The following is a 144,179-nucleotide window of genomic DNA, read 5'->3' on the forward strand; positions in this document are numbered from 1 at the left end:
AACTTAGACACCCCTCCAGCCAGCCGCCCATGAAAAAGCAAGAAGGGTGGGGTAGAGAAGAGGGAAGAGGGGGGGTAGGGGGAAGAGAGAAGCCGCGAGAGAAAATGAGGGGGTGGGGGAGCTAGTGGGGTGGCTGCTGTTAACCTGTGTGCATACTATTACTAGACAGTATGCCCTGTGTGCCACTACGAATGAAGGATAGGCTTGTAGGAGAGAGGAAAAGCTGCAGCTCCACACGTTCCTGTCTGAAGGATGGTCCAGAAATCCCAGACGTCTGGTCGCCTTCTCGTTTCCACCTCTGAGAGAACTAGAGAAGATCTTTTCATGTTGACGGACTGGGGGGAAATGTGCTAATGTTTATAGGTAAGTGTTGCTTCGGGTGCTAATTCTGCTTCATTTCTTTCTTTCTTTCTTTCTTTTTTTTTCCTTTTCTTTTCATATGGTGCTATTTTCGGGAATAACCGGCAACTTGTTTCCTTGGGCTATAAGTTAGAGAGAAAGGGCTTGTCTTCGGTAACTCCTTCCTGACTTGGGGCTGAGCGGTGGGGACAATTCTTGCGTTACTGATACCAGGGGAGTACAAAGGATGGAAAGAAGGGGCCACTTGTGTGGCTGCTAACAATTTAGAGTAATAATAACTCTGAATTTTGTTTGCCCAGTCATAACCTCCCCTCCTCCACCTCATTCTCCCTCCCCCCCCCCCACGCACGCGCGCGCACAATACACCATCACACATGTACCCAGGTATGCATCTATTTCGGTCATATGCCTATAGTACATGCTTATTTACAAATATACACAATTCAGACAGTGCCAACTTTTTTATTTGCCAGCGGTTCAATCCTCTCCCTGTCCAATAATTGAACATCAGTTGTGACTCATCCCTATCCCTCCCTACTCGAAAAGACCATTAAAGAAGAACCCTAGAATGACTTCCAGGTGAAAACAGCGATGGGAATTGAAAACCAGAAATATACAAAGAAAAGGAACATCTTTTTTTTTAAATAGACGCACAGCTTTAGAGTGGGAAGCGACTTTAGAAGATTAGTAATCCCTCGGTCTCGTTTTACAGATGAGGAAACAGATAGTTGAGAGACTAAGTAACCTTTTCCAAGGTCAGAGTAAGCGGGTGTGAAACTGAAGCCTCTGATAACGCAAGCCAGCGCCGTGGAGCAGTAGTAAACCTTCCTTTCCCTTCCCCCAGCCCCTCCCTAATCTATAAGGCATCTCTGGGTTCTTACGTCCCCGGGAGTTCTAACACTCTATTTATTCCTTCAATTCAACCTTCCGTTCTAGCGTAGTCCCAGTATTCTGTTGTGCTTTCGTGTAACTGACTTCTCGCTGGGGCTGCGCGCACTTTGCTCTTGGATTGCAGCCCGCGGCAGCCGTCTAGGGGAGCTCGGGCAGACAGGCTGACCGTCCGCTCCCGGCCCGCGCCTCACTCTGCAGACGCTGTCAGAGCAGCTGGGGCGCGGAGAGGGAGGGCTTTCGGGGTTGGCAGATGCCCCCCTGCTGGAAGGAGGCGCGCTGCCCGCCCGTCGGGGGTGGGTGGGGTGAGGGAGCTGGCGGCGGCAAGAGGCAGGCCCGGCCCCCTTTTTCATTTAGACTTTTGCAAGGAGACACTCCCGTTGCCAGAATCCGAGATTTCCGGCGGAGCTGGGTCCAGGACATTTCCAGCCCCGGCCCATATTTGGTGAAAGTCTTGAGAGGCTCCGTCATTCTGCTACGCGGCTAGGCCGGGGTTCCAGCCAGGCCCTTTGAGATTCGCCGCTAGAAATCGCGGGGCCTTTGACCCTGCTGCATTCCTGAAAATGTGGGTCGCCTTGGAGAACCCGGGGCCTTCCTCCTTCCTCTCCGCTCCCCCCCTCCCACCCGGTGCCTCGGGGGACCCATCCCCCGGCCCGGGAGTGCCTCCAGGTCGGAATCTGCCAAGCACGCAGTTTTTTTCTTTCCATTCCAAGAGTCATTTCATCATTAAAAAAAAAAAAAAAAAAAAAAAATCACGCAGGGATATCCTGCGGAGGATTGCAACCCTTCCCACCCCTTTGGGGATCTCTCCTACGTATGTCAAAAATGCGCCGGGCAGGGGGGGCGGGGAGGGAATCCCCTGCCTGATAGTAGTGTTGTTTCCTTCCCTTCCTTCCTCCCCCCATAATAATACACACATCCTCGCCTGCTCATGGGCTGCCTCCAACTTTAAGGCCTCTCTCGTCTGGTTTGTCTCATGGCTGAGGCTGAGAATGGGGTTTAGTTATGAGATTGAGACTGGAGCTTGGTCCATTTCTCCCCCGCCTCCTCCCCGCCCCAGCCCTCTGGTAACAGCTTCCCCAAAACAATCTGCTGCTGTTCTGTCCCAGGTGGCCAGATCCTGGAGTACTCCGAGAATTCGAAGTCATTTTCTGCCTCGTTTTCTTCTCAGGGTAATCCCTTTCCCTTTCAGATTAACATCTACATAGCACTTCGTGTTACCTACCCTGTATGCTCTATTCCTAGTCAATTACATAGTGTCAGAAAACTTTTTTTTTCTTTTTTTTTTTTTGCTCTTTTTTGCATGTTCTGTGTTTTGCAGCGTGCCTGATGTTTAATAAAAGGTCCTTGACTGACAACAGCGGCCCCCATCCAAGATTCGATTTAGGGGACATTTGGAGAGGATTCAAGGGGGAGATTTTGTTACTGGATTGTCATTATACCAAGTGCCTTGAGGAAAATAGCTCAAGTTCGGCAACTTGTCTGGTCTTGTCCCTTCCCTTCCTCTTTTTGTTTTGTTTTTGCTGAGGCAATTGGGGTTAAGTGCCCAGGGTCACACAACTAGGAAGTGTCAAGTGTCTGAGATCAAATTTGAACTCAGGTCCTCCCGACTTCAGGGCTGGTGTTCTATCCACTATTCCACCTGGCTGCCCCTGGTCCCTTCGTCTTAACTGCAGCAGCCTGGGGCAAAACCCTGCGTCTTTTAGAATTTATCCTTTTTTGTCCCTTATGGAAACTTAGCTATACAGTGACTCAACTATTCTAGGTTTCCTGTCACAAAGGACTTCTGACAAACTACTCAAGCCTTGACATTAATGGCCGATGATGTTATCCTTCTGGGGGTGTTTGTATTTTAACAAGACATTCCTAGAGAATTTGTCTTTAACTTAAAAAAAAAGAAAAGTAATCTCTAGAAGTGGAATTTCAGGCACCAGGGTAGGTTGGGTTGTATCGGTGGGGTGTGGGTGTGTGTGAATACTTGTTGGATTTTCTCCCATCTCTTAAAAGCACAGACTGCCTATGTAATAATAAAGCTAATAATGTCAAATTAGAGGATGAAAGCAAATGTGGAACTGAGGCCAAAGTTACAGTTCTGCTGTAAACGCCTGTAAGATACCCAGCTGAGAGAAATCCATACCCATTAAGAACATCTGGGACTTTTCAGATTTTCTATTTATCAGTTTTGAGTGGGCTTTGGCTCCTTGGTGGAGTTTTTACTTTTTTTTTTAAATTTAGAGCAATTCTTAACCCCTTTGGGGGGGGATGATGTGGACTTCTCAGAATAATGTTTTTTGAACAATCGAAGGAAATGTTCAAGTTCAATTAGGGAGTAGTGGAAATAAAGATATAATTTTAAAAATTTTAATTCATGGACTCCCTGAAATCAGAAGTGTGCCAATTCCAGAGTAAGAAGCCCTGATTTAGGGGCAGTGGATAAAGCACTAGCTCTGAAGTTAAGAAGAACCCAAGTTCAAATCTGATTTCATATACTTAATACTTCCTAACTGTGTGATCCTGGCCAACTCACTTAATCCCAGTTGTATCAGCAAAAAAACCAAACCAAACCAAAACCAAAACAAAAAACAAAAAACAAACAAATTCCCTGGTTTAGAGGCAGCCCAGTGAAATAGAGATAGATTCAGCTGTGGGTTGTGATCATTCCTCTGACCCATTCTTGTTCCATCTTGGGAAAGACACTTAAATGTTCAGGACCTCAGATAAAGAAAAGAAAAGAAAATTTGTCTCCAAAAAAAAATTTGAGAGGGGATGCCAGTTTGAATTGATAGAGGGAATATTCTTACTTTGAGTTTCCTATACCTCTAAAACCACAGATTTGGTCCAAAAGAAAATTTGTCTAAGGGACTAGTACTGCCACCCAACTCTTGCCGGACATACTGCCAGGATACTGTTCACAGATTGAATCTCAAACTTTACCCATTCCCATTACATTTTTTTTTTCTGTGTCCTTCCCTCCTGGTCCTTTCCCTTTTCTTCCCCCACTTCCAATAATGCTGTAAGTAGTTGGCATTGCCTTAGAAACTTCCCAGGATGTATTCGCAGCCCATCTATATCCAATGGGAAGTTTATGTAGCTGTTGATTCACTTTCCTTGGCAAAAGTCCATAGGAAACCAGGCACTCATCGTTCCTTACCTTGCAAATTTTTTTGTTTGTTTTTAATAGTATGAAAGTATTTCATAGGAACAGACTGGGAGACCCCTCTTCTACCCCACCCTGCAATGGGATGAGACCAGATGTTCTGTAATAGTGACAGATCACCAGTGGAACAGGCTGGCTTCACATCAGTAAGCTGAGAATTGACCTTGACCTCTTGCATTCCAGCCTGAGAGGTTTTGTAATTTGTCCATTACAAGGCAAACAGTCAGTAAACACTACCCACCAGCAGCTAAAACAAAATAAAGCAAAGAAACTCAGAGCTCCGAAAATTTGCTCTCTGCAGGTGGAGGATGAAGGATGGTTTAGAGATCTAACAATTCTTCCTGTAGGAAGCAGCGTGGCACTGTCGAAGGAGGAATTCCTCTAGAGATGGAGGACGTGAGTTCAAATTCCAAAGGATATTTAAAACCACGTGTGATCTTGGGCTAGTCATTTAGTCTCCTTGGGCAGTTTCTCCATTTGTAAAAATGAGGAGTTCTACTAGATAGTTTCTGAGGTCCTTTCTAACTCTAGATTTATGGTTCTAAATCATTCATTCTATATGTTGCGAAAGATGATGAAGTAGAATTGTGTAAAGGAAACACTACTGGATGATGAATAGGAAGTCTGTTGTAGTTGTAGCTGCAATTCACTAGCTGTGTCGCAGAGACAGATAACTTTTCATGGGATCATAGAGCTGGAGGGGAGTTTACCCAGAGTTTTGTTTTTTAAGTGACTTGCCCAGGGTCACACAGCTAGGAAGTGTTAAGTGTCTGAGACCAGATTTGAACTCAGGCTCTCCTGACTCCAGGGCTGGTGCTCTATCCACTGTGACACCTAGCTAGCTGCCTTGTAACTTTTTTTTTTTTTACAATGAAGGAAACTGAGGCACAGAATGGTCTAATGACTTGCTCAAAGTCACATGCCCAAATAACAACTTATATTTATTTAATGTTGGAAGGCTTTCATGAGAGTATGAATAGAGGGACCCGCCTCTGGAAAGCCAGGTATCTGACTCTTAAACAATTCACTTAACATGTCATCTATAAAATGGGTTTAAAATAGTACCAACCTCATAGAGTTGTTGTGAGGATCAAATGAAATATATAAATTGCTTTGCAAACCTTAAAACAGTATACAAGTGCTAGCTATCATCATCATCATCGTGATTATTATCCAATATGATTTTGGTGCCCAGGTAATTTTTTGACTATAAATTATTGATCTGCAGTGGTAGAGGGAATTTTCACACCAGAAATATTCTATTCTGGTGCAATCAACAGCTCTGTGAGAGAGCTAGTGACTCTGCAGATGAGGAAATAGACTGTGGGGTCAGCTGGCTAACCTTAAAGACTAGAAGCATTCCTACTCTACCATACTCCTCCCCAAAACCTCCTTCTAAAGTCTCCCTTTATATTATAGAGGACTCAGAATGTTCCAGCCAATTCTTCATTTCCAACTAGCTTCTCTGTTTGGTTCCAACTCTACTCCTTGTGCGGGGTACTACCCTCTGGAGTATCTGCATTCAGTTTCCTTTTGGAGATCTCCCAATAGAATGTAAACTTCTTGAGGGAAAGGACTTTCTCTTATCTCTTATCTCTCTTAATTCCAGCCTTCAGCACTGTACCTGACACATAGAGAGTGCTTAAAAGCCATTTTTTGACTATGTTTATGTCAGTTCCATTCTGCTTTTATTAGTAGATAGCAGAACTGGAATTTGAATCCGGATCTTCTAACATCAGATTCAGGACATCTAGAAAGAGAGCATCAGACCTGGAACTGGAAAAACCTGAATTCAAATCCTATCTCATTTACATGCTAGCTATGTCATTTAATCTCTGCCTCAGTTTCTTTATCTATAAAATGAAGATAATAATAGCATCTACTTCCTAATTTTGTTGTAAGGATTAAATGACCTGTGATATTTGTAAAGCATTTTGCAAGCCTTAAAGTACAGCATAAATGTTAGCTATTAACTTCCATTAACCTTTGTAAAATGAAGAAAGGATAGGGTTTTGAACAAGATGATCTATGAGGACCCTCCCAGTTTTGAAATTCGATGATCTCTGGTGTGACCAGAATTCAGACTGGTAGTATCAAACACGGTCGCTTCAGGGATGGATTTTTAAAAGGAGTGAGTCCAATCCTTTCATCTTACAGATAAAGATTCTAAAACACAGGGAGATTTACGTGACTTGTTTCAATTTTAAGAAGCCACTAAGTAGCTGGCATAAGGCAACTCTTCTGAATTCTAGTCACTACAGCATCTTCTTTCTCTTTTATAGGAAATCCTGGCAGTTACTCTGAGCTCTCTATCTCAAAAATTTAGGACTATTCACCTACACAATCCTGCCACCTCATTATAGATCTGTCATCTTATTTTTCTAAGCCAGTCATGAATCTAGCCATATTTTCAAATGATGGGGAGCCTTGGTTTTTACAGGTAAAAACTGAAACAGATGGGGAAGAATTAGAAGACTTCTCTTTTTGCCCTCAGCTCTGCTGAGCTTATTTTAACTTCCTCTGAAACCTGCAGGAGATGTGTCAGAACAGGGAAAAAACAAAACATTTTGACATCCTTCCACTGTAATCTAGTCTTGCCACTTTGTAACTTGAGGCAAACTAAACTGTTTGTCTTCCAAGTCACTCAACACCCACACAAAAGAAAGGAATTTGGCCACACTAGGCAATTTGGTAGTCCCGAAGGATAAGAATACTCATCAGTGCTCAGAATTCCAAGTGCAGAAAATTTACAAAGCAGTGATGTTATATATAGAGGGGCCCTAGAGTTCTTTTAGTGATATTAGTAAATAGAAATAAAGTTGGCATCTAACCAGAGTGTATGCTTAAAATTTGATGCCTCCTTCTTCCTTTTTCTTTTCCTCCTCTTGCTGGCAGCAGGCAGAATTCTAATCCTTCCTCATCAGTCTTGGCAAATCACTTGTCCTTTCTTTGCCTCAATTTTCCGAATCTGTAAAGACAGAGATAGTAACAGCACCTACTTTCTTGTAGACTTGAAAGAAATTAATATAGGAAAAGCACTTTGAAAACCTTAATTATAGTTATGTAAGTTCTCCTGTCCTGACCTTAATTTCTTTCTTTTTTTGTTTGTATAAAGCTGGTGATTTGGTCTGGGATAAGAGATGCCAAACTCATAGCCTGCAATAATCCAGAAATGTATTGGGAAATATTTTTTAAAATAAACATAAAATAAGATATGCAAAACATTACATTTTAAAACTAAATCAACACATAACTTGCAGGGATCGTTCTATACTGATTAATGGTCCTATTTTCATTTGAGTTTGTCACCATGGGTATAAATGACTTCTAAGGTGCCCCTATGATCATCTGTAATCTATATAATATCTGTAATCCCCAGTATGGGGCCAAAATAATCACTGGGGTATCATTTAAACTTTGCAAATGATTGGATAGAATATATAGAGCATATGTGACTCAGTGGATAGAGTTCTGGATTTGGATTTAGGAAAATCTACATTGGAATCTGGCCAAAGACACTTACTAGCTGTGTGATCCTGTACAAGTCACTTTGTTTGCCTCAGTTTCCTCACCTTTAAAATGAGCTGAAGAAGGAAATGACAAATCACTACGATCATCTTTGACCAAAAAACATCTCCTAAAAAGGGGTCAGTCATGAAGAGTAAGAAATGACTGAAACTGTCTAAAAATAGTGATTGGATGAGCTATTCAGTCCACTGTCTGAAGATCTAAGGTTCAAATTATATATTGCGATGGGAAAGGATCTAGCAGTGACATTCCTTTTGAAGCCAGTGACTGAAAGACTACACTTTTCCTAGGGATCAGAGAACATCAAAAGAGAAGACTTGTATGATTGTTGAAGAATTATTGATTAAAGACACGACCAGCATTTGTGTATATGGTAGAAAATTCTCTTCTCAGTCATCACCATTCTCCTCAACTTGATTTCCTGTGGTTCTCTTTTCCCTGTTCCAATATTTGCTTTCTCTTCCCCTTTCAAAAATGTTACGACTGCCACTTATCGTCACTGCCATAATTGAGATTGTTGTGTCCAGAAGGTATTGATAGAGATGACACTCCTCTAGCTGCAACTGATCTCTCACCAAGCATCTCATAGAAGAAGTGGGACCTCTGTGAAGTGTGTTCCCAAAGGAATGATAGCCTAAGAGAACTTGAGAATAAATTTATGAAATCAAAAGGATTATTTGAAGATAATGTGAAAAGTAAAAGAATAATAGGTATTTATACTGCATTTTAGAGTATCCACAAAATCTTGATGTAGTGTTAAGCTTTAAGATTTTGGGACACCCTATTTATTGTCATATTTGTGCTTCATAAGAGTCCTTTGATCTAGGAAAATACTCAAGACATTATCTCCATTTTAGATATAAAGAAATGGAGGATCATGAAGGTTGACTATCATAAAACTAGTAAGTTTTAAAAATAGGATTTGAACCCAGATCTTTGTGATTCCAAATTCAAATATCTAGACACATTTCCATGATGTGTCGATGGAAGGAGAGGAAATGAGCTCATACAATCATGCATTCATTATCATAAGATTAAAGAGCTAATGTTGTAGAAATTATCTAAACCCCAGTTTTTAAAATCCCATATGGGTCTCATAACTGAAAGTAGGGATTATAAAATTATGATGTATTGTCAATAAATGTTGTATTTATATACATATTTTATATACCTATATGTCCGGGGTCATATAAAAATTTTCTTTGGCAAAAAAGGGATCAAGAGTAGAAACATTTTAAGAAACCCTGATTCAAGCCATCTAGTTCTACTGGATTTTACAGGTGGGGAATAGGCTCACAGAAAGGACTTGCCTGTGATACACAGCTAAATTAGTACCAAAGCAGGCATTCAGCTCAGGGTTCTTTGTTGCCAGATCCCAGTCTTTCCATTGGTTTAGAAAACTTGAGCTTGGGTTTAGGGGTCATTCATCACTACTGCACAAACTGGAAAGTAATTTGAAGATGAAAGTTAGATAACTGAATGGATGGGGCTTTGAGAAAAGGTTTCTGCTGGTGTGTGTGTGTGTGTGCGTGTGTGTGTGTGTGTGTGTGTGTGTTTGTGTGTTGGGATGAAAAAGATGGAAAGTGGAATAAAAGTAATGAAGAATGTTTTTGGAGATGCTTATACAAGGCACCTTGGAGAAGGCTTTCAAAGGACAGAGGAATGATACTGTGAGTCATGATGCATCCTAAGATCATTGTTGAACCTTTAGGAGGAAAGTAGCAAAATCCCCACTATGCACTATGAATCTGCTCTCTTCTCTACCTTTGGTAGACTTTTAATTCAGCTCTTCGTCTTTAATTATTTATTTATTTATTTTTGGCTGGGGCAACTGGGGTTAAGTGACTTTTCCAGGGTCACATAGCTAGGAAGAACTTGGATCCTCCTGACTTCAGGGCTGGTGTTCTATCCACTGCACCAACTAGCTGCTCCTAATTCAGCCCTTCTAAAACCTCTTTCCACCCTGGAGAAAGCTTTGCCCTGAGGTCCCATTCTTCTAAAGAATGATTCTTTCAAAGGAACTGCCCCTTAGGTTTACAAACTTACTCATTTTATTCCCCTCTGAACTTCTCTTTTTCTATGTCTCTGAACTTCACTTCTTCATCAGTTGCCTTGCCATAAAGCAAGTCACTTATATTTTATTCATATTAACAGGCAAAGCCTAGGACTGTAGAGCAAGACTGCAAGGCCAAGATAAGAAGTTTTCTTCAGGGGTAGCCTGCTGGCAAAACTGTAAAGAACTAAGGAGATCATAGTCCAGCTCTATTCTGCCCTGGTTTGATTATACCTGGTGTCAAGTTTAGGCTTCACAATCTAGGAAGAGGATGGAGGAGGTCAAGGAAAATGGCAAAGGTCCTGAGATTAGACTGTATGAGAAAAGGGTGAAGGAACTGGGCATATTTAACCTAGAGAAAATAGAGATTGGGATAGGGGAAATATGATCATAAGTACTGTTTTCAGATATTTGAACAGCCCTTACAAGGATAAGAAGGCTTATTCTGATTGTCCCCAGGGAGCAGAATGAGGAACAAAGTTGTCCAGAGGCAAATTTAGATTTGAAGTTAGGAAAAACTTTATACCAATTAGACGTATCCCAAAGAGGATCAGACTGCCTCTGGAGATCACGGCTTCTTCACTGGAGGGCTTCAAACAAAGACTAGCCCACCAAGATGTTCCGGTCTATGTTTTGTTAGGTAGGAATGGAGGACCCTTTTCAGTTAGAGCTTCTGTGATTCTAAGAAAAAGTTCTGGTGTCTAGAAGACCAGGATTTATGTCATGAAGCTGGGTTATATGTTAGTTTAGAATAATACTCTGACACTTGGGTTGGCCAATTATTTTATTGGCCTAGTTATTTTTATGCAATGTGATTTCTCCCACCCTCTGTATTATCAATTAATTTACTCTTGTCCCTACAAATAAAAGGTGCTATAATAATAAGTAATAATAATAATGTTTACATAGTGATCTAAGATCTGCAAGACATAAATAATGTTATCTCATTTGATCCTTAAAACTCAAGGTGATAGGTTCGGTGAGGCAAAAGAAAAAGAGGGACTGGTTAAAAAGCACTGGAAGCTGAAAGGGATAAGATTGTTGGTACCAGTATATAGGACAGGGTATCAGATTCAAGTCTGGTCAAAATATGTGACCTAAGAGGCAGTCACATGAATAGCTGAGTATTGAAGGAAATGACAGTTCAAACTACAAGATCATATATTTATGGGGATCAATGAAATTCAAACACGATGAGAACAGAGATGATTCTGTTGTTCTCTTTATCCATAGCACTTGGCACAAAAAGGCACTTACTAGATTCTTGTTGAATAGAACAAAATAGAGGGAAATTGAAATAAACTAAATTAAATTTACCTTGCCATTAGCACAGCTTTAAGATAGGATTCCTTTGAGAGAAGCTATCCATGTTTCAAGGGATATCAAGGAACAAAAGCATATCATGTCATCTATAACTAATCCACATCTCCTCTTTTCTTTGTTTTTCTTGTACTTGCTATCCACCTAGTTACTGTGCTTTTGTTTGCCTATATCTAGATCATTACTCTTCCTTGAATAGATGAAAATCCTATTAGCTAAGATCCAGAGGAGGGAGCTAACTAAAGGGTTAACCAACATAACTGAACCAGCCAGAGAAACAATATGTTTCAAGGACCAAAACAGGATAAACCAAGAGGGGCAGCCAGCCCCAGGGAGGATTTCAGAAGAGGCTCTTTTACAGAGAGATTTTGTAATATTCCCACTGGGAATTGAACTCCTCATTATTTCTGTTATTAAGCTCCTGGAACCAAGCATGCAACACATTGGGAATGTGGGGTTGCTGGCAAATCTGAACTTACCCAGTGCCTTAGGACACTATATTTTCCTGTTCTTTGTGAAAGCTTTTCTCAGGGGACACAAGTTGATTTGAGTCCAAAGGAAGTTGAACAAAACTCTTGCGTCTCATGAGTCATCAGCAATCACTACTCCGTTTCATCCTGCTGTTATAGAAAGATGGACTGATAAAAACAAGGACCCACCCACGCTTTCGCTTAACACTTGAAATCTATCCAATTTTATTTTCCAACTTTTAAAACACCTAGTTGAGTTTGAGAAATCAAAACAAAATCCAAACAAACCAACAAAAAAGTGAAAGTAGGTAAAGCTCTTTTCTGAGATTTCTAATGTTTTTTTTTTTTAATGGGATTATAGAATCAAACAAAAAAAGGATCTTAGCAAACATCAGAATCAAACTCTTTCACTTAAGAATAAACTAATAAGTGTGTATTAAATACATACTTGGTGTATATCCTTCTACTGACCATTGAGGATTCCAAGTGTAATATTTTCTGCTTTCAAGAAGCTTATATTCTACCTAGAAGAAAACATATGTGAAAATATATATGCATACACATTACATATATATCAATCATATACATATTCTATATGTGTCTGTAGGCACACACAAACATACAAGGTATTTTGAGGAGGAGAGTACAAGCAGATGGTGAGGACAGAGGAGAGAATCAGAGAAGTCCTCACAGGCAAGATGATACTTGAACTGAATCATAAGGAAAACAAGGAATTCTAAGAGGTTAGCACCAGGTGTAAAAACAGTCCATTAATGCATTAAAAAAGCAGAGATGGAAGTCTTTCAAAATGGCATGTGTGAGGAAGAGCAAGAAAGCTGTTGAGTTCCATTATAGAGTATGGAAAGAGACATAATATACAATAAGGTTAGAATTATAGACTAGGGTTGGGTTGTGAAGAGCTTTAAAAAACCAAATAGAAGAACTCATATTTGATTGTGGAGGAAGCTAGAGTTTACGGAACAGGGGAATAACATGAGCAGACTTACATTTTAGGCAAGTCACTTTGGGAGCTAAGTGACGAATGGTTGGGAGTGAAGCAGGGAAGACTAATAATAAAAGTTATTAAAAGGCTACTGCAATAGCTGATGAGAGTTGATGAAGGCTTGAACTAATGGTGTCTATAAGACTGGAGAGAAGAGATTCATGGAGCAATTTATTGGCTATGTGAAGTAAGGAAGGAGAAGCCAAAGAAATAGAAAGAATAATTTACTTAATTTACTCAGCAAGTGAGAACTAAAAAAGTTTTTGAGGTCCAGAGGACTTTTACAGAGCTCAGTGATTCAAAGTCTCAATTTCTTACTAGAGAATTAGGAAGAAGTCTGCTCCCTGGCAAGACTGGTTCCAGATGCTGACATAGTTTTCTGCCTTTGAGCTCCAGATAAACTCTTGACTGCAGCTCAGGTTTCCTAAAGGGTTAAATGGCTCTATCTTAAATAATGATATCTATATAGGCATTAAGGGGCCTCCTTAGATGACACCCTATTATTAAGAAATCAGGTATATGGTTTTTGAATTCCTTCCCACTTTCCATTAGTAGATGTTCCAGACGCTGCTTCCGAAAGCTGGTAATCTTTTGTGTTCATATCCGTCAGCTTATATCTTAATTATAGCCGGCAGATAGACAGTGCATATTCTTTGTTTTAATCTGAAACATTGCATAGCATCTATCTAAATCTCTAAAAAGGGATTCCTAAGGACACACATGAAGGTTTTTCGTGGCATCATCATAGGATTATAGATTTAGAGCTGGGAGAAACCTTCAGTGGTCATCTGATCCGATTTCCTTCTTTTTCAGATAAGGACTCTGAGACCCTAAGGGGTTAAGTATCTGGCTCCTTCCCCCCCTTTCCCTCCCCCCAGCCACTTGACAATAAATAGCAAAGCCTGGATTCAGATCCTCTTCCTCCAAACTCAGCATCTTTTCTATTATTCATTTCCCCAACTTAACAGAATTATGAAAGAGACCAAAAAGGAAGGTGAAGGGCAAAAGAAGCATGGTTCTCTATTATTTTGAGTGATTTTTAACTGTGCTATTAAGCTTGGCTGACCAAATCTTGACCGAGTACCTTGAATGAGTTGACATTGTGTGCTAGGCAGCGTATAGGTATAAAAAAAAAACCCCAGGGTGGTCCCATGTCAAGTAGCTCCCAACCACACTAGTTGGGGACTTAAAACACAGAAAACCATTAAATTTCTTGCTCATGGTAAAATCACTGACCAAGCGGAAGGAAAGATTGGGGAATGTAGAAACCAAGGTTAAAAACCTATCTCTTCCTCTTATCTCCATGTAATCTTGGGAAACTCCATTTGACAAACATTTATATGGAAGGCTCTGTGTCAGCTCTTAGAGATACAATGACAAAAATAAATACAACCCTTACTCTCAAAGGCCTTACATTCTCCTGGAGAGAAAGAATACGTATACAGATAAATCAATACAGGAGATACTAGATACCTACAAGTCTATCTTAGGTAGACTAAGTCTATAAGTCTATTTAAGAAATGTCTAGATGCTAATTGAAATGAGCAGAACCAGCAGATCATTATACACAGCAACAAGAAGATGATATGATGATCAACTCTGATGGATGTGGCTCTTTTCAACAATGAGACGATTCAGACCACTTCCAGTGATCTTGTGATGAAGAGAACCATCTACACCCAGAGAGGACTGTGGGAACTGAGTGTGGATCACTCGTAGTATTTTCATTCTTTTTATTGTTGTTTGCTTGCATTTTGTTTTCTCATTTTTTTCCTTTGTGATCTGATTTTTCTTGTGCAGCAAGATAATTGTATAAATATGTATACATATATTGGATTTTTAAAAAATGTCTATCTATAGACTTGTATCTAAAGTCAGACTAAGATGTGTCTATATCTAATAGCTATAATCTGTAAATCATTTGTCATTAGGAAAGCATATTATTGACCTTAAAATGCTACATCAATGTGAATTTTGTTTTTTATTAATTAATAATAATGGTAATAATATTGCACTCATAGGTTAGATTCCCCTCTGCTTCTGATCCTCTGAAAAGGTGAAATGGTCAAAAGCTAGATAGAAACATATTTTCATAGACTTGAAATCAGAAATATTTGGATTCAGAAACCATTTCTGACTCTCAGTAACTCTGTAATCATTGGTAAATAATTCACTTAGCCTCTGAATCTTGGTTTCCTCATCTGTAAAATGGGAATAATAACAAAGGCTGTGGTTACTGTTTCAAAAGGTGGTTGTGAGATTTGGATATGACAGCATGCTTAATGAGTTTTCAAGCTTTAAAATATGAAATAAATGATAGTTTTTATCATGATATTATTATCGCTATTAATCATCAAATTAGTTCATCCAGATGTCTGGTGAGGACTCTCTGGTCGTTGGTTGTATAAAGGAGATCAGAGGATCTATTGGGAACTCTAAATAATCACAAAAATAACTGTTCCCAGGCTCATCAATTCTGGCACTGGTTGACTCTGCTCTCCCAATGGCAAAAGGCCCAGGAGGGTGGAAAGAATCAAGAAAACCTCTTTGATAGCTTGCAGCAGTGAGTTGGAAGCAGAGTAAATACTAACTGCCCGCTTCCCTGGTACTATAATGTGCCCGGCTGCTATTCATAAAGGCCAAGTGGTAATTGAGCGTTAAAAAGAGAGGTGTCTTCCAAACCTCCATGTGGCTCTTGGGAAGGAGTGCCCCTCTGGGCCCTGTAACTTCTCTTTGGCTATTGTCTGACTGGAAAGATCTCATCCATCTGACAGCAGTAAACCGGTAATTAGTCAAAATTATATCTTCATAGACAGGAATGAGTGTTAAGCAGCCAAGAGCCCTCCTGGGTGTTTTTAAAATGTTATTTGAGGGAGGTTTCCCTTTCAAGAATGTCTAAATAACAATTGTCTATTCACTTCACTCTCTCTCAAAAGTTTTAATTTTTGCTTTTCAACTACCATTGACTTTTATCTCATTTGATGAATTCGATGAGCAGGTATTAAGTGCTTCCTGTGTGTCAGGCACTTTGTTAGGCACTGGAGTTACAAAGATCAAAATGATCTTGTCCCTGCTCTCAAAAGGTTTATATTCTTTCAGGAGAAATCATGTCTAGAAACTTGAATAAATGGAGAGTTAATTCAAGAAGAAGAGAATATAGCTCTTGGAGGAAATCAGGAAAGACTTCTTGTAGGAAATGTCATTCCAGCTGTTCGTTGAAGGACTCTAGGAGTTCTATAAAATAGAGATGAAGAAAGAATATATTCCAGATTCTGGAAATGGAAATGAAAAATGACATGTTATTGTAATACCCCTTAGCACTCATTCCTCAATCCAAACTGCCACTAGTTGGTTTAGTCCCCAAAGGGGTTGGTGAGTGACTACCCTTCTAAATGCTAGCTCACAAGCTCCCACTAATATGCTTCCTCTTAACAATCAAACAGTAGATTCAGTTCTTTAGCAAAGGAATTTATTTAAATGGCATAGCAAGGACAGTAGGTATGAATCATTCTCCTCCCCACCCTCTTCCCCAATACCAGGGGCTTTCTATTTTACAGATAAGACCAGAGTCTGCAGGAATACAATAGTACTAAGGTACTTCTGAGGGGAATACATGTAACTGCTCCAAAGGCCCCTTTATAACAGTCTCTGCTAAATTGGTTGAACTAGAGATCTCATTCTTCACACATTTTGATGCATTTTTTACCAAATTGGATGCAGATTTTCCAAATCTGAAGTTAGGTTTTTCCTCTTACCACAGTTTTGAAGTGGTTTGTCAACTGGAAGCAAGAGATAGAAGGTTTGTCTTTCCTCTTATTTATTCATGTAATTGATCATTCCTTCATTCATTTAGTTAGTTATTCTTACGTAGTTCAATAGTATCTTAATTTTCCAATTACACATAATAGTTTTCAACATTCATTTTTGTAAGAGTTCCAATTCTAATTTTTTTTTCTTCCTTTCTCCCTTACCTCTCTGGCAAGCAATCTGATATACATACAATCATTTTAAACATGTTTCCACATTAGTCATGTTGTAAAAGAAAAATCAGACTAAAAGAGAAAAACCATGAGAAAAAATGGTGAAAATATTATGCTTCAATTTCCCTTCAATCTCCATAGTTCTTTCTCTGGATGCAGATGACATTTTCTATCCCAAAGCTATTGGATTTGGATCACTGTGTTGCTGAGAAGACCTAAGTCTATCATAGTTGATCATCACATAACTTTGCTGTTACTGTGTATAGTATTCTTTTGGTTCTGGTCACTTCATTCAGCATCAGTTCACGTAAGTCTTTCCAGATTTTTTTTTTGAAGTCAACCTGCTCATCATTTCTTATAAAGCAATAATATCCCATTACATTCATATACCATAACTTATTCAGCCATTCTCCAATTGATAGGCACCCACTCAGTTTCCATTTCCTAGTATAAAAAGGGCTGCTATAAACATTTCTGCAAATATGGGTCCTTTCCCCTTTTTTGTGTTCTCTTTGGGATATAGACCCAATAGTGACACTGCCTGATCAAAGGGTATGCACAGTTTTATAGTCCTTTGGATATAGTTCCAAATTGTTCTTCATAACGGCTGGATCAGTTCAAAATGCCACTAGCAATGCTTTAATGTTCTAGTTTTCCCAATCCCCTCAACCTCTATCATCTTTTTTCCTGTCATCTCAGCCAACCTGAGAGGTGTAAGATGGTACCTCAGAGTTGTCTTAATTTGAATTTCTCTAATCAATAGTGACAGAACATTTTTTCACATGATTATAAGTGGTTTTAATTTCCTCATCAGAAAATTGTTAATATCCTTTTCACCATTTATCAACTGGGAAATGACTTTTATTCTTACAAATTTGACTCACTTCTCTATATATTTTATAAATGAATCCTTTATCAGAAACACTGGCTGTAAAAATTGTTTCCCAACTTTCTGCATCCCTTCTAATCTTGGCTGCATTTGCCTTTCCTTTTAACAAATTCTTTGTGGTCCTAAAGACTCTTCCTTTTATATATCATTCTATGTTACCTTAGGGTGATTCATTTTAGTTCATTTATTACCTCCCATATTCCTTTGAAAATCTTAGGTAAGTGAATATCTAAAGGACAAAGGTAAGAATGGAGTCTATACTAGCTATACGATCAAGTCCCTTAACTCTGATTGACTCCAACCCCTCCTCCCCCCAAAAAACCCAACTATATAAATTAACGCATAAGACATGAAGGGGCATTCCCCAGATCCCACCCTGAAACTCTTGGTTTCTATTAATAATTGCTAATTATCTTGTCCCAGTCCTAACCTCCCATCCCTCCATGATAATTCCCAGATATCTTCTTATCTTCGTTCAAACAAGTACCTTTCCTCCTCTTTCCACTTTATAGCTCTGGCTCTGAGAATAATATAATCAAACTAGCATCACTACTTTTGTAAAGTTATATCAGTTATTTGGTCCTATCACCATCTTATGACATCTGTCTTATAACACTCCTCTTTGATTGTCACTCTCCTATAAAGTTTTCTTTACTATTAAGAATATAAGCTCTTTGAGGGCATACTAAGCTCCAAACTCCCAGATCAAATATAAGGGATCATATCAAGCATATAAAACTGAGGGAAAACAACACGGAACAGAGAGCCTTGTCTCTGAGACAGAGTAGAAGAGAGAGGGGAAGATATCTTTCCCTCCCAGTCCTGTGTTCACTTCTTGGTGATCTTTACCATATATATATATATATATATATATATATATATATATATATATATATATATAAAAGAGTTCGCAGGAAAAATCAAGCTGGGAAAAAGAGTGACTGTATCAGCTTATCCAGTTTCAAAAACACAGATTGTGCCAGCTTGTTCTAGGTAATCAGACAACCAAAGGCAACTACACTTACCCAGGTGGTAGAGGACATCGGCGTCTGTTGGATGATCCGGGTCTGTCCAGACAAACTTCCTTATACTTTTTTCTTTATTAATTATTCCTTTTTTCTTTCACTAATTATTGAATTGAGTAGAATAGTTTTGGAATGATGGAAATTTTTTAAAAAGTATCTACCAAAACATTTTCAACATTAATTGTTTTTTTAAATGCTTTATTTTCATAATGAATTCATCTATTAATTAGGGTCAGTGTAGTGTAGGGAAGCCAGTAAGACCAGAGATTAAGCCCTGCCTCTGACACATGCTGGTTGGATGACTGAAGGCAAGACACCCTGTCTCAGAGCTCAAGGCTACTAAGATGATATGTTGCTGAAAAGGTGCCCATCTGCTCTGTGAGAGGGAGTTTCCTCACCCAGAATTCTTCGTACAATAAAATCACAGCCCAAGTTCCTATGCTATGCTTAATTAATCCAAATAATTCCTTCTGTTATCTCTACATTGTTCATTTTGTATGGGTGCAAATCATGAAACACTGTAATCTCTGAAGAACTGAGATTGCCAATTGCCCAAAAGGCAACAGAGAGGTATAAGGTGGGCGTGAGCAGGTTGTAACACATTACAAATGAGGAACTAGGAACAGGGAAGTAGGGGAAAGGATGTTAAGAGAAATATTTGGCTGGCAGAGACAACGGCCTTGTCACAGATCCAGAGCGAGATATAAGAGATGTTGTACGCTTCGCTGGTACACAACTAATGGCAGAGAAAGCAAGGAAATCCCCTAGCACATTGGGTGGGGCCCCAGTGGTAAATTTTTAAAAAGCCATGGATTAGTGTCACATAGGATGCAATCTGCATTGCTGAAAAGACTTTACCATATTGATGAGACAAGGAATCTAAAGTTGGTGTAATTACAACTAGGTCACCTAAAATAAAAATAAAAGTTTTACAAAGGGCTTTGCTTATAGTGATCTTGGGAGGTAACTAGCATTAATATTATGGTCCTCATTTTACTGATGAGGAAATGGAGAGTCAACAAGAATATAGGATTTACCCAGAGTCACACAACTAGGTGTTAGGAACATATCACTTTAGGATATGAGAAGGGACCTTTGAGATTATAGAAAGTGAGATCCATGGAGCACCTAGTTGGTACAGTGGATAGAGCACCAGCCCTCAAGTCAGCAGGACCCGAGTTCAAATTTGGCCTCAGACACTTAACATTGCCTAACTGTGTGATCCTGGGCAAGTCACTTAACCCTAATTGCCTCAGGGGAAAAAAAAGAAAATGAAATCCACAGAGATTATAATTTCGTCAGTTGAGCCACTCAAGTAAGATAGGAATCCGGTAGATCAGGCAATAAGAATTTATTATGCATTTCCTATGTGCCACACACTATGCTCAAGCACCAGGAATACAAAAATGAGTGGAAAGAAAGTTACTGCCTTAGAAACACATAAAAAAGAGCTGGAAAAAGGGGAGGATGACCTTTGTGAAGTTATCCTGCACAGGGGAAGGGTAGAGAAGTTCAGAATACAGAACACTGTTCCTAGGCTCCCTCTTTATTTTGTTTTTAAGTTTTATTCTTTTTTAATTTATTTTTTGGTGATGTAATTAGGGTTAAGTTAATTTACAGCCAGTAAAAGTTAAATATCTGAGTTTGGACTTTGGTCCTCCTGATTTCCAGGCTGATGCTCTATCCATTGCATCATCTAGCTGCTCCTTAGGGTTCCCTCTTTAAATGCAGGAACTATACAAATCAAAGAAGAGGTATCAGGAGTACAGGGTACTTCTAAGGTATGAATTGCAGAGAATGAAGATTATTTTATCAGTTCATCAGTTGGGAAATTGAAGGATCTCTTCATTTCCCACCCATGACCTCAAGAATATAATCTTCCTGCTAGATCATAGCAGCTCTGAAACTCTCACATCTCCTCGGTACCCCTTGCAGTTCCCCACCCCAAATAGGAAAGGGTGCAGGTTGGATAGTGGAGAACTCCTCCCATTGAAGGAGGGCACTTAGGGTGTCCATCTCATAATTTTCCATCTGGCTGCATTTTTTTAGACTTTCATCATGTCCCTGGACTGAGTACCCTTTCCCCTCTCCCCCCTTTCAGCTTCCTTTTATATGCTCTCTTCTCCAATTAGATTGTGATGGAGGACAAGTACAGGTTTTTTCGTATACTCCTGATGCTTAGCAAAATACCTGGAACATAGTAATTGCTTAATAAATGCTCAGTGATTAACTAAAAAGGTTTGAGGGCATAATAGAGAAGTCCTGGAGAGCAGCCTGATTGGTCCTCTGAGTTCCAAGTCAGGCACACCAAATATCCCTGAATCCTCCATATTCCACCCTTGAACTTTCTTTCCACTATACCAGGTGTTGGAGATCAAATGATGTAACATGTCAAAAGCTTTGCAAACCTTAGCGTGCTATAAAAATGGTAGCTGTTATTGTAGTTCATGTCAGGTATTCCAGAAAGGCAAAGACAGCCAAGATAAATGCTGGGATCCTTCCCCTCTCCCCAGTTGGTATTCTACTCCCTCTGCACCAATGGAATGGAGCCTTTGTTGTATTGGTTCAAGCCAAGGTGATGTTAGGTCCTAATCATGAGTGTGGAATACGTGTATTAAAATATATATGTGTGTATTATATGTACACATCTATGTAAATTTCTATTGTGTATACACAATGTGCATGCAGATATATTTATTCATGCGTATATGTTATATTTGGAGAGGGAGTGAGGCAACTAGGTGACTCAGTGGACAGAGTACTGGCCTAAGAATCAGTAATATGTAAGTTCAAATCTAGCCTTAAACAATACCCATGTGACTAAACAAGTCACTTAATCACTGTCTGTATCAGTTTCCTCAGCTGTACAATGGGAATCATCACATACCTCCCAGGGTGTTGTGAGAATCAAATGGGATAATAATATTGGTAAAATACTTAGCATAATGTGAGGCACATAGTAGGTATTTCTTAAATGCTTGTTTCCCTTTTTCCCCCTTCCTTAAAAGAAGTATCATAACAATAGTTATCTCTCAGGGTTTTTGTGAGAATAAAATGAGATCCCATTTGTAAAAGCCTTTTGTAATCCTTAAGGGTTTATAGAAATGAAAGCTTCCATTCTCATCCTCATCTTCACAATTATGACATGTGTGAAATGTTTTTTCCCCTCATTTCCACTCTACATGCCATTCCCATAAGAAGCAAATTTAAATCTGCTAATTAATTTTTATAGGATCACAGATGTATGGTTAGAAATTAAATGCTATATTGAATCAACTTTTGCACAACTGATATGCCTTAAACAGCAACAACAAAAAGTGAGAGAGATTTCTAGTATATGCCTTTTAAATAATAGAGCAGATTTTGCCAATCTATTCTTCAAGTATGATTGAATTAGGCATAGGTGCTATTAATATAGTGATAACATTTCCTAATAATTACAGCTCCATTTCTTTATTCCATACCATAAAACACATTTTGGGGGAGAGATGGGATGTCCTGACATGCAGTTTAAGTCATATAGGGAAATACCATCGAGAAAGTTTAGCTGCCAATGAAGATTAGTAACCATTGTGAAATTATAGAGCTGAGAGTTTCCAAGAACACTAAGTAGATAAAAATTTGCTCTAGGTTACATTGTCTATTTGTGTCAAAGGACAGGATTTGAACCCATCTTCCAGGCTAGCTCTTTAATCATTATGTCACACTCTCCCTATAGAATAAGAAATATCTTGTTTTCGTGTGATTCCCCAAAGAGCGGGATTTCTTGGATTGGGAGTAGGGACTCCACTGAGATGGCACAACTCTTGGAGAGCCACTATCCCCAAGATTTGAATCGCCCATTCCTCAGAAGCAATTATCAAAACTAGCTTTCTCACATATTTCTCACCTAAACCAAAATATCTCTTACAATTTGCCAGGTTTAATTATAAAGGATAGATTTTTCCCCCTTGCCCTTAACTAATTTTAATAAAAATTTCATTTTGTTGAGACGTGAATCAAAAACATTGATTCTCAGTCCTTTGACCCATTCATCCATAGCATTCAAAATACAGTTTAATGGCTCCCAAATTCTTTGCTAGGGTCATCTTCTGTCAAACACTGGCAATTCAGTGAAAGAATAGTTGTTAACATTAGTTGCCTTCTATTGGAGCCATTTTTTTTTTCTGGCCCTGTGTTCCCCCTCCTAACCCCCACAGCCATCAGAATAATTGGGATTGCTAGGGTCATCTTCTGTCAAACACTGGCAATTCAGTGAAAGAATAGTTGTTAACATTAGTTGCCTTCTATTGGAGCCATTTTTTTTTCTGGCCCTGTGTTCCCCCTCCTAACCCCCACAGCCATCAGAATAATTGGACATTAGAGATAGTCCCAAAGGAAATCTGCAAGAATTGGCTGTCCCACTGTTATCTCGAAAGTAGCTTTTTATCGCCACATGAATATTTGTAGCCAATTAATTCTTCATTATTGGAAGAGATGTTGTCAAATAGTCTCCCTCTAAAAATTCCATTTAGAAATGTTAAAAATAGAAAAGCCACCAGTTAATCACTAAACTCTTCAGCCAATGGGCAACAAATGTTATTTTCAGAGTTAACATCACTGGTGATTGAAGTTCACTCAGAATTAGAATTGAGTCATGAAGGGCTATATTTTAAAGCTGACTCTTTCACTGACTAATAAAGCTAGATTTGGTTAAATTGTTTTATATCTCTCTTTACTCCATTTTTACCACTTATCATTTGTAGTTACAAAATGGGGATATCTCTACAAGGAAGATTCCCCCACCCACCACTTCCACCACCAAGGATGAGTTAATGTTTAAACTTGGAAAGTTTTCCTGGTGGCTGGTATTTCCTCACCCTCCAATAACTTTGTACTTATTTTGTGTTTGTTTATCGGGGCATAGTTTCTCCCAATCCAATCAATAGAATGTAAACCCCTAGCAGGCAAGGAATATTTCATTTTTGCTTTGATCACCAACATCTAGCACAGGGCTTGATATAATAGAAGAAAACTTCAAAGATTGTAAGATCGTAGGTGTAAAACTGAGGTTATCCAGGCCAAGGGTTCTTACCATGGGATCTCTGGGTCCATGGATAGATCTCAGATGAATTTGTGAACTCCATTGGGGAAAAAACAACAACAATGACATCATCTTTATTTTCACTAACCTTTGGTTTCCTTTGTAATCCTAAATGCTTTATTCATTTAAAAATATTATTCTGAAAAGGCATTCATAGGTTCCCCCAGACTTCCAGCCAAAGGAGTCCATGATACAAAACAGGTTAAGAACTTTTGATCTAATCCAATATAAATGAGTAAAGTGAAGACCAGAGAGGGAATATAGTAATAGCTAACATTTATGTGCTGCTTACTATTTGCCATGTTCTTTAGAGTTATTATCTCATTTGATCCTTACAATAACCCTGGGAGACAGATGCTATAAGTACTCCCACTTTATAGATGAGGATCCTGAGGTAGAAGTTAAATAATTTGCTGAGGATCACAACTAATAAATATCTGAACTCAGATCTTCCAGTTTCCAAACCAAAAGTTCTAGCCACTGTGTCCTTTACTTCTCTTAATAACTTAGTTAAGGATATGCAGGTGGTAAATAGCAGAGCTGGGATTTAAGTTCAGGTTTTTTTGACTCCAAATTTAGTATTCTTATCAATATGCTATTTGTTTAGCTAAATGGAATTGAAAGGGAACATAATGTTATTATTGATTCCAGAGGATAAAGTAGTGAATAAAATGAAAAAGCTTGGTTGATTTTGCATTGCTTTGAAAACTAAAATGGAAAAAGATTAAAGCAAATGCTTAGTTCATTATCATTATTTTGTCCAGATAAGTCCTTTAGAATTAATAGAAAAAGAACATTGAACTTCAGGTTTCCAAACTAGATAATCCACTTCACCTTCAAAACACTTGAGATATCTTTGCTATGGGGATTTCCCACACCTGAGTATTATAATACTGCCCATGTCCAATCCACCCATATCCACACACATGCACATAATTTAGTAGAAATTTCAATGAGTTCATGAGATAGTTGAGGAGCTTTAAGTTACCCTAGAGGTCAGCTAGTTCAACCTTCATCATTTTACAGATGAAGAAACCATGGACTGAACAGATGATTTATCCAAGTAACAAATAACACAGCTAGAATTACATAACTGGTACCCTGACTCAAGATCGTCTCATCTTTCCACGGCACCAGGCTATTTCCTCGTCTTGGGAACCTTCTGAAATTCATTACCTGATAGCTAAAGCCTTTGACTATGTGGATCACAACAAAATGTGGCAAGACCTCAAAGAGATGCAAGAAACAGATCAACTTATTTGACTCTCAAAAAACCCATATCATTAAGCAAGAGTTGGAACCAAATATGGAACAACTGCTTGGTTCAAGATTGGGAAAGGAGTATGAAAAAACTGTAAATTGTCAAATTGTTTATTTAATTTATATGCAGAGATGGCGGATGGTGAATTAAAAACTGGAATTAAGATTACTGGGAGAAATAGCAACAATCTCATATATGCAGATGATACAATTCTGATGCAGAAAGTGATGTTGGTAAAAGAGAAAATTATAGCAGCTGACTTGAAGCTTAATATATAAACAAACAAACAAAAACTTAAGATCTTGGAATCTGGAGCTATTATTTCCTGGCAAATAGAGGGAGAAGAAATGGAAACAGTATCAGATTTTATATTCTTCAGCTCATACTTCACTGCAGATGGTAACTGCAGACATGAAATTAAAAGGCATTTTCTCCTGGGAAGGAAAGCCATCGCAAATCTGGATAGCAGGCTAAAAAGAAGAAATATTGTCTTGCTAACAAAGGTACTAGAGTCAAAGCTGTGGTTTTTTTCAGTAGTACGGTATGGCTGTGAGAGTTAGACTATAAGAAAAGCTGAACATTGGGGAATCGAGGCTTTAATAGAGGAGTTGGGGAACACTTTTGAGAGTCCTTTAGATAGTAAGGAGATCAAATCAATATTTAAAGAAATTAATTCAGACTATTATTAGAAGGACAAACACTGAAGTTAAAGCTGAAATATTTTGGCTACATCATAAGAAGACAAGACTCATTGCAAAAGACCCTAATGCTGGAAATTAAAAGGAAAAGGAGAAAGGCAAAACAGAGGACAAGATGGAGAGATGGTGTCATGGAAGCAATAAACATGAGCTTGGGCAGACTTTGGGAAATAGTGGAGAACAGAAGGGTCTGGTATGTTCTGGTCCATGGAGTCACAGAGTTGGACTTGATTGAACAATAGCAATACTCTTTTTTTTTTTTTTAGTTGAGTCTCTCTAAATTTAGCCGGATTGGTCCTCTTATGGCAGATGTACCACCATGCTATTATTGAGTAATACTCCAAGTCCTTCCAGGTTAGTAGGTCATTCCCAAGAGAACCTACAGACAGTCACCTATATAGACTACTATGAAGCCTTTGAATAGATTTCTTTGGTAAAATTAATAAGAAATAAAATTAAAGATATTATCACTTGGAATAAGTGTCTGAATGACATCAATGATAATAATAGCAACAATAATATATAACATTATGTAGCATTATTAGGGTTTCAGCTTTTCTCTTAATGGTTTCTCTTTGATACTAGGGCTACATATTTCAAAAAAAAAAGGAAGCAAAGTCAGAAAAAGAAAAGAAAAACAGAATTCTCTTCTTCTTATCCACCATATACTCCCATTCCTTCTGAGGCATCAGCCTGCTTAATTCAAGGAAGTTTACTAAAAGCCAATTATGTAGAAGGTCTGACAAAAATGAAACATTCCCTTCTCTCAAAAAACATAAATTCTGCTAGGTAATAAATACAAGATGAATAATATACCGATAAATACAAGGTAATTTGAGATGGGAGAGAATACTAACAACTGGCCAGAGAGAGACTGGGGTAGAGATTAGTAAAGGCTTCCTAAGGAACTTGAGGGAAGATAAGAATTCTGAGAGGTGAATGATGGGTGTAGGGGTGGGGAGGAGCCATGTATTCTTGGCATAGGGGACAACCTATGTAAATGTATGGAGGCTGGAGATGAAACATCTAGTTCTCTGAATAATGAGTAGTTCAGTTTGCCTGAAAAATAATTTGATAATAAAAAATCAATCTGGATCAGCACGTGAGACAGACCAGGAGGGACTGTAAGGGCTAAGCTGTGAAGTTTGTTGTTTATCTAACACATAATATGGTACCCTTGAAAATTTTTGAGCAAGGGAAGACCATGATCAGAGCTGTGATTTAGGAAGACTGGTAATTTTATGAAGAATGGGATGGGGAGAGATGAGTGGAAGTAGGGAGACCAATTAAGAGGCAATTACAATAATCTAAGTGAAAGGTGATTAGAGTCCAAAGTGGGATGATAGCTCTGTAATCAAAGAGAAGGATATAGAGGTAAGAGATATGGTAGAGTAGACTTGACAGGTCTTGGTAACTGATTGAATGTGATATAAATATGGGTTATTGAATATGAGTCAACAGAAGATGATTCCAAGCTTATAGACTTGAATGACTTAGAGAATGATAATACTTTCAATAGAAAGAGCTAATTGGATGAGAGACAGGGCTAGGAGAAAATAAAATGGGGGGAATACGGAGTTTGTGATATTGTACAGATATCCAGGCAAAGATTCCAATGAGTGGTTAATGATGAGACTCAAGTTCAAGATCAAGAGGTGAGAGCTGGAAAATATAATTTGGGAATTGTCCTGCTAGAGATAACATGTTATTGCACTCAATCCCTGACCCCAACCTTAGTTTCCACCTCTAATATAATAAACATTCCTTCTGGAAAGGCCCAAAGGCTAAAAATACTTCCCTTTGTGTATTGACTCTCCCATTGGATAAGTACTTTTAGTTCCTTTCAAGGCAGAAGGATAGGTTTATACCTACCCATCTCCAGCATTAATTCTAGCAGTAGTAATACTTTTGAAAAGGAACATGATACTGAAATAACTCTCAGACCAAGAGTTCCATGAAGAGTCATGGGGATGAGGCAAAGGATGTCAGGCACAGGCCTGCTAAAAATAGTGAGATGGAGATCAAAGCACTAAGAGCCATGAGGAATCTTTTCTGGCCTTAGCCAGTGAGCCGCTTTGCTCCTGCTTTGTCCACCCCTCAAACTGGAGTAGAGAGCTCAGAAGAATGGGATAGAATAAGGCCAGTGAATTGCTGATGTATGTTTTCTTTTCTGAATGTGGAGTACTGTCAAAATGATCCTAAGAAGGACATAAGTGATAAGAACAAAACTCTTGGGGCAGCTAGGTGGCACAGTGGATAGAGCACTAGCCCTGAAGTCAGGAGGACCTGAGTTCAAATTTGACCTCAGACACTTAACACTTCCTAGCTGTGTGACCCTGAGCAAGTCACTTAACCCCAATTGCCTCAGCAAAAGAATAAATAAACAAACAAATAAATAAAATAAATAAACAACCTCTCAGAGAAGTTGCCCTCAATGGAAAGTTGGACTTGATGTGACACAATTAAGTCAAATCCATTAGATTGTAAGCTTCTTATTGTCTTTTTTAATATTCTGACATTTGGCATGGTCAATAATTAGTCAATCAAGCATTTATTAAGTGCCTACTATGTGCCTAAGCATTGGAGACACAAAAAAATTATAAAAGAAGCTTATGGCTAACAGGCAAGAAAACAGGCAAATGATTATATACAGATTAAAATCTAACTAGGATAAATTGGAGATAATAATGGTAATGACTAAAAACTAAAAAGATAGCAAGGAACTAGATTAGAAAAGGTACAGGATCTAAATATGACAAAATTATAGTCATGATATTATCAATCTGTCAGTTAATAAGCATTTATTAAGCTCTAATTATGTGTCAGAGATTAAGTGAAAAGAGAAATAAAACACAAGAAATTTCTGCCCTTAAGGAACTTGCATTTCATCATGGGAAACAACACGTATGCCCATGAGTAAATATAAGGTAATTTTTTCATATTGACTAACAAATGAGTTAATAGATAGCATGTAGATTGGACTTCAAAAGAAATTAGGAATTCTAAAAAGTCAAAGCAAAGGACAGAGTTGGCCAAGCATGGGTGTTCAATATTACCTAAGCAATGTGGATGGTAGATGAGTGTAATACAGCTTTGAGTCATTTGCTCTACGTTTTCTACTTTTATAATCTTAGGCCAATAGACTTGTTGAAGTTTCAGTTTTCACATTTATAAAATGGGAATGGTAATATTGACACCACCTAACTTGGTGTAATGGAAAGAGCTCTGAATTTAAAATTAGGAGAGACTTGGGTTTGAATTCTGCCTTCATTATATAGTTAATGCAAGGCATTTGATCCCTTTTTATGCCTCAGTGTTCTCATCTTTTTTTTAATAACAGCTTTTTATTTTCAAAATACATGCTAAAGATAGTTTTCAACATTTACCCTTGCAAAGCTTTGTGTAACATATTTTTCTCCCTCTCTTCCCCGACCTTCCACCCAGAGACAGCAAGCAATCCACATGTTAAACTTGTGCAATTCTTCTCTACATATTTCGATATTTATCATACTGCACAAGAAAAATCAGATCAAAAAGGGGAAAAACGAGAAAGAAATAAAAAGCAAACATACAACAAAAGGCGTGAAAATACTATGTTGTATTCAGTTCCATATTCAGTTCCAATGCTTCTCTTTCTGGATGCATATGGTTCTCTCCATCATAAGTCCATTAGAATTGGTCTGAATCACCTCAATGCTGAAAAGATCCACATCCATCAGAATTGATTATCACATAATCTTGTTGTTGCTGTGTACATGTTCTCTTGGTTCCTCTTACTTCATTTAGCATCATTTCATGTAGGTCCCTTCAGGTCTTTCTGAGATGATCCTGCTGATCATTTCTTATAGAACAATAATATTCCACAACATTCATATACCATAACATGCCATTCCCTAACTGATGGGCAAACACTCAGTTTCCAGTTTCTTGCCACTATAAAAAAGAGTTGCCACAAACATTTTTGCACATGGGGATCCTTTTCTGTTTTTTTATGATCTCTTTGGAATACAGATGCAGTAGAGAGTATCCTCATCTTTAAAAAGCGATAATTGTACCTAACTCATTGTACAACTAACAGCTAATTGTACCCTAACTCAATGGGAGGTTCCATTGAGATAATGCATGTTCAGTGTCTTTTTAAAAATAAGGTGATATATGTTGTTGCTGTTGTTATTTATCCTTCATTCACAAAGGCAGCCATGATATGAAGGAGTTGATGAAACAATAAGTGCAGGAGTTGGTTTTAAATGAGGGAAGGCCATCTAAAGCCACCAATCCTACTTTCTTCTGCAGAGCCATCTAAGTTCAGTGGCAAGATATGGATCAGGACAATTGGAGACGGCCCCAGATGCAGTGGGAGACTTTAGCCTTTTTCAGGTAAGGTTTTTATATGAGCATATCCAAAGTGACAAAATATATAAAGTATTTATGAACCTTAATGCATTGTACAAATTGTAACCATCATATCAGCCATTATTGTTCTTGAGAGACAACATGGTGGAGTAGAAAGAGGGTCAATCTTGAGAACTGAGTTCAAGTTCCACCTTTGACATACATTGACTGAGTGACCCTCAATTCACTTACCTCTTCAATGTTCCAAGTCAACTCTAAAACCATGTTTCAGAGATCATCCTAGTCTGCATTAATAGAGGGAAAATATGATTAATGGACTGTTGATTCTGCATTGCTAAAGGAAGTTTCCATAGTGCATATCCTACAAGTAAGTCACAGATCTCAAACAACAAAAAATATGCTCATTAGGTATCATCATGTTCCTTAGTTGTCTGTATTTATACTAGACTATATACTACCTGAGGACAGGGACTGTATCTTATCTAATCTTTGTATAGCCCTACTGTCTGACACAAAGTTCTACATATTAGAGGCTTAATAAATGCATGTTGTATTATATCAGTCCCAGAAAATCCACTTCTATATAATAGATCCTGTAAGAGAGATTGAGCAAGCATTATTCCAAGTTATATAGATTGTGATGAGATATTAAGGCTAGGAGAAATTAAATTCCCCCATGGGAGTTAGCATGAGTACCTAGATTTATAGAACATTAAGCTTGGAAGGAACCTTCCAAAATGATCTGATGGGCAGAGATAGGCAGCTTGCTGGCATCATGAATGAAATGAAGTTCTTTGAATCAAGAAAAGTCAAATCTGAAATCTGCCTTAGATATTTTCTAGCTGTGTGACCCTGGAAAAGGAACTTAACTGCTTTTTGCCTCAGTTTCCTTATCTGTAAAATGGTTATCATAATAGCATTTACCTCCTAGGATCGTTGTGAGGATCAACTGAGATAATTATTTAAAAACCTTGAAGTGCTATAAAATGCTAGCTAGTATTGTGGTTATTATTATTATCATTTTCCCATAGAAGGGAATATAATAATTCCAAAGAGAAAAAAAATTAACGCATAGATTCAATTTTGTAAAGTATGCTTTTCCAAGAAATCAATCAATCAGTCAGTCAGTCAATCAATCACTCAGTATTTATTGAGTTTTTGACATGTGCAAAGCTCTGAGCTAGAACTGGTGAGATCCTTCTTCTCCTTCAAATGTCATGTGTGAGGTTATGAGCAGATGGCTGCTCTTCTTTAGGGAATGGTAATGAGAACAACTTATCAGAACGGAATTCTGCATCCAGAGAAAGAACTGATACATAGAAGGATATGTGAAATGATTTTACATACACACACATATGTATGTGTGTATATGTGCATAATATATACATATGTTTTATGTATATGTACATATAGGTGTACACACACACACATATACACATGTGTGTATGCTGGGACTGATACAATGCAACATGCATTTATTAGGCCTCTAACAGAGAGAACAGCCAGCCAGTTTTAAAGTTACATTTGTTCATTAAATAAACATTTATTAAGTATTTACTGCATTCAAAGCACTTATACTATAGGACCATTTATTCCAATTTTTTTAAAGCTTTGTCTTTGATTTCATCTGAGAAATTCTCAGTTAGGAAACTCCTGCTACCAATGCAGCTCTGACCCATAGTCTATCTTTCTTTTATTCATAAATTCCCATAAATATTTTGCCAGGAGACATCAGAAAGAAAGGGCACAGTTTGGGGGGGGGGGGAATGCAGAGTTCCAGAGTTAGAATAACAGGTTTTGGATTTGAATCTCACTACTTGATTTAATTTGGACAAAAAAAAATCAGTTCTGTGATACAGAATCCTCATCTGGATTATAATGATCTCTGAGATCTTTTCCAGCTCTGAATCTATGATTCTTTGATCCCAGATCTTTGGGGTTTGGAACTAGATGGCCTGGATGAGGCAGTGTCATAGAATGAGGAGAGGTAATGAGTTTCAGTGAAGGCCATCATGAGATACCAGAAGGGGCAAGATGAGTAAGGAAGGGCAATGGGACCAAAGAGAAGATGTAGTGTGGGAAGAGTTCTAATATGCCATCTCTACCAGTTCATTTTGTTATATAATTGGGTTCAAATCATTTCACTATTCTAGAAATGTGTTATTTATAGAATTTGGTTCAAGGGCTAGGTAGAGTGATAATAGCATTTATATAGTATTTTAAGGTTTGTAAAGCCACATATCCTCCCTGAAACTCAGTTTCCTCATCTGCAAAATGAGGAAGTTGAACCAGATGCTCAAGGAAGTGTCCCTTCTAACTCCAAAAAATATAATATGATAATGCTAGATATTTAACAAAGAGGAGGAAAAAATAACCTAAAATCTTGCTGTGGTCATGTAAAAGTAAGATTGATTAAAATCATTTATAAGGATTAATGGTGTTTATGCATAATTGCCATGTGCACCATAACTATAAATTCTGTCTAGTATATGTCCACATTGAATTCTTTTTTAAAAATTTATTAACATTTTACTCTTTTGAGTATAATAAGCACTTCCATAACAATAGTAAAAAGAATGATTGCACATGAAACTGTATATCTCTTATATACAATTTACCATTTCTTTTCAAAACAGAATAAAGTTATCATGTGATTTTTTTCTTCCCTTCCCCTCCTGCCCTAGAGATGGCTATCATTAGACAATGTGTATACATACATATGTGTATATGCATATATACATAGACACATTTTTCTTTATGTGTATGCATACACAGACATATGTACATAAAACCATTCCATATATCCTTCTATGTATCAGTTCTTTCTCTGGAAGCAGAATTCTGTTCTGCAGAGCTGTTCTCATTACTATTCCCTAAAGAAGAGCAGCCATCTGCTCATAACCTCACATATGACATTTGAAGGAGAAGAAAAATCTCAAAAGTCCTAGCTCAGAGCTTTGCACATGTCAGAAAAGCAATACTGATTGATTGACTGACTGACTGATTTCTTAGAAAATTATACTTTACAAAATTGAATCTATGCTCTGAATTTTTTTCTCTTTAGAATTATTATACTCCCTTCTATGGGAAAATGATAATAATAATAATCACAATAGTAGCTAGCATTTTATAGCACTCTAAGGTTTTCAAGTCATTATCTCAGTTAATCCTCACAACAATCCTAGGAGGTAAATGCTATTATGATCACCATTTTACAGATGATGAAACTGAGGCAGAAAGCAGCAAAGTTCCTTCTGCAAGGTCACACAGCTAGAAAGTATCTGAGGAAGATTTCAGATCTGACTTTTCCTGATTCAAAGAACTGCGTTTCATTCATGATGCTAGCAAGCTGTCCATCTCTTCCCATCAAATCATTTTGGAAGATTCCTTCCAAGCTTAATGTTCTGTAAGTCTGGGTTCTCATGCCAACTCCCATGGGAAAAATATTTAATTTCTTTGAGCCTTAATATCTCATCACAATCTATATAACTTGGAATAATGCTCAACCTCCCTCACCTGGCACATAGACACTTTAATACTTGATCAACTCAAGAGCATTGATCTGCTCATTTTGGGAGAATTTGTCCCTCCTCAGGCAAATGGTGGGCCCTTGCCCCCGGGATCCCACTATTGAATGCCCAACCTTATGCAGAAGAAAGTTCAGTCCACCAATGCCAGTCATTGTCTTCTCTGAAACATAATCAAGGAGCTAGACACAGTAGTATACTCCCATAATGCTTGCTAGGGGGAAAGCTGCAGGCTGTTGAATCGGACCTCTGATTTCCTCAATATAGGGAACTCCCAGATGAGGGAAATTCCCTGTATCAGCAGAGTCTCACACTCAGTCCTTGGCTTGTTCTGAATCCTTGGCTAACCCCAACTATTGAATTATAGAAGGAACCTTAGCAGTCATCCACTCCAGGTCATTGATGAGGGAACTGAGGCCATGAGCAATCTTTCTCTTTCTCTCAGTAACAAAATTGTTTGTTACATCTGATCTGAGGTTAATTGCCTTTTAGTGCTATTTGCATTCATGTTATTTTTAAGACTGAGTCTGTGTGTGTGTGTGTGTGTGTGTGTGTGTCTCACTGTCTCTGTATCACTCTGTATCTGTGTCTGTCTCTGCTGTCTCAGTCTCTGCCAGTCTGTCTCTTCCTCTATGTCTCTCTCTCTCTCTCTCTGTGTCTCTCTGTCTCTGTCTCTCTCTTTCCTTTCCTTGTCTCTATCTCTGTGTCTGTCTGTCTGTGTGCGCCTGCCTACCCCTCCTCTTTCCTTCTCTCTCCTTGTCTGTCTCTGTCTCTGTCTCCTTGTCTGTCTCTGTATCTCTGTGTCTCTCTCTGTCTCTCTCTATTTTTCTCTTCCTGTCTGTCTTTGTCTCTGTGTCTCTGTGTCTCTGTATCTGCCTGTCTCTCTGTGTGTGCCTCTCTTTCTTTGGCTCTGTCTCTGTGAGTGTCTCTGTCTCTCGGTCTCTTTCTGTGTCTCTTTTTCTCTCTGTCAGTCTCTGTCTCTGTCTCTGCGTGTATCTCTGTGTCTTTCTCTTTCTCTGTCTCTCTGTCTCCATCTTTCTCTTTCTCTCTGTGTGTCTGTCTCTCTGTCTCCTGTCTCGTGTGTGCGCGTGCGTGTGTGGGTGTGCCTGCCTGTCTCTCTCTGTGTCTCTCTTTCCTAGGCTCTCTCTCTCTCTGTATCTCTATCTCTTTCTCTCTGTCTCTTTTTGTGTCTCTCTTGTGTCTCTTTATCTCTGTTGGTCTGTCTGTGTATCTCTCTGTCTTTCTCTCTGTTTCTCTGTTTCTGTCTGTCTCTGTCTCTCTTCCGGCCTGGAAGCTCAGAGCCTTGATCCCAGACTTCTCCAACTCCCCCTCCCCAAGACAGGTTTAGCCCATTGCAGCTCAGAACTCTGTCGTTCACAAGATTTGCCGGCCTCAGCCTCCACAGTAGTAGGAATTCCAGACGTGTAGCACCTTGCCTGGCTCTCCTTTCCGTTGCTGCAGAAACACAGAATGAGAGGTTTTTAGAGCTGGAGGAGGCTTCCGGAGTTAGCTAAGACCCACAGATTCCCCCAAAGAAATCCCACCACAATGAACCTAACAAGCAATGATCTGATCTCTTCCTGAAGACCTCCCAGGAGGGGAAAATCCATCCTTTCTCAGGATCGAATTTCCGACTTGGGACTGGTTCTAATTAAGAAATTGTTGTTGGTTTTTTCCCCTGACCTTGAGCCTGAATTTGTCTCTTTAAAAGTCCTATCCATTGTTCCCAATTTTTTTTGTGCTATAGCCAATTAGAATAGCCATAATATTACCCTAAAGCCCTTTCTTCTACAAGTTGTCTTGTACATCCCTGGATTTTCACCAATTTTCTTAAGAATGAACTCAAGTCCTTCACGTCTTGGGTTGTTATTCTTTTTTGGTCGCTCTTCGACTTATGAATGTCTTTCATAAACTATGATATTCAGAACAGAACACAGTTCTCGAAATGTGGTCTGATTAGGGGAGAGTACGGCCAGGAAGCCCAGTGAATAGAGTGCTGACTGGGCCTGAATTCAAATCCAGCCACAGAAGCTTACTAGTTGTGGAAGCCTAGGCAAGGCACTTAATCTCTGTCCCAGTTTTCTCAACTGCAAAATGGAGTAACAGCATCTACCTCACTGAAACACTGTGAGGATGAAATGAGATGATAAAGTGCTCAGCATGGTGCTTTGCACATAATAGGTACTATATAAGTGCTTATTCCCTTCTAGCCCCCCTTCCTTATTTCTGGAAACTATATCTTTTAATATAGCCACCTGGGACTCCATTTTACATTGACCTGTATTAAGCTTGAAATATGCTGAAACTCTCAAATCTTTGTTAGGCAGATTGCTCTCCCACCATGTTTCTCCTATCTTATTTTGGGAAATCCATTTTTGTAACCCATTTTTAGACTTTATATCCATCCTTATTCCATTTTATCTTATTGGATTCTGTGCAATGTTTTAGATTGCCAAGATCTTTTTGAATCCTGAATCTGTCATTCAGTACATTAGCTATCCCATCCAGCACTGTCATTAGTAAATATAAGCATGCCATCTGTGCCTTTGTCCAATTCATTGATTAAAAAGACTTAAAAGCCTAAGGAGAAGGCAGCAATGTGACAGTGAATAGAATACTGGGTTTGGAGGGATGAAAACCCAAAATTCGAATCTAGCCTTAAACACTTAGAAGCTGGATGACGCCGGGCAATCACTTCATCTGCATTTGACTTAATTTTCCTTAACTGTAAAATGAGAATCAAAAAAAAAAAAAAACTGTAAAATGAGAATCATAATGGATGCTATGCCCCAGGCTTTCTTTTTTAAATGTTTCTTAGTGTGCTCTTATTTTAAAAATATATTATTTTTTTAAGTCTTGGAATAGGAATTCGAATTGAATTTATGGCTAACCTGTGGTTTTCTTTGTGGCTTTGTTTATGTTTGGGAGTCATTCTTTTCTGGGATTTGTGTCTTAAGTATCCCTGTCATCATATTAGATTTTTATGGTGGGATTGTTTTTTGTTCTTTTGCTCCTTATTCTAGATTACTTTTTGACTTCAGATTCGATGTTAGGGATGAGCTCTGTGAATTTATGAAGGGAAGTTCTAGGCTGTTTCTGTTGCTGCTTTCTTGAGGTATGGGTATTATGTTATTATTGTCTCTCAGAAACAGTTCAAGTTGGAGATCTGAAAGCTTTCAGTGCCCCACAAATGGTCTGATGGAGGGCAAAATCTGATTGCTGTCCCTTCGGTCTGCACATTCCTGATCTAGGTTTAGGTCTGAGTAACAGTCTTCAGCATGCTAACTGACTCAGCTCCTTTCAGCCAGCTGGGAATCTCTGCTGATTGAGAGCGGCAGAACTGAAGGTTCCTTTTTGGCCTGGAATTCCCTTACTCCCCTGCAGGCTTGAAAGTAGACTAGATGCTGAAAGTAGCACTTTACTCTGCTCTTGGACTCTGAGCCCCGATGCTGCTGCTTACTTCTGTGCTTGCTTCTCTCTTGGTATACAATTCAGGGCTCCACCCTACTTCTTACCCCTGAATTCCAGCTTTAGATGTTTTGCTTTGGGCTTGTGATATGGGGCCAAAGCTGCCAGTTGGTACCTACTCCTGTCATGTGCCCCACCATGGATTTGGTTCACACAGCAGCTTAGGTGGCTCAGAAGCTAGAGTGCTGAGAAGACTTATCTCCATGAGTTCAAGAATAGCCTCAAACGGTTACAAGCTATGTGACCCTAGCAAGTTATTTAATCTTGTTTGCTGTTTCCTCTTGCATAAAATGAACCGAAGAAGGAAATATCAAACTACTCTAGTGTCTTGTTGAAAAAACACCCCGAATGAGGATTCAAAATGATTGGACAACAAGATGGATTTTGGGACCAGTTCTTGTTCTGGTTCATAGTGTTTCCTTGTGCTAAGATGCTCCACAGAGCTACACTTGGCTGAATTCTATCTCCAGTGTCCACAGATGTCTCTGTCTATCTTCCTATGCAAACCTGGGCTGGATAAATTAATCACTGTGACGTTTTTCTTGACTTTTCAGTCTCTTTGTGTTCTAAATTAGTTTTGAGGTGTTTTAGTGGGAAGATTTCTATTTGGCCATCTTCATCCTATTCTTAACTTTGGCCAACTTTTGAATTCATGCTCAGAAATTTACCCTTTCCTTATCTTCTTTACATCTTTTAAAAATCTAAATTGGTTGGCAAGAGTCCTGTTCATCTATATCTATCTCTTCAGATAATTCTCATTTCCCCCTTTCTTATCAGAAATGTTTCTCTTTTTATTTTCTGAATTTCATAATTGAATTTTTCATCTATCTTTGGCTTACTTTTCTTTGGAAATTTATTTCAGGCATTACTACCTATTATTCTTCTGAATGCTTTGAAATGTGCTTTTGCAAAATTTAAAGTGAGCATTTAAGTATATCTGACTGTCCTTTATCTTAAAGGGTCATTTGTATATTATCTTAGCCCTGTTCTTCTTTCTTTTTGCATTAGTTCCTATAAGTCTTTCCATGCTTTTTTAAATTTCGAATATTTGTAGTCTATTATAGTACAACAATTTTCTATTATATTTAAATACTATATTTAAAAGTCATTGAGACATCTGAGTGTTGCAGTGGGTAATCCTGAAGTCAAGAAAACCTGAGTTCAAATGCAGCCTCAAATATTCACTAGTTGTGTGACTCCAGGCAAGTCACTTAGCTTCTGTCTACTTCAATTTCCTCAAATGCAAAAAAGGGATAATATTAGCAATTATCTCCTAGGATTGTTGTGAGAGTCAAATGAGATAATATTTGTAAAGTGCTTAGCACACCTGGCATAAAAATGGTGCTTGACAAATGCTTGTTTTCTCCCCTCCTATCATCCCCCAAATACCTCCTTTGTTTTAATCAACTTTAATTGCTTGTCGGTTTGTTTTTATTCCAAATTTATTCCAAATTCTATTTATTTAATAGAAGCCCCTTCAGTACCAAATGTAGCTAATAAGTTATTCAACTGATCTGTGATCTGTTTTAGAGCAAAAATGGCCTGATTTCCCTCCAAAGTGTCATTATTGATCAATAAGAAAAACCCCAAACAGGGAAATTGCAGCATGTCCCTTCTCAAAATGATGCGATTTGTAGTAAAGTGATGAAAGTAACTGGATGAAAAACTAGCAGTGGAGCTTGGACATCTTCCCATGCAGCCCAAGCTTGGCTTGGCACAAATGTGACTGGAAAATGTCATCTTTAAAGGGAAACGATGCCCCAGAAACAAAGACAATAACATTCACAGAGCTGTTAGCACTGGCAGAGTGCTTTACAGAGATGTTCTCAGATCAAAGGAAAGTGAGTTTAGAAATCATCAGGTGCTTGTGCCCAAAGAACTGGGAATGAGTTCATTCAGCATTGGCACATGAGAGCTTAAATATTGGCTTTTGAGGAAAAGAAATCATTGGAAGACAATGAAAAATAAAATGTTTTTTCTCATTTATTACACTAAGGGCTGCTTTAACAAATCCCATCACTTTTATGTTCATTTAATAAACTCCACAGAATGATAGGGAAGAAATGGAGATAAAAGTGAATGGAGTAAGGGCCTTTATTTCTCTGTGTTTCAGGTTCAGAAGTTCCATAGCAGTATTCCAAAGGTATATGACGTCAGCACCCTTTCATAAAGAGTAAAGTGGATTAAGATTTTCTTCAGACAAAGATGAGTTGTATTCTTTGATCAATTTATTGAGGTAATTTTTGAGAGGTAATCCATTGAAAATTGGCAAATTCCATATTGGTATAACTGTTCCTAGACCTCCCTTTTTCCTCTCTCTCTCTCTCTCTCTCTCTCTCTCTTTCCTTCCTTTGTTCTCCCCCTCTTTCCTTTTCTTCCTTTTTTCGTTCCTTTCCTTCCTTCTTTCCCTCTCTTCTTCCTTCTATCCCTTCTTCCTCTCTCCTTTCTATCCTTTCTTCCCTCCTTCCTCCTTTCTTCCTTTCTATGCTTCCTTCCTTCCCTCCCTCTTTCCTTCTCCATTTCCTTTCTTCTCTACCTCTTTTCCTCCTTTTCTCATTTCTTCCTTCTTTTTTTCTTTCCTTCCCTTTCTCTCTTTCTTTCCACCTTCTCTTCTTCCTTCCCTCTCTTCCTACCTTCCTTTCTTCCTTCTTTTTCTTAAACAAAACAAATTTCTTTCTCAGAATCATAAGTAACTCAATCATTCCATTTATTCCTGATGAATAAAAGCTGGAAGTATCCTTATGATTTGCAGATAACCAAGCAGCCAATGTTCTGGCCTTTTCAGCTATCCTTGTCCTTTCAAAGTTGACATTCAAGGACATTTGGGATGTGGACAGCCTCTCTGGGTCTCTTTTCGGGTTTGCCATCATATAAATAAGGGCCTTATTAAAAAGTACTATAAATACCAGCCTATATACTTTAAGCCCTATAAACCATCCCCTACCCTAGGTCTGCTCTCTGGGCTAGGGAAGACATTGCTTACACAGGTTTTGTGATTCTTGGATAGACAGGGTTATTTTCCTGTGTTCTGATTACTTTTTCCTGAATTCTTGCTTTCCATTTTTTATTATGGACTAAACAGAATGACTCTTGCTGTCATGTTCTGCTTGAGCAGCTGATTTATTCCCATGTATGAAGAGAGATCTTTTCTATGTCTTTCTTTATTATGAGCTACAGCAGCCCTCTGTACTTATTAAGTAAGCTTCCACTGAAGCATGACATTTTGTATCCTCACGATTAAGAACCATTGGGATTTAATTTTTTACTATTTACTACCATTATTTACTAACTCAGGGTTTCAATTATAGGCAATCCATCCCTTTGTCCCTTCCCTCCCCTTTAAAAAAACATACCCATAAGAAAGTTATACCCTACCAAGCTGCCAAATTGGGGGGTCATTAATTCAAAATCAAATTAACCACCCTCCCCCAAAATTCTTCTTTTAGTAAAAGAAGAGGTCCATAAAACAGTAAGTTTCTCTATTGCACTTAGTTGTGTGATTACTAAGGATTGATTGGACTTCCATAAAGCTCTCTTGCTTTCCTGCCTCATTGGGGCATGGAACTGCTTTGGAAGCAATGGCAAGGGGTGCCCACACTCTGTCAAGTTTTGCCATGCTGGAAAAACTTTATATATGGCCCTAGCAACATGCAGTATCTGCTTTCTGCTGATCAGCTGAACTAGCGAGCTGGCCATTAGGTGATGAATGCTTTGGCCATGGCAACCCATGAAATAAAGGAAAATACAAAATGACTCTGTGCCCTGTGGGGCCCCTTTCTGCTTCTCCGATGGCAGTGACAGATTGCAAGTGAAGTGGGGCAGAGAATGTTAAAGATCACACAGTTATTTCGGGTATCTATAAATGTTAACTTAGCTATTAATCCTCTAAATGTGAGATCCTTGCCCCCTGGATATATATTACTGGAGGAAATGAATTATATCATTATTCATGGAAGGCAGCTGAGTGGCACAATGTATAGAGCTCTACATTTACAGTCAAGCAAACCTGTGTTCAAATCCCGCCAAGGACTGTGTCGTCCTTAAACAAGTTACTTTTTTTTTTCAGCCTCTGTTTCCTTATCTATACAACAGGGATTATAAAAGCCCTCCTTTTCCAGTTGTGAGTATCAAATACAAGAACAAATATGAAGTTCTATGAAAATTCTGGCTGTTATTGTTGTTAACGTGTCTGGTATATTCTCAGGGTTTAGTACAGTGCCTGGAGATGTAGAAGCACTTGAGAAATATTTGTTAATTGACTGACTTGAAAACAGCAACAAAAAAAGTTGTAGCTAAATAGAAGAATGGTCCCCAGGTTCTTCTTGGCTAAGCAGACGAAAGAATTAGGAGCCTTGGTCTGATCATGGACCCAAGAGCAAGAAGAATCATTATTCTAAGAGAAGTTTGGCTAAATGGGTAGGTAGCATAATGTAAAGCTTCTTAACCTGTGGTTTGCTATCCCATATGACATTGCATAACAATGTAGGGAGTTTACAGAATGATGATTTATTATCGGTAAATATTTTATTTGTATGCCTATTTTATATACCAGTATACCCAGGAGAAAAGGAGCTTGTGAATGGAAAAAGTTTAAGTTCTGTCATACTGGATCTTGAATTAAGAAAACCTGAGTTCAAATCCTACCTCAGACATTTACTAGCTGTGTGACTTTCAACAGAACACTTAACCTTTCAGCTTCAGTTTGCTTATCTGTAGAATGGTCATAATAATAGCCTCTACCTCCTAAGATTGTCCTAAGAAGCAAATAAGATAATGTCTATAAAGTCCTTTGTGAACTTTAAAAGCACTAAATAAATGCAGTTATTATTGCCACATTTTGTGGTCATTATTGAGTCATTTTAATCATGTCCTATGCTTTGTGGTCCTATTTGAGGTTTTCTTGGTAAAAGTACTGTAATGGTTTGCAATTTTCTTCTTCAATTCATTTTACAGATGAGGAAACTGAGATAAACATGTGACTTGCTTAAGGTCACACAGCTAATAAGTGTCTGAGGTCAGATTCCTGAACTCAGGAAGATGAGTATTCCTGCCTTCAAGCTTAGGACTCTATCCATTGTGCCATTTAGCTACCTCTCATACTTATTATACCACATATTGTGGTATTTGTGATAAAAAAAAAACATCCATGAAAATGCTTATGCATCGGTATCTGTGGCAGATGAGGAAGTAGAGAAATTCTACGAAGAATTAGACAAGAATCTCCCAATGAAATAAACTTAACTTAAAACACTCAATGATCAGTGCAAAGATGGGCACAGAGGAAATGAAGACAAATACATTGAACAGAACAACTCTGTAATATGAAATAGAAAAGCCCAAACGCTTATAGACTGTATGGAAGCCTCATGAACATATATTGCCCACACTTTCTTTAAGCAGAGAGTTGGGAGGCACAGATGCATCAGTCACCTGATAAGATCATGAAATACAAAATTGATTATATTTTAACAGGCAGGAAATACCTGCTTACTGATAAGGGTGTCATTTCTGAATCAGCTTATCTGTACGGTCAGCCCCCCGACTTGTTAGGACCAAGATCAAAATTGATATCAAACTACATGGAAAAGAAGGATGAGATAAAGATATGTTACTCAGGTGAAGGGGTGGAACCCTGATGTTTTGATGCATTGTATGAGACCCAGCAATCATCTGGTGAATCAACACTGGAGATGAGGAGAATAATTTGAGGTGGCTCTGTAGATTTGGGAGAAGATAATTGAAGTCACTGAAACTAAGAGCTCTCTGGGGCACAGCTGGGAATTACCTCTCCATTTCCTAATTTAGGTCTTTGAGTTAGTTTCATTTATAGCAAAAAGTCCATTTGGATGTGATCCACCACTGAATTGGTTTATTGGTTGCTGAGAAAGAATATGAGTCAAGGGTATCATTATTGTTTGTCCTTCATTCTTGAACCATGACATGCAAGTGGATGGGATTGAAGTGAAGGAGAGTTGTTCAAGGCCTTCTCTTTCTCCTTTCAAGACAACTGGGTGCAGTGGATAGATATAGATCAAGGCAAAGAATGGCCTCTTTTAACTCATCAATACACACACACAAACATAAAGAGAAAGAGATAGAGAGACAGAGAGACAAAGAGACAGAGACAGATCGAGAGACAGACAGACAGAGAGAGAGAGAGAGAGAGAGAGCGAGAGAGAGAGAAAGAGAGAGAGAGAGAGAAATCTGAGAGGGGAAGACCCTCAGTGTTTCTGACCAAAACAGAAAAAATTGATATTTACATGATATTTACAAATTACAATGTAAATTGAAATGACATTTATATATCAACATGTAATGTTTATATTTTAAATGAAGGTTTATAAAATTAAGAACTGTGACTCTCAACACCTTCATCTTCCCTTCCACAGCTCTATTTTCTTTTCTGTGGGATCAGAAATGGTCCCTAAGAGGAAAAATAATTTTTGCCTGTTTCATATTAAATTTATCACTTGTCAATCAAATCACTGCTACCTCTATGGTCATACAGTTCTTCTTGGACAGTGTTAGAAAGCCATCCAGAAAGATTTAGACATGATCCTGGAGATGAACACAATGGAATATAAAAGAATAAGAATAAGCATTTTTAGTATGTTCTGTGTGCCTTGCACTGGGCTAAACTCTTTCCAATGATTATCTCATTTGCTCCTCACAATACCTGGGAGGTAGCTATGATTATTATCCCCATTTTATGGTTGAAGAAAACTGTGTGAGACAGAAATCAAGTGACGTGCTAAGGGTCACCCAGTTGGTAAGTGTCTAAGGCTGGATTTGAATTCAGGTCTTCCTGACTCTAAGCTTGACTAAACCACCCAATACTGTATAAATGCATGTCTGTTTTCTGCTGGACCCTCAGCAGACCCTTTAAGGCAATGACCTTGTTTGGTTTCCACCTGGGACTTCTCCATGCTTAACTCAGGTGATTTTCAGATGGCAGAAAGTAACACATTTATTGAAACAGAAACAGATGCTTCTCTATGCTAGATGGTCCAAAGTGGTAGATCTATTCACAAGAGAATGACTCTTGATCCATTGGCATTGTTCTCCTATCATCTCTAATAATGGCATTGTGCATAAAATATTGAACCTGAAATCCAAGTTTGAATCCCCCCTGAAATATTTATAAACTGTATAACTGACCAAGTCATTTCATTTTTCTTCATTTGTAAAATAGGAATAATGGTACCTGTAATATCAACATCACAGGGTCACTGTGAGACTGAAATAAACCTAGAAAAATATTTGTCAAACTATAAATCACTAGATTATTATTTATTATTATTCATTCACTTCTACTTCTGAGCTGAACTTTTCTCAGTCTTACACATTAAGATCTGTTTTTCTACTGTTTGCTCCCCTCACCCCCCACTGCAGGGGTGATAAAGGGATGGAAAAAAATCAAACCTCAATTTGAAGTAGCACCTTTGGAGCTTCAATAGTTATCATTGGGATAACTAATCCACCCTATTTGCTACTGCCAAATTCTGGTTTAATAATTCCATTCACACCTCCACCCAGAACACATCATAAAAAAAAAAAAAAAGTTGAGTTCCACCCATGTTTCTTCCCATCTCTCATGACTCATCACCATCCTGGTCATTCACTGTTACTTGGGAGAGTTGGAATCTACCCAGAAAGATTTACAAACTACTTTAGAGGCTGCCAAGATGGCATATAAATGACATTGACTACCACCAAATCTTTAGTAAGCTCCTTCCATTGTGACCAAGCTTGGCTTTCAAAATGGAATTTCTGTTACTAGTTGACTTTAAAGTTGAAACATCAGACCCTTCCCAGTAGAATAAGTAATGAGTCTGGTAGTCAAAACTCCCCAATACATGTCACTCTATTCAGTCTTCTATAGTTACTGTTTTGGGACTGTAAACTGGCTTTCCCAACTCCTCCCCTGGTGGTTGAAGGATGAAAAAAGTTTGTAGTCAAGGAGAGTCTAGACAGCTGGTGTCAGTGGCACCAACTTCAGTACTTCATAAACTAGGGAAACCAGAGAATCATAAATAAGAAGCCACTAGGAGCCTCTGTGTTCCTAGGCTTCTCATGTGGTTCCAGTCTCTGACACACTTCTCAGGCTTGACCCCATAACCAGGTATTCTGGGTAGGCATATGGTGCATTATCCATTGTTGGGAACATTCAGTGTTTGGGTCTAGACCAGAGATTCTTAACATGGAGTCCAAGGATTCTCAAGAATTCCATGGAGATATTTCAAGGGCTTATGAACTTGGATGAGGAAATATATTTACATCACTATTTTTACTAATCTTTAACTAAAATTTCATATTTCCTTCATTTTAGAATATAAGCAAGAAACAATATTTTAAAGAGTCCAAATTCTTTATCAAACAATCAAGGGAGTTAATGCAACAAAAAAGCTTAAAACCCCTGATTTAGACTAATAAGAAGACAAGTTTTCAATGATACAATCAATATTCACCATTTCCCATTGTTCTCTTTATTAGCTAATTTCACACACTGTGCATGACCAACATAATGGCAAAATGGACAGGCTTGTGGTGTCAGCTTGTCTGCCATTTCTTTTTCTTTTCAAAACCCCTTGTATCCCTTCATAGTAATTCAAGATTCTATGGAACAAAAGTTGAAAAATGCTGATTTGGCCCAATCTTTCCACTTTACAGATTAAGAAATTGAGATCTCAAAAACTGAAGAATTAGTGAGAGGAGAGATGAGACTAGAATTCAGACCATCTTGACTCTCAGCCTACCAGTCTCTCTGCTATAATACTCTCTTCCTCAATTTCTTTCAAGCCCATTTCCATTTGTTCAGAAGTAGTCACCATCTTCCTTATAATAATCTTTCACCTCTAGTAAAACTCCTTTCTAAAACAAGTGGTACTTTCAAACCTTCATGATGGATAACAAGAGTCAGGAAGATCTGAATTCAAATCCCTCTTAGATACTTGTTTAGATTCTTAGTTGTGTGTCCCTAGACCTCTCTCTGCCTCAGTTTCTTCATCTGCAAAATAGTGAGAATAATAGGATTCCAGTAAGGAATCAAATGAGATATCTGTGAAATATGTTGGAAATCTTAAAACACTATATAAATGCTAGTTATGATGATGATGGTGATGGCGGTGGTGGTGGTGATGATGATGATGGTGGTCATGGTGATTGTGAAAGAGTTTGACTTTTGTTAGTAGACACCTTTAAGAACCTAGCGTTGATCACCTCCATGAGGCATCAGAGTAGGAGTCATGGAAAGATTATTAGATTTGAAGTCCAAAAGACTTGGGTATGAATTCTGCCTCTGACACTTACTAGCTGTGTGACCTTGAACAAATGACTTAACATTTCCTAGCCTCTGATTTCTTGACTCTTGATTGAGGATAATACTTTCAAGCACCAACCACCCAGAGCTGTCATGAAGATCAAATAAGAATATATATGTAAAATATCATGGCTGAATATTTGTCTAGAAAGTGTTCCAGGCTCATATTCCAGAGGTTTTCAAAGCATTCTTCCTGATCTTTAAGCACACCCAATTTAGCTGGAGAAACTAGGGCCATTAGAGAAGCATCCGATACTAAACTGTGCAGTACTGACCAGAAGGGCAACAAGTAGTCAGGGAAAGAGGAGATTGGGATGCATTGGACTGTTTGGGGCAGTCTTCCCAGAGAGTGGAACCTGGCTTGATTCCCTGAAGATTAAAATAAACCACAGATACTTTGATCCAGACCTTCTGGATCAATCCCCAAATCTGTGCCAGTAGTCATGTATTCAGTTACACAGACAGCTTATAGATGTGTCTGTTCATCTTCCTCTCACTCCAGTCTTATAATGCAATTGATGATGCTTCATAAGCCCCATCAGTCTTCCTTTCTCTTTTTCAGGTTAAGTAGTCTTCATTACTTTCACATTTTCAATTCCTTAGGGTTTTTTTAATTGCTTTTTTCTTTTATGCTCTTTAATTCTTCTGTTCTTTGTTTGAAATTAAGAATCCAGCCATGATGATCTTTTAGCCAGGATTCTAATTTATCCTTGCCATCACACCTGGAATTTTGACTCCAAGATCATCCAGGATCCCAAGTGTGATAATTCACTGGGTCAGCTAATCAGGCCTAGAGAAGTCAAGGGGTCTGGGATTCTGATTTGAAGAGATTTTGGATTTGGAACTGGGATTGTGCTCTAAAGGAACTGAGATAAGCTATAAAACTAATAAAGTAGCCCCTCTTGGTCCCTCTATCCAGCCCTCAGACTGAAGTGATAATGGGAATTGGGGAGGAGTGTAGAATTATGTCTCTCATGTGTTGGAGACTGTATCTGTGTGTGTTCAAATCTTTTGAAGTAATTATCTTTTCATAAAGGAAGAAAGGAAGGAAGAAAAGAAAGAAGGAAGGAAGAGAGGAAAGGAGGGAGGGAGGGAGGGAAGAAGGGAGAGAGGGAGGAAGGAAATGAATGAGGGAAGGAGAGAGGAAGGAAGCCAGAAGAAAGAAATAGAAAGGAACAAAGAGAGAAAAGAAGGAAGGAAAAAGGAAATTGAGATCCAAACAGATTTGGGCAATCAGTAATTAATAAATGTTTATTTAATACCTAAAATGTGAAATATACTAAATACTGAGGATACCAAAAAAAAAGGCAAAAGACAGTCCTTGCTTTCAAAGATTACAATCTAATGGAATGATATTTGCTCTATCTATGGAACGAGGTTGGGAGGAACACATTTTATAATTTTTAAGGATATATCAAAATGTGGGTTATTTTTACTATTTAAAAAGAAAAAAAATTTAAATAAATTTTAAAAATTTTTTTTTTTGGAATGAATTCATTATGTTCCAAGCAAAGGTATTTCTCGGCCACATCTATAACCTAAATGTTTATTGCAGTTGTTATTATTGTTCAACAAAACAGTAGAGAAAATGCTGGGCCTGGAGTTGGGAAGACTTGAGTTCAAATTCAACCTCAGACAGTAGCTTTATCACGCTGGGCACTTAAATCACTTAACCCTGGTCTGCCTCAATTTCTTCAACTGTAAAACGCTATTATATAGCTTCTGTCTCCTAGAGTTGTTGAGAGGATCAAATATGATACCTGCAAAGTGTTTAATACAGAGCCAGGTGCATGAGCTACATAAGTGCTAGCTATTATTATTATTATTATTTTGTTGTTGTTGACAGGATAAGCCTTGTTGAAAAGATGGGCATTTATTTCAGAGAGAACTTTGGGATCTGCGTAATTTTTCAAAGGCAACGACCAGCATTCCATTCTTGCTCATGGGCACTGTCTCTTTAAGACAGATATGATGCTGAATGAGATCTGTCAGAGAAGTATCTGGGGGGGAAAGTAGGCTGATCAATAGTTAGAGCAAGGTATATGTGTGGGACATTTTATGATTCCTTTTGTACCCTCTCACGTATTAGCCAACTAGCCTACCTGCTCTGCTTCTTAGCCAATATTCCATTTCCCATCCCCATGTTGCTATGTGCTCCATTATTAGCCACATGGGATGGAGGGAATGGGATGATGGTTCTCAACAACTTGGTGATGAATTGACAGAAGGAGATGAACAAGAGTTGCCAGGATGGGCAGGTAAGGATGGTTTGAAATCAGCATTGCCTCAATGACCATAATAACAACCTTGACGAGCTCCCAGATCCACGGGGAGTACTGAAGCATTCAAGTTGCTCTGGCCATCTATTTTGAAAGGTCTGAAAAGAGTAGTTATTTAGAGTGGGAGACAACTGGTACTCAGGAAACTGAAAGTAAGAAAGGGGACATTTAAGATTTGCCCTATCCCTCCCTCCCACACGCCCCCACACACCCCTCTCTCCAAAATGGAGAATTATTCATTCATTGACTAATTTTCCTAGGGAAGAGGTGGAGGCTCAGCCTTCCAGAACATGATGAACCAGAACAGTGCCCCACCCCTTGAAGCGCCTGCTGTCGTAGCACAAAACAACAATTCACAGATCCTTGCCATATATAACTCATTTCAAGCTTTGGAGGAGGTTGTTTTTTGGTTTTGCTTTTAAAGGATTAATCATTCTGATTTTTAAACAATCAAAAGAACACAAGACATGGTTCCTCATCATCTCTATCTTATGAAAATGCTCTCTTCAAGAAGTTGATCTTGATCATCACCTGTTAGAATTCTCCCCTCACCAATCATTTTATATCTCTTTTGTATATGTCTATATCTTTTAACTTTTCTTTGAATGTGTAGAATGTAAGCCCTTTGAATTCAGGGTCAGTTTTAATCATAAATAATGGCTATGGAATCATAATAATGGCTAGCCTTTTTATAGCACCTACTCTGTGCCAGATATTGTGATAAGCACTTTACAAATATTATTTCATTTTATCCTCACAACCACTCTGAGAGGTAGGTACTATTGTGATTCCCCATTTCACAGATTATGAAACTGAGTCAATCAGATATTAAGTGACTTATCTGGAGGGATTTGAATAAAAGTTTTCCCCACTACTATTTATAAAATATGAATATGTTTTATATATATATATATCATATGATATAGATTATCTTTTTATCCCCAGCATCTTGTAGTCAACAAGCATCAATTAAATTAGGAGCCTAAGGTGCTAAAAAACTAGGAAGACAAAGAAAGATCAGAGCATTCAAAACCTGCCTTCAGGGTGTGAATAATCTAATGATTCAAACCCAGCACTTTTCTTCCTGTATCATGAACACCTTCTTCTATTACTTCTTGTTGTTGTTTGTATAGCGTTCTCAAAGGGAACCGTGACATCAAGGAGATGATGTCATGAATTGGATTTGAATGAGAAAGGGCTGTTTGAAGCACCTGCCTCACTTTCCCCTCCAGAACAATCTGGGTCCAATGACCAGATATAGATCACGATAGTTGGAGATGGCCCCCTTCTCTATTACTTGACTATTTGAAAGCAACATGTTCCTGGAAATTCGTTTGCAAAAGAGTACCTTCTTCCATTACAGGTGCTAATCATGATATCAACTGTGCAGTGGGCACCCAGTCAGCTCCCTGACCTCCCGTGGGGTGCTTTGGGATTATTGCAAGAAGCAGGATTTGAAACCTTTTGGTTTTGCTTTGGCTGGGGGGAGAGGAGAAAGGAGAGGGAGGGGAAAGGTGGAGTGGGCTTTCTCAACTTCCCTCTCTGGGCTTTGGGGACATTTTTGCTCTGCTTGTACTCAGATCTCAGCCTCTGAGCCCCAGTACAATGGGCCAGTGTTTTAGGCAGTGAAGGAAGGAGAGGAATGTGTGTGAGTGGGGGGAGAAAAGGAAGGGGGAGAGGAGGGACTGTGTTGACTTTATTTAAAAATACTTTTTTGGAAAATATTTCAGATACTGCTAGGTTTTGTAGAGCTTTCTTCCCTTCCCCCTGCCTCTCCTCCCCCAGTTTTAAACATAAATGAAGATTTTTCAGACTTGGTTGGAGGGAAGTTAGAGAAAGAGCCCCACTGTTACTGTCTGTGCCAGAACCACCTGCATGAATGTGCAAGGGAAAATGGACCCAGGGGAAGGTACCAGAGGGAATCCTCTGGAGCCAGGCTGCTCCAGCCAAATATATTAGTATCAACAGGCCAGGAGGCACTGTAGCCCCACATAGTTTCTTCAAAACCAGCTACAATACCCAGCAGTAGGAGGTATTTGGGCTCTGTCCTGATCCTTATGAGAATGTGGGTGTTGTAACTCTTAGGAGGATGAATGGATCCAAGTCTCCTCTTCAGCTTTCATGGTGCTCAGGGAGAGAGAGCTGAATCCTACATTTAGAGGTATGCAGTTGTTCCCCTCATTTTTTAGTTAAGGAAACTGAGGCTGAAGGAAGTTACATGATTTGCTGCTAGTTACAAAGCTAGGAAGTGTCCAAGGCAGGACTTCCTGAATCACCTGTGTGATCTTGGGCAAGTTGTTTAATCTTGCTCAAACTCACATTCCTCAAATGAAAATGAGTGGGTTGGACTGGATGAACTTTAAAAGGTTCTTTCCAACCCTAAATCGATGATTCTATGATCCTTGCTTATTTGGATGGGAATGAGAAGGAATCTTGGTGAAGGGAACATAGTAGAACAGCTATGTTAATATAAAAATATGGGGAGAGAGGGATGGAATAGGGAAAGGAGAAAGAGAGAATATAAGACAAGCGAAGGGAGGAGAAGAGAGGAGAAAGAAAGGAGAAGAGAGCAGAGGAGGGAAGAGGAGGAGGAAGAGAAGACAGAGACAAAAGGGGGAGGGGAAAAGGAAAGAAGAGAGAAGAGAAGAGAGAAAAGGGGAGAAGAAAAGAGGAGAGGGAAAATAAGAGAGGAAAACAATAGAGAAGGGAAGAAAAGAGAACAGAAGAGAAGAGGAGAAGGGAAAGGAAGATGAGGGGAGATAAAGAGAGAAGAGAAGAGAGGAGAAAAGAGGAGAGGAAAGAAGAGAGAAAAGAATGAAGGAAAAGTGAAGAGCAGGGGAGGAGAAGGGAGGAGAGAGAAAAGTAGAGAAGAGGAGAAAAGAGAACAGAAGAAAAGAGAGAAAAAGGAAGAGGAAAAAGAGGAGAGGAAAAAGAAGAGAGGAAAAGAGAAGAGAGAAAAGAATAGAGAAGAGAGAAAAAGGAAGAGGAAAAAAGAGAAGAAAAAGAAGAGAGGAAAAGAGAAGAGAGAAAAGAATAGAGAAGAGAAGAGAAGAAAAGAGAACAGAAGAGGAGAAGGGAAGGGAAGGAGAGGGGAGAAGAGAAGAAAGGAGAGGAGAGGAATATCACTGAGGAGCCCACTGTTTGTGTCTGCTACCACCAGTCACTGCCACCAAAGGTCAATTAAGCCCAAGAACCTTAGGAATAGCAGAGCCCTCTAGACTATGAATCTTGCTTCTAGTACAGCTCTTATAATCTTCATGGGGAAAGTACCTTCTGGGAGGATTTGATCTGGCAACTGACTTTGAGAGTATTGGACCCCCTGCTACCTCAGCAGCCACATCTCCAAGTCCTCGGTTTTGTCAGTGGAAATGAGACTAAAGGAGATCAAGTGTGTCTACTTTGCTGATGCACCCCGAGGATCATGGCATCCTTCCATCTGCTGCTCAACTGGAACTTCTTGTATGGATTTCCCCCCAGTAGAATGTGAATATCTTGAGAGTAGGTATATTCTCTTTTTTATATTTGTATTATCTCTTCCCCCACTTCCCCCCTTTGGAGTACTTTGCATATGGTGAAGTGTAATGAATATTCTCTCTCTTTTTCTTTCTCCCTTTCTTCCTCTCTTCATCTCTCCCTCCCTTCTTTTCACATTCTTCTCTTCCCTTCTCCCTTCCTTTCCTTTTCTCTCCTTCCCTTCCCTTCCCTTTTCTTTCCTTCCTTACTTCCTCTCCACCCCCTCCCCCCTCCCCCCACCCCGTTACTTCTGTATTGAAAAAAGATCACTGGATTTGGAGTCAGATAACCTACAATCAAATTTTGCCTCTGGGCCTCAGTTTTCCCATCTGTAAAATGAACAGGTTAAATCAGGTGACTTCTAAGGTCCATTTCAACCTTGAAGCTATAATTCCAGGGACTAAAAGACTCCTAAAGGGAAAAGCAGTTTATCCCTATTTGCATTGTCAAAAGTTCATAGATTTAGAACTGGAAGAAACTTTAGTATCATTAACTCCAACTCCTACATTTTTCCAAGGTCACCCAGGTAATAAGTAACACAAAGGCCTAGAGAGAGTAGGTTTTCAGCTCAGATTTTTTTTTTTTTTTTTTTTTTTTAGTGACGCACACATTGTAATGTCTGAGTCAGAAACCTTGGAAAGGTTTTCTTTCTAGCAATTTTGTGTGTGTGTGTGTGTGTGTGTGTGTGTGTGTGTGTGTGTGTACCTGTAGCCATACCACCCTCAGCTTTCCTGCTGGGAGAAGCCAGAGTTCTTGCCTTCACTCCCAAAATTTATTCGTTTGATATTTCCTTACTCTCATGCATAGACCTCATCACTCTAAACGCACATCCAGCCTCATAATTGGATTTTTTGTACATTTCACTTCTTCTACATAGATATAAGCATAGGATTCCCAGAAACCCTGTAGTCTATACTACAGCAATACAGGCATCCTTTCTACACCCTCCCAACAAGCAAATGTGCATGGTGGAGAGAATGATTTACTTAGGATTGAAAAAATTCAAGTTCAAATCCCACCTCAGACATCTTCCTGTGAAGATGAAGAAATCTTCCTGTGAACCTAATTCACCTAGGAACCTGGAAAATTCACATAATCTCTCTGAGCCTCATTATATTTATTGGCAAAAATTGGGGAAATAATATCTCATAGGACTGTTGTGAGGATTGAATGATTGAATGCATGTAAAGTCAAATCTTAAAGCATTATATAAATGCAAGCTGTTCAAATATTATCATCATCATTACTACTACTACTACTACTACTACTACCCAAAGTATAATACAGTATCCCAGAGTAAGTTTCATCACACCTTTAGTATTTCATTCCAACTGAACTAATACTAGTATTTGCATATTGCTCTAAGATTTATATATATATATATATATATATATATATATATATATACATATATATATATATACATATAAAATATAAAATATAAACAAAATATCATTTAATCTACATAACAATCCTATGAAATCCCCATTTTGTGGATGAAGTGCAATTGAATGATTTGCCCATGTTCAAACAATAAGTCAAAATTTGAAATCATCTTTTTTTCAAAAACTGAATCTGTGTTGTCTTGGTTTAAACCCCATTATTGATGGGTTGGGAAGTTTTTATCTTCTCTCTTTCTGACCTGGGCCAATTCAGCACTATCTAGACAACTTGGTCCCCCATTTCCACTCTGTCCCCATCATATTAGATGCGAAATTAGGTAAGGTACTTTATTAACACATCTCAATGCAGAAGTTCCTGAGATCTCCATTTGTCAACAAGCCAGCTGGCTGGCATTATAGGCATGTGCCACCATGTCCATCTCAGATCTTTCTAACTCAAAATCCAGCATTCTGCCCATCATCCAACCAACTTCCTCAGACTTCCTGTACATGACAATCCATCATTCAGCTTCTGTGTCCAGTGTTAGCAAATCACTATCTCTAAGAGCAGCTCTTCATTTTTAGAAAGGTACTCCTTATCCCCAAATCTATTCCTTGGTCATTACTACCTATTGTTCTCTTTCGGCCCACTGGGGTCAAGCAGAGCATGTCCAATACCTCTTCCATAGGATTATCCTTCAGAAATGAAGACAGTTATGTTTCTTTCTATACCAAGTCTTCTTCAAGCTAAATACCCACAGTTCCTTCAATGGCTCCTTGACAAATTGTCAAACCCTGGTCTGATCCTGTCACGTCACACCTCCAAGCTCCAGGAGCTCCCTATTGCCTTTAAGATCAAACACAGTTTTCCATATGGAATTTAAAGCCCTTCCTTCTCAATCTGGTTCCAGCCTAAGATCAAGGCTTACCCTTCACACACTGTCCATTCTAGCCAAACTATCTCTTTACTTTTCATTGGAAGCAACAAGCCAGCTCTCATTTCTAGACCTTTGTACTACCTGTACCTGTGCTTGAAATGTACTCCTACTTCAGTCTTTTAGAATTTCTTCAGCTCTCAATTCCAATGCCTTCTCACCCCAACTGCTAATAACTCTCTGACTTATTTAGAGTATATTTTGTATTTAGTTATATGTGCATATTATTTTGCAGGTAAAATGCAAGCTCTTGGGTGTCTTGTTATGCAGTATATATTTAATAAATGTTTGTTGACTGACTTATCAACCTCTCAAGGCTGGTATATGTACTGAATATATTTCTAAGCAGATATATTGACTGAAATTGCATGTATATATTTCTAAACTTATATATTGACTGAAATTGTGTCTCATTACTTCCTCCCCACTTGTATGTTAGTGAGTTTAAAAATATATACAGTGGTGTGCTAGGTCTCCCTCTAAAATTTTTATTAATGTTTTCTCTTGTCACCTTCTTAAGTCTAAACAATCAATGAAACTATATATGTGTGTGTGTATACACACACACACACACACACACACACACACACATATATATATATATATATATATATATATCAAGTGCTGGTTTTTGCACATGCCGATTTCTAAGGAGTAAATGCTCACAATGAAAAATTAACAATCAGCTTTCCCTCCAAACATACCCTTGTATATCAAAGACTAAATTAAATTGGAGAAAATATTGACCTTACCCTGCCTCCTTCTTATTTCCCCTTTAAGTATCTTTATTTGTACAAGGAGGTTGTTTTTACACTCCTGTTTCTATTAATGCAATGTCATCATTCTGTAATTGTGCAAAGTTTGTTGTGAAGACCGTGTATTTTTAAAATCAGCAGGAGTCCGGAGTTCAGGTTAGGGGAAAATCGTCAGTCTTTATTCTCAGTGAAGAAGAATCGGAGGTGGAAGAGAATCGGCAATAGCAATGTGTGCAGCTGAGTCAAGAAGCTAGCTAGATCATCAGCCACATGACCAGCAGCCAGGAGAATAGAACCCAGGCCCAATCTCTCCCAGCTTCTCTTCCTGCTCCTCTCTGTCTCCACCCACCAAAATCATCATTTCCTCTACAACACATCAGGACTTGCACGGAGAGTGGGCAGGGACCATTCTTTATCCAATCATGTATATTAATAGAGTATAGCCCAATTACTATTTAGCCTCACGTACTTGGGACCTCAGTGCATCAACTCAAACCTCAGCCCATTACAGTTTGTGATGTCTTTACAATGTGTGAACCACTTTGTCAAGAAAGAAATAGTTGATGACTAACCAAATAGCTAGCTACTGACTCCAGGGGTTTTAAATAGCTGGAGAAGTTTAAGTAGGAAACTAACCAGCTGCAAAGCAGTCGAGTCATGGAAAACTATAAGCTCAGAACCTCCTTGTGGAGGCCAGTCTTTGTGTTTTTTATCTGAGGAGAGCAGGTTGTGGGATAAATGAATCCAGAAATGAATTACACTCCTTTTTTTCCTCCACCCTTACTGTCCATGTTATTGGAGAAACCAGATCAGTAATATATAAATCATTCATTCTGGAGCAGAAAAAGACAATAGATTCAAATGGATACAGAAAGATAACCACTTGAAGAAGGAAACTCCCTTAAGAAACATGACCCCTCACACCAGAGAGGATCATAGGTTATGGACTCAAGAAAGGATTTCCAACAAACAGAAGTTCTGAGTTTATCCTTTAGTCATATATATTCTCTGTGATCAGATTCTCTCTCCCATGGTCCTGGGTTAACATGTGCCTCCAATCTGGAAGTGGGAGAGTGATGTTTTATACTGTTCTAATTATTGTACCTTGTAAATGCCCTTTTAAAAAAATAACAAATATCTAAAAAGCTAATTAATAAAGCACGGGCCAAAAAGGATTACTCTAGAATCCTGAGTCTCTGAAGACACCAAACTACAAACATGATTGGAGGAGTAGCCCCAAATGCATAGAAGTAGCAGTGTACAGTAAATAGAATTCTGGATTCAAATCTCAATTGTGACACTAACAACCTGAGCAAGTAACAGCTTCTTTGCACCTAAAGCAACTCCTTAAAACTTATGATTTGATGTGTATTATGTATTAGTATAGACAATGCTCTATCTTACTAGCCACTCGATATCACATAATATATAATATATATAATAATATCACAGATCCATATATTATATATTGCATATTTATAACAATAACAGAAGTTTGTTAAGGCTGAGACTTGTCATTGAAGCTCCAGATTCCAAGTTACAGAAAGGAATGGGGAGAGCCCTAATCCTACATCCTGTTTCTTCTCCTTGTCCTGAGATGTGCAAAGGAAAATTGAGTAGGAAACTACAACTCAACAGCAATGACAGAATTATATAGCCTTTAAGAATTTCACAATAGCTTCTTAGCATGGGGTATAAATCAAAAGGCAACATTCCAGATTCTTCTTTGGTGAGTCCTATACTCAAAGCACACACAGTTTCCTTTTAGGTGACCTCTTGACTTAAACATGAGTTAACAAAGTAATCGATCTTAAACTTGGCTAAAATAACACAATTTTTATTAAAGACTAGGTCATTTCTAATAGCATATCCTAAATGCCATAGAACAGGAGATAGTAAGAAAATATAACAAATATAAATATATGTTTTGTCCACAAAACATTCTTTTGAGATACAAGATTTGAGACACAAGAATATGTAAGCCCTAGATCTTGAGGTATAGGAAAAGATCCCAAGATTTGGAGTTAGAAAATCTGGGTTGGTATCCTTTTTCTGCCACTGAATTCTCCATGTGACAAAGTCATTTAACATCTCTAGTCATCGACATTAATTGTTTATGGGCTACCATGAGACTTTTATATATTTTCTGCATCTTCTATAGATTAGAGTATAGGCTGTCTTATAGCCATTATGTGTATTGTTATCTTAAAAGCTTGTATAGTATGCTTTCTTTTCATTTGTGGAGACTTCAACGTGAATATAATGTAGCTATGTCCTGAGCTTTATCCCAAAGGCAACTCTGCATGGGAGAAAAACAAACCAAAGTGATATAATTTGGCAATAACCTCTCAAGTTGGATCAGATCTGTGCAAGCCCAGAGCTTGGGCACTGCATCTTAGGTGACATCTGTAAAATGAAAATATAAGAGTAGATCAAAGCTTCTTAAACTGTGGATCATCACTCAGATGGAGTTAAATAACTGAATGTGAGAATCACAAAGTTATAATTTATTATCAGTAAATGTTTGCTTTATGTGCCTATATTATATACCTATATACCAAGGTATTTCTTGGATGAAAAGGGCTTGTGAGTGAAAAAAAGTTTAAGAAGCCCTGGACTAGATGATGTCCAAAATCTCTTATTTCATTAAACTTATGATTCTATGAGCTAATATCCCTTAGGCAATGGCATTCCTAATGCCCAACTTTGTCAAAGGAATTGATGTGCAACATATCAACCATTTGCTTGGTAGGAATTGTCATTTTGAAAAGGGGAAAGGGGGAAGAAACAAAAGTATTCCAAAAATGTATGACTGGGCAGATAAAAAGCCTATAACCTAGAAGTGGTGCTTTTCATTCCTTGTGCTGCTAAGTTAAAGAGTAACTTAACTAGGCAGTTGCAGAATTCTCTTCTTTTGGGAGGGACCCCTAAGTCTCTATTATTTCTTCCTTCCTGCATGGACTCATTTACAATCTAATAATGGCTTCCTTCTGTCCTTTCTGGTCAGTTTCTCAGAAACATCTTTTGGTCACAGGATTTTAAGATCATAGAGCTAGAGTTCAAGGAAACTTACTTTGGAATCCATGTAGTTTAACACCATCTTACAGATGAGGAAATAGAGTCCCAGAGTTGTCCAAAGTCCCACAAGTAGTGATCAAGATCTCTGAGTCCAGAGCCAGGGATTTTCCCATTTATCATGACCTTAGTTAACTTTTTTTTCTTAAGAAAAAATATCTTTACTTGTGGTACTTTGTGTCTTCCCTTCAGTACTTTTTTTTTTTTTTTTTTTTTTTTTTTTTGGGCAGGGAAAGGCAGAGAACATTTTTAAGGGAAATGCCCAAGCCAGCCATGTTTTAATTTCCCTCTGGGCTCCACTCCTGATATTCAGGATTTTCTCTATCATACTACAACAGCCCCCCAAGTTCTGGAAAGAACTAAAGGCTAAAGCCTTCCATTCACTAATCCTGTCCTCATAGTGGAAGATCATTTTTTTAAGTCCTTTCTTTGATTAGTTCCTGTCAAAGCCTCCATTTTAAGGTGAGTGTCCAAATCAGTCACTTCTTCATTCCTCTCTAAGTCCTCTCTTGACTATCTCCAGATCTTGCCCCTCCCAATTCCTTTTAAACTTTCCTCTATGTACTGTCTTCTCCCATTAAAATGTAAAATTTCTGGGGCAGAGACTTTGTCATTTAAACTTTTGTATCCTCAGTTCTCAGTGCAATGATTGGCTCATTACTTAATGAATGACCACATATATTAATGCATCTTCCCTTGCTCTGTTTTTAAGGGCACTTGAAAAATCAGTCCATTGGAACTAACTAAATATTATTTATGGATACATCCTAGAGATAATTAGTGCAATCTTGTGCTCTTTATAATTGAATTTCCACGTGGCAATGTATTAGCCATCAGCTATATGTTTTAGGATAGGACACTTTCAAGTAGAAATCATTTATTCTGTGAGCCTCTTTGAGTTCCATAGACAGTATAAGAATAGAAATTTAGATCTATAATAGGCTTTTAATGGTCTTTGGATCCAACTTCTTCCCTTTAGACAAGAGGAAACAGACTCAAAGAAATAAAAATAATTTTCCCATAGCCACATAGGAGTGAAACTAAGATATGTACATGAGTTTTCTTGACTCAGATTACAAAACAATAATAATAATAATAATAATGCTAAGAGCTAGCATTTATATAATGTGCTAGGCACTTTACAGTTATTTTTTGATCCACACAACAAGCCTGGGAAATAGGTACAATTATTATTCCCATTTTATAAATTAGGAAACCAAGACAAACAGTAAGTAAGTGATTTGCCCAGGTTCACAGCTAATAAGTATGAGGGTGGATCTGAATTCAATCTGACTGACTACAGGCCTGCCACTCTCTCCTCTGGACCACAATTCCCTTTCCCATTAGAGACAATAATGGAGCCTGTGCATGCAACCATCTAGCCCATATAGCAAATAAGCACAAATAAAATGATCTGACACTTATGGATATATCAATTGTGTATAATTAAGATTAAAAAAACAAAAATGAACATTAATTCACTGTTATCTATGTGACTTTCAGCAAACATCCTAAACTGGATGAGTCTCAATTTATTTGCTTTGCTGGCAGCATTAATCACACAAGACTAGGCTTTACTGTCCCCCTAATTTTTTTTTCCATTTATGTAAAGGAGGAAGAGATTTATAAGTAATAACAATGGTAATGGCAAGCAATTAAGGAATGAACCATTTAAAAGGAAACAGTTGCCTGAACTGCTTATAAAGTGGAACAGATAGAATTGACCTCTTCCATTTGGCTCTGCCTCCCTGACAGAATAGGAGATCAATTGGATGGTTACTAGACACTTAACAGAAGGATACTTCCCAGCTAGACATGGAAGAGCCAGGAGGAAGACAGGCATCAATGAGTCAGCATGTGGAGGTTCATCAATATGTCCCTATGCTTAGCAGCTCCCATTCTCTAATATTAATATTATGCTGTACTATGAATAATGGCAAACCCTAAGAATTTCTGGGGCTTCAAAGAGATGGGAAAGGTGCCTCCTGCACAGATGGGACACATTTTGACACCATCCTCTGTCATGGCTAGCCAGGAATTATTCAGTTGAGGTCACAATGACCAGCGATCCTTGCTCATCTCTGTCTTTTGCCTAGTCTTAAGGTTTGCTCTGGGTTCACTGACCTCTTCATGGGGGAAGTAGGTTCTTCATTCTTTTGGTTTTCAATTTATGACTTTACTACCCCTTACCCTTACCCTGGGATAAATTCTATTTTTTGATTCTAGTCTAAGACTTCTTCTTAGCAAGGGAAAATAAGCTAAAAAAAAAAAAAAAAAAACAACCAAACAAAGGGTACCAAGACAGTCAAATATGGCACTGGTAGTTTTATTTCCCCATAGAACAGAGAATTCTAAGCAATGAAGCATTTTAGAATGATTCAATTAGAATCACTGTTAATCTCTCACTACTAGGATATCAGTTGGGATGTTAATATTCAAGTCTTGTTGGACATTTATGGTTTTCTTGTAAGAGCGTAGAATTAGTCATTTTACATTTTATCTCCATCGAAATCCAGCTGAACAATGTCCAATTAATGCCTTCTTTCTAGGTGTTTTTACCTCTCTATTTCTTTCTCTGTGTCTGTGTCTCTGTCTCCCTGTCTCTCTGAATCTCTTCAGGTGAATCATTTCCTTTCTGCTGCCCTGGTGACCTCTACCCTGCTCTTTCAGTGTCTGGGAAGGGGAAGGTGCCAAATGCCTTTTGAGATATTGTAAAGTCCTGTAACAAAGGAAAGAGCCACGAATTGTAGGCAACCTCACCTTAAATATAGTCTTGTCTAAGGCTCTTTGTGGCCAGGTTGGGGAAAAATATACCCAATCCAACCATTTAAAAAGTCATCCTTGCTCCTTGAAGCTAACAAGGAGAGAAGACCTAAGGATTTGGGACCTGCTTTTAGGATATCCGTGGAGTTCTGGCTCAGCAGTTAATTAAATAATTTTTCATCACCTTACAGAATGAACCCTGGGATATCATGGCCAATAGGAACCATTCAGAGAATATCAGGTATATGCTGAAGTAATCATGGTGGGGTAAACTTTCCACCATACAAGGAAACAGAGCCCATCCAAGTTGCTATGAGTTTGCCTGGAATGCTATCTGAACATTAACTTAGGGGGAACTATGACTCTAAATCAATCATGCCCCTTCCATGTTTCCAGATTGGTGGTTTTTCCCAAAAGGTGGTACTTAAAATTGAACATTATAACACAGATATGGGCTGACCACATCAGGAGGGGATGTAATATGTGTTATGTGTGTGAGTATATATATGCCATACACATCTTTCAATGTCCCACAACAGAGTACCTTGTTCAAGGAGTGTTTGTTGAATGGAATTGGGTGGTAGCCTAATAAAATATTACACAATTGTTATAGAGTCACCAGAGTTTTTAGTAAAGGCAGATATTAAAGCTTAACTTTCATATTTGGATACTGGAGTGGCTATTCAATTCATATCTGACTCTTCTTGACTCTTTGGGGGTTTTCTTGGCAAAGATACTGGGCTGGTTTGCCATTTCCTTCTCTAGCTCATCTTACAGGTAAGGAAACTGAGGCAAACAAGGCTAAGTGGTTTGTCCAAGATCATATACCAGTATGTGTTTGAGTCTGGATTTGAATTCACAAAGAGGAGTTTTCCTAATGCCAGGACTAGCATTCTATTCACCAGGTCACCTAATTGCCCATATTTAGCAAATATTTGTAGCAGCAAGGACAAAAATCAGTTTGGTAAGTAATCAATTATTTTTTGTTCTTGCTAAAGGCCATACTGAGAAAGTGTGTTTAACTGATAGCACAAGAAAGTATAGAAAGTTTTGTAATCAGGAAGAACATTATGACATTCAAAGAGTGAGTGTTCAAGCTCCTTATCAAGGGAGTGTAAAAAATAAAATAATTTTTCATCTATCTAAATTAAATCTATTATGAGCTGTACGTGAAGAAATATATTTTATGACGTGATTTGATTGCTTGATTTTCTGCTGGACTTGAAATTAGGAAAGCCTGAGTTCAAATCTTACCTAAGATTTTTATTAGCTCTGTGACTCTGGTCAAATACATTTTTATTCCTCAGTTTGCTTATTTATAAAATGGGAAAGAGGTTGGACTCAGTAGTCTCAAAGATCTCTTTCAGAGACTTTTTGGGGAAAGGAATGGTTAGGAATAGCATAATTGTTTTATCTAGATCTTTTAAAATGTTGGAATTCTCTCTTCTAATGATATTTTTAGTGAATTTAGCTTCATTCTATCAAGTGATAAGGAGGTGTTTACCTAGTGATGGAAAAGATACCATATCACATCCTTCTTTTAATTTCCACCCCCTGCCTTGGTATAGGTACATTGCATTTTCTATTACTTTTATACACAATTTAGTCCAACTCTCCCATCCTGGGGAATCACATTTTGGCATTCTGATTCCACTGAATCTATACCACATAATGTATAATCATTGGAACTGCAGAGGAAGGGTAGAGAGCCCAGATTCTCTTGGCAGCTGGGCTGTCTGGTTAGGAAAGGAAGCAACTTACAAAGCTTTGGGCATTCAGTTCTGAGATTTTACTACTGAGTCAACAAGATCTTAATTATGGATGTGGCCTTGGAGAGTCATTTATGCAAGAAGAACATGTTACTGAATAGACTAGAGATTTTATTCATGGCTTGGTATTGTAAAAGAGCAGAAGTGAATTCTGAATGTCCAGAAACAGAATAGAGGGAATGTCTCCAATGCTCCCTCCAATGGCTCTTGGATCTCATCACTGTGACCAATTCCTTTTGACAAAATAGGTTGAAATCTATCTGCAGAACTCTACAGATTCAAAACTAAAATCAAAGATCCCCCAACAGTAGATTGTCAGGCATGGTGGAGAAAATGATTTATTTGGGATTGAGAAAATTCAAATTCAAATCACGCTTCAGACACATCCTGACTCTGTGATCCTGAGCAATTCACTTAATTTCTCTGAGCCTCAGTTTCCTTATTTGCAAATTGAAAAAACCATAGTGTTTATCTCACAAGGTTGTTGTGAAGATTTAATGAGATAATGCATATAAAGGCTGTAGCAAACCTTAAAGCATTATATAAATGCAAGCTGTTAAAATATCATCACCATCATCATTATTACTACTACTACCCAAAGGATAATATGATAGCACAGAGTGAGCAGGAAAAGACATTTACAATGCATTATGTAAAGTACTTTGCAAACCTTAAAAGCCCTATATAAATGTTAAGTGCTATTACTACTATAACAAACAAGGAATGATCCAGAAGTGGTATAAAGAATGTCTGTTACCAAAGAAAAATATGAACTGGGGAGAAGGGGGAAAGATGAACTGGTCACGGAACAAGAGTGAGGGTAAGAGCCTACATACTCTTGAAGTCAGGAAAAAGTGGAGAAGGCTTTCACCATGTTAACTTATAGGGAAGATAAGGGATAAGGAGACCTACATATAGTGGTGTGCTAGAGTTACCCATTCATAAGTCCCACTTGTTAAATGTTTAGTGCAAGCATTTATGCCTCAAAAATCAAAAACACTACAAAATAGGGCTTGATTTTTTGTTTGGCTGATTATTCCAAGTTAAGAAAATATTATATATTTTACCAGACGGACTGGCATTCTTCCCATCAAACACTTTTGATGTTAAAGATTTTTTTTTTTTTTTGCAAAGAAGATACTTGCTACTTGATAAAGATTTTAGGATTATAGATTTAAAGCTGGTTTATTTCATAAATCTGACTATTTAGAGGTATTTCTCAGGCCTTCAACCAATTTAAATATTTTATCTAGGTTTGATTTTTTTTAAGTTATTTAAAATAATTGAATTGATATTTTACAATTGTAAAGTTTGATATAAAATAACCTTCACTTACATTCAACTTAATCTGATTTAAATCAGGGAAGTGACATTCAGAAATACCTCACAACTCAATCAAACTGATCTATTAATCTGTTGTGTGATACAACCTTCCGTGTCCTATCTCTAATGCCTCTGTAAGTTACTCCCCATGTCTGAAAGCACAGCTCAACACAGTGCTTAACACATTAAGAGTTTAATAAATTCTATCTGGCTGATTGAGCATCTACCTACCTATCCATCCATCCAATCTTCCATCTATCTAGAAAATACTCCCTCCTCAACTCTGCCTGATAGAATTCCCTACTTTCCTTCAGAGCACAGGTTATTGTATTCATACACCAAATTTTAAAAATCCAAACCCCAATTTATGGGTACCCTATTTGCTTCCAGTTCTTTTTTGCTATAACAAAAAGTGCTGCTGTGATATAATAAAGTATTTTGTAAAGCAAAGTGCTATATAAATGTTGACCATACCCAACTGGAGAAATCTAATCCTCATTTCTTTCTGTCAAGGGTGGGGTCTTTCTTAGGTGAAAGGCATAAGAAAAAGGGAAACAGGATATTTGTGACCAAGGACTATCTAGAGGATGGCTTAGGCTTGCTTAGTTTGACCCAGGAGGACAGAATTAGGTGCAATGGGGGAAAGCTGAAAAGAAGCCAGTTTCAGCTTGACTGCTCAGTCAACAACTTGAATTGTCCACAAGTGGAATGGATTGCCATGAGAGGGAGTAAGGCTCTCTTCATAGAAGACCTTCCAGTTGAATTCCATGGCTACTTGTTGGATATTTTAGAGTAGAGATTCCTTTGGAGATAGTGATTAGACTAAATGGAATGTGTCTCTTGTAGGGGGTGATTCTCTCTCTGTATGTATGTGTGTATGTGAGAGATAGAGACAGAGACACAGAAAGAGACAGAGAGGGAGAGACTGATGGAGAGAAAGAGAGAGACAGAGACAGAAAGACAGAAGGAGAGAGAAAGATGGAGAAAGGGGAAGATGGAGAGAGAGAGAGAGAGATGGAGAAACATGGAGAGAGAGAATATGGAAAGAGAGAGACAGAGAGAGACAGAGAGCCAGAGACAGAGACAAATGAAGAGAGATAGGTAGAGAAAGAAATTACTTATGAGGGATTGTGGCTAAGCCAACTTGAAAACTAGGAAAATCTGGATTTAAGTCTCACCTCCGACACATAGTGGCTGGGTAACATGGGCAAGTCTTAACTTCTTAACCTCTCAGTGTTCTAGGCAATTCTCCAAGACCAAAAGTTGATGACCTATCTGATTGAGAAAGGTTTCTTTATCTGGGAATTCCCTATACACATGAAAGCACTGTCTTAATCCCTATCTGAGCCTGAATCCAGCCCAGTTACTTACTCCCTCAGTTTGAAATGATCTTTTTTTGCCTTGGACTCAATGCTTTGCATTTGTCTTATGTTCTTATCAAATACTGTTTGGTATTATTTTTCTAATATCAGAGTCTGTAGGTTTCTTGAATGCAGCCATTTTATATTCTCTTTCTATCATTCCTACCCCCAGAATCTGCAAAAAGCAGTCTCATAAGATTGTTGAATTGAATTATTGGCCGCCTGTAGCCCAGGACAAAACAGAATCTTCAGCAAACTTAAAAATAGCAACCCCTGTTTTGTAAGCCTGAGAACTTGAATCATATTCCTTAATGGCATATTATCCAGTTACCAAAAAAAAAAAAATTCTTTTAAGATGAGCCAGATCTGCCAAGTCAACACTCCATTGTGTGTCATTGTAAATTTTCAGGTTTTCCCCCTCCTAAATCTTATTTCCAGTTGACAAATCTCAAAGGTTCCCCAAGAATAAGCAATTTTGCAACCCACTCATGCATTCCTCTTTTGTTTAGGACTCACAAAATACTTTTTTACTTTACTAGGCACTCATTTTGGGCTTTCCTGTTTTCACCAGAATTCCATTCAAAAGTAGTGCCTTCATGGACAGAGCATAAGAAAATTGAACCTTCGTTTCATAAGTCACTTCAGCAGATAAGATGATTGAAGAAGTTGGCAATTGTGAAGAAATTTGGTTTTTTTTTCAAGGACCCTAAAGATACAATTGATTTTAATGGATGCAATGAAGTAACTAAGTTCATAATTCTAATCACAGCCATTAGTGTGTCTGTGTTGTGTGTATATCAAATTCAAATAGAGGTCACTAAACAGTACATAAAGATCCTTTCAGGATATTTATTGACTTAAAAACACAAATTAACATTATGCTTATTCTATTTTTATTTAGTTAGTTCAATTTTTCCTGTTGTTGTTCAGTCATGTCCAACTTTTTATGACACCATGGATGGAAGCACAACAGGACTTTCTATCTTACACTATCTCTTAAAGTTTGTGGAAGTTCATATTCATTGTTTCCATGACACTATCTATCCATCTCATCCCCTGCCACCACCCCCCTTTTTCTTTGACTTCAACCTTTTCCAACATGGGGTCTTTTCCAATGAGTCCCATCTTCTCATTATGTGGCCAAAGTATTTAAGCATCTGCTTCATTATTTGACTTTTCAATGTATAACCTGAATAACTTGAATTACCTTCTTTAAATATTGATTGATTTGATCTCCTCCCTTCTCAAAAGTCTTCTCCAGCACCACAATTCAAAAATCTCAGCTCTGTAGCACTCCACTTTCCTTATAATCCAATTCTGATAGTTATACATTATTTCTGGAAAAATCATAGCTTTGCCTATATGGACCTTACATTTTAATATGGTTCTGTGTTGAGAAGTATTGTGGGCCACATGGTTGACACCTCTGCTTTAGACAATGAAACTGGTCTTGTGTCCATGCTCTGCATAAATACATACATTTTTGCACATATATTTTCTAATGTATACATGGAATCACATATTTGGGTCTGGGAGGAATTTTAGAAGTTGTCTATTCTGACTCCCTAATTTTACAGATGAAGAAACTGAGGCCCTGAGAAGCCCAAGGCCACACATATAACAAATAAAGGTTTAAGAATTTGAAATCAAGTCATCTGACTCTAAACCCAGAATTCATAGTATCAATCAACCTCTTTTATTAAGTACATTCTTTGTGCTAGATAATTAAGGATAAATTATAAGAAGTGAATTAATGCCTAATTACAAGGAGTTTACATTTTAATAGGGAGGACACAAGCACATAAAAAATATATACAGCAAAACTATACCATGAATAAATTTAAATTGTATACAGTATTGCATAATTGAATTAAATAAAGGTTTAATATAAGATAGTTTGGGAGGCAGGGGATTGGGGAATTGGGGAAATCAGGAAAGACTTTTCTTATAGAAGGAAATGTTTGACTGGAAATGTTTGAAGGGAGGGACTTTATGAGGTGAAAGTAAGAAGTGAGTGAATTCTAGGAATGTGGGACAGTAAATGTAAAGGCATGGAACTGGGAAATAGAGCATCCTGTGTGAAGAACAGTAAAGTCAGTTTGTCTGATCTATGTGAATCTTTCCTTTTATAGATGAGGAGCCAAAATTCACAGAGCTTAAGTAAACTCACCCAAGAGCAATAAGTGATAAAGCTTGAATTTTGAACTTAATGTCTTTTAAAGTCAAATCTGGTACTAGTATTGTCCCTGATGAAATTATCTTCCATCTATTTGGTATATATCTTGTATGTTAACTAGTTATTTCCGTATTTGCTCTTATAATGGAATGTGGTTTTCTTGAAGGGATGGGAGATTTTTTATCTCCAGCACTTAAGTACTTGCTCAGCACATAGGGCTTAGTAAAAACTTGTCAACTTGTTCCATCTTATCAGTGGCATAGAATTGTTATATATTTATGCTGTGACAGCTTTTTCCTAAGATGATGAGAGTGAGGAAATAAAAAGGGATGGGAATCTCTATCAAGTACTTTTGTACCTATGTAGAACCCTATGAAGAATCATAGCTAAGGTTGAATTTTGTCACGAGGCACTGAAAAGAGTGTGAACTTCCTCCCTCTGTGATCCTCTGACTGGCCTGAATCCCAGTCAGTTATTATGATTATTATACTTATACAATTATGATACTTCATAATTCCTTATTGATCCTGGACAATGACCCCACACAATTATAATGTGACCATCTCCCATTGCCTTCCACTAGCCCCAGGATGCCACTCTTTATACTGGATGGGGGAATGGAATAAAGGGAAGGTTAAAAGACTTGACCAGGGTCATACAACCTTGGACTTTCTGGCTCTGAGGCTCTCTATTCACTAGCTCTTGTTGCCTCTAAAATCTAGAATACAAAAATAAACTGTAAATCAACTTCCTGAATACCACATGCTCTTTTGGTTCCTCTTCTAACATTTTAGGATCTTGAATTAGAAAGGACCTTAGAGAATATCCAGCCATTCCTCTCCTTTTAAAAAAAAGGAAATGGAAGAGAAAAAAGGTCACGCAGTTATTAAAAAGCAGAGGTAGGTTTTGAACCCAGTTTCCCTTCTTTAATGCTCATTCTACTATACACTCAAATACTGAGATGGACTATGTGATTTTATCCATTTTGAAATTCCTTTCAAAAATACAAATCAAGATCCATTCATACTTGCCCATTCTATATAACTCTTGTCTTTATTCTCCCAAAAATTTACTACAGAGAGTCTACCCAACATATTGGAAACTTTTTTCAAGTTCCCCCAACATCATCAGGACAGCAGAGAAACTTTTGTTATTCCCATGACTTTTGATTGATATAGTTCTGATGAGTATCAGCCCATTGGTTTGCTCCAGATTGGATTCCCCTGTGAAGTCAATGGCAATCTTTGTAAAATTTTGAATTGGATTGGAGAAGATTTAAGATTGAATTGACAAATCTGGAATCAAAGCTTCAGGTAAATGAAAAGAGATTATCCCCATTATCATCTATACTATCCCATTCCTCTTTCCCTTGTCAAATGTTTCTATAGGCTGAACAATGGATGATGTCGTAGTGAGTTCTCAACCTCACCATGTCTTCTAATGGCTTTATATTACTTTGCTTTCTGAGAAGAGTGCCAAGAAACACCACTCAAAGGAGATTCTTTCCATAGTACCAATTAGAAGATCTATTAGATGATATTATGAGATTTTGAAAATCTACCTTTCAGAACTTTTTTGAGGGTTATTGAGAAGGCACTGTCTTAATACAGCATTAATGTGGCAAACATTAGGTATTTTAATAATTTCTTTTAAAATACCTTCTTCAGAGGCATCTGTTCTAAAATACTCAGAACTTAGCAAATAGATTTATGAGGGTAAATGTTCTGAACCTTTGCCAGAGGCATTTATATTTTTATTTAATAACAATAGCTAGTATATACAGCATTTTCAAGTTTGAAAAGTGCTTTACACATATATTCTACTTTGATCTTTATAACAATCCTGGGAGGGAATTGCTATTATTATTAATCTCATTTTGTAGATGGGGAAACCGAGGCTCAGAAAGGTTAATTGATTTGATCAAGGTCACACAGTTATTATCTAAGCCAGAATTTGAATTGAAATAGGACCAAATACTCCATCCATGATGATACTTAGCCGTATAAAATCATCTAAAAAGAAGATGGGGGTGGACATGGAGGTGTAAGGGATGGTATAGATGTTTACTAAAAAAAAACCTAAAGGATTAGGGCATAATGTAGTCTTTGAGGTCAGGTTTCAAGATCTGCTGGCTAATCACAATCCCCTAGTTGGGAAGGGGATTGATTGTTCACATCATGGAAGTGTTTTGCTTTATAGATGAATTCACCACAAAATTTCTTTAAGTAAATACATATTGTATTGTATTTCATGACTGATTCAATTCTCAGAAAACAAAACAAACCAACACTGTTCCTATTTCTTGCATGCACAGTTCTTACACTTGTGTTATCTGTATTTCACCTTTAGAGATGAAAAGACCAAAACCTTCTTTGTGACTAGTCCAATTAGAATCATAATCTTTGACTTGTAAAGGATCTTAGAAATGAGAGCAAGAGAGTGAGAGAAAGATAGAGACACAGACACACACAGAGAGACACAGAGGATAGACAAACTGGCAGGCAGGCAGACAGACAGACAGAGAAAAACAGACACACAGGCAGAGAAAGACAGAGACAGGGAAACAGAGACAGACAGAGAAAGACAGAATTAAAGAGGAAGAGGGGAGAGAAAGAGAAAGAGTAAGGGGGAGGGAGAAGGAGGGAGAGAGAGAAGGAGGAGAGAGGTGGTGGGAGACAGAGAGAGGGGGAGAGAGGGAAAGAGGGAGGAAGGGAGGAAAGGAGAAGGGGAGGGAGAAAGAGGAGAGGGAGAAGGAGAAGGGAAGGAGAAAGAGAAAGGGAAAGAGGGAGAGAGAGAAAACGAGAGAGGTGAAGAGGGAGAGAAAGGGAAGGGAGAGGGAGAGGGAAAGTGTCGCAGAAAAGGGTGCATCTGAACCATTTGTCTTCTTTTCTGTAATAGACCATGAAGAAGAAACTCCTGCTAAGAGGAGTCTATCACCTTCTATCTGACATCACCTGTCATCTTCAGGACAGCCCTAGTCACTAAAGACCAATCCAAAGCTCCCTGAGTCATCTCAGCAATATCTGTTTCTTATATCAAGGCACTGGAGCATGAGGTCAAGTTTCATGGGAAGTGCCCTATTCAGCAAACATAAGGTTCCTCTAGTTTTCCCTGAGACACTAGCAAAAGAAAAAAACATTTGAAGGCTCAGGAGAAAGAAAGCAACATGAACTTAAATATGAAGTTTAAAGGGTTGTAGGAAGAAAAAAAAGGAATGCCTTTGGATAATGTCTATATTCTGTTATGTCAAAAGTTTACATTCTCCTGATTGGAAAATACATAAATGACTTTTGGTAAAGTAAGTCATAAATACTTGGAATTGGCAAAAGAATGAAGTAATTTCACTTTTACCTCATTTGTTCATTTTGAAGGGAATCCATTTGCAGATATGGTATCAATGGCAAATATACAGTATCAATTACTAGGATGATGAGAGCATAGATTTAGAACTGGCAGAGACCACTTCATCATTTTACAGGTGGGGAAACCAAGGCCCCAAAATATGAGACAGGCAGTAAGGTCCCAAAGTCTCACAGGCAGTAACAGAGCTCTGATTCAATTCTCATTTAATAGAACTGGATAGATTTTGACTAAATAAGAGATAGAGAGAGATGGCTTAGTAGAGTGAGCACAGGCAGATCATTTAAACAGTCAGTGCCCGACCATCTCAAATTGTGTTCTACGTGAGTTGGTGACTTGCTTTGGTCAGAAGAAATCCCATATCGGATGTAACCCACACTAATGAAATAAATCATGGTCCAGGGTCCTCTCCCTCACCCACATAGATATACATTCACGTAAATGCACCCCTCGAAAGCCAAAGAGGTAGAGAACACCAAAAATTAAACATGAAAAAGAAATGGATGCTTTACCTTGCACAATGAACTATGTTTTTAAATGTAGACGTATGCCTTTGATTTTAATTAGCCTATCAATTACTATCAAAAGGATGAAAATCAGAGGCATTCAGCCAAAATGCCCATCTGTATAAAGAGAATATGTTAAGTTAAAAAATGTCTAATTAGAAATAAGGGTTCCTGAGTCCACAAATAGCCCTAGTTAAGGGTATAAAATAAAGCTGCAATTATGCTGATGTAGATCCTTTCTGTGTGCATCCATTCATACAGCCTCAAGGAGAGGCTAATATGAAGGAAAAGGCCAGTGGGGGGGAGGTGAGGGAGGAGGGACGCTGGTTCTATATTTTCATATAAACTTTTAGGCTATTCAACATCTCCAGGCTCATTAATCTAGGGAGTCTACAGGCCCGGGTGCTGCCTGGGGAGCCCAGGCAGAATCTTCCAAAGGCCCTCGACAGTCCGGGGGAGACAATTGCATCCTTGATTCTAGTGGTTTCTGGCCCCTGATCCAGCTTGGATGAGGACCAGTCTTGCTGAATGTTGCACGCCATCCCGCGTGTCCCTTATCATGGCCCATGCAGGCTTCCTGGCAACTCGCGGGGCTGAAAACGTTCCAGACAATCTTCCATCCAACTTCCTTCAAAAGGCCGGTTTCTTCGGATCCGGCCGAAATGCCGCCTGCCTCTTGTGGACAGGGAGCCGAGTAATACTTTCATCAGCATAAGGGCCTTAGAGCAGCCAGTCTCTCTCCCCCCACCCCCAATTTTACTATAAAAGGCTTAACTGAAACTTGGTGCCTGTCAGAGCTCTTCAGGGGTACATGAGGACAGCCTAGAGTTATTGGGACAGTGGAGCTGACGCTGCCTTTTATTTCATGGGACACCAAAATGACATGGATGAGATACATTCCTGGTGCTTCTTGGTCAGCGACATTCAAATGGCTTGCTTCAGGAAAATCTCCCTCAAAAACAATCAGAACATTGAGGATCAAAAGTTTTATGGAGTGACAGATCTACTTCAAGAACTCTTTTCAATTTGCGTTTTTTTTTTTTTGGTTAACATGTGTGTTTGTACATATATATGTATGTGTACATACACACATACCCCTTTGGAAATGAATTATATAGTTTTCTCTTTCCCAATCAATGGTTATCTGTCTCTATTTATGTCTATATCTCTCCTTACCACCCCATTTCAGTCTCCATCTAATATTTCTCTCCTCTTCCATTTGTCTTTCTTTAAGTTTCTTCTCCTCCCTCCTTTTCCTCTTCCTTTTTCTCCACCTCCTTTTCCTTTCTGTTCTTCTTCTCCTCCTACCCTTCCTCCTCCTTCTCTTCTTCCTTTCCCTTTTCCTTTCCCCTTCCTTTTCCCCTTCCCCTTCCCATTCTCATTCCCTTTCATTATCCCCTTTCCCCTTCCCCTTTCCCTTTCCCTTCCTCTCCTTCTCCTCTTTCTTCTGCTCTTTCTCCTTCTCCTATTCCTCCTCCTCCTCCTCCTTTTTCTCCTTCTCCTTCTCCTCCTCCTCCTTCTTCTCCTTTTCCTCCTCCTCCTCCTTCCTCTTCTCCTTCCCCTCCTCTTCCTCCTCCTACTCCTTTTCTCCTTCTTCTTCTCCTTGTACTTCTTGTTTTCCTTGTTTCTCTCTGTTTCCATCTCTGTGTGTCTTTTCTGTCTGTGTATGTATCTCTGTCTCTCTTTGTCTTGCTGTGTCTCTGTCTCTGGGTCATTGTCTCTGTATCTCTCACTCTCTCTTTTTTATTTCTCTCCTTCTCCTTCCTTCCCTTTCTTTCCTGTCTCTGTTTCTCTCCCTCCCTCTCTCTCCTGTCTTTGTTTTTTTCCTACCTTCCTCTCTCTGTGTCTTCCTGTTTCTCTTTCTCTGTCCCTGACCTGCTTCTATCTCTGTTTTCCTCTCTCTCCCCCACCTTTGTCTCTCTCCTGATCTTGCTTTCTCTCCACACTTTTTTCTTTGTCCCCTTCTCTATGTCTCTCTTTGTCTCTATAGCTCTGATTCTTTCTCTCTTCCTCTCCTCTCCTGTACATCCCAGAACAACAGGATTACATGCCATCATGAGTTCAGGGCATTACAAATGAAGGGACAAGAATAGGAGGAGAAAAAGTGGAACTTCTTTCACATACGACTGCATCCTTTCACGATCTCCACGGATCATGGGACATTCACAACCACCAGCAGGGATTTTAACTTGCCTGGAATCTACTCCCAACCCCCGCCCTTTCCAATCCCAAGCCCTCTGCCAGACTGTAGGTCTCTTTCAGATGTACAGCCCACACCAGCATCTTTCCCAGCAACACAAATCCTCAATGCAAAGCCCTTCATGGAATTTCTCACTGTATCAGATGTCCGTTTTGGCAACATCCCTGGGTCAAAGGTCACATGTTTTGATGATAACCCAAATTTGGATAGTTCTGACCAAATGAAGCTTCTTGTCAGGCATTTCTTTTCAATGATCCGTAAAATGCTGAACAAATTAGAGCCAGTCTATATTCAGCTTGTGACTATTTGGAATAGAACTCAAGGTCACGGATGCCCCCTCAGTGACAGGGGCTGACTGAGTAGCTCAGGGATTGTCTCATACTTCAAATATATAGTACAATGTCTGGAAAACAGCCCAATGCTTTCTAAATAGTTTTCCCTTCTCCTTTAATCCTCTGGGATAGTTTTTCTTTTTAATTTAAACAAAAAAAGTTTTTAATCTCACTACAAAAATTCCTAAAATGAAACCATTAATCAGGTTTTCCATAAAATACATTTAGTATTTCCAAATTCACAGACTTCTTTTCAATTCTTGCCCAGGAAAGGAAAGCCACAAATCTTATCTTTCAGCAAAGGTTTGGGGTCTGCCATTGTGATCGTAAATTTGGAGCTGAAAAAGAACTCTAGAGGCCACCTCATAGAACTCTTTGATTTTTACAGATGGAGAAACTGAGACTCAGAGAAGTGAAAAAGCTTATCCAAGTTTACATACCTATAAAAAGCAAGTCTGGTATTTGAGCCCAGATCAAAATCCCAGGATTCGTTCCATTACCCCATAGAATACTTTTTAAAAATAGTTTTTATTGAGATGTTTTGTGTTTACATTGACTAAATTCTCTGTTACTCACCTTCGCAAAAAGCCATATTTTAACACAGTGCCTGACACATGATATTATTGGTTTTTATTTATGTCTGATTCTATGTGATCCCATTTGGTGTTTTCTAGGCAAAGTAGTTTGCCATTTCCTTTTTCAGTAGGTTAAGATAAACTGAGGTTAAGTGACTTGCTTAGGATTACAAAGTTAGTAAGTGTTTGAAGCCAGTGTTGGAGTCAGTTCTTCCTGATTTCAGGCAGAATGCTCTATTCACTGAGCCACGTAGCCACCTCATGTGTCTAGAACATAATAGGTGCTATATAAATACTTGTCCCATTCACTTCCCTTCCCTTATAACAAAGGATTTTTTCTAAGAAAAAAAAGAGGAAGGAAAACCAATTAACATATCAGAAAAATTTGGCAGTTTATGCAAAGTTCCACACCTGTGACGTTACTGCCTCCTTCACTTTTTTCTCTTTTTTTCTTTTTGTTTTTGAGGCAATTGGGGTTAAGTGGCTTGCCCAGAACCACACAGCAAGAAACTGTTAAGTGTCTGAGATCAGATTTTCAGGTCCTCCTGACTTGCGTGCTGGTGCTCTATTCACTACACCACCTAGCTACCCCCGCCTTCACTTTTATAAAGCAATTGGTAGTAGTATCTTTTTACATTTTCCTTTTGGGGTGAAGCTTATTTTTGTCATTTTACAACCTTCATTTTCCATTATTTTGTAGAAGTTGTTCTTTTCAGGTATATTGTTGTCATGATTGTGTATATCAGGATATGTTGGGGATGGTGATGGAGCTTTGTTTATTTCACTTACATGTAAATGTTTTATGTTTCTCTGTATTTATCTTACTATTTCTTTCTTATTACATTCATTTTACAATTTGTTTAGCCATTCTCCAGTTGGTGGGCATCTATTTTGTTTCCAGTTTTTTATTATCACAAAAATGCTGCTAGAAATATTTTGCTCTATGTGGGAGCCATTCTAATGATTGGTGGCCTCTCTGGGATATATATCTGCCAGTAGAATCTCTGGGTCAGAGAGTATAGATATCTAGCTACTTTTTTTTTTTCACAGAATTTTAGCTTAATTTCCAAAATGTGGTGGTGGTGGTGTTTTGCCAAATCACAACTCCACTAACAATGCATTAGTATGCTTCCCCCCCACACACACTATCTCTCTAAAAATGATTATTCTCATCTTTTATCGTCTTTGCCAATTTCCTGGGTATAAGGTATAACTGCAGGGTTAACTTGACTTGCATTTTGATTAGTGATTTTAAGTATTCTTTCAAGTAGCTATTAATAATTTTCGTTTATCCTTTTGAAGAATTGTTTGTTCCTATCTTTTGAGCATGCATCTACCAGAGAATAATTCTTGGTCTTCTTGGAGCAATACTTTCTAATGCTGGCCAGAGAGCAGACAAACTCATCTAAATAAATATTGGGTCATGAAATTACCTCAAAATAGCATGGAAGATTGTTCAGAACAGGAAATTCAGCCAGTTCACACTGTCTTTTTTTTTTTTTTTAATGCTCCCCAGGGGTATTTACAAGGATCCCAGAGATGCCTAAAATTAGCTGACCCTGCTCAGCATTACCAAATGCTGACTCAAGATGGTGATACAAGTAGTGCTTGTGACCTCACCAGACAACTCAGTCCTCCAAAATTGTCCTATGAAGGGAAAGCCCACACACAGCTTGTCTTGCAGGACAAAGAACATGAAAAGTACACTCAGCCAGTCCAGAAGCTTTGTATCCCATTGATCTAGATTGTGATTAATATTTCACAAAAATGGAAAAACCTCCTGAATGATCTATCATACTTACTTGGATTTCTACATTATCATTTTAATCATGAAAACAAAAAAAGTCTGGACAAAAAAAAATTAGTGCTAGGTCTTGAAATCTTCATAGACTCTGCAATAAGAAGGATCCCAGGCCACCTTTTTGCCTTTGCTTTTCCCAAAGATATAACTAGGAATATTTTTTTTTACTTCAGATGAAAACTTTTTTGGAGAGTAGATAAAGCAGGAAAGGATAGAAATAAGTAATTATTAATCACTTACTGTGTATAAGGCACTGTGCTAAGGACTTGAGATTCATTTGAATCTCAAGATAACACTGAAAGATAGGAGCTGTTATTATCATCCCCATTTTACACATGAGGAAACTGAGGCAGAAAGAGATTAAAGTGATTTGTCTGTCTGAGAACTGAAGTCTTTCTGACTCCAGGTCCAGTGTTATTATCTACCTAGCTGCCTCTGTCAGTGAAGGAAATGTCTTCCTGACAGTAAAAGTGCAGAGGGAGTCTGATTGGATGGATATAATATATAAGGATGGAGGGAATTTCAATATGGGAAGAATAATGGCATGAAATAATGGATAATATGTCAGACTCAGAGGCAGAAAGACCTATATTCAAGTCTTATTATAAAAACCTTGGTTTTGTCTTCTGGAAAATGGAGGTGGCAAGATGGGCGATTGTATTCAATGAAGTCTGAGATCACTTATACCTTTAGATCAATATCAAAACATTTTTTAAAAAATTAAGAACATTTTTTAAAGATCTGTATTTTGTGATCCTTTAAGAGGTAATCAAAGCTTTATCATTTGAGAGCTATAAGGAGAGAGTAAGTCCCACAAGAGAGGCACAGTGGCAATGGATAGCAATGGGCTCTATGAGGAGGACCTAAAACCCAGGGAGATGATTGAGTTTGGCACTGCTCCCATGAGATCATAAGAAAATGTGTAAGGACTCAACCGACTTAGAAAGGGAGTGTTTTGATCACCTCATAAAACAGGAACTTTGGCCAGTGTCCTGGAATAATCCCTAACCCCATACCCTCAGCTCTTGTATTGACAAAATTTGTCTCTTGAATTAACAAAATATTTTTGTGCCTTGCACTGATATATATATATATATATATATACATATATATATATATATACATACATACACACACATATGGCAGTATGTCAAATTATTCTGATGATCAACTAATTAGGAGAATATTCAAATAAATATCATCAGATAGAATTATAGAGACATTCAAAAGTGTATTAAATATCTATTAGAATTGCTAAGGATGCTAAGAATGCTAAGGACTGTGCTAAGTACTTTCCAATGGAGGTGTCAAGCTTATACACACTTTAACCTTTCAGGTTGTACTTGGGAGTTTTGGGGACAAGTAGCCTTTGGATTGCTTTACAAATATTTACACTGATCTTTACAACAACCCTGGGAGGCAGGTGTTATTATTTACAGTTGAGGAAACCAAGTGAAACAGAGATTAACTGATTTGCCCAGAGTCATACAACTAGTAAAAGAGCAAGGTTATATTTGGATTCAAGTTCTCTTGCCCCAAGGCCCAGGGCTCTAGCCATTGTACTTTCTAGTTGCCTTTGGAATTTGGGAGAGGGAATTATAGACAAGAGCATAGACATAGGAGGGGTATGGAGGGGAAAGAATCTAGTTTGGCTGAATTAAAGCATATGTGGAATTGATGGGTTTGATAAAAGGCTAAAATGATAGATTGATGTCAGAGAAAAGGGGCTTTGAATGCCAAGTCAAGGTGATTGGATTTGATTTAGGAGTCAGTAGAAGCCAGTACAGAGATAGCATCAGAAGTGATCACAGAGAAGATGAGTCCAGCAGTAAGATGAGGAGTGACTTGGAGGGAAGCCTTGCAAAAGTCCAAGAAGATGATAATGAAAGTCTACACAAGACTGACTCCTTCCAGAGCTCTGGAGATTTATTTGCTATAAAAACTTTTTTTTTTACATTGAAGAATGAAATTTTCTAGCAAGAGAACATTCACAAGGGACAAAAGAATGAGACAATCTGACCAATTCAGTTCAACTATCCGTTCATAAATGCTGTTGAATGGAAGAAGGAAGGAGGGAATGAATGGACTCAGTGAAGAAAATCAGCCATGATCCCTATTTGACTGAATTGATTCAGCCCACAGGATTGTACCAGTGGCTCCCATTAGGTTCAGATGCAACCCCAAGTCTGGCTCTTGACAATGGATTCTGACCTTCCCCCTGACACCCATCCTAGGTTTCCTAGAACCCTCACTTCTGGCTTGACTGGACATTCTTGAGCATATGCTCAAGTCATCAGGTGTGTCTGGAAAATTCATTGCAGAGGTCATTTCTCTGTAGGTGCTGGTCTCTGGTATAGATAACCTTTCCTCATCTGTTTATTTTACTTCCTGGCTTATTTCTCACTCCTAAATGATTCTTTTGGTGACAGAGTCAAGCAACTATGCATCATTGAATTTCTATTTCTGTAGCCTCCCCAGATGAAAGCCCCGTGGAATGTGGGATAACCATTTTTCTTTGGTTAGAACATACAGTGCTGTGTTTCTAATTTAACTTTCCTTCCCATTCATCTTTGTGTGTGTGTGTTTTGTTTTTTTCCTTGTTTATTTTTAAGGGACTTTTAAAGCTTTTCTTTATTGATAAATTGCACAACCAATAATTGGGAACAGAACTGCACGATGTGCCAGAAACACAATTTCCCAATGAGCTCTTAATGGGAAGAAGAATCAGTCATGGAGAAATTAATTGAACTTTAATTACAAAAGAGCCAAGATTACTCTGGGGCCCAGTAACAGAATGAGAAGATGTTCGCTTCTAGGCTGCCGGCCAGGATTCAGCTTGGGTTGGTGGCTCCTGAAAATAGTTAGTATTTTGTAGTTCTTTGGAGTTACTAGAAGGGTTCAATCCCGTTCCTTTCACAATCGCCTCTCTAACAAAGGCACCCTTTATAGTGTCACTGGGTTAGATCCTTTGTTAAAGCCAAATAGGACTAAAAATCAGCTTTCCCCCTCAATCCTTTAAGATGTTCCCCTTGAGCCTTTCCTGATCATTCCCTTCCCCATGTAGACTTAGAGATGATGTTTCCCTCCTTTGGCACAAGCTAAGACCTAGGATTGTACGTGCATGCACACCCTTGGGGGAACAACCCATTGGTTCTTATGGGCGTGCCTATGTCTGGCACCCAGAGTATTCTATATCATACTAGGACACTTCATCTCTAGGATTAGCTTTTCCCTTTTCTTTTTCTTTTTCCTTATTTTCTTACCATTGCAACAACTCATACACAACTTCTTTTCCTTCTCTGATCTCTAACAGTCTTACCAACTTCTTCCTTGTTTTGCCAACTACATTTTTTTCTTGTTAAGTTCTCCCCTCCCTTTCAGGCCCTCTTCTCTTTAAATCTTTCTCCTTAAGTTTGATATTTTTTCCTTTTTCTTCAATTCTAGTCCTTTTTTTTTCTTTTTCTTTAGTTTAAGGCCTTTTCTTTTCCTTCTTTTACTTCTTACCCAGACAAAATTTTATTTCTGACCGTCTCCACAGTTCCAAAGATTTAGATTCATGTGCATTTATTTTTGTTACCTGCTCTTCTTTCTCCCCTTCTCTTCATCCAGTAAAGAAGGAAAAAAAGAAAGAAAAGCAAAATCTTACAGTGTGATTTGATGACTTCCTTTTCTGGTTATACATTTCCTAGATGATTTCCTGAATGTCACTTCAAGTCTGTAAAACATCTTTGTAATATGCTTCAACCTATTCATATACAGCATATGAGTCTCCAACACTCTTTGATCACTAAATTTTTTTCCTTTGGAAATTGTGATGTTCCATGGTTTGCAGCCATCTAGCATTACTGAGAGAATACTGGTGTGGAAAAGATGGGGTTTTGTGTCAAGGAGATGCTTAGTATCATTAAAAGCATTGAAAACTTTATAAATGCAACCCAACCTATTCCTTTCCTCCTATTCAATTATTAGGCCCAGTCTCCTGTCTATGGGGCCTGTCCAAGATGGATACACAGATGGACTAATTCAATTGGATACCCATCCAATTCTATGGCGCATTCTAGGCAAAAGATTAATTTTTGTCTATTTAGATTTGCTTGTGTAGATTTTAAGGCTGATCCCATTTGAGAGAACATAGATCACTTTAAAGAGGTTTTGTAGTGTACTGGGGTTCAATGTCTTTCAAAACAGTCTGGAGGGCTTTACCTTTTATAAAGAATCTCTTTTCTTTTGAACTCCACCCCATGTTCGTATCCTATGACAGTAAGAAACCTCTTTGGCAAGAATGTTTCTCCTTGTTTTATGTTTCACTTGGTAATGATTATCAGAGGATTATTAGCAAGTTATCTCTGTGTTTACATCTACCAAGGACTTGTGTGATTGTAACATAAATGGGGAGAGACTTTTAGATTTTATTTAAGACAAATTCTTTCCTATAATCCCATCCATCTCTAGACCAGTCTGCCTCCACTCCAGCCATGCTCCTCAACCTCTTCCCACCAGAACTATTCATACTAATCCCTTAAGTCCTTGGACTTTGATAATTAAGTTTTCACCTTATCTTCCAGGCAGCCAGACCTTCACATCACTTCACATTCCTTCTCTCCCTTTCAGCCCTCTTTTTGTGTGTCACCATTAAAATGTAAGCTCTTTGAGGCCAAGGATTATTTTTCTTGTTTATATTGATCCCTAGCACTTAGCACAAAGCTAAGTAAATGTTTTGTCATTCAGTCATGATCAACAAATAACAAATACAGGGAGATCTTGTATTCTCTACATTTTTTCAGTTTACAAAAGATAGTCTTCTGTAGAAAACCCTTTGGAAAGCATGTTTGTTATTGTCGCATATTTTCTTTTAAAAAAAATAAGTTATTCAGGATGATTTCAGAGAGGCCTGGAGACACTTACATGAACTGATGCTGAGTGAAATGAGCAGGGCCAGGAGATCATTATATACTTCAACAACAATACTTTTATGATGATCAGTTCTGATGGACCTGGCCATCTTCAGCAATGAGATGAACCAAATCAGTTCCAATGGAGCAGTAATGAACTGAGCCAGCTACACCCAGCGAAAGAACTCTGGGAGGTGAATTCCCAATCCCTATATTTTTGCCTGCCTGAATTTTGGATTTTCTTCACGGGCTAATTGTACAATATTTCAGAATCCAATTCTTTTTGTACAGCAAAATAACGGTTTGGTCATGTATACTTATTGTGTATCTAATTTATACTTTAATATATTTAACATCTACTGGTCATCCTGCCATCTAGGGGACGGGGTGGGGGGAAGGAGGGGAAAAATTGGAACAAAAAGTTTGACAATTGTCAATGCTTTAAAATTACCCATGCATATAACTTGTAAATAAAAAGCTATTAAAAAATAAGTTATTGATATAATCTGTTTCTTACATTATCATAGTTGTATCAGATGTCATTCCTATTCTGACTCCCAGACAGCCATCTCATAGGATATGTGTAGACAGTTATGATAAAAGCTTTATAGAGGCATTAGTTACTTCCTTGCCCTTTGATGTCAATGCTAACATCTATGATTATTTTCCTAATATTTGCTGTTTTCCCCTTTCAAATACCTTGAGAATAAATCTCCTAATGTTGTCAAAGTTGTGTTACCTCCTGCAAGAATTTCTTCTCTGTGTGCTTTTTATTCTTCTTATCTTTATCTTCTTTAGTTCCATTTACTTTATCATATAGTGTACTGGATCCTGAGGTTTTAAGAATTCAAATGTAGTAGCATCATCATGGACAATAAAAGTAGATTACTGCACAAATATTAACAGATCTGATTTGTTTCTTCATCCATTTGTTACCTTTCTAGTTTTATACAAAAATATTTTGGGGGTGAGTTGATTTAGTTAGATCTTATAGAAAGCTTTCAGAAAACTAATTTCCCCTTCCACAAGTATTCATAATTTTCTAAAGTTAATATAGACCTTAATTGTCTATCATTCTTTTCTAGAATTTTTTTTAAATGATTCATTTTATTGGGTTTTTTTGGCTTTATGTGATAGTAAGTTTTCTTTCTCATTTCCCTTCCCTGGAGTGAACTTTTTTTTAAGAAGAAAAGACAGTTAAATAAAAACATCCTATACAGTGACTGTATGCCAAGATATACAACATTTTTACTTAATAGCCTGCTGGCATCAATGCCATAAGGAGGGAAGCGAATTGCATTATCTGTTCTTCATTTTTTTTTCTGTTACAGTTTGTTAGTAATCTTTTCAAGACTTTGTAGCCATTGTGCATATTGTTCTTTTGAATCTCTCATTGGTTTATATGCCTCTCCCTGTTTCTTGGAATTCCTCCTATTCATCAATCTTGCTGCATGATAAAATTCCTTTGTATTCACATTCCGTTGTTTTTTCACTACCCTCTAATTTATTTTCAGGTTTGGTTTGGTTTGTTGGTTTATCTGTTTTGTTTTTTGATCATTTGGGTGTATATTGTACCTTTGTTTCTATATGTGACTTCCTTAGGGGTATTTGCCCAGTAATGGGATAGCAGAATCAAAAGGTTTAGTCATTATTTTCACATCATTCCTCATTTAAATCCAGAGTGACTGGAATAGTTCAGAACTCCATAAATAATGTATTTGTGGGCCTATCTTCCTTTCTTTCAATATCTAATATTTTTTGGTCATCTTTGCCAATTTGTAGAGTGTGAGGTGGAAACTTAAAATTATTTTAAATTGCACTTCTCTCATAATTAGTCATTTGGAGAGTGTCTTCAAATATTCCTTTAGAGTTTACATTTTTTAAATGTTCATATCCTTTGAATTTGTGTCAATTTCTTATGTAATTTGGTAATTTCAGACATTTAGTGATATTTGATGCAAATATTTTTCTTACTGTACAGTTTTTTCTTTTTATTCTGTCTTCGATTATTGTATCCATGTAAAAGTTCTTTAATTTTATGAAATCAAAATTAATAATTTCCTCTACCCTTTGTTTTATTAAAAAGTTATCCTCCATTGGTCATAGATCTGAAATACATACATATATATGTGTATATATATATGCATACCTTTATTTTCTTCTAAGCTTTTAATGGTAAAACCATTTTGTATATCCATTTGACCTTATTTGCATATATGACATGAGATGCCGATCTAAATCTAATTTCTGTCTAACTACTTCCCAGTTTTCTCAGCAGTTTCTGTCAAGAAGAGAATGCTTCCCCCAGTAATTTATGTGCTTAGTTTTTATCAAACAGTGGGTTATGATTTTCAGTTACATTTGTTTCTTGTCTATGATTTTTTTCCAAATGAGTTTATAATCCCAAACTGGTGTTGCTTCTGTAATTTTCTGCTTGCCAACAAGATCGAGTTTCTTGTTTAATATAGTTTCTGGCCTCCTATAACCAATTGTTGTGGAAACAGTCATAATCTATTTCTTTTCCTTTATTAATTTCACACTTTGGGGCCATCAATAATTTTGTGGGTTTTTGTTTTGTTTGTTTGTTTTACCCTGTTTATCCTCTGGTGTTGATTTTGACCCTTCCTCTTTTTGGAATGATTCAATTCAATAACCAATCATTCTCCTGTTTGTTAAGATATAACCAACTTTATTTGTACCTTTTGTTAATCCCATTTTTCAATGTCAATAGTTTGTTAGAATAGCTGAGTTTGGAACTGTTGCAATTGCATACAGTATCTTCCCTTGTCTTTGAAGTTGGCTTTAGTTCTGTCTATAATAGTTTAACAAGTCAATGGGCTGACTGTACATAGACACCTGGTTTACAATGATTGATCAGCATACATCAGGGATTAGTCATTTCCTGTTTTATGAAGTTGGAATCAATTTAGCTCATTGCTTTATTGTTCTTTCACCTATTTTTCAGCATCCCTGAATGGGTTACATGGATTGGGAGAAAGTGAGAAAAATGTCACCAGCTTTTTCATTCTTCTATAAGCATCTTGTACTTGTTATTTGCTTAGAACAGAGGATGGAGGGAATTTAAAGTTCAAACAATCTGTATGCTATACATGCATGTCTTGTGAAGGGAGGATGAGATTCTTTTCAACAGGGCATGGGGAGGAAAAATGCTTAGGGAAGTCTCCTGGAAGAGGTGAAGCTTGAAAGATTCTAGTGGATAAAGTGTTTCTAGAGAGTTTTGCTTGTTCTTCTTTACCAAAAGATCCAACCCAGTGGATCTTATAAAAGATGTCTTTGTTAGGGAAGTGATTGTGAAAGGAATAGCTTGTGTGCCAACAATGGGATTAAATCCACTAAGTAATTCCACAGAACTACAAAATGCAAGCAACTTTCACAAACCACCAACCAAATGCCAGCCAGCAGCCTCAAAGAGAACATCTTCTCATGCCTTGTTACAATAATCTAGGTTGGAATTTTAATAATTATACTCAATGTCTTATGTCTTTATTCTCTTAAAAATCTGGTTTTGGATTTAACACCAACTATCTGATAAATTAATGTTCTGACCGCACACACACACATAACAGTTCGGGGATTGATTCTCACAATAGTCATATACTTTAAGACTTCTTGAACTTTTTCCACTCACAATCCCTTTTTTCACCCAAGAAATGTTTGGATTTTTCCCATTTTCTTCTCTCTCTCTCTCTCTCTCTCTCTCTCTCTCTCTCTCTCTCTCTCTTCTGAGGAAATTGGGATTAAGTGACTTGCCCAGGATCACACAGTGGTTTTATTTTAGGGTATTCACTTCTATTTTTTTTTTACAAAGCTTTTTATTTTCAAAACATATGCATAGATAATTTTCAACATTCACCCATGCAAATGTGTATACTAATGAAATAGGTGTAGTTATTTTACTTAACGAATTAAATCTTGATGGTACATTTATTATATTTTACTGTTGCCAAATTTTTTTTTTGCAATCCCGTATTCAATTATACAAACCAATATAGGGTCATGAGCCACAGTTTCAGAAGATTTGATATACCTTATCATTTTAGGAAGAAAGGAAACAAGTGCTCACCAGGAACCTATTATGTGCCAGTCACTGTGTTAAGCACTTTACAAATATTCTCATTTGATCCTCATAAGAACCCTGTGAAATAGGTACTATTATTCTCACCCAGTCAGGGAAACTGAGGTACACAGAAGTTAGATGACTTTCTCAAGATCATACAGCTAGGAAGTGGGACTAGATTTGAATTTCTTGGCTCCAGTGATCTATCCACTGCATTTCTAGAAGGCTCAAATAGTAACAATTTGTAAAGTTTCATACCCAAGATCTCTGTCACTCATGAACCTTTTTGGAAACTATCCCAAGTTCTAGATACTTTGAAGGTCAGAATCTTCTTGAAACCATAGCTCTTGAACCCCCAAAGATGTTTACCAGCCACTCTGTGCACACAATTCAAATATCATAATAGCATAAACAATAGTAGAACGTTCTCTCCCACTATAAACCTTGATATCAGTCTTTCACAAACACAAACACACTCACACACACACACACACAGACACACACACCTTTAGTAAGGAGAGTGAACCTTTATAAGGATGACACTTGGAATATATAGAACACAGGGCTATTGAATACAGTTTGGGGACAACATATGTGCCTGATGTGGCAGAGTTGTTGATATTTTCTGTTAATGTCATATTATTCTGTTGAGTCTACTCTTCACCCTACTCCTAGCTTGACATTGCTTCTCAGCTGTTTCCTACTGGCGCATAGATCAACATTATTCTCCACTGGGCTTCTTACTTATTTCTAGTTTTCAACAATCCAGCTATCCTCAGGTTCATATACAGGAAGCTACATGGCAGTAGAGAGAAAGCTGGATTCGCAGCCAAAAAAAACTCCCCCAGAATCTTTGTGTTTGAATCTAGTCTCAGATACTTTCTAAATGTGTGACTCTTGGTAAATCATTTAACCTATGTCTAACTCAGTTTCTCATCCATAAGATGGGAATAATAATAACAAGACCTACCTCAAAGAGTTGTGAGGAAAAAATGAGATAAAATTTGCAAAACAATTTGCAAACTTCAGAATACTATATAATATGAGCTTTTGTTATTATTATCATCTTCATTATAATTACCTAACATCCTGTCCCTCAGCTTATTAAACTGTGGTTTGCAATCTCATATGGAGCTTCATAACTGAATGTGGGGGGGGTTTCAAAATTATGACTTATTAGCAGTAAATGTTTAATTTGTATACCTATTTTCTATGCTTACATATTCAGGGTCAGGTAAAAATTTCTTGGGTTGAAAGGGGTCATGAGGGGAAAAAGTTTAAGTAAATCTCTGCCCTATTCAACATTCACTAGAGATAATTTGGTTAGTGCAGGGAGAGCTATACCTATTTCAGCCAGCTCCCATGATCAATTCTTGTATCCTTCTTATTGTCTTTGGATGGATTGTTTGAATTATATTTGTCAGGCCTACCTACAACTCTGCCCTACATTCACAGAGAGTGTCCTCCAAAGCTCTCTTCTACTGGGAGGTCTGCAGTAAGTATCCTTTAGTCAGTTGTTTCAGCAATGGTGATGAAAGTCTGCCTCTCAACCAGACCTCTCACAGAACATAGTAGATAGCCTATTCTTTGAACTGCTCCTTTAAATTTCCCTTCCTAGCTTCCCTGTGTCCAACTCATAGCAAGTATAATCAAAATTCCATTTAAGTTCTTAATTCTAATCATATCCCCTTTGTTGAGGCAATTATTCCAAAGGCTTAACTTACTCAATCAGAAAAGGTAAGTTTTACTAAGTTTTACTAAAGTTTTTTTACTAAGTTTTACTAAACGTCAATGAAGAAACTTTTAAAATTTTCCCTTTTGTGTTTCTATACACAAGACAAAATTGGGGCTAACTGGAGAAGACTAAACAGGTCTCAATCTTTTGTTTCACTTAGAGTCACTTTACATAAGATATACTCAGTTTCATTTGGAGATTCCTATTCTTGAAAAAAAAAAAGTACTTAAGGTATTCAGTTATAAGGCTTTTGGAAGTTAGTAAAACTTTTACCTCAACTTTTGGTCTCTTTTTTTTTAATAGCCTTTTATTTCCAGGTTATATGTATGGGTAACTTTACAGCATTAACAATTGCCAAACCTCTTGCTCCAATTTTCCCCCTCCTTCCCCCCACCGCCTTCCCCAGATGGCAGGATGTTGGTCTCTTTCTTAAGCTATACTTCGATAGATAGGTAGGTAGGTAGGTAGGTAGATAGATAGATAGATAGATTGATAGATAGATAGATAGATAGATAGATTAACTGCCAGCAGTTAAATTTGTGTCTATAGATTGAGCAGCAGCTGTGCTATTTTAACTCTTCAGTCCCTTTTCAGCTACTTGGAGGCAGGAGCAGCCATTGCAAAAGCAAAAGAGGGTAAGAGACAAAAATGAAAGATTTTGTTATTGTTATTGTTGTTGCATTTTTCTTTATTTCATAAATTTCCATGATTGAAAACTTATCATTATCATTAGCTAGGCTGGGGTTTGGAAAGAGACGAGCTTTAAATCTTATATAACCTGCCAGAGCTTGCTATTTGTTGTCAAAGCTTTAGAAACACTGCATGACCCTGTCACTATAAGGTTACTTTGAGGTACAATCTGGTGTAGTGAAGAGAAACTGGGCTTGGGGTAAGAAGACATGGATTCAAATATCTTTCCAAATAAGTTTTTCTACTTATTAACCACATGATCAAAGGCAAGCCACTAATCTCTCTGTATACCAGTTTCCTTATCTATAAAATGTGCATAATACCTGTACTTTCATCCTCACAGTGTTGTTGTAAGGAAAATGCTTTGAAAACTGTTAGAAACTATAGAAAAGCATCAAATTCACTGCTATTTTAAAAACATTAATTCCCTCTATTTTTTTTTTTTTTTTGGTCTCAAAGAGGAGTTACTTTAATTCTACCATTAAGTTAGACTTTTGTTAAGAGAATAGTGCAGCTAGTCAACCAACCTCTTCAGTTTATTTTGCAACACTGAAGTAATACATGAGAAAGCAATGCAATATTTTCTGTTATCCTGGAATGGGAAAAAGGGAGATTGAAGAATAACGTATAAGAAATGCTACTTCTCTGTCCTTATGTAATAAGGGAGAAATAGACCATTCCTGCTTATCTTAATATCACTGGAGTAAACAATTTTTGAACAGTGAAAAAATAAACCTCAAAGCTCTTGGGGTTGGAAAAATATTCCACGGTCTTTTATTTTTCCCTTCTGTGGGTTTGTTCTGTAAATTATGTGTGAGACAAGCATATGCAGAACAGGGATGTTAAGCTAATTACTTGTCCTCAGATATTTGGTTACCCACTCTAAATAACCCACATACAGTAGCATTTGTACAGAATGAAGATCTGCCCTTTAGGCAGGATTAACTGTTGAAGTCTCTTGTTTCATCAATTAAAATTTTTTTATTCCAATATTTGTACTTTTCCATTTAGGATAAAGACATGTTCTTTTTGTGGCAGCATATAAATAGCACAGAATTTTTATGATTCAAGTTTTCATCCTTCCTGGATTAGGTTAGATTTATACTAATATTGATTTTCATGATTACTCATCTGTTATCATTTATGGGACTACAGAAAGAAATGTTTTCACTTCTCTGCCTCAATTCTTAATTAAGCATCTTTTTTTTTCCAGCAAGAGTCAGGCCTTCGAGCAGTTTGAGTTGGAAGGGGGAGGGAACATTGGGCTTTTTTTTAAATGACCCTTCCCCTCAAAAAGTAGAATTGCCAAGGTATAGAATCATTTGTGATAATTAGAAAGAATAGCAAATATTTATATTCCTATTATGTAAAAGATACTGTTCTGGGGACTGAAGATATAAAGTTAAATAATTTCTATCTTCAAGGAATTTCAAGAATATTGGAAAGATCCAACATGTACACAAATGTATCACAAAGTTATTGGAGATAGAGATCACATGAGCAACTAGTAGGATAAAGGTAAACTTTGTGGAAAAGGAGGCATTTGATCAGGAGAACAAAAATTTTGAGAGGTGAAGAGGGAAAGCATTCCAGATATGGAGTCTGGGCAAATGTATGGAGGTGGGAGATGATATATTGAGTTTGACTGGAATATAGAAAGATTAGTTTGGTGTAAATGTGGGAAAGTAGTTTTGAATCAAATTTCAGAAGGCTAAAAATACTAGAGTAAGGGATTTGTATTTTACTAGCAAACGAAGTAATTTGCTTACAGGTAGCAGCTGTTTCATTTTTGTCTTTATATACACCTAGGTTCAGATCTGACCCACAGTATGTACACCAGAGTAAGCTAATTCTCTCCTTAGTTAACTGAGATTTTGTCTTATTCCTATATCATAAAATGCTCCTGACTCTTGTGTGTTCTTTTAGCTAAACTAATCTCTATGAATTTCCTGATTGCTGTTTTATTACTTTCTTTGATAAATATATTTGCTTTTTATCCATGATTGTCTTTTGTGCAATAAGTGTATGATGGGAGGGAAGCCAAGTTGGTGGAGATTAAGCTACTGTTACCTTCTGGGTAGAATTACTTCTCTCTGTCCCTTTTTGAGACCAGGGAAAATAGCTTTTATAGAGAATCTTCAAAATAGAATTGTTGCCCTAGACTGCAGATATTTGGTGTGTAATGGATATAATTCTAGCCTAATGTCTGTCTTAAAGATAGGAAAGCATAAGAGTGAGCTCTCAGCCACAGTTCTTTTCTAACCTCCCAAGTCATAAGTGGAAATAGCAGGCTAATCAGAAATACAGAGGTCTGTAATCCCTAACAATACAGCAGCCAGCTGGTCCTTTTTTATTTTTTTTTAACAAAAGTCTCCATTTGTATTTATTTTATAGATTTTCACTTTCTGATGTTCTGATAGCCAGTTTCTATGAGGTCCTGTAGCTCCCCTCCATCCCAAAGATTTGGCGTGCAATCTAGTTTGGCAATGCTGAATGAATACCCCTGCTAAGACGTTTGATCTTCAAAGTGGAAGCTGCACAACTCCAGTGGTATGGGCCATAACTTCAAGGCACCTATAGCATGATCTCAAGCTAGCAAGTGGAAAGAGGGGTTAGTGTTACCTTGCCATTGAGAGTCAACCATGGGGTTGATCTCCAATACAATTACATCACCCTTTCAAACAGTACTGCCCTCATCTGCCCTGACCCAGAGCTGACTTCTTACGGTCATTACATATTACAAGCTCCTAAATTGCTCCTTTATGCCCCAAATACTAGGAAACCATGGCCTAGGTACTCAAAGCAATCGAGCACATATTACTGTAAATATCCCCCTCCACACAGTGTACCAACAACCTGCTTTCCCCAACCTCCACCATCACCTCTTGGCAGTAGCAATCACCTTTTGTTGATGTGTTCCTGAACAGTGAACTAGTGAGTAAGAACCCATCTCCATTCACACCCTTTCCCCTCCTAAGACAGAATGAAAAGCATATTTTTGGACAGACATGAAGGGATTGTGATTTATGTGGCAGATTTCATTACATTATTCCCCTCCATCCCAACCCAATTCTTATCCAAACTCAGCTATTTCTGTTAAGGACACCACTCTGCTCTCTTAGGTTCTCATTCTTCTCATGATCTTTGATTACTGATTCAATTAAAACTGGTCTCTTCAGAGTTATCAATAACCCCTTAATAACCAAATCTGAAGTCTTTTCTTTCTCTTGGTCCTCATTCTTTTTTTTTCTATCTAAATATTTGACCTTGTTGACTACTCTCTTCTCCTGAATAACTGATCTTTCTCTGAGTTGCTAAAAACAACAAATATATCATCTACAAAAACTGTCTGAATAATTTTTTTAATTGGAAAAAGAATTTTCTAATCTGTTTTAAAATCTTTCAAAGAGAGTTTCATTTGGGTTTTGAATAAATTGGCAAAAAAAATTAAAATGCAGCACCAGCCAACTAGTTTGCAAGAACAATTGATAAACATCAGGAACAATAACCTTTCAATTGCTGAATTTTGAAAAAATCCTTTGAAATAATTGGTGGCGAAGACTGAAAAATCAGTATCATGTTTAAGTGAAGTACAAATGATCATTGATTTCTTCTATTTGGATTTATGGTAGCTTTGTAAAGTTGCATTTTTCCATTAGTTATAATAACCATTTTAAAAGGGTATCAAAATAACCTATACTTGGAATCAGACCTTTGAATTGCTATGTCCTTAATAATAAAGAAGTATATCCAATCATATTGCCCTCCTTAAAATATAATTATTAATAATAATATTTTACTATGAGGAAAAACTCTATACCATTAAGAAATAAAATGTTATTTTAAAATATCATTTTCTGTTTATCTCAAATTTTTACATTTCTATTTTTAGCCAAGTTTTATAAGGTCCATAATTTCCAGAATAGTATTATATATGTAAATTTACAAATAAATAAATATATACCTGTTGGGGGCGCATACTCAATATGTTTCTATTATAGACATATGAAATCCAAAAAGCATGGAAATTACTGGTTTATAGTAATTATGGCTCTCTATCAATTACTCTAGTGCTTTCTATAGCAAGCATTCCTGCTTGCATTTTGTGCAAATAAGGAATCTGAGAAATGGTTGCTTTATTTAAATTTGTACTATTTAAAATAATAATTACATGTAAAATATGATTGATAATTGGTTCTAGCCCAATGAAAATATGAAATGAAAATTTGAATAATATGACCACTTCATGGGATTCATTATTTAGACTAGTTATGATTTACTTCTATCCTAATTGGTTCATATTCTCAAGTCAAAGAGTATTTCCACTTCAGATCTCCCTTCCTCACTCTATTTTTGTCAAAATAAAAGATTCTGGAGTACAACCATTTTGATTTTATATGAGTTATAGGTTGATAACATTTATGTTAGAGCAAAGAAACATTGCCTTTCTTTACCCTTAATAAAGATAATTTTGTTCTTTAGTCATTTCAATTGTGTCCAACTGTTTGAGACCCAAATGGGGTTTTCTTGGCAAAGATACTGAAGCAGTTTGCCATTTCTTTGTCCAGTTCATTTTACAGATCAGGCAAACAGGATTAAATGACTTACCCAGAGTCATACAGCTAGTAAGTATCTGAGATAAAATTTGAACCCAGCTCTTCTTGATTCCATATTTAATGCTCTATCCACTGTTCCATCTAGCTGAGAAAAGCAAGAATAATGAGACCCAGTTAGATGTTTGAGATCTTCTAATTCAAGCTTTTTTTTTTTTTAACAGATGGAGAAACTGAGAACCAGAAAGTAGAAGTGACCTGCCTACAAACATGAAGGAAGTTGAGGGGGGATGAAAATATGACCCATGGTCCTCTGATGAAGTCTTCTTTCCCATTCTTCTCAACAAGTTTAGGTATAACCAGGAGTGAACATAGTAAGATTAATTAATAACAGATGGACAGGCTCAATGCATACCCAGATGGTGGCCTCCAGCAAGTTGCACTGGTTCTTTCTGGAGAACTTATGGAGGACTGTGGACAAGAATCATACAGGATGAGGTATGAGTGACTCACCCAGAATCACACATCAATTCTGTGCCAGAGGCAGGATTTGAATTCAGGTCTTCCTGACTCTGCTAGCAATCACATGATCTTTGTCTAAGGGTTGAGGTGGGCAGGTTGTTGATGTCAGAACAAGAAGGCTCATGCTGGATACATTCCATTTTTTAGTTATTATACTCTGATTCCATCTCTTGATATTTCGGTGGATCCATGATATCATAGACCTTGATATTTGCTCCAATTATGCCATTAACAGTTCATCCCTGCCTTCCCATCCTGTGCATTTTTTTTTTCATTTCTCATGAATCCTCCCCAGAGGATTCTAAGAGTCTCTTAATATGATTTGGATACCAGCAGAGCTGTATATGTTGTCCATCACTATCATGTGACAGGGCCATCTTTTTCCCCCCAGATCACCAATTTCTCTGATGACATCTTCTATACAACTTTTTAAAAGCAATTTATTTGTAAATTTATTTGCATCACAGTGGATTCATGTCCATCATACCCTAATCTATCACATCTTTAGGCAAGTCTTCACTTAAGTTCTAAAGAGACTGTCCTTTTCAATATTCCAGCAGCACATCACCAGAAGAATATCTGTATTAAAATTTACCTTTGAGATAGAAATCTGAGAGCATTAAAAGTACTGCACTAAAGACTAATTTCTAAAGGTATATTGATATGGGGGTATTTAGGTGATACAATAGATAATGGAATAAACCTGGAGTAAGGAAAACTCATTTTAACAAATTTGAATCCAGCCTCAGACACTTACAAACTCTGTGATCCTGAGCAAGTCACTCACTCTATTTGCCTCAGTTTCCTCATCTGTAAAGTAAGCTGGCAAAGAATATTATCTTTGCCAAGAAAATACCAAATGAAGTCACAAAGAATCAAATATGGTTTTGAAAAAAACTCAATAACACTCGCATAGCAGATAGCCAATATTAAAGCCAGGAATATCGGTGTTCCACTGCTACCTCTGACCCTGTGTGTTGCCCTGGACAAATCACTTAACCTAGAAGTATTCTAAGCAATACTCCAAGACTAAAAGTTGCAGAAAAGGTGCCAACCCATATTAGTATAAGGAATTTCTTTATCTGGAAGTTCCCCAACCAATGAAATCACAGAACCAGATTTAAAGATCCCTATTCACTTCTGGGCTTAGTTCATTGCCCATTCAAGATTTTAAATTTTTGACTTACCTATTGCTCTTGGTGAGCAACTTTTTATGTCAGTGAAATTCAAGTTGCTTTGGTATATCAAAGTTAAGTGATATAGCTAAGGCCACATATAGGGATAGTTTTCCTGGTCTCAAGACTCTCTATCTGTCTGTCTGGGCTCATATAGAAGAATATTTCAGAGGTAGGATTTGAAAATAGGTCTCCTGGACTCCTAGGATGGCTCTCTATCAGTTACTCTAGTGCTTCCTAATGGTTTTTATTCCTTAAACTCCTTTCACAACCAAAAAATGTATTGGGAATTGAATATACTTTTCATAATATCATTTATTCATTAAGGGCTTTCAGTAATACAATGATAACTTTTGCTCCCAAAACTTCAAATTAAAATGTATATTATATATTATAAAATATAAATTATTATTTATAACTTATAATTATAAAAATAAATATAAAATTATGAAGTAGAGAATAATAAATATTTTATGTGGAACATTCTATAAGAATCAGAAGAATAATTCATTAGAACATCATATTTTTGCTAGTGTCTACAGGACTTCACATTAAATTTATTTTACAAATTTTTCTAAATACAAATGACATTTTAATGAAATAAATTATATCTTGAAGGATGTTTAACATAATGTAATAATCATGTATATACTTTGGACATTTTTTATTTGAACAAAGTTTATAATGTTTGGCTTAACACCAGCTAAAAAAAACCATCTTTGAATTTGGTTCTCCATCAAATTTATTTCTATTATTTTGATTTAAAACAAATAAAGTGAAAACATTTATAAATGTGGTAGAAAATGGCAGGATGTTACAAGTTCTTTTACTGAGAAATGGAAATTCATTTTGTATTTTTGTTCCCAACAAACTGATGAGAATGAAAAGCTTATGATAAAAACTATTTACTTTTCTACTGGTTAATGACAAACATTGTATTGATTAATAAATGGATTTAATATTCAATTATATATATATATATTGTCTTGTTTGTTTTTAACAACATTTACATATAAGCAAGCCTTTCTAAAGATTTTCAGATGTCATTTTCTTCCCTTCTAACAAAACAAAAAGAGCTATTTTTTCACAATTTTTTTCTAAATGACTAATGTTGCAAATAAGTCCCCTTAAAAATCTAGTAATTAGAAGAGAAATATAGATGGATAGTAAGTAAAAATAAGAATATAGACTTTGCTGAAATGAGAAACAATATAAGATTCATTTCTGATGATTTCAAATGGGTCCTTGTAATGTATATAACCAAAGATCAAAGTTTGGAAACAGTCTGACATTTGTATTGCAACAATGTAAATCCTGGTAACATCTTGATCACACATTAACACCAGCTAAAACCATCTTTAAATTTGATTCTTTGTCAATTTGATGAGTTATGATTACAGAGTAACAAAAGAGAATAAGGGAGCTACTCTGGTGGCCATAAGGGTATGAGCATGCTAGCTGATCATCCAGTGGGAAATGGGAAGCACTCAAATATAGCAACCTTGTGGTAGTTTGAAAACAATTTGATGAGAGGTTGATAATCTCCAAGAATACATTGTGCTTAGTCAGAGGCGGTCAGGGTTTGGTAATCATTGCAGGAACACCAAAATCATCATATGCAAGATTATAACAGTTTCAAAATGCTGAACAAACAAATCTATAATACTTCAAACATATGTGTGCTTGTCATAAATGGGAAATATATTTGTAACAAAATCAGGCAATTACTTGTTTTTTAAAGCAGAAACCTCTTAGACGATTATTGGAAATTCCCTAAGGAGTTCAAATCATTAAGTGAGAATACTCCCTCTGTCTCTCAGTCTAAGATACAGGTTTTAAAGGAACAACAAAAACAACAAAACACAAACTGTATTTTCAAGAAGAAATTCACATACTCTAGCTCATTTCAAAATAGTTCAAAAAATGTGTTATTTCAAGTAAGCCATCATTTCCTATGTACTAGAAAACACAAACAGTAAGCAATTAACTTTGAGTGACAGGCCTGCTAGGCCACAAGGACCAATTTGGGGAAGTAACTTCTGGTTACATTTTTTTCCAAAGAACCATAACATCAATGTCCAATGAAACAGCCACACACATTTGCCTTTGTTGACCTTTCAGGAGCTGGCACATCTTGAGTCCTGTGTATACTTTAAAAACATGTTTCTGCAAAAGAGCAAACCTATTTACATTTTAATAACACCTCAGCCTTGCAAGAGCTAGTTGTTTTTTTCCCTTCCTTTATGAAAGCAGCTTTTGCATTCTTTTGCATTTCCTAACTTCTCTCTGCTAATCTGACTAAAGCAATATTCTTCAAACTTTTTGACCTAACACCATTATTAGTAATACGCTTTTGAGCATGGATTCCCATAAATGAGTGTGTATGTGTGTGTATGTATATGTACATATATGTGTATTTCTATAAGCATATACATATATATACATTGTATATTTATAATTTCTATACACATACTACTATATGAATGACCATGTAAATTATAAAACTTCTTCATTTTAAGTGGCCTCAGAGATCCTTTAACCCATCCAATGCCTAAAAAGGAATCTTTTCTATAATATCTACTCAATCACATCAGACAGCCTCCATTTGATTGTCCCCCACTCCCACCCTTGACACTGCCATTAGTCATTATAAAATTTAAGCAAAACAGAAATTCACAAAGAATGAGATGGAGATGAAATAATATTTGTGGTGGTTGTTATCAAGTTGTTTTTCAGTCCTGTCCAACTCTCTGTGATTCCACTTGGACTTTTCTTGGTAGACATATTGGAATGATTTGCCATTTCCTTCTTCAGCTCAAGTCACAGGAGAGAAACTGAGCAAAGAAAGTTTAATGATTTGCCCAGTGTTACACAGTTAGGAGTGTCTGAGACTGGATTTGAACTCATGAAGTTCAAACTGATTCCAAACCCACTGTGTTCTATCCACCTAGATCCTAGTCACAAGGAATTTATTGAATAGAAAGGTGATGTGGCCAGTCCCACCCTTTGGAAAAAGATTGTTTTAATGGAGGAAAGACTGGAACAGGAAACCTGAGATCAGGTGATCAAGTACGAGGCTACCTAAATCTAGATGGAGATGATAAAAGCCTTCACTAAGGAAGTAGATCCCTTTTGGTTGTGGCTTCACCCACTGAATTGAGTTCTAGGACTCTTTCTCTAGACTCTTAGAAATCTGCCCTCACACCTAGGGGCTTCTAGAGTCTTCTAGTTTTCTTCTCTCTCTCATCCATCAAATGATTTTTTTTCCTCTTTTCTACCTAGCAACCTGAGATTCAGATCCAGTACATCAGTTCTTCCATCTTTCCAGGAAGCCAAAACAATTATTAGCCATTTTACTTCAGGCAATGTCATGCTTCCATGTGCTCCTTATATTTCTTCCTTCTGCATAGATGGTCTATGTGAAGATTGCGTATTTTCAGGAATTCAGGTTAGGGGAAAATTGTCAGTCTTTATTCTCAGTGAAGAAGGATCAGAGGTGGAAGAGAATCGGCGATAGCAATGTGTGCAGCTGAGTCAAGAAGCTAACTAGACCAGCAGCCACATGACCAGCAGCTCGGAGAATCGAACCCATGCCCAATCTCTCCCAGCTTCTCTTCCTGTCTCTCTCTGCCTCCACCCACCAAAATTGTCATTTCCTATACAACACATCAGGACTTGCACAGAGAATGGGCGGGGCCATTTTTTATCCAATCATGTATATTAATAGAGTATAGCCCAATTACTATTTAGCCTCACGTACTTGGGACCTCAGTGCATCAACGCAAACCTCAGCCCATTACAGGTCTATAGTATGGGTCCTGAATGACACAGACTGAATGTAAACAGCAACCATTGTTGCTTTGGCCAGAAAACCCAAGGGTTTTCCCCTCCAAAATTTATTTATTTATTTAGATTTTTATTTTGAGTAGATGAAAAAGGAGATTTTTTTGCTCAATTGCTACCTACCTTTGATCACTGAATGAGTGTGACCTCAGTCAAACTGAGACCTATTGAAGATCCTAGCTTAAAAAAGCCAAGGGCGCCCACTGCATCCAGGGTCATCTCCAGTTGTCCTGAACTATATCTGACTACTGGACCCAGATGACTCTGGAGGGGAAAGTGAGGCAGGTGACCTTGCACAGTCCTCCCTCACTTAAATCCAATTCACTTGCATGTCACAGTGTCACCTCCCTGATGATACCTTAGTCCTCTTCAAGAATGAAGGATAAACAACAAGGTGCATGAATGAAGAGAAAGAGACAGAAGTGAGAGATGTCTTGCAAATAGAGAGGACAGGATTTGATAACTTACTGGAAATGTGGGGTGAGGGAAAGGAAGAAGTCAGGAATGGCAGAAGTTAAAGTATAGCTTCTCTGAAGCATCCACAGGGAAAAGAGAAAATTGAGAGCTTCCAAAATGGAAGAAAAGAGCAGAATGAGGGAATGTGGGAGGACTTAGAGCAGGTGTGCTTGGGTTAGAGACAAGCCACTTGGCTAAGGGTGATGGTGCACGAATGAGATAGTAATAGTAACAATAGCAGCCAGCATTTTATATTATTTGCTTTGCAAAGCACTTTACATATATTGCTTCATTTGATTCTCACAATTACCTTAGCAATGTATGTTATTACTCCATTTTTCAGATGAGGAGACTGAGGGTAGACAGGTTAAGATATTTGCCCAGAGTCACACAACTATTAAGTATATAGGGAAGGATTTGAACTCAGGTCTTCCTGATTCCAATAACTATAATCACTAGCAACAACCAGGTTCCATGTCCCTTATCCCCACAACCTAATAGTAGTTGATCACCTTCCCATTTGTCTTGGGGTCAAGCCATCATTCTTCCATTTCACTTTCTATATAGTTCATTCATTCATTTGTATCTGATAATATCTTGCCTTTATTCCTTGTCTTTCCCTAGTTTCCCAGCTCTCTCTCTCTCTCTCTCTCTCTCTCTCTCTCTCTCTCTCTCTCTCTTTCTCTCTCTGTGTGTGTGTGTGTGTGTGTGTGTCTCAAAATTTTCCTGCCATCTCCTAAGACTGTGATTAAAAAAACCTTAAATTTGTGACCCTTTCATTTTGTTGTCTGGCGCGTACTCTATCTTTATGCTTACTAGATTGATCCCAGGGCTGTGTAATAAACATCGTTTTCGCTGAGCAGTGAAAAAAATTCTGCTTTTCCTTCTCTTTCCAGCCTGGGTTCATCATTACTCATTCTTTGGTAAAGGAGAACTGGATTGCTGAACATTTTGGAGGTTTGCAAACAAAGGACTGTGGGTTTATTCATTATTCCCAAGCAAGATGTTCATTGCTGAACTTTGAAAATCTAGGGACTAAACTTGGGAACAACTTGGTTTCTCCCCTCCTACCCATCTTCCCTGCCAAAGGAAGGACTGCTGAATGCAGCCTCCCCCATGTCATCTGTCTCAGTTAAGGCCAGTGTTCTTATGAGTCAGCTGTCAGAGGGATATTTATCCTAAGGGTAGGAGAAAATGGGGAGTGGGGGGGAAACAGTGATTAAATACCCCCTGGCATAAAGCAAACAAAGCCCAGTGACTCAAGTCCAAAGCATCAAAAAGCTGGAAGGAAATTGGGTGGATACATTAAATGCTTTCTCACTTTTCTCTGTCTATATTCATCATTGAGCTTTACATCCTCTATACATATGAATCAATAAGTAGCTAGCTCATCTTTAATCATCAACTCAGACACAGGTCATCATGGTCTTAGAGAATCACTATACATCACTTTTCTGACCCAGACTGAAGGATCAGTGGAAAGAGCATGACCCCCCACATCAGAAGAGACCTTGATTCATATACTACTTCTGATGCTTGCTACCTGTGTGATATCTAGTCACTCACTCCCTGGGCCTGTTTCCTCATCTGTCAAGCCAAGGAACTGGACTTTATGATCCCTGTGATTCCAGCCAGTACTAGATCAAGTAATCTAGAATCCAGTATCCTAGCCTGAAAGCATTAGATTCTGGTGAAATTCTTCCGAAGCTCTTCCCATCTCCTACTGGAACTTGAATTAAGTCAACTCAACAAGTATTTGTGAAGCATCTACTCCATGCTGTGTTGGGAACATAAAGAAAGACAAAAGACTGTTCTTGTTTCCAAAGAGCTCACAGTCTGATGAGGGAGACAACAGGCAAACAATTGTGTACAAACAAGCTACACAGGATAAATCAGAGATAAGTCTCAGAGGAAAGACTTCTTGTGGAAGGTGGAACTTTATCTGAGGGAAGTGAGACGTGCAGATGAGGAGAAGGAAGTTATAAACATGGAGGACAACTAATGATAGGAGTTGGAGTGTTGTTCAAGGAACAGCAAGAAGGCTTTGGTCCCTGGATAAGGGTATGCAGAGGGATAGAGGAAGAGTGAAATTCACATTGCCTGAACTCAAATCCAATGTTCTTTTCCTCTGTAGAGCTGCCTCTCTTTCTATAAAACATTATCTCTAGGCTGCATATTATCCATTCTGGTGGCAGTCCTTGGTTGTTTCAGATGTATTTCTCTCTTTTCTTTTATTTCCTTCCTTCCTTTCTTCTTTCCTTCCTTCTTTTCTTTCTTTCTATCTTCTTTCTTTTCTTCCTTCCTTTCTTCCTTTTGTTCTTTTTTTCTTTAATTCATTCATTCTTTTTTTTCTTTGTCTATCTTTCCTCACAATAATCTCTGAAATAGATTCTGTTATCATCCCCATTTTACAGATGAGGAAACTTATATAATTAGAGATTAATGGCTTGCCCAGGATCACACCACTAGTAAGTGTGTAAGATGGAATCTGAACTCAAAACCATGTAATTTTTATTTGACAGGAAACATTAAATCCAAACCATACCCCAAAAGAAAACCCCTCAACAATATATCTGGCAAATAGTTATCCATTAGATGCTTAGTGAGACCTCTGATTGAGGGGAATCCATTACTGACAGCCAATTCTATTTTGGGACAGCTCTAATTGTTGGGAATTTTTTCCTAACCTCAAGCCAAAATTTGCTTCTCTGCACCTTCCACACATAGCTCTTGGTTTTGCTCCCTGAGTACAGAGATAAGTAAATATGAAATAATTTCAGAAAGGAAAATAATATAAATATATATATAAAATATATATGTATAAAATAATATAAAAAATTTATTCTCAAAATTCAAAATATTATAAATATATATATAAATAATATAAAAATATTATTAAAAAATTTATTCTCAAAATTCCCTTCCAGTCCTGACATTCTTTGTCCCAAGGTCCTTTTCAGTTCTGACATTGAATGTTCTGAATGTTTTAAATGTTCAATGTTCTAAAGTTTCTCCCAGCTCTGACATTTTACATTTTAATAGACCAGGAAATGAGAGTATAATTGAGGAGATCAAAAAAGATTATGGGTAGAAAGGCGGCATCTGAATTGAGCCCTCTCAGTGACTATATGTGTGTTTCTGATGCTTATACAGTTGGAGTTATATATATTCTAAGAATGACTAAAGTTTGGCCCGACTTGATGGGAGGAGTATTGTATGATATTACTTGATATGGCTGAATGTTCCCTAGGAATGCAAGATATTCTGTTGGTAATAATAGATGTTGTTTATATAGTGTTTTATTTCATTGGACCCTCCCAGCAACCCAGTGATATAGCTGCTATTACTATCACCATTTTACAAATAAAAAGACAGGTGCTCAGAGATGGTATGTGACTTGCTCAGGATCTCACAGCTAGCTAGAGATCAACTTTGAGACCAGGTCTTTCTAACTCCAGTTGAAAAATCACAGAGCCAAGATGTCTCACTCAAATCACTTGTATGTATCTTTATTCACATATTTGTGTATGCATATATCACACACACACACGTTCATATATATGTAAATATATATATTATATAGTGTTTTATTTCAGTTGATTCTTCCAAAAGCCCAGTGATATAGCTGCTATTATTATCATTTTACAAATAAAAAGACATGTGCTCAGAAATGTTACATGGCTTGCTCAAGATCATATAGCTAGCTAGAGATCAAATTTGAGACCACGTCTTTCTAACTCCAGTTGTATATATACTTACGATCAGGTCCTGGGTCACTGAGGTTGGCAGAGAAAGCCTAAAGTACTGATAAAATGACTCCCTGAGGCAAGCAGGGAAGAGTACAGATGGAGATCAGTTCAGTCTTATAGTCCCACCCTCTGTGCAAGTCATTAGTAGCCCCATCTTGCTATGTCCAGTCAGAAATCCAAGTTATATCAAACACTCACAGTTAAATTTCCCCTGTAAATCTGTCCATGGCCCACCCCATCTTTGCCAACCCCCTTTTGGATTAAGCCCATCACAGCACTCTGCCTCATGGTGTCTTTCCTCTCATCCTCCCACCGTGTCTCTTGGTATCTTTCTCCTTCTTATAGCTAACTAACTTTTAAGATTCAAAACTCCTCTATGGACTGAACCTGTCAGCTAAGAGCATACTTTCTCGTCATGGAATATACCCTTTCTCCTGGTTAATTGAGAATTCCACTAGGGAAGTTGTCTTTTCCATTGTTACTTGCTAAAACTATTTTGATGTCTAACTATATGCTCTCCCAAGTGTATTTCATATTTGCCACTTTTGGTGTCTATTTTACTTCTTCATTTTATCTGCTACTTCTTCTTATAAATAAACCTACCTTTTGCCAAAGACAAATGAACTCTTCATATGACCAAACCCTAACATTTGGTAACAATTGTTCTCCTCAATTTCATCATCTGGTTCTGTACCCCAAACACATCACATATGTACATCCATATCTATTTATCTAAATAGATAGGTAGATATGTATATATGTGTGTTAAGGTATATATATGTATATAGGCATATATATATATATTCTACTGAATTATAGGATATCTCAATATTTTATTTTATCAGTTGTGGAAATCACAACTGAAATTCATGACAGATAAAATGAAATACTGAACTATCCTACAATTCAATAGAAGAAATAAGGAAGATTTCTCTAAAGGATCTTGTTACAGATATATTTAAGGAAACTGATGGATCTTCAAAGGAAAATTAATTATTTTATTCCAAATGAGGAGTACTTTAAAGAACCATTTTTCCCCTACTGTAAGAAGTCAAATAAACATGGTTAGTTTGTTTACAATTTAGGAGGAAATAGTGTGCTTATTATTTCTACCCTTGCTGTGCCCTCTGATAGAACAGAGCAAGAATAAAGTATTGTTGCAGAAATCATGGGTCAAAGTGGGATTTCCTGGAGATGTCTTGCCCCACAGAAGCTTTCCTGTCTTGAAGAGAATGGGCATTGTTGTATTAGCCAACTGGGTACACTGGAATCCTCTGACAATACCAGCTTGGCCTTAGACCAGGCGCCGGGTACCTGGGGAATGAATGTGTTTGGGCAGCTTCCTGGTGGAGTCATCAGTTCAGCACAGAAAGTCCTCCAGAAGCCAAGCTCATCTGAACTGTACACACCACACCTGACTTCCTCATTCCATGCCCTCAGGCTTTTGCATAGATCACTCTTCTCTCTTTGAAATGCCCTCCTGCCTCCTTTCACACTGGTCTCCTTCCAAAGCCAGCTCAGAGCTTGGGAGAAGCTTGGTTAATTCACCTGACTTATTCAAGAGAATCACTCAGGTAAGTAGAGGAGTTATTCTTTCATTTGCATTCTTCTTGATACAGTTAGGTATTCAGTTTGCTGCATTAGTCCTTTACACTGCCGTCTACCTGAGTATTCTTATGTCTAATGTGCATCCTGCTTCCTTATTAAGCTCTTGAAGGGTGCTGAATCTGCCTTTCATTTCCTTTGTAATCCTTCTCACTGCTACTAAAAGTTTATCCAGATGGTGTTTTGTAGTTACTATAATATGTGATTTAGACCTGATCTTTACATCAAGCTTCTGAAATTGATGGTGTCAGTCATTTCAAGCCTATTTTAGGGTTGAAAAACTAAAGCTATTAAGTGATTTATCAAGGGATTAAATGACATGTCCCAGGTTACAAGGCTAACACACATAGTAAGGCCTGGAACTGATGTCCAGGCAAGCTCTAGTAGCTGGTGCTGCTTAAATAGGTTTCGTGGAATCTCAAGTCCTCTTGTCTGAGAAAGACAAAAAGAGAGACACAGAAAAAGAGACAGTAAGTCAGAGAGAGAGACAGACAGAGACAGAGAGACAGAGACAGAAACTGAGAGAAAAGAGATACACAGAGAAACAGAGAGATAGAGACAGAGATACTCATTAAAGTGACAAAGAGAGGGAAAGAAAGGGAGAGAAAGGGAAAGAGAAAGAGAGCAGAGTTAACAGACAAAAAAGGCAAGAGAATAGCAGCCAATGATTATATTCTTCAGTTATAGATTGTAAATTCCTTGAGTGCAGGTATTGTTTCATTTCTTTTTTTTTTATATCGATAGCTGTTAGTTTTAATTCACTTCTGTTTCCACATATATCTCGCTTTTCTCTCTTTGAGATTTCATCTCCTTTAGCAAAATAAGAGACACTGGAGAGAAAAAAAAAAAAAAACAGTCCAGTCATAAAACTACCCAACAGAGTAGATAATGTTCTATACCCATGATCCTCTATTTCTGAAAAAAAAAAAGCAACAAGAGGTGCATTTTTTCATCTTTTCTTTGAGACCATGCATGGTTGTTACAATTATACAGTGTTTGGGGTTTCTTGATGCTGTTATTCTTTCTATTAACAATGTTGTATCCTATATCTTATGCTGGTTCTATTTAATTCACATTGCAACAGTTTTCTATGTCTTTTCATATAGTAAATTCATATTCATAATTTCTCACAAGGAAAAAAGTACTTAGTAGGCACCTGCTAAGTGCCAGGTGCTGCCAAATATTGTCTCATGTGATCCTCACAACAACCTGTAAAGTAGGTGATGACACTATCCATATTTAACGAGTGAAGAAACTGAGGAAGACAAAGTTAAGTAATTTGCTCAGGGTCACATAGTAAGTTGTCTAAAATTTGGTTTGAACTCATGTTTCCCTGACTCCAGACCCAATGTGCCACATAGTTGCCCCTAATACAAAGTGTTAAGTGATATGTTTAGAGTTACATAATCAGTAGTATATGACTGGTCTTTACCTTGTATATAATAGGCACTTGTTGAATCAAATTGTAATTACATTTGTACTTTGGGGTTGGACCCTTCTAGTGTTCTTACACCTCACTGTGATAGCTGCCATGTACAAGCTCTTTGTTATTTGTTGCACAGGATGCTCCATCTTCCAACCCCAAGAATATTTTTCTGCTATCCCCTGTTCCTGGAACTCCCTTCCTTCTCTTCTCCTGACTTCTCTGGCTTCCTTCAAGTCTTAGCTCAAATCCAACCTTCTACCAGAAACCTTTCCAGTTCCTCCTTAATGCTTATGTCTTTCCTCTGTGATTATCCTCAATTTGTCCTGTCTATATCATGTTCACACCTTGTCTGACTATTATGTCCTCCATTAATGAGATCCTTGAGAACAGAGACTCACTTTTGCTTTTCTTTATACTCCTAACACTTAGCACAGTGCTGGGAACATACATAGTAAATGTTTATTGACTTCCTTATAATTTATATATAATCTTTATTATAATTATATATATTTATATATATATAATTATATACAATTTAATATATAATTATATATGCTACATATATAATTATATATAATTTATATATATATGTATATGTAATCTTGCTTATAATTTTTCTCAACTTTTAAAAATTTTACAACTGGATTGTAAATCCCTAAAGGCGCAGAACTATGGCTCACATATACATATATACATAAATACACACACACATATCACTCTCATATTGTAAATTCCCTGAGGAGTTTAATGATCAGTTCAGGAAAAATGCTTAATAAATGTTCGTCAGTTGAAGTAGCACCTGTTCTATGTGGTAAGCCACAGATGGGTGACTCAGAGGCAGAAATAGGGGATCATTTAGCCCCAGGGGACTTAATGTGCTAACTCAAAAGACATGCTGTCTACCTCCAAGACAGAGAAAAGCAATGGCAGTGCTGAAGAGCCTTGAGCCTATGCCATATAAAATCATTTGAAGGAACTGGAGGTGTTTAGCATGAAGAAGAGATGACTTAGGGACATAACTTTTTTTTTTCAATCTTAAAGAGAGATTAAGCTTTTTTTTCTGCTGGCCCCAGAGGGCAGAAATAATAGCAACGGAAGTAAATTACAAAGAAACAAACAGACCTGACAGAAGGCAAAAAATTCTAATAATTTAGAGTCACTCAAAAGTGTAATGAGTGACCACAAGAAGTATTAATAATAATTAATGTTATAATCAAAATAATAATTGCTAACATTGAGAAAGCTTTTCAAAGTTTGCAAAGTACTATATATATACATATATATGTATATATATATATATATATATTTATATATATATATATATATATATATATTATTTCCTTTGCTCCTCACAGGCAACTGAAGATAAGATAGGTTAAGTGACTTGACCTATGTGACACAGCTTGTTAGTGTTTGAGGAAGGATTTGAATTCAAGGGAAGTCTTTGTGCAAAACGTGGATGACAGCTTCTTAGGTAAATTGAAGGAGGGATTCCTTTTCACTTATGCAATGGATTTGATGGTTTCTGAAATCCTGTCCAGCTCTGAAATTCTGAGAAGGAACTCATAGCATGTGTGTGTGTGTGTGTGTGTGTGTGTGTGCGTGCGTGCGCACATACATCTATATGTGTATATATGTATATGTACATATGAGCTAAGTGGCACAGTGAATAGAGAGCTGAGTCTGAACTCAGGAAGACTTATCTTTCTGAGTTCAAATCTCCCCTGGAACATTTACTAGCTGTGTGACTTTGGGCAAATCACTTAATCATGTTTGTCTCAGTTAACTCATTCGTAAAATGAACTAGAGAAGGAAATGGCAAACCACTCCAATATCTTTGCTAAGAAAACCCCAAAAGGAGTCACGAAAAGTTGGATATGACTGAAACAACAGAATAACAATAAATGTATCTGCATATATGTATACATACACGTATGTATATACTACATATACAAGTATATGTATAGATATGCATACATACCAACATATGGGAAAAAAACAACCACATACTAGGAAACTCTCAAAATTTTCTTTTGCCATCAAGTATTCATTCCCCTACCTTCCCTCATTTCCCCTCCTCTCTCCCTCTTTTGACCTTTCTCCTCTCTTTCAGAGCTGAGAAATAAATCTTGTTGATTTAGCCCCTCTTGGAAAGACAGGGGACAGATGTACATCTGAGCCACTTCCTAGTCATCAATAACTCATCCTATCAAAAGATCAGAGAATCACTGTACCTGTTGAGTCATCGTATTGGTAACGGTTGAACTACAATAGCTGACAGTCCTTCGTGAACTAAGCAAACATTATTGGATTAAGACACAGGTGGCTGAAAATGAGTTATAACCCCACAAAGTTATGATGAGGAATCCTTGTGCTCCGAAATTTATCTTATGTGCTAAGAGACACAAGGGAGTCTATTTTTTTTCCCTTTTGAAAATCTCAGCTAAGAGAGGAGGGTGGCTGTTTTGTACACATTACTACAGAAGCAATCAGAGACTCTTTCTTTGGTTACAAGTGTGGAAAACCCCTCATTGTTAATGAGTAAGATGGGCAGGCTGCCCTGAATGTGTGGGAGCTCTGGATTACATTCTCCAGAAGGTACACTAAATAGTCCAAACCAAACATGGTCCAAAGGATTAGATTTCATTCTTCACACTTGTATCCCCAGCCTCTAGCATACATAGTGCCTGGAACACAGGAGATCTTTAATAAATGCTTATTGGTTTGCTGATTGATTAATTGAAGCAGGGTCAATCTCACTAACATAAAGGAACTCACTTTAGACTAGATTCTTGTCCTGGGTCTAACTGCAGGTTTAAATGCCTGTTGACTTGAAGATGCCCAAAGGAGATAATGTACAAAAACATATTTTTTAGACTAAACGTATGATTTCATTGGGATGGGGAACTTCCAATAAGAAAATAACCTCTTTTGACTGACAGGTAGTAGAGTGGATAGAGTGCTAATCCTGGAGTCAAGAAACCTTCAGTTCAACTCAGGTCTCAGCCACTAATGCTGTGACATTTAATCTTGGTTATCTTCATCTTTAAAATGTGGATAAAATTGTTATCACTTTCATAGAGCTGTTGTAAGAATCAAATGAAATGATTATTTTAAAGTGCTTAGCAGAGACTAATGTTAATGTCAATGTTAAACTATCATAGCAATTATTAGCACCACAGACAGGTACAAGATCTTCAATTTATTGCCTTAGATCATTGACAGAACCACTGAAAGGTCAAATGCTTGATCTTGAGGCACACAGCCAAAGATGTATAAAAGACAGAGCTTGAGCTCCAGCCTTCTTATTCCAAGGACAATGACAAGATTGATGAAATTTTCAGTCACTATTAGAACCATCTACACAGAAAGGCTGCAATCTACATCAGTGGAGGGAGTATCCCAACCAATGAAATTACAAATCATTGGGAGAACACAATCTTCCACCATCCACAGTAAACCTGTGTCCTAATGTGTTGTTTATTTTAAGTAGTGTATTTCTATAATATGTTGGCATAGAGTAAAATCTCCCTGACCTTTTTCCACTTTCATATTTTTAAACCATCTAGGAAGAAAAGAAGAAGTTATTTTAAATGACCAATGTGATTGGAAAGGGTATTCTCTGGGGAATTTTTTAAGGACAACAAATACAAAAGGCTGAGGGGACAATCAGTCAACAAATATTTATTTAACACCTACTGTATGCTGAGCATTGTGCTAAGTGCTGGGGCTATAGCGAAAAGGCAGAAAAGGTACCCATCCTCAAGCAGCTTATATTATATAACATGCATACACTGTATACACAATACATAAAATAATGGCTAGCATTTTATATAATACTTTAACATTTGCAAATTTCCTTATAAATATAAACATATCTCAGAGATACTGCATGTTTCATTGCAGACCACGACAATAAAGCAGATATTGCAATAAAGCAGAGTCACGTGAATTTTTGGTTTCCCAGTGCATATAAAAGTTATGTTTATACTATAATATAGTCTATTAAGCATGTGATAGTATTATCTCTAATTTTAAAAATATTTTATGGCTAAAAATGCTAACCATCATCTGAGCCTTCAGTATGTGATCATTTTTTTTTTGCTGGTGGAGGGTCTTGCCTTGATGTTGACAGCGGCTCTCTGATCAGGGTGGTGGCTGAGGAAGGTTGGTGCAGCTGCACTTTTTAAAAAAAATGATGTTTGTCCAGTTGACTGATTCTTCCTTTCACTTGAGCACTTAGAGACCATTATAGAGTTATTAATCAGCCTAATTTCAAGATTATTGTATCTCAGAGAATGGGGAGGCCTGAAGACAGGAAGAGAGAGGAAATAGAATAGCCCTCTATATAAGAGTAGAGCAGACAGAAAACACATTTAACAATTAAGTTTGTCCTATTCTATGGGCCCAGGTCATGGTACACCAAAGCAATTACAATAGGAACATCAAAGACCACTGATATAATAATAATGAAAATGTTGGAAATGTTGTGTGAATTACCAAAATATGACACAGAGACATAATGTGAGTACATGCTGCTGGAAAATGGCACCGACAGACTTACTCAGCACAGGGTTTCAATAAATCTTTAATTTGTTTTAAAAAGACCCCAAAAATATCCGCAAAGTTCAATAAAAGGAGGCATCCCTGCATTGTTTCTTTTGACCTCCCAACAACTTTAAGAGCTAGGGGCTAGAATTACCCCATTTTATAGATGAGGAAACTGAGGCAAGCATAGTTAAAGTGACTTGCTCAGGGTTACTTAGCTAATAAGCCATCAGAGACTACATTGAAGGTAGCCCTAGAAAGCAAAGTACCAGCAGATGGGGTAAGGAGAGACAAGAAAAGCTTCCTCTAAGAGATCATGTTTGAGTTAAGTATTTAAAGAAACTTCTACCCCTTCTCACACTCAGGAGATGGCATGTCATGTGTGAGGGATAGAGATGATCCTTTACAGGGGTCTTCAAACTTTTTAAATAGGGGGTCAGTTCACTGTCCCTCAGACTGTTGGAGGGCCGGACTATAGTAAAAACAAAAACTTTGTTTTGTGGGCCTTTAAATAAAGAAACTTCATAGCCCTGGGTGAGGGGGATAATCATTCTCAGCTGCCGCATCTGGCCCACGGGCCGTAGTTTGAGAACCCCTGCTAGAGTTTGTGGAAAGAGAGAAATGTGTGAATCCAGTGGAAAGGGACATTTTATGAGGAGTTTTGAATGCCAAATAATAAACCTGTATGAAAGCACCTTTAAGTCAATGACTGCTCTGCTTTTTTCTCTACATCCTCAGAGCTTAGCACAATGCTTGGCACATAGTAAACACTTAATGCTTGTTGATTGATTTATTGATATGGACTGGACCAGGAACTGAGGCTATACAAAAATAATGTAAAAGGCTCTTTCAGGGACAGCTACATGGTGCAGTGGATAGAGTACCAGCTCTGAAGTTAGGAGGACCTGAGTTCAAATATGACCTCAGACACTTGACACTTCCTAGCTGTATGATCCTGGGCAAGTCACTTAACTTCAATTGGCTCAGCAAAAAAAAAAAAAAAAGAAGAAAGAATGAGAAACAGAAAGAAAGAAAGAAAAAAGAGAGAGAAAGAAACAAAGAAAGAAAGGAGAGAAAGAAAGAAAGGAAGAAAGAAAGAAAGAAAGAAAGAAAGAAAGAAAGAAAGAAAGAAAGAAAGAAAGAAAGAAAGAAAGAAAGAAAGGAAAGAAGGAAACTTCAATTGCCTCAGCAAAAAAAAAGAAAGAAAAGAAAGAAGGAAAAAAAAGAAAAGAAAGAAAGAAAAAAGAAGGAAAGAAAGAAGGAAGGAAAGGAGAGAAAGAAGGAAGGAAAGAAGGAAAGAAAAGGGCTCTTTCATGTAAATTCAGAGTAAGAGGAATAAGGATGGTTCCAAATAATACAATTTTAACAGATGACAAAGAAAAAGTTATTTCTATTTTTTTTATCAAGGAATATAATCTTCAGATGAGGAAGAACACATGATTAAATGAAATGTTTTTGGTTTTTCTTGGAAGTCCAAGATAGTGAGGAGAAAATAAAGAAATCAATTCTCTGCTCAAGTTCTAAACTTCAGATTCAGACAAATCACATCCTATCATATTCAAAGAATTTGCCAAGTGATTGTAGCATTGTGGCCAGTGAGTCATCTTGGAGGAGCTCCAGGAAATAGAAATGGTTCTAAGAGACTAAAAATTAGCAGATACCATTCCTATTTACCAATAGAGACAAGAGGCACATTCTGCAAACTGTTTCGTGGTGAGCTCAATGTGTCTGCTCACAAAATTCACAAAGTAGATTAAAGGGATGGCTTAGAAGTACTTAGAAGGGGAAGTAGTAGTCACTAGGAGTCAGCATGAGGTCACCAAGAAGGAGCCATGTCAAACTAACCTCATTTCCTTTTTTGATAAGCTATTAGACTGGCAAAGTAAATCAAGGGAATTCTTTAAACATAGTATATCTGGATTTCAATAAAGTTTCTGGTGATTCAACCAGGGAGAAGATAAAGAATATGCACCAGAGAGTGATGCAGTTGACCGGATGCATCACCTATACCCAAAGCATTGATTAATGAATCTACATCAACCTGGAAAAGGATTTCAGTGGTCCACTGTCATGTTGTCTTTAATGTCATCCTGTTCAACATTTTAAAAACCAATGACTTGCAGAAATACATAATACAAGTCATGATTCTCTAATTTGCAGATTACAAGAAGCTGAACATGATTGTTGAAATATTGGATAATGGAATCAAGTTTCCAAAAAAAAAAGATTTCAACAGACTTGAATGATAGTCTGAAATTAACCAGATGAAATTGAATAGGGATAAATAAAGTCTTACATTTAGATTCAGAAATTTAATTACACAAGTACCTTCAGGAAAAGCAAAGCAGTTCATTTCAAAATGCCATAGGCTTTATTCCAAGCCCCATATGAGTCAATAGTATGATGTAGCTGACCAGAAAGCTAATCCAATTTTAGGCCACATTATTTATTTTAAAATACAGTATCCAGTAAGCAAGGCACTAGCCCCACTGCATGCTATGCCATTCTGACCACATCTAGTACATGGTGTTCAGTTCTGGAAACCACATTTAAGAGAGACATTGACAAATTGGAATATGTCCAGAGGAGGGCAGCAAAGATGGTAAGGGAATTTGAAACTGAAATGTGATGAATGGTTAAAGAAACTGGGGATATTTAGCCTAAAAAAAAGTAGAGAAGAATTCAGGAAGACATGATAGTTTCTTCAAGAATTTGAGGAGGTATCACATGGGAGAAGGGTTAGACATATTTTGGATAACCCCAAAAAGCAACTGGCTAATAAACATTTATTAAATGCCTACTGTATATAAACAAACATTGTGCCAAATGCTGAGGATATAAAGAAAAGCAGCCCTCCTATCAAAGAGCTCACAGTCTAGTGGAAGAGACAATATGCAGACAATTATGTGCAAATAAACTGTAAATAAGAATAAAGAATAAATTGGACATAATCAAGACAGAAAGCAATAGAAATTAAAGGAGGATTTGGAAAGGTTTTTTTTTTTGTTTTTTGTTTTTTGTAGAAGGTGGGATTTTAGCTGGGTCTTTAGAGAAGCCAAGAAGTGGAAATGAAGAGGGAGGGAGTTTCAGGTATGAGGGGCAGGCACTTAAAATGATTGAACCTGAAAGATAACGAGGACACCAGTGTCACTATATCAAAGAGCATGTGGTGAGGTGCGAGGAGAAAGAATAATGTATGGATGGAAACAACAAGAGGAAGATATCCTTTTGGCTGAATTTATGGAGGAACTTTCTAACCATGGAAGTTGTCCAGAAATAGGATAAACTTCTTTCTAAGGCAGTGAATCTTCCTGTTATAATAAGTATTTTTGTAAAGACCAGATGACTGCTTGTTAGAGATATAGCCATGGGGATTCTTGCATGAAGAGGTTATATATATATATATATAAAACATATATATATATATATATATATATATATATTAGGTTAGATTATATGACCTCAAAGCTTTCTTCTAGTACTAAGCAACTATGACTCTTTCATGAAAAGGGAAACTTTCCTGACACTTGTATCATGACACAAATTCAAAAGACAAAAAGAGATGCTAGATTTGACTTAGATGTCAGTGCTCTAGAGTGTCATGGATTATTGAATAATTGAGATAGATACCATCATGGGCCATTTATCTTTATATCTAAATACTTCAAGGATTTCTGTTTCCATTGATGGGCATAGCCTGACAGAGCCTGAAATCCTTTATGTCTTAGTAAATAATATTTCTGAATCACTGTAGGCTGAAAAAAATCCTTAATTTTTGGCTCACCTCCCAACTAATTGAGAAAGATTGACCTTGGTTTCCTTATTTGTAAAAAGAGGAAATTAGAAGAGGTGACCTTTGAGCTCACTTCCTAATATAGAGTTATGACCCCTTGAATCAAGTCACAGCACTACCAAATTACAGAATTTCAGAGTGGGGAAGTATGTGATTCAACCCATGCTTAAAAAAGAATTCCCATTATTCCACACTTTACCAGTGAGTCTTTTAGACTTTATTTGAAGACCTCCAGTGAAGGAGAAGCCACGGCCTTCCAAGGAATGTCATTCTACTTTTGAATTGCTTGGAATATTAGTTAGAGAGCTTCACCTTGGAAGTTCTTGTATGGCAGATCCTTTTCAGTGTCTGATCAAATTTGAATTTCCCATGAATAACCTAAGGATATAAATATGGCATGATGGAAAGAGTGGAGGACCTAGAGTGAGAGGACCTGGGGATTGACTTTATATCTGTTATATTTCTTGTGGCACTGGGAGAACCTCAACATCTCTACCGCTGAATTCGAAAGACGAGAAAGTGAAAGGGGAGGCAACCTTGAAAACAATGTAAGGAAGTAAGAAAGTTCAGAACATGAATAAGGGACAGTTAAAAGCCCAATGCAATTTAAGGATATAATAAATTGAATGAAAGAATAAGACAAAACTGGAAAAGTGGCCTTGGCCTTGAATGCCAGTCCAAGGACTTTGAATTTATTTATTTGGAAATGGGGACCCATTAGCCCATAACAATTTGTCAGTGGTATAAAGTGTGAGTTATAGGGATCTGGGGGAGACTGGGACTGGGGTAAGAAGTGAGGGAAACTGCATAACCAAGCAGAAGATCTTCAGGAGACTTGTATCATTCAGCTTTTAGGAATATCACAGATGCCAGTAAAATTTTGAGAATGGCATGTGTTCTAGTTAGTGCCAATATGGGACCTTTGCCAGGCATAGAAATCTGTTTCCCTTGTTCCACTCACATTTTTGGCTATGTCTGGCCCTGTTTATATTTTTCTTCTGCTGTTCTTTTGGGTGGGGGTAGGAGTGGGGTGGGGGTGGGGTTGGAATTCCCAGCAGTGTTTTCTCAAGGAGGAATGAGCAAGGCAGCAGAGAACTGAGATCCCAGGAGATGACAACATCCAGACTTTTCTCATTTTGTACCCAGCATTGGGGCTCTTTCATAAATGTTAAGAAATGATTATAAATTAGAGTGCCTTCTGATGGTGACAGCTAGAGATGGAAAAGTGATACTTGACTTCTGTTCTAATTCAAAAGATCATGGATTCAGAATTGTAAAAAACCTTAGAGAACAGATGATGATGATGGTGATGATGATTATGATGATAGCTAACATTTATATTGCACTTACTATGTGCCAGCCACTTTACAAGTATTATCACTGTATGCTCAAAACCATCCCAAGAGGGAGATGCTATTATTATCCCTATTGTACAAATGAGGAAACTGAGACAAAAAGAAATTAAATGACTTGCCCAAACTAATAAGTCTCTGAAGACAGTGTCTGGATTCAGGTCTTCCTGATTCCAGGCCTCATGCTCTGGTTCAACCCACTCATTTTACAGATGAAGAAACTGAGATGAAAGCGTTTGAATGACTTGCTGAAGGTCATGCAGACAGTAAGCATCAATGGAGGCATTTGAACTTGGATTCTCATTGTTTCACAGTGACTGAGTTGCCTCCAATTCTGTTAATTTCCAACTTGGACATGAGAGAAATGGTCGTCAGAAGCCACTGGGTTCTTATGTTCTAAGGTCCCTCCAATTCAAAGGAAGAGTTGTAGGTAACTAGCCTTTATGTAATTAGTTGTATGTAGTATAGTTTTGCTTGGGGAGGGGGTAGTTACCTCTTATTTTTTATTTATGGACCTGAGATCTCATTGAAATTTAGGATAAATTCTAAACATAGACAACTCAGGGAATGAATCTATTCCAATCTCCTCATTTTAGAGATGAGCGAGATCCATTGAGACTAAGTCTGTGCTCCAAGGTCACAGGTAGTTTAACAAAAGTGGAGTTGGAAGTTCGGTCCTCTTACCTGCAGATCTATAACTGCTCTCTACCTTGTGTAGTCTTAAAGAGATCCCTAGAACACAAGACTAGTTCGGAGTCATGCAATCAAGGTGCATCAGAGGTGACACTTCAACCAATGTCTTTGTGGTTTTGTCACCAGCTTCTTCTTATATACCATCCATGTATCATATTCAAAACATACAATCTATTCCTATATGAAGTAATTTTTAGGGAGAAGAACATTAAATCCCAAAAGTAGACAACAAACTTTAAAAATCAGCTTTAAACAAATCAGAAAATCTCTCATTGCAATTTAATCTGTGGAGAAAGGATCACAGGATTGAGAGCTATCAAGGATTTTGGATTATCCAATCCAATATGTTCCATTCATTCACAGATGACAGTATTTGAGAGTTGGAACCTCAGCAGCCAAATCACTATAATATACTGGACAAGTACATTTTTTGTTATGTCCAACTCTTTGGAAAAAATATTGGAGTGGTTTGCTATTTCCTTTTCCAGTTATTTTACTAATGGGAAAACTAAGGCAACAAGGGTTAAGTGGCTTGCCCAGGGCCACCTAGATATTAAGTATCTAAGGCTGGATTTGAACTCAGAATAATGAATCTTCTTGACTCCAGGTCTTAACTTCTATGCCCTATGGCACTACTTAGCTGCTCCAACAAGTGGTATATCCAACCCCAACTTGAAGACCTCCAAGAAAGGGGAATGCACCATCTTTCTGAACATCACATCTCATTTATGTTCAGCTCTAATTGTTAGGAAGTTTTTTTCCTAATATCAAATCTAAATTTGTCTCTTTATAATTTCCATCTTCTGCTCCTGGTTCTGTTCTCTAGGGCCAAATAGAACAATCTAGTTCCTGCTCCAAATAATAACCCTTAAAATATCTAAAGTAGCTAACATGTTCCCCAAACCCAATATCCTCATCTATTCTTACCTAAATACATCATGTTTCTCAACTGACATGGACTCACCTTTAAGTATTCACCATTAAGCACCTACACATTGAGCTTCCATTCTCCTGGAGGGATGCAACAGAAGAGTAAATGTTAAACACACATACAAACTTGTATATATACACATATACAAAATGTTGGAGAAAGAGCACTGATGAGTAGGGAAAGAGAAATCAAGAAAGGTTTCTGTTTTCAGAAAGGGAAACTGAAGCCCAAAAGATTGAAGTCTCCTTTCAATCCCAGGTCTCCTGATTCAAAATCTAGTACTGATTTTGCTATACTATGCTATGACATCTGTCCTCATCCTGACTCTCCCATAATCCTTGAGTGAGGAAGGGACCATTCTTGTCTTTGAAACAATAACAATTTCTCCCCCCCACACACACACACACCTTCCTTTTCCCACCTCTTTGATTTCTATTACCTGAATTAGACAAAGGAACTTCATGAGAGAATGGGTGAGATGCTAAAAGTAATCAAGTCAGAGATTTTTGCTCTTTTGTGTATCCATGGCATCATTGGCAATCCATCCACTGAAGCCTATGGGACCCTTCTCCAAATAATGTTTTTAAATGCATAAAATAAAATATATAGGATTATTAAAGAAACCAGTTATATTGAAATATAATTATCAAAATATCTTTTTAAACTCTAGTTTGTAGATCCCTAGTTAAAAATTCTTGCTCTAAGAGAAGGTTATATAAGTCTTAATTATAAATACCCAAGGAATCGTGGAAATGGAAGTGGGGATAAGAGAAAGGCCACAGAGCTGCTCAATGACATCCCTCCCCCACACACACACACATACACACACATACACATATTGGGACAGTAATTGATTTTTCCAAGCAAGTACAACTCACCAATCTGGCATCTTCAATATTTAGAAAGCACTGCTTACACTACACAAGTAAACTCGTTAAATCTGATCTGCTAGCCACAATCTTCATACATTCAAATGTTTTTCCAAAACTTAGATGGGTTTAAATTATTTTGACAGGGAACATCCTGGTCCCTCAGTTTCCAAGCAACTTGTTAGGAGAACCTGATTCACAAGATGGTTGATTTTTTCTCCCTCTTGAAACATAAATGTAGCCAAGGCTGGCCTTGATTTTCTTTTCTTCTTCAGGCCAAAAACAGTTCCTCTTTTCATTTCAGATTTAAACCTTTGTAACTTTGCCATTTGTCATTGAGGTTTGCTGTTTCAGCATGTTTCCTTGGTCCATCGCCAATTCTGGATGTTCAGGTAGCAGCTGTGGTTGGGAGGGCCTTTCTGGTAACATTCCTTTGGCATGACTTTTCCAATGCTTTTTCTTTAATGCAGACCTCCCTGTCTGTAGTTACTCATGTCCCTGTCACAGGGACTTTGCTGAATGGTAGGGAAAGAACCTAGTTTTCTATTCCGTAGAATCCCAATCAATCATCATTTCTTAGTCCCTTTTCTCTAGGACTGAATCTTAGGTTTTTATATTTGGAAAGGGTCTCAACAGCCAACTTAGACCCATGAAAGTATTCTGCCCACAAAATATCTGACTATACTATAGCTGGTCATCTAGATTCTACTTGAAAACCTCCAGTGAAGGGACATCTGATTCCTCCTGACTCTACTCAGCTATCTGGGATAAATGTAATTGTTAGAGTTGTTGGGATTTCTTTTAAAAACCATACCTTAATTTGTCTTTTTGTTATATTCATTCACTGCTGCTAATTCTGCCCTCTGGGACTACATTGAATAAATCTAATTTCCTTTGAACCTGACCCACTCTTCAGTGACTTGAATCATGTCACCTTTGAGTCTTTCCTTCCCTAAATTAAACTCCTACAGTTCCTTCAACTAATTCTTATGTGGCATGGATTCAACATCTAGGATGAGTTGTCACAAAAGGTAATGCATTTCCCCTCACTGGAGGTCTTCCGACAGGCCGAGTGACCATTTGTTTAGACATGTGGTGATAAGGATTCCTTTCATGTAGTCATTGGGCTAGATGACCACTGAGATCTCTTACAACTCTAAAATATGGACTCAGGCCATTCCAGCTACCTTGTGGTATACTGTATTAAACACAATACTCTATATTTATTCTGACCAAGACATTATTACTGAGATAACTCATCCCACCTCTTGTTCCCAAAGGTGTTAGTTCTGAAATCTTATAAAGTCAATGTTACTTTGAAACACTGATGGTGACATTCTTACAAAACACATAAATGGGAAGACATTCCTCATGATGTTGCTGCTTTAGCACAACCAAAGGCTTTGGAAATTGTATTTTAACACACACACACACACACACACACACACACACACACAAAATCAATTAATCTTTATCCTGCATCAAGTAAGGTCTAGTGATTTATTATGTCTATTTTCTGAGAGCCCATTTAGCTAAATCCAGAGAGGCTTTTTAGTCAATAGTCAATAAACATTTATTAAGCACCTTTTATGCGCCAGCTAGGTGGTGCAGTTGCTAGAGCACTGGGCTTGAAATCAGGAAAAATCATCTTTATTAGTTAAAAACTCACTTCAGATACTCACTAGCTATGTGATCCTGGGCAAGTCACTTCACCTTGTTTGCCTCAGTTTCCTCATCTGTAAAATGAGCTAGAGAAAAAAATGGCACCATTCCAGTATCTCTGCCAAGAAAACCCCAAATGGAATCACAGAGAGTTGGACATGATTAAAAGCAACACACCAGTAACAATAAAATTATATTCCAGGGACTGTGCAAAGTGCTAGGCATATAAATAAGAACTTAATGAAGGAAGTGTATACACAAAAGGAAGTTGAAAGGGAGTAGAAGTATGGGAGAATAGAAGAAATGGTGGCGATGTCAGTCAGAGGAGTCTTAAGGGAGCATAGTCTGGTGAAAGATGAGGAGATATTTGATCTGAGCTCTCTCCTTAAATGGAGATTTGGAATTCATGACCCTATCTTCCAATCAGAGGTGCAGAGGATAGTAATGAGATGGAGAATCAAGGCTGATAAGATCTTATAGGATGATGAGCTTATCCCATGACACTACTGGTCCCAGGAGGATGACAATCTACTTAGTCCAAAAGGAATTTGAGTCCACATCCATATCCAGCCTCAGAGAACTAAAGCAATACATTTCCTCTGCATTAGATCATATTTTTACTTACTTTTAATGCACAATTAATCCATAAATTGGTAGCCAGAACCAACCCACATGGAGCTCTCCCTTGTGGGAACAAACACCTCCAGCTTTTATCAATAGAATCACACCATTTAGCACTGGCTTAAGTCATTATTATGTCATTATTTTTTCAGCCAGATTTGTCTCTACAGATTGACTATAAACACCTTGAGGGCAGGGACCAGGTCATATATGACTCTACTCAGGGGGTGATTAAATGCTTAACAACTTCCTAAAAGCAAGCAGAAAAATTGTAAAGTTTAATCTGTACCATTAACACTTTATTGCTTTAAGTCTAGACAATCAACAACACAATCAAACCATAATTTGCAGCCTTTGCCAAATTTTGAAGTGTAAATACTCACATTGGAAAATTTGACAATCAGCTCTCATGAGTAGGTAACAGATCCTTGCTTCTATGCTTCTTAGCAACCGCATGCTGGGTACAGAAGAAATGATGGGTTCATTATTGAGATGTAAAAGGATTAGATTCCTCTGAGGCAGTCAGGACTAGGACCAGAAAACTGTTTTTAATACAAAATGATAATGTAACCTGCATTTTTGCCTTCTACCTGATCCACTTCACTCAAATCTCTTCCCTCTCCAATCCAGCCTCCAAAGAACAGTTGAAGAATTGTTCCTAAAACTGTCACTCCAGTGCAATAAATTCCATTGGCTCCCTATTACTTTCAGGATCAAATACAAAAGTCTCTGTTTGGCATTCAAAGCCCTTCAATCCTAAATCCAGTGTTTCTTTCCAGGTTTATTTTACCTTATGCCCATTTATACATTCTAAATTTCAGTCAAACCAATCTTCATGTCTTCCTCATTTAGCTTCCAGAGAGGCTCTTTAGTCAGTTTAATAAATAAACATTTATTAAGCAAATATAAACTGAATATTAGTTTCTTTCCTCATGGAGGAAGATAATTCTGTACTTTTGTGGAATGTAATTTGGGGATGAGTTTCCAAAATTTACAATCTTAGAAACTGATGACAAATGAACAAAAACTTTAAAAGACCCATATTGTTTGTGAAGTATGAGGGGAAACCTCAGAATCATTTTAATTTGCATTTTTCTAATTATTAATGATTTGGAGTTTATCTTTAAATGCTTATTTGTAGTTTGAATTTTTTTTTGAAAAATGTTTATTTCCTTAAACCTTTTATTTATTGGAGAATGGCTCCTTGAGTTTTATCCCTCCCCTATATATCTTGAATCTTGGGTTTTTAAGGGAGATATTTGGTATAAATATTTTCCCCACTCTATACTTCTTATTCTAATTTCAGTTATATCATTCATGCCAAAAAAAACCTTCATGTTTTATGCATTCAAAATTGTCTGTTTTGTCTTTTGTAATGCTCTCTATTATCTTTTGTTTGGTGAGACTTTGCCAAATCTGCTGGGTAAATGTTAGTTGACTCCAAGAATGGAGAAGAGCCTTGATGTAGATTTTCAACAGTTAACTTTTGAGGCAAATTATCATTTTAAACAAGTATTCATAACATTTAATGGGAGGCTTATGTATTTATATAAATTATTTTTAAACCATGCATTTTAGTACAAAATATTGTGACTACTAGGGCTACAAAAACTTCTATTAGAGAGCTAGATGGAAAGGACTCTATTATTGACTCCCTATTACTTCTGGGACCAAATACAAAATTCTCTGTTTGGCATTCAAAGCCCTTCAATAGTAGATCCAGTATATCTTTCCAGGCTTATTTTACCTCATACCCATTCATACATTCTAAATTCCAGCCAAACTGGCCTTCATATATAATGTTCCATTTTCCATCTTCATGCTTCTATGCAGGCTGACCCTTATCCCTGGAATGCACTTTCTCATCATCTCTGGATTTTGGACCACTTGCACCATTTGGACGAAGGAGCAACCCCAGAAATAGACATCTTTCGCCACCTTTCTCTTTCTTTCCCCACCTTTCTCTTTCTTTCCCCTGTCTGCCCTCTGGTGGAAGTGTGAATGAGCAAGAAAATGATCCAAAGTAGAACAAAGTAATGAGTGTGTAACTTGATCCTTGTTCACTAAGATAGAATTCATTGATTCATTCATTTACCAAGTGTTAATTAAGCCCCCACTATGCACTAGGAATGGACGTGCAGTAGAGTGTGACTGAGTGTCCTGGCACACCATAGGGATGCTTTCCCCTGAGCTTCTTTAACTGATACTTTAACTGATAACAGTAACAAGATGGTTACTATCTTGAGGACCCCTCATCAGCCTGCTCACCCTGAAATTTCATTGGAATTACACATGAGGGCATTTCTTGAGGGAAGAGAAAGTACCCATAGGATTGTACCCTCAGGGAGTGTCGCTTTCTGGCCCACTACACACATCTGTGGTTCAAATCTGTGGTTCTAGATACTAGAGGAATTGCAAATTTTTAAAAGTGATTGTACCTCCTGGCACTTACTATCTAGTATTTGTCCTTCTTTAAGCAACTTCTGGATAATTCCCATTGCACATCTCAGGATTTTTTAAAAGCATATCTGGGATGGAGTCTTGGTTCACAGCAGGAGGATATATGAAATGACCCTCTTAAGAGTCTGTTCATATCTATTATGTCATCATTTCTATAGGCACTGGAAAGGCAGCTCTGTAAACCTGGATGGAGATAGTTCTTCCTTCTCCTCTCAGAACATACATTTCTTTCCTAGCAAGGGAGATATTACAAAGTATATTTTTTTCATCCCAGTCAAAACTCTGATCCTTAGAATATTCAATCAATAAATATTTATTAAGAATTTTCTATGTTCTTTTCTCTGTGTTAAACTCTGAGAATATAAAGAAAGGTGAAAACAGACCCTTTGATCTCAAAGAATTCATATTCTAATGAGGAAAGCAAGGATATACAAAGAAAGTTATCTATCTACACACATGTGAGCACACACATGTATATGTGTATGTATATATACACACATGCATACATATATTAACTAGGTAGTAGAGTAGATAAAATACCAGGCTTGGAATCAGAAAGACTCATCTTTCAGTTCAAATCTAGGCTCTGATAATGAATATGTATATATGTATATAGATAGACATAAATTGATAGATAAGTAGGTAGATAGATGAAAGATAGATAGATAGATAGATAGATAGATAGATAGATGAAAGTCATCTCAGAGGGGTAGCACTAGCAGTGGAGGGAGTGGGAGAGCTGGAAAAAGTCACCTACAGAAGGAACTGAACTGTGAAGGAAGCCAGCAAGCAGAGAATCTCTTTTCCTGGCATACCTGTCTTAGCTATTTTGATCCTAATTCTAAATTCCCATTTTCTAATAGACTCTTGTTGCTCAAATTCTTATTTTCTCCACCTCCTGACCTCTCACCCTCATTTTAATCTTAATGTTCTCATTCCCCACAGTCACTTCTAGGAATCCTTTAGAAGTTTTTAGAGTTGGAACAAATGGCAGCTTCGGAACAAAAGTCTTTCTTAGTTCCCCAGATGCTAATGCTTTCTTTTCTAAGATTACCTTTTAATCACCATTTATATCTGGTTTCTACCAATTTAATTAGGTCTCCAATTAAAATGTAAACTCCTTAAGAGCAGGAATTGGTTTTTAACTTTTTTTTTGTATCCCTAGGGTTTTAGCATAGTGTTGGACACACAGTAGGTATGCTTAATAAATACTTGTTGATTGATTAATTAAATAACAATGACATTCATTTGCTCTCACATCTAGAGTGTCGCCTTCATGACTTTTTAAGGTAGACTCCCTACTCCCTTTCCCACTTGTGCTCTCACTCCTTGTCCCTCAGTTCCTACACTACATAAGTGTTTCAAGCAGATGGGGTCAGCTTGGCTGAGATGCAGTAATCCAATGAGGGAAGATAAGGAGTTAGAAACTCGAGACTGGTTTCCTGTTTCTAAGGCCAGCAGGATACGACAGCTGCTGAACCAGCACATTCAGCCTCTGGAGAGAAGGAGCAAGAACTTTCTGTTACTGAATGAATGACCTCTCTCCTCCATTGACTAAAGAGTCACATGAACCAACTCTGTGGTGGGTCAAAGTCCTTTTGCTCCTTGCTGGGGGAATAGAAGCCCTTGTGATGAACAGGAGGAGAATGCCTTTTCATTTTCTTTTATTAGTTTTTAAAGAGTGGACACTCTCTGGAGAGGCAAAATCCATTAGCCCAGGCTGTTCCAATATCTCTGGCAAATTAATTTCGGCAGTTTTAATACAATTTTATTATATAACCCTTAAGCTGTGCTAGTAAATGGTCTTCCCATAAATACTATTGTGTATGTGAAGTACACCTTCAGGGTGAATAAATTTGAATTATTATACAAACAATAATTTACACATCGATGACACCAGAATATCCAAACCTGTTTTCTCTGCTTTTACAATAATTAATCTTTATTCATCTTGACCTCTCTTTCTCACTTGACATAGCAGACTATTCCTCCTTTCTTGCTATGTGCTGTTCCTCCCGTTGTTCCTTGTTCTGTTTTTGTTTTTTTCACCAGTCTGACCTCTCTTATTCTAACTCCTTTTTTGGTTTTCTTCTGTTCCTTAACTGAGAGTATTTCCCTCTAAGAGTTTATTCTTAGCTATTTTCTTTCTTATTCTAAACAAGGCTCTCTCTTGATTTCTACTTCCAGGTCTGAATGACCTCCTTCTGCATGGATGACATCCAGATCTCTTAGACTTCCATTCCCAACCTCTCTTCAGAGTCCCAGTATGACATTTCTACTTCTGAAATTTACCCTCTGTGTTACTGTGGGCAAGTCACAAGTTAACCTCAGTTTCCTCATCTGTAAAATGAAAGAATTGGATTTGATGGTTCTTAAGGTATCTCCCAGATCTGAGCTCTAAAATGTATGAACTCCTATTGTATGTGCATCTAGGACCTCGTACTCCCTATGTACAAAACTGAACTCATCATCTTCCTCTCCTGTTTCAACCTTCTCTATAAGTCAATAGGTTAATCAATAAGCATTTATTAAATTCTTAGTGTGTGCCAGGTTCTGTGCTAAGTGCTAGGGAGTACAAAAACTAAAGTAAAAACAGTATTTGTCTTTATTTACAGTGGGGGGGGGAGAGATAAATGGATACAAAGATGGATAGATAGATACATACATAGATGGACACATAGATACCTAGAGATAGATAGATACATGAATATACAGATAGATAGATACATAGATAGTTACATAGATACATGCATAGATAAGTAGATAAATAGAGACACAAATACATAGAGAGGTACCTAGATATATCAATAGATAACTAGATACATAAATACATAGATACCTAGAAACATAAATACATAGCTAGATACATATATAGATAAGTACATAGACACAAAAATAGATACATAAATACATTGGTAGATAGGTAGATACATAGAAAGAAAAAAGTTGATACAAAGTGGTAGAAGGAGTCTGAGTAAAAAGGCACCACTAGCAGATAGCTTCAAGAAAAACTTCATGACATTAGCGCTGACTCTTAAAAGAAACCAGATAATCTAAGAGATGGAGGTGGAGAGGGAACATCTGAGAGGTATGAGGAACAACCATTACAAAGGCATTTAGGGTTAGAGTCGGGCGAATTTAAGTGCTATTTCTATTGAGGGCACTGTACTCCCACTTGCTTACATTCAAAATCAATCAAAAATCACCTTTAATTCTTCCCTCTTCTTGACTCTTTTTTTCTAATCAGTTGCTAAAATGATATTGACTCAGTATCTCTTCCCATCTGCATTGCTAAAATGATTTTGACTCAGTATCTCTTCCCATCTGCATCTTTTCCTTCTAGAAAGAAAGATTGCACAGTGGATAGAACACTGCATCTAAAGTGAGAAAAACAGTTAAAATCCACCCTCAGACCCGTGCTATCTGTGTGACTTTGGACAAGGCACCTAACTTCTGTCTGCTTCTATTTCTTCTCAACTATAAAATAGGAATAATAATAACAACACTTAGCTTGTAGGGTTATTATAAAGACCAAATGAGGTAATATTTATAAAGCTCTTTCACATAATGCCTAACACAGAGTAATTGCTAGTAAATGTTTATCTCCCCCTTCTACTATCTTTTCAATCCACCTTTTTCAAAACCTCATAACTTTTCTTTTGGACTAAAGTAGCCCTAATTGCCTCCATTTCTCAATCTGTAAAACGATCTGAAGAATGGAAAACTACTCCTATATCTTTACCAAGAAAACTCCAAATGGGGTCAGGCATGAAGAGTCAGGAATAATTGAGATGACCAAATAACAGCAGCAAAAACAGCCTCTTAACTGGTCTTCTTGTCACTTCCTTGATGGAAGATAATAAAATCATATAATTTTGATTAAGGAGTAAAGGATATTTTAGCAATCATTTACTCAGTTTACAAATGAAGAAACTGAGTTGAACCTCTTTCTAACCCATCCTTTCCACAGCTGATTAACCACATCATTTTCTTCCTCAAAAACTTTCAATGGTTCCATAGCACCCAATGAATAGATTTTCAGTTCCTCATCTTGGCAGTGAAGGCTCGCCACAATGTAACTGCAACCATCCTTTAAAGTTATAGTATACACTATACCCTTTCATATATTCTATATTCTGGTAATATTAGATACTCCAGTCTTCTATTCTCAGCCTTCTTTCTTTCATCCCTGGACAAAACATCTATCTTTACCTTCCACTGCAATCATTGCCTTTTAACTTCCTCCCAACATCATTTTTTTCCAACATTTAACTCTGATACAATAAAGCTTTTATTATACTTCCCAGCTGAAACAGGATATCTCCCTTCTCAAGTTTCTTGTAACAGTTTGCCTGTAACCTCGTGGCTATTTGCTTGCCACATTAGATTGAAAGTTACTTGAAGAGAGGATTTCATCATATTTCATCTTTGTATCACAGTATCTTATTCATAGTATGTGCCTGATAAATGTTTGTTGCACTGAATCTGATTGAATTCTTCAGAATTCTAAAAATGGAAAAATGCTGCCAATAGGAAGTACTCACTTTTTAAATTCAGCTGATAAATCAGGCAGTTTTCTCTCCAAACATAATTTTTAATATCAGTTATGCTGGCTGTAGACTAAATAATTGATTTCCACATTTCATTCTGTAAATTAAATTATAGACTTTTGAGTTATTAGGAGAAATGGCATAGTTAGCCAATAAACCCTTCTTTTAAAATAGCTGCAACCTTATTTATTATATGTATTAACATTTATTCCTGCCTCAAATCCCATCAATCAAATTTCCATTTCTAACACTTTTCTAAAAATAAGTAAGAAATATTTGGTTCTAACAACAATGCTGTGAAAGAAATGACAGACTATCTAGATTCCTGAACATGGAGGGAACTAATTATACCCAATGAACACCTTGAAATGACTGTGATTATGGGATAAAGTTTAAAAAAAATCCCAAAGACTTATCCTGCAATCTGACATCATTGAATATTAGTTCCCATAAGTTTTATATTCCTACCAAATTAAGCTATTGTCTGTTTCCAGGATTCAAGGTGCCATTGTCAGCCTCCATTTCTTCTTATCCAAAGCCCTTCTCTGTGCCTGGACCATAATCCCTTTTCCCAATCTATCTCCTATTCATCTGCACTTCCTTAAAACTCAGTTTAGCTCACCTCTCAAAAACATCTTGTTTTGTCTTCCCACTTCTTAGTCTTCTTCCCATGTTCAAATGAACAGCCCAAAATGAAAGCCCCAAGGAATATTGTAGATGAATTCTAGATCAGGTCAAGAAGAAAATACTGCAAATAACTAGGAAGAAACAATTCAAATATCAAGGACCCACTGTCAGGATTACATAGGATCTTAGCAGCTTCTATATTAAAAGATCAGAGGGCTTAGAATATGATATTCCAGAAGGCAAAGGAGCTTGGATTACAACCAAAAATCAACTACCCAGAAAAACTGAGCATAATTTTCCAAGGTAGAAAATGGATATTCAATGAAATGAAGGACTTTCAAACTTTCTTGTTGAAAAGACCAGCATTGATCTGAGATACCACTGCACACCTGTCAGATTGGCTAGAATGACAGGGGGAGATAATGCGGAATGTTGGAGGGAACTGGGACACTGATACATTGTTGGTGGAATTGTGAATACATCCAGCCATTCTAGAAAGCAATTTGGAACTTGCTCAAAAAGTTATTAAACATATCCCAAATATATCCCAAAGAGATCTTAAAGAAGGGAAAGGGACCCGTATGTTCAAGAATGTTTGTGGCAGCCCTTTTTGTAATGGCCAGAAACTGGAAACTGAGTGGATGCCCATCAATTGGAGAATGGCTGAATAAATTGTGGTATATGAATATTATGGAATATTATTGTTCTGTAAGAAATGACCAGCGGGATGATTTAAGAAAGGCCTGGAGAGACTTACATGAATTGATGCTGAGTGAAATGAGCAGGATCAGGAGATCATTATATACTTCAACAACAGTACTATATAATGATCAATTCTGATGGATGTGGCCTTCTTCAACAATGAGATGAACCAAATCAGTTCCAATAGAGCAGTAATGAATTGAACCAGTTACACCCAGCGAAAGAACTCTGGGAGATGACTATGAACCACTATATAGAATTTCCAATCCCTCTATCTTTGTCCACCTGCATTTTTGATTTCCTTCACAGGTTAATTGTACGCTATTTCAAAGTCTGATTCTTTTTGTACAGCAAAATAACTGTATGGACATGTACACATATATTGTATCTAACATATACTTTAACATATTTAATATGTATTGGTCAACCTGCCATCTGGGGAAGGGGGTGGGGACAAAGAGGGGAAAAATTGGAACAAAAGGTTTTGCAATTGTCAATGCTGAAAAATTACCTATGCATATATCTTGTAAATAAAAAAAAACTATAATAAAAAAAGACCAGAGTTCAACAGAAAATTTGATTTTCAAATATGAAACTCAAGAGAAGCATAAAAGAGCAAACAGAAAAGAAAAAAAATTCATGTATTCAATAAAGTTAAACTGTTTACATTCCCTATATGGAAAGCTGATATTTGTAATTCTTAAGATCTATTAGATCTATAAGAACAACAGAAAGACAGAGGGTATGGGTATAAGTTGGTTTTGATGTGATGATTTTTTAAAAATTATGAAGGGATGAAAAAAGGATTGCACTGGGAGAAGAAAGGGGAGGCAGAAAATATAATAAATTATATCACATGGAAAGGCATGTTTGCCTATTACAGTAGAAAGATACAAGGGAGGCACTGAACAATGCTTGAATCTTACTCTCATAGGATTTGGCTCAAAGAGGGAATAACATGGATACTTAGGTAAAGTAAGCTATCTTACCCTGTAAGGAAGTAGGAGGGGTAGAGGGAGAAAGGGAGAGAGTGATAGAAAGAACAAATTGAAGGAGGTGGGGTCAGAAACAAAGCACTGATGAAGAGGGACAGAGTAAAAGGAGAGAGAAAAGTATAAAAAAGAAAAATAAATGGAGGGAAAGGCAGTTTGTAATCATAACTGTGAATGTGAATAGGATGAATTCTCTCACAAAATGAAAGCAGATAGTAGAGATAAAAAACCAAAATCCTAAAATATGTTATTTACAAAAAAAAAAAATTTGAAAAAAGAAAGAAATACACAGAATAAAGATAAAAGGCTGAAAGAGAATATATTATTCTTCAACTGAAGTTAAAAAAAAGTCAGGGGTAGTAAACTTCCTCTTCTCTATCTCCTTCTCCTTCTCCTCCTTCTGATTTGTGTAACAATTTATATACCTAAAATATATGACTATATATGATACACACAATTGCACACACACACACACACACACACATATAGTTTTGTGTTAAAATTTTAAAAAGAGGTGCAGGTGGAAAAAATTTAAGAAGCCCTCCCATAGACAATGAAATAATATCAATATTAAATATATATGCACCAAGTACTATAGCATCCAAATTTTTAGAGGAGAAATTAAGTGAATTACAGGAAAAAATAGAAAGCAAAACTACACAAGGGGGGATCTTCAACTATCCCCTCTCAGAATTAGATAAATCTAACAACAAAATTTTAAAAAATTCTTTTTCAGAAAGAAATTAAAGGAATGAATAGAAAATTTAGATGACAGACCTTTGGAAAGAAACTGAATAGAGGTAGAAAAGCATATCCTTTTTTTTTTATATTGCACCTACACAAAAATTGACCATATATTAGGGCATTAAAACTTCACATTCAAAAATGTAGAAAGGCAGAAATGTTAGATTAATCCTTCTCAGATCATAGTACAATAAAAATTACTTGTAATAAAGGGCCATGGAAAGACAGATTAAAATTCAGTTGGGAACTACATAATCTAATCCTAAAGAATGAGTAAGTCAAACAACAAATTAAAGAAACAATCAATAATTTCATAAAAGAGAATGACAGTGATGAGACAACATACCAAAACTTATAGTAAGCAGTTCTTGGGGAAATTTTATATTTCTAAATACTTACGTGAATAAAATTGAGAAAGAGGAGATCAATAAATTGAACATACATCTAAAAAAAAAAAGCTAGAAAAAGAACAAATTTTAAAACAAACAATTAAACACCAAATTTGGACATTTAAAAATCAAAGGAGAGATAAATAAAATTGAAAGCAAGAGAACTATTGAAGTAATAAATAAAACTAAGCTGATTTTATGGGGGGAAAACAATAAAATAGATAACCTTTGGTTAATTTGATTTTTAAAAAAAGGAAACCAAATTCCCAGTGTCAAAAATGAAAATGGCAAATTCACCACCAATGAAGAGAAAATTAAAGCAATAATTAGGAGCTATTGTGCCCAGTTGTATGCCAATAAATATGAAAATCTAAATGAAATGGATAAATATTTACAAATATATAAATTGTCTAGATTAACAGAAGAGGAAATAAAATACTTAGATGACACCATGTTAAAAAAAAGAAATTGAACATGTCATCAATGAACTCCATAAGGAAAAAAATTCTACCAAACATTTTGAGAACAATCAATTCTAATACTAGATAAACTATTTGGAAAAATAGACCAAGCCCTATCAAATTCCTTTTATGACACAAATAAGGTGAGGTTCCCTTAATGAGGAAAAGCCAAAACAAAGAAAGAAAATCGTAAACCATTTTCCCTAAGGATATTGATTCAAAAATTTTAATTAAAATATTAACAAAGGAATTTATCACCAGGAAAATATACCCAACATCAGATTGGATTTATACTATGAATACAGGGCTGATTTAATATTTAAAATATTAGCATAATTGACAATAATATCAATGACAAAACTAACAGAAATCATATGATTATTTCGATAGATACAGTACTCATTCCCATTAAAAATACCAGAGAGCATAGGAATAAATGGAACTTTCCTAAAATAAATAGTATTATCTAAAACCATTATCTGTAATTAGGATAAGCCAGAAGACTTCTCAATAAGGCTAGGGGTAAAAAAAAAAAAAAAAAAAAGCTGCACATGATTACCAATATTATTCAGTATTATACTAGAAATGTTATCTCTATCAATAAGAAAAGAAAAAGAAATAGAAAGAATTAGAATAAGCTAAAAGGAAACAAACTACCACTCTTTGTAGATATGATAGTAAACTTAGAGAATCCTAAAGAATTAACTAAAAAAAAAACTTTAACCAATATGAAATAAGCCCATATAAATCATTAGCATTTCTATATGTTACCAGCAAAGATCATCAACAATAGTTAGAAAGAGAAATTCCATTTAAAATAACTTTAGGACAACATACAGTATTTGGGACTTTACTTGTCCAGACAAACCCATGAAATATATTATTAACACAATTACAATTTCACATGAAAGTTAGAGGTAAACAACTGGAAAAATATCAATTAATCATAGGTAGACAGCTAATATATTAAGTGACAATTCTACTTAAATTAATTACTTATTCAGTGCCATACCAATAAAACTATCAAAAGTGATTTTATAGAGTTAGAAAAAAATAACAAAATTCATCTGAAAGACAAAAGGTCAATAATATCAAGATAATTGATGCAAAAAAAAAATTCAAAGAAAGGTGGCCTGGCTGTAGCTGATCTAAAACTATATTTAAAGCAATAATCATCAAAACTATTTGATACTAGCTAAGAAATAGGATGGAAGATCAGTGAAATAGAATAGGTACACAAGGCACAGTAGTAAATAACTAAAGTAATCTACCGTTTGAATTACCCAAAGACTCAAACTTCTGAGATAAACTCACTATTGGAAAAAAAAAAAGTGCTGAGAAAATTGGAAAAGAGTGTGGCAGAAATTGGCATAGACCAACATCTCACGTTCTATATCAAGATGAGGTCAAAATGAGTATGTGATTTAGACCTAAAAGGTGATATCATAGGCAAATTAGGAGAGCAAGGAACAGTTTTGCCTATCAGAGTTATGGAGAAGGAAAGATTTAATGATCAAATAAGAGATAAAAACATTATGCAATACAAAATGGATATTTTGATTTTATTAAATTTAAAAGGTTTTGTAGAAACAAAGCCAACACAATTGAAAGGTAAGCACAAAGATAGAAAACAATTTTTACAATAGCTGTTTCTGATAGAGGACTCATTTCTCAAATATATAAAGAACCAAGTCAAATCAATGAGAAAAAAGTCATTCCTCTATTTAAATGGTCAAAGATATGAACAGGCAGTTTTTAGATGAAGAAACTAAAATTATCAATAGTCATTTGAAAAAAAGGCACTAAATCACTATTGGTTAGAGAAATGCAGATTAAAAAAACTCTGAAGTAGCATCTCACACCTATAAGATTGGCTAATATGACAGAAAAGGAAAATGAAAACTTTTGGAGCAGATGTGGGAAAATTGGTTGGTGGAGTTGTGAACAGAACCTACCATTCTGGAGAACAATTTGGAACTGTGCTCAAAGAGGAATCAAGCTATGCATAACTTTTAATCCAGCAATATCATTACTAAGTCTGTATCCCAAAAGTATCATTAAAAAAGAAAAGAAAAGGACCTACATGTACAAAACCATTTATAATAGTTCTTTAAATGTGAGCAAAGAATTGGAAATTGAGGGGATGCCCATCAATTAAAGAATGGGCTGAACAAGTTGTGATATACGAATGTAATGTAATAGTATTGTGCTATCAGAAATGATGAGCAGACAGATTTCAGAAAAACCTGGAAAGATTTACTTGAACTCTTGTTGAGTGAAGTGAGCAGAAGCAGGAGAACATTGGACCCAGTAACAGCAACATTGTGAGATGATAAACTATGATTGACTTCACTCTTCTCAGCAATACAATGATCCAAGACAACTCCAAAAGATTCATGATGGAAAAAGTTATTCATATTCAGAGATAAAATTATAGAGTCTGAATGCAGATCAAATATCTTATTTTTACTTTTGTTGTTGCTGTTTCAAGGTTTTTCTCTTTTGTTCTTTCACAACATGACTAATGTGGAAATGTGTTTAGGTGATTATACATATATAACATATATCAGATTGCTTGTCATCATAGGAAGGGGAAGGGAGAAAAAAATGGAACTCAAATTAAACTCAAACTCAAAATTTTATTTTAAAAAATGAGTGTTGAATATTGTCTTTACATGTAATTGGAAAAATAAAATTTTATTTCAAAAAAAAATTTATACATCCTTAAAGGAAGGCAGGCAGTATGGTATAGTGGTTCAGTGAGAGAATTAGAGGGAAAATTTGTGCCCTGGTCCTCTAACTTTGTAATTAGTATTCTTTCTGTCATATTATACTGATTTCTAGTGACTTGAGACTTAATGGCAGAACCAGAAATCTTGAGCCAAAGCCAGAATTCTAAGTGGCTAATGGAACCAATAATAATCAAACAAGTTTTGCCCATTTTTCTATTACAGATACATAATGAATATTGATGAGACAGAAAGTAGATGAAAAGGAAAATTATCTACTGCCTTATTCCAGTGCAAACAATAATAGTTTATATCTCTATAGTGCTTTCAGATCGACAAAGTCCTCTCCAACTAAAGACCCTGCAGTATAGGTAAAGTACATGTTATAATCCTTAGTTTACAAATGTGAAAACCAAGGCTCACAGGTAAATTAATTTATACAAGGTTACATGGTTAGTAAGACATGACTCCTTGATTGGAATCCAGATTATCTGAATACTGGTCCAGAATTTTTCCCCTATCCCACATCACCTCTTAGTCATTTAAATTCATTGAGCACTTGATAGATTTGTTAAAGATTATGTAGGTTATTTAAGTAAAAATATTATTATGTTAGGCAGGTCCTAAAAGTGTTGGATAGACATCATGGTGTAGTGATCAGAGAACTTGTCTCAGAACCAGGAAGACCTGTATTCAAATCTCATCTCTCCTGCACGTTGGTTATAAGACTGGTTAAATCACTTAATCATTCAGTACTTTAGGCAACTCTTCGTGATTACAAGTTGTATAGAATGTGCCAGCTGGTACTAATAGAGGACATTTCTAATTTGGGAATCCCCTATATCCCTGAAATTGCAGGTCCAATCCCTCTTCAAATTCCCTAAAATGGTCAAAAAAAAAAAAAAAACTAGCTAAGTAAAACTCAACAAGGAAGGAGTATAGTGAGCTAGTTATTCTAACACCACTCATATTTGGAACAAAAGAAATGTAGAATAGTAAAGATGGAAGAAATCTGCTATAATGGAAAGTTTATTGTTCAATTCCTGACCCTATTTGGGGGTTTTCTTCTCTTTTTTTAAACTTTTAAAAATATTTTTTTCAATTAAGTGTAAACATTTTCCCAATATTCTGTTTTTGTAATTTAAAATTCCAAATTTTCTTCCTCCTTTCCTTTTCTTGCCCCTTACTGATATGGTAAGCAATTTAATATAGGTTATACTATGCTATATAATACAAGACATTTTCCTATTAGTCATGTTGTGAAAGAAAACATAGACCTCCCCCCAAAAAATGTAGAAAAAGGGTTAAAAATATCATTTGATATTTTGATCTACATTCAGGTTCCATCAGTTCTTTCTCTAAAGGTAGACAACATTTTTCATCAAGAGTGTTTTGGAATTGTCTCAGATCATTGTATTCCTGAGAAGAGCTAAATCATTCACAGTTGATCATTATACTGCTATTACTAATATAATGTTCTCTTGCCTTTGGTCACTTCTGCATCAGTTCACATAAGTTCAAGTTTTTCTGAAATCTACCTCCTCATCATTTCTTTTTCTTTTTTTAGTTTTTAATTTTCTTAATAGAATTATATTTTTTTATTTTTATTATTATTGTTATAGCTTTTTATTTACAAAACATATGCATGGGTAATTTTTCAACATTGACCCTTGCAAAACCTTGTTCCAACTATTCCCCTCCTTCCCTAGATGGCAGGTAGCCTATGTTACCTATGTTAAATATGTTAAAATATATGTTAAATCCAATATATGTATACATAGAATTATATTTTTCTAAATACATGCAAAAACAGTTTCCAACATTCATCTTTGCAAACTTGTGTTGCAAATTTTCTCCCTCTCCTCCCCTTCCCAAGATAGCAAGCAATCTGATATTGGTTAAACATAGGCAATACTTCAAAACAAATTTCTGTATTCATTATGCTCTGGAAGAAAAATCAGATCAAAGTGGGGAAAAGTGAGAAAGAAAAATAATAAGCAAACAAACAACAGCAACAATGACAAAAAGGTGAAAATATTTTGATCCACATTCACTCTCCCATAGTTCTCTTTTTGGATGCCCTGCTCATCATTTCTTACAGCACAATAGTATTCTATTGCAATCATACATCACTACTTTTTTAGCCATTCCCCAACTGAGGGACATCCCCTCGATTTCCAATTCTTTGTCATTATAAAAAGAGCTATTATGAATTTTTTTTGTACATATAGATCCCTTTTCTTTTTATTTTGAGCTTTTTTTTGGGGGGGGAGGGGTTTGGTCAAAGATACTGGAGTGGTTTGCCATTTCTTTCTCCAGTTCATTTTACAGATAAGAAAACTGAAGCAAATGGTGTTAACTGGCTTGCCCAAGGTTTCATAGACAGGAAATGTCTGAGGCCAGTTATTTTTGTTTTTGTTTTAACTCCTGATGATGAGTCTTCCTAACTCCAGGTCCATCATTCTATCCATCTGGCTGTTTGACAAGGAAGAATGATAAATTTGAGATTAGAAGACCTGAGTTCAAACCCCAGCATTGCCATTTTATTTCTGTTAAAGACACTTAAATTTTTCTGGCATCTTCAAATGTAAAATCAAAGACTTAGATATGATGATATCAAGTGTCCTTGCCATCTCTAAATATGAACTGTAATCCTATATTTAGCCAGGAGAAGAAAAGATATGACCAGCATGGAGGTGGTAAATGGTAGTTGTCTTCAAGTATTTGGAAAGCTATGTTGTAGACAGAATCGATTTATTTCTCTTGATTCCAGGGGGCAGAGCTAGGAGTTACGGATAGAAACTATAAAGAGAAAATTTAGATTTGACATCAGGGGAAAAAAAAAACCAACTTTTTTGCCAGCTAGAGTAAGTAGAATGGGCAGCCTTAGGAACTGATAAGTTTCTTCCTCTATGGAGAATTTCAACCAAAGCCTGAATAGCCACTGACCACTACTTCTTAAATCTTTCCAAACAAGATAGCTACTGATGTCTATTGCAACTCTGAAATTCTGAGAAATATTTCAATGTCACCTTTGGTAGAAAGTTTCCAGTGGAATGCCCCCTCAGGATCTGAGTTTGGCTCTAAACTATTTAATATTTTATCAGATCAGTGACTTGAATAAAGGCATATATGATGTACTTATCAAATTTGCAGAAAATGTGAAACAGAAGAATAACTAACATACTGGACAAATATAGGAAGTCAATGTGATCTTGAAAAATTGTGAAACTGTGTCATATTTAATTAGATAAAATTAGATTTTAGTCAAAAGGCATAAATGAAATCTGTATGTTTGGGCTTAAATAATCTACTAAAAAGGTTAAAGATGGGGAAGGCGTGGCTAGATATCTGTTCTTCTGGAAAAAGCCATGGGGATTTTAGTGAACTACAAAGATTGTTATGAACAGAAAGTGTGGCGGTCAATAGTAATGCCTCCATTAGTTTAGACTCCATTAGTTTAGCATTAAGAAAAACAAAATGCCCAGGAGTGAGAATATAATATCTTTCTTTTACTCTTCCCTAGTCAGACCACACCCAAAGTCATTTTTCAAATTTTGGCCCTACCACATGAGGTAAGATACAGATAAATTGGACAGTATTCAGAGGAAAGTAATTGCCAGATAAAGACTGATCAAAAGAACTAGAGATGTTTAGCCTGGAGAAGAGAAGACTTAGAAGGGCACCTAATAACTGTTTTCAAGTTTTTAATATCTCACTATATAAAGCAGCCATTCCCAAACTTTTTGGTCTCAAGATCTCTTTAAAATTTTAAAGATTGTGAAAACCAGCCTTCATGCAAAAGTTTTTGTTCATGTGGGTTATGATGATTAGCATTTACCAAATTAGAAACTAAAGTGTTTTGACATTATTATGAAAATAGTTTTAATCTAATGAATCCACTGGAAAGGTCTCAAGAACTGCCATGGGTCCCTGTATCATATATTGAGAACCACTGATGTAAAAGAAAGATTAGATTCATTCTCCTTGGCAAAGTCAAAATGGGCAAAAATTTGAGAGGGGCAAATTTGGGGTCACATAAAGAAAAACTTCAAAATACAATTGGACCAAAGTACAATGAGTTGCACAGGCACTCCATAAACCTAGAGTACTATATGCCACCTCTAGTATTCTCAAAATCTTAGGGATCATATATGAAAGCCTAAACTCTCTTTCTACTTTCAGTTTCCCATCTCCAATAGCCATTCATATACCTCAAAATGGATATCTCATGGATATGGCAAAGTCAACATGTTCAAAATTGAACTCATTATCTTTTCCCCCAAACCAACTTCTTTTTCTAATTTCTTCATTACTATGAATGGTACTGTTATCTTCGCAGATGCCTATGAGCTCAATCTAAGGGTCATCCTCAATGTTTCACTTTTTCTCATCACCCATACATATTCTGTTGCCAAGATCCATTGAATTTCCAAGTTTAACATCTTTTGCATACTTCTCTTCTCATCTCTACTACTGCCAGGGCTATGGAACCAGCCTTCATCACTTTACATCTGGATTATTAGGCCAAACGATGTCAAAGTTATCTTCCAGCTCTACATCTGTCTTTACATATCTATTTATTATAGCTGAACTAACTGCCTGACCAAAAAAAACTATTTGCAGTTGGGAAAGACCTAGATTCAAATCACACTTACAACTCTAACTAGCTCTCTAACTACAGACAGGTTAATTAATCTCTCTCTATTTTAGCTTCCTCATCTGTAAAATAGCAAAAATAATAACTGTAGCATCTACTTCATAGAAATGAGAGAACTATTACACTAGAATGAATAGAGTGCTATGCTTGGGGTCTGGAAGACCAGGGTAAGAAAATCATTAAGGGTGTCAATGTAGGAAAGCTTTCAAAACTTCCTTGAGCTTTGACATGCATCAGAGATTTTGTATGGGAAAGAAGCCCTATAAATGTAATGAGTATGGGAAGGCTTTTAAAACCTCCTTGAACCTTATTGTAAATCAGAGAAGCGAGATTGGAGTGAAATCTTATGAATCTAATTAATTGATAATGCCTTTAGTTGGACCATAGGCTTGATGACTATCAGAAAATTCATTCTGCAAATGAAGGCATATAAATGTTCCCATATATTTACTGGCTGTATACTAGGCAAGTCACAGTCTGCTCTTACATAAAATGAGAGGGATAATGGTATAGTTATTATACTGCCCTCATAGTGATGCAATAGGAAAGGTATCCTCCTGGTTTTGGGGGGGTGGGGAGGTAGAAGGGATGGGGAGGTGAACCTGGATTGGAAAAACTTAAATCCCAACCCTTCCTGACCACTGGGAACAACCCTACTCTCCTTTTTCTAGGGGAAACTTCATAATAATCTCTACCTGCAATTCAATTGGAGATCTTGGCCTGGGGCATAATTACCACCCATTATTGATTAGTCCCTCAAATTCATCTTGAGATTTTTCCCTAGTCCCAGGCCATAGAAATCTAATATAATCAAAAGCTGTATCCCAAATCTTTGCTAATTTCCTATGAGGATTCGGCCCACTGGGAAGCTGTTTCTCAGTATAAACCCATCTTTGCCAAAAACCTACCTTTGTTAAATTTCTTTTTAAACTAGCCCTCTGGGAAGTTGTTTCTCAGTGTAATAAACCCATTTTTGCCAAAAAAAACCTGGCTTGCAGATTGGGACTGAGAATTCTTTTGCAAAAACCTGCAATGCCTGGGCAGGGGACTCCATTGGTGTTAGGGTATCTCTCACCCCTCATTTCTCACACTTCAACAATAGGCTTGAACCGAGGGATCCAAAGACATGATATAGAGAAGCAATTTATCCATTTAGAAGTGCTCTACAAATGTCAATTAATTTTGTACTCTAAGACTCAAATGAAAAAATATATGTAAAGCATTTTCTAAGCCTCAGGGCATGGTAAAAATGCTAGCTATTATTATTTATAAAGGGTGTCCCCAGATGCCAAGGCTTTTGATAATACTTTTTTAAAAATTCTCTGACCTTTTAAAGCTAAAGTTATTTCAAGTTGAGGATTGACTTCTTGTTTCAGAGTCTTGAGTGAAGAATAACTAATTGAGTTTACCTTTAAAATTTATTTTATATAAATTTATTTCTCATATTACAGAATCTTGGCATTGGAAGGAACACTCAAAGTCATCTGGTGTAATCTTTTTCACAATAGGCCTCTACAATGGAAGAACCATGCAGACTTTGCTTGAAGACTCTTACTGAAGGAAAGTCCAGTACTTCCTGAGACAATCAAATTCCAATTTGGGATAGTAATACTTGTTGAGAAAAATTCTCCTGCTATCAAATCTAAATTAGTCTCTTTACAACTTTGCCCATTGCTGCTAGTTCTGCCTTCAGGGACCAAACAAAACAAATTTAATTGCTCTTCTCAAAGTATTAATTAACTAATTAATTCTTGGCCCTGAATACTTTAATTTGAATTATTTCCTCTCCAGGATCAACCTAGCATGAAGATCAACCATACCCAAAGATAATTACTCTTTTAAGGGATTGATAAGATCTTTTTGTATAGGTAGTCAATAAACCTTTGTAACTTCCATTCAGAGTGGTTGTGCTAAAGTTGATGTAGCAATTCCTAGTTCTAAATAAACATGTGATAAATTCACAATGGCCATTTTTTTTTTTTTGACAAAAGGAAGGTTTATTTAGGGGAAGAGTTTACAAACAAAATAAAAGATAAAATAGGTACCAGGAATGGCAAATATGAAAGAATTGGGAGAGTCTATAGTTATCAAAGAAAACACAAGTTCTCCAGGGGTACTCACAATTCAGTTTAGATCTATAGAGGAGTTTAGCAGACTAACCAAAGTTAGCTAGAGTAAGAAGAAAGGCACTATTAAAAGGAAAGCATTATGAGGGAAAGAGAATTGCTTCATAGTGGGCTTAAACCTGAAAAGGATTTATTTAGTGAAGATTCTTCATCATTGAAGAAGGTTGTGCTCCTTTAAGAAACTATTTCCTATTGATCTGTGATTCCTTTTAGATTCTCAGCCCTTCCTGGCTGAGGCATATCCTCTCCAGACAAGTTGTCTTTCCAGGATGCCAGAACCTTTGATTCAATTACAAATCCTGGTCAAAAAACATCCCTTTGAATTCCAATAGGAGATCCAGGCTTGTCCCATCCACCCCTGGGTCTGAGCCAACTTGGGCTGTCCCAGCCCCACTAAGATACTCAATATAAAAGAGCCCAACTTAAACCCTCTCTTTGCAGAGGTTTCATGCCATGCTTGGGATGCCAAGGACCTCTGTCCACTGGAATATTCTTTCCAATGCCATCCTCTCTTTACCCTTACCTAGTTCCCCAACCAGACTTTATGCCTCTCTGTAAGGTTTTCTAACCATACTTCCAATCCCCATAATAAACATCTTTTATCAATCTAGGTTTTGGGGTCGGTAAATTCCTTTATAGAGACCCTCTGCACCGCCAGAAAGGGAATCCTCAGAACTCCCTACCCTTGGGCCGAATCCCAAGGGTTGCAGGGGAGCCAAACCTCTCCATTTGGTTCCTTGAACCTTAAACCTACCACTAGACCTTATCATTTAACTCCCTGACCACCAGAAACCCTAATCTCATTTTGCTTCCTTAAATCTAAACCTTATCAACATGAGTAGATCTTTTACAGGAAAAATACAAACTTGAAAGTTTCTCAGGGAAACTAGGGAAGTAAAGGTGGGAACTCAGAAGGAGGTATCAAGGAGGCAGATGGGATTGCACTTGGCCGACCAAGTCCCAGACCAAATTAAAAATATGCTAATCAATAGCTCATAGGTTGTGTAAAGATACACAAAAATTGGAGGATAGATAATAGAGGTTGATAAAGAGTTCCATCCTCATAATCACTAAGGATAGACCGGGAATTGGTCTTACTGTCTTCCTGATAGGGGAAGACAGTAAGTCTACATCAATTGCTGATCTTCTTTGTAGCCTCCTTTGAAATCCTACTGGCCCCATTAGAACCAGTTCTGGTTGTTTAGGCAAATGTCTAATCAGCTCAATCATGGAGACATTTTATAGGCAGGACTAAGAAATCCAGCTTTTTCCATTTGATTTATTATATACTACTAAGGCCAATTACTGAACAATTACTAATCAATCACTAAGTATGTGAATTACTATACTATGTAACATATCAAATGTATGATTCACTTATTATTAGACCTTAATGAATTGGGGAAGGAAAATATAGACTCTTATTAGCATTATTCATAATTCAGCATTATTCAGCATCAGATTTCATTTATTCATGAATTTGCTAATTATTCTTTGTAATACTAATTACTTGAATCTCTACAATATATAAAGCTTTATAAGGGGAAAAGGGAATAAGCATTTGTGTAGCACCTACTATGTGCCAAGCATTATGCCAAGTGCTTTACAAATATCTCATTTGATCCTCACAATAACCTTGTGTGGTAGGTGCTACTCTTATCTCCATTTTATAGTTGAAGAAACCGAAGCAAACAAGTTAAGTGACTTGCCTAAGGTCACACAACTAGTTAAGTTTAAGATCAGATTTGAATTCAGGTCTTCCTGACTTCAGATGAAACACTAGCTGCCTAAGATCTATACTAGGGACTATTGTAATACCCACGTGCTCTCAAGACCTTTTAAATACTTTGACAGTTGACAGATCTGCTCTTTCATCACTGTGAGTGCATTGCAATACTCTTTCATGTTGATCTTGTCCAGGTCTTTACATAAAAGCCTATGAAAATCCACCAAATGCACTATAGATCTCCTCTGATGTCTTTATATCTTGTGGACAGTTGGGTTGTCCATTTGTTGACTTTTCTTCTTGATAGAAGACTGATCCATGTCTATTTCTGCTTCTACATCTCTGAACCTAAGTAACATATTTTAGGAAAGTCATCAATAAAGTGGGGAGCTTCTAGAAAAGGGTGAATAGCCTAAGATCATTACATATGAGAGGTGAAGAAACTAGAGATCTTAAGATAAGAGAATTAGAGACAACATGCAAGCTGTCTTCAAGATTGTATATAGCTGATATGTAGAAGAGGGTAAAATAAGACTTTTTCTGCTTAGTTCAGCCCCAGAGGGCAAACCTAGGAAGACGTTGTGGAAAGGTAATGTAAAAGTTAAAAAGAAAAAAGCAACTTTGAACTTGATAGAAGGAACTGAAACTCTGTCTGAAATCCTGTCCAATACTAAGATATTATAATTAACTTTTAAAAGTGTTTATTGATATTTTTTTGCGTCATAAATTGACATTTTAGTCTACATTTATAGAATATCACTGGGGAATGTTGCTATTAAAAGATGGAAGTTGGCAAGCAGTTAAGGAATAGGGAATATACTGGGCTATTTCTTAAATGTGATCTAACTCAATCTCTTCTTCCTTTTTAATTCAAGATGGACTTTTTCAATAGATCAATCATCTAGCATGTCATAGTATGATTGATAATATATATATTTTTTCATTTTCATTGATTTTTGTTTTCAACTTTGGGTGGTTAGTCTTATCTCTATTGAATTATGGACGATTTAATTGAAGAGACTTCATAGTATTGCATGGATCAAAGCAGTTGTCACAGAAGTATTTGCAGTAAGAGAATTACAAATAAAGCTTGGTTTAATCAAAAAAAAAGTTCATATTCTTTCCCTGCCATAAATTACTTAATGCCTGTATTACATTGATTAATTCACTGAACCTCTCTGGGCCCAAATTTCCTCATCTATAAAGTAAAGAAAGTCTGAAATACTTCTAAAGTAGCTTTAATCTCTAGATCTATGATTGATGAGAATTTTTCTATCAATTGGAAATTCTTTTGTTTGACTTGGTATAAGTACTTTCTACAAAACTGGAAAACATTTTATGTAAACATAAGTTTCCTCATCTCCCAATGATGTCAATAGTCAGTGACTCATGGAACAATGTTATCTGTGTGGTCACTTCTGTCACTAAGTCTTATATGATTCTGATGGGGCATGGTAGAAACTTTGGGAGAACTTCAATACTATATTATGGTCTAGTGACTCAAATGCTTTTTTTTAGATTTATTGATAATTCTAGACTATTTTAAAAATTACTTTTCATAAGCTTTTAATTTTGTACGTTTTTGGTGTGGTTTCTAAAATTGTGCCAGGTTCTCCCATAGCATCAAGCCATTTAGCTGTCTGTACAATAACATCTTATTTCTAGAAGCCTAAAACAGAGATGACAGTCTTCAATCCAGTGGATTTGAGGGCTTATCTCGAGCAAACCACATTTCTTATGCTTTGTGGTAAGAGCAGTGACAGATCTTTCAGAATTGCCTAGGGGGAATGAGCTTTCAATTGCAAACCACAGATCAGAGTCTTGCCAAAGTAATCTAAAGACAGCAGCAATGTTGTCGCTATCATTGGTGGCTTTTGTTGTGTGAAAATTCATGTCTTCCTCCCAGATTTGCTTTTCAAATGATATCACATAACACAAAACAAATCATTAGCAGTTTCTCTTGGACAGAATTCATTTCCCTAGCGAAACCTATATTCTGTATCAGTATGGAGTTGATAGCATGCCATTGATAAAGCAGATATTGGACATATGTCTATGGAATTATAAAAGATTATGATCTTTTATTTTTTAATTCCATAGGTTACAAAACCAATAGCTAGCATTTATATAACCTTTTAGGTCAATGGAACAAGAGGTAAAGCCCTCATATAAGAATTAAGGGGGAGATGGACAAATCAGATGGGATTGGCAGGCAAGATTGAAAAGAACTAATCTATCTACAAGATTTATTAAGTACCAGGAACTGTGCTAAGTGCTATGGATTCAAAGGCAAAAAATCAGAATTCTTGTCCTAAAAGAGCTTACCTGTAACA

At 37.0% G+C, this 144,179-nt stretch overlaps 1 long non-coding RNA gene across 1 annotated transcript; it reads left to right on the forward strand.

Moving 5' to 3' along the window:
* Nucleotides 1–30,046: 30,046 nt before the first annotated feature.
* LOC116423793 lies at nucleotides 30,047–94,030 on the forward strand. The gene is made up of 3 exons (XR_004234316.1): nucleotides 30,047–30,092; nucleotides 39,177–39,299; nucleotides 92,660–94,030. It is a non-coding gene; the product is annotated as an uncharacterized LOC116423793 (long non-coding RNA).
* The last annotated feature ends 50,149 nt before the right edge of the window (nucleotides 94,031–144,179 follow it).

The sequence above is a fragment of the Sarcophilus harrisii genome, chromosome 4 (assembly GCF_902635505.1).
Source record: "Sarcophilus harrisii chromosome 4, mSarHar1.11, whole genome shotgun sequence".
NCBI lineage: Eukaryota > Metazoa > Chordata > Mammalia > Dasyuromorphia > Dasyuridae > Sarcophilus > Sarcophilus harrisii.